The 120607-nt window shown below is 52.8% G+C and overlaps 8 protein-coding genes across 17 annotated transcripts; 3 read left to right on the forward strand and 5 right to left on the reverse strand.

Moving 5' to 3' along the window:
* Window positions 1–4508: 4508 nt before the first annotated feature.
* On the reverse strand, window positions 4509–11228 carry TRPV4 (transient receptor potential cation channel subfamily V member 4). The gene is made up of 15 exons (XM_053959773.1): window positions 10819–11228; window positions 9635–9807; window positions 9327–9479; window positions 9059–9199; window positions 8672–8970; window positions 8045–8224; window positions 7802–7960; window positions 7596–7688; window positions 7359–7432; window positions 7108–7273; window positions 6842–6908; window positions 6297–6610; window positions 6038–6165; window positions 5717–5838; window positions 4509–5581 (listed from the first exon to the last, which is right to left on the reverse strand). Exons 1-15 carry the CDS (start codon window positions 11181–11183, stop codon window positions 5439–5441), a joined length of 2577 nt encoding a protein of 858 aa, XP_053815748.1. The 5' UTR covers window positions 11184–11228; the 3' UTR covers window positions 4509–5438.
* A 2799-nt stretch (window positions 11229–14027) lies between these two features.
* GLTP (glycolipid transfer protein) lies at window positions 14028–16797 on the reverse strand. Its single transcript, XM_053959791.1, has 5 exons — window positions 16655–16797; window positions 15933–15994; window positions 15605–15738; window positions 14946–15096; window positions 14028–14782 (listed from the first exon to the last, which is right to left on the reverse strand). The coding sequence occupies exons 1-5, from the start codon at window positions 16755–16757 to the stop codon at window positions 14600–14602; spliced, it is 633 nt and encodes a 210-aa protein (XP_053815766.1). The 5' UTR covers window positions 16758–16797; the 3' UTR covers window positions 14028–14599.
* A 792-nt stretch (window positions 16798–17589) lies between these two features.
* Window positions 17590–23048, forward strand: TCHP (trichoplein keratin filament binding). 2 transcript variants are annotated; one of them, XM_053959786.1, is made up of 12 exons: window positions 17592–18266; window positions 18335–18515; window positions 18712–18768; window positions 19363–19431; window positions 19636–19806; window positions 20027–20139; window positions 20477–20543; window positions 20775–20947; window positions 21180–21261; window positions 21445–21630; window positions 21701–21808; window positions 22278–23048. In XM_053959786.1, exons 1-12 carry the CDS (start codon window positions 18094–18096, stop codon window positions 22308–22310), a joined length of 1413 nt encoding a protein of 470 aa, XP_053815761.1. In that variant the 5' UTR covers window positions 17592–18093; the 3' UTR covers window positions 22311–23048. The 2 variants fall into 2 exon arrangements, with proteins under 2 accessions (XP_053815762.1, XP_053815761.1); XM_053959787.1 differs by lacking the exon at window positions 19363–19431 and having other exon boundaries at window positions 17590–18266.
* Window positions 23049–23139: 91 nt separating this feature from the next.
* Window positions 23140–47893, reverse strand: GIT2 (GIT ArfGAP 2). Of its 6 annotated transcripts, none has more exons than XM_053959775.1 (20): window positions 47464–47893; window positions 43028–43161; window positions 42414–42526; window positions 41623–41728; window positions 41225–41311; window positions 40948–41078; window positions 40393–40487; window positions 39727–39772; window positions 38836–38884; window positions 38289–38361; window positions 37862–37959; window positions 37481–37592; window positions 36895–37037; window positions 36030–36179; window positions 34233–34481; window positions 32769–32858; window positions 30356–30438; window positions 30087–30269; window positions 26234–26297; window positions 23140–25368 (listed from the first exon to the last, which is right to left on the reverse strand). In XM_053959775.1, the coding sequence occupies exons 1-20, from the start codon at window positions 47633–47635 to the stop codon at window positions 25156–25158; spliced, it is 2391 nt and encodes a 796-aa protein (XP_053815750.1). In that variant the 5' UTR covers window positions 47636–47893; the 3' UTR covers window positions 23140–25155. The 6 variants fall into 6 exon arrangements, with proteins under 6 accessions (XP_053815750.1, XP_053815749.1, XP_053815754.1 ...); XM_053959774.1 differs by having other exon boundaries at window positions 38836–38887; XM_053959779.1 differs by lacking the exon at window positions 47464–47893 and adding an exon at window positions 47037–47244 and having other exon boundaries at window positions 38836–38887.
* Window positions 47894–48011: 118 nt separating this feature from the next.
* Window positions 48012–60372, forward strand: ANKRD13A (ankyrin repeat domain 13A). Of its 2 annotated transcripts, none has more exons than XM_053959784.1 (15): window positions 48012–48500; window positions 50540–50672; window positions 50784–50908; window positions 51359–51404; window positions 52034–52177; window positions 52573–52768; window positions 53339–53405; window positions 54326–54407; window positions 55083–55141; window positions 55769–55905; window positions 56201–56358; window positions 56790–56894; window positions 57081–57232; window positions 57454–57518; window positions 58281–60372. In XM_053959784.1, the coding sequence occupies exons 1-15, from the start codon at window positions 48405–48407 to the stop codon at window positions 58477–58479; spliced, it is 1764 nt and encodes a 587-aa protein (XP_053815759.1). In that variant the 5' UTR covers window positions 48012–48404; the 3' UTR covers window positions 58480–60372. The 2 variants fall into 2 exon arrangements, with proteins under 2 accessions (XP_053815759.1, XP_053815760.1); XM_053959785.1 differs by lacking the exon at window positions 48012–48500 and adding an exon at window positions 49955–49983.
* Window positions 60373–61379: 1007 nt separating this feature from the next.
* On the reverse strand, window positions 61380–63383 carry C18H12orf76 (chromosome 18 C12orf76 homolog). The gene is made up of 2 exons (XM_053959792.1): window positions 63224–63383; window positions 61380–63119 (listed from the first exon to the last, which is right to left on the reverse strand). Exons 1-2 carry the CDS (start codon window positions 63330–63332, stop codon window positions 63034–63036), a joined length of 195 nt encoding a protein of 64 aa, XP_053815767.1. The 5' UTR covers window positions 63333–63383; the 3' UTR covers window positions 61380–63033.
* A 2402-nt stretch (window positions 63384–65785) lies between these two features.
* On the reverse strand, window positions 65786–72062 carry LOC128797343 (sodium-dependent serotonin transporter-like). Its single transcript, XM_053959783.1, is given in 14 exon segments — window positions 65786–65956; window positions 65958–66170; window positions 66172–66240; window positions 66242–66372; window positions 66584–66683; window positions 66773–66904; window positions 67465–67577; window positions 67671–67798; window positions 68073–68176; window positions 69105–69239; window positions 69427–69565; window positions 69697–69916; window positions 70007–70141; window positions 71888–72062. Coding segments are annotated over 14 exon segments (1965 nt in total).
* A 4773-nt stretch (window positions 72063–76835) lies between these two features.
* On the forward strand, window positions 76836–112900 carry SGSM1 (small G protein signaling modulator 1). Of its 3 annotated transcripts, XM_053959770.1 has the most exons (27): window positions 76836–76863; window positions 76958–77001; window positions 86669–86744; window positions 90130–90292; window positions 91050–91202; window positions 91680–91747; window positions 91886–92031; window positions 92452–92583; window positions 93100–93224; window positions 93771–93833; window positions 94619–94686; window positions 95055–95218; window positions 95614–95743; window positions 97031–97201; window positions 98084–98222; window positions 98492–98556; window positions 98894–99039; window positions 99974–100102; window positions 100522–100704; window positions 102398–102469; window positions 102976–103557; window positions 104292–104416; window positions 105536–105618; window positions 105863–105972; window positions 106225–106321; window positions 106673–106840; window positions 107128–112900. In XM_053959770.1, the coding sequence occupies exons 1-27, from the start codon at window positions 76845–76847 to the stop codon at window positions 107214–107216; spliced, it is 3510 nt and encodes a 1169-aa protein (XP_053815745.1). In that variant the 5' UTR covers window positions 76836–76844; the 3' UTR covers window positions 107217–112900. The 3 variants fall into 3 exon arrangements, with proteins under 3 accessions (XP_053815745.1, XP_053815746.1, XP_053815747.1); XM_053959771.1 differs by lacking the exon at window positions 93771–93833; XM_053959772.1 differs by lacking the exons at window positions 93771–93833; window positions 97031–97201.
* The last annotated feature ends 7707 nt before the right edge of the window (window positions 112901–120607 follow it).

Genomic DNA, 120607 nt, shown 5'->3' on the forward strand with positions numbered 1-120607 from the left:
TGTGCTGGTGGTGCTCAGAGCGGGGCAGAGCCCGGTGTCGTGGCCGGCCGGGAGGCTCCAGGGTGGGTCCCAGCCCAGTGTGTGGCTGGGAGGCTCCGTGGTGGCCAGTGCTGACCTGGCAGCTGTCCAGGAGGCTCCACAGTGGCCTGTCCTGGCACGGCAGCGGCTGGGAGGCTCCGTGGTGGCCAGTGCCAGCCTAGTGGTGGCCGGTCCCAGCCCGGCGTGTGGCCGGTGCGTGGCCGCAGGGAGCTGGCGCCTGACCTGTAGCTGAAGTCCGTAACTTGCACTGCTTTGATTAAAGCTAATAACTGGGGACAGTCTGGAGGCTATTTAAGAAAAACACTTGAAAACTTGAACAGATTTTTTGGTTTTTTTTAATTTTTTTTTTTTTTTTAGTTGACTAGGCTGTACATCTACGTGTTGGCTGCTACAGAGTCTCCTCCCACCCCTCTTCCTCCTCATCCTCCTCCCCTCGCCCGGCCCCACAGTGGCCACGGCTCCTATTCCCACTCACCCAGGAGGTTCGGGACCCCCTCAGCCCCTCTCTCCTGGGAACCCCTGGCTCTCACACTTCCAGGCTGTTTTATTTCCCCCCTTACTGTCAGTTCTACCTTGGTTCTGGGTCGCGGTACTGGGGCGCTCACATACCTCCTATTTTTTTCTCCTTTTTTTTTTAAAAAAAAAAACCCAAACAATTCCAAAATTCTCATTATGGTCCGTTATTCACTCTGTGTAATTCTGTGTTTAATAGATTTGTTCATTTACAAAAAGCTCCTCACCATGAAATACAAAGTGTTTTGATGTTTAAAGGTAAAAGAAGAATAATATCCCGATGAAACCCAAGGTGATTGTGCTCGGAAAAGAGGTACTGTATCCCTGAAAGCCTGTTCAAGCACTAAGTGCATTTACAAATCTCTGAGAATGTTTTTTTTTTATACTAAAATTGACCATTATATTCTACTGTGAGAAGTGCTGGCTGCACTATATTGTTTTAAAAATGAGAAAACAAAATGAAAAAAAAAGAAAAAAAAAAAAGACAAAGAAAAAAAGAAAAAAAAAAAAAAACAACACAAAACCCGCAAGCCGTGTGTCCGGATGGTGTTTTTCCCAAAGTAAAACCAGGATCTCGCTGGATGTGTGCCCTGGAGTCTCTTTGCTTTGCTGTGGCCTCCCCCAGAGCTGGGACACCCCCCCTGCTCCCAGAGATTTTGGAGGAGCACCTATAAATAACCTGTTAACGATGCTGAGCCATTAATCCTGCCCGCACCAGTCTCGGCCTCACGCCCAAGGGGTGGCACATGGGACAAATCCCTGGATTAGGGCTGTGGCCTCACGTGCACCCGGGGGACACCGTCCCTCATGGGGCAGTGGGTGCCGGGGTCAGGCACAGCGTCCCCATCCTGTCACCAGCGCAGGGGGTGGCATCTCCGCTGCCATCCATCTCTCCTGTTTCCCACTGGGTTTCCATTGTAGGGCCATTCCTGGTGCCCAGGTGGGGTGGGGGCTCTCCAGCAGCCCTAACTCTGATCCCACTGCTCTGCCCGGCGGCAGCAGTGAGTCAGTCACAGCAGGGCAATGGCACTGAATCCCAACTTGCTCCTGGCTGTGGACACTTCTCCCTGGCCTCTGTGTCCCGTGGTGGGACACAGGGCGTGTGTGAGCCACTGAGGGGACTGAGGGTGGCACAGGCTCAGCAGATGGCCAAGGGGGTACAGGGATGGGATGGGATGGGATGGGATGGGATGGGATTGGAACCAATGGGGATGGGGAATGGGGACGGGATGAGGATGGAGTAGGATGGGAATGAGGATGGGATAAGGATGGGGATGAGATGGGATAGGGATGGGGGCAGGACAGGGATGAAGATGAGAATGGGATGGAGACAGGGATGAGGATGGGATGGGATGAGGATGGGATGGGATGGGATGGGATGAGGATGGGATGGGCACAAGGACAGGCATGGTGATGGGGACACAGCCATGTGCCTGGAGCTGCCCTGAGGCCGGGGCTGGCAGCTCCATTTGTCTGCTTTGCTCACTCACCACAGCGGCGCGCGTGGCTCCGCCGGTATTTATGGCACGCCGGGAGGGGACCTCTCTGTCACCGGCAGCGAGCGGCGTGACAGCCGATCCGGGGAACAAAGAGAAATTGGGACAAAAGGAAATTTTCACAGAGGTTAACATTACTGATGGGGGGTTGCCACTGCCTGCCTGCACGTTAAAATTATTCCGTCTGGAGGAAGATCTTTGCTCAGATCTTTGTCATTAAAAAGATGCCACATCAAAGGAATGTGAGGCTGGAGCACGGCGGGGCCGCTGGCGGGTCCCTCCGTGCAGGGCAGCCCCTCCTTGGGGACCCCCTCGCACCAAAGGGGGACTCTACAAAGGCTGGGGTGCACGGAGCCGTGCTGGGGGCTCCAGGAGAAACTTTGCTCCATCAGCGGTGCCCGTGGGAGGAGGATTCATTAGCGCTGCCTCCATCAGATTTCCCAGCTCGCCATAAATCAGGGCGAGTGGCTGGCAGCGACGGCACGATCCATCTTGCAGGTCTCCAAGTCATTACATTTCATTAGGAGGTGTGCGGGGGTTTTTTATTATTTAGCAGGTTAATTCTCCCCTCAGATCGCTCCTTGGGAGGAGGATTTCGCTGGGCACGGGCAGGCTTCAAGTGTGGAATGCAAAATAAATGTGTCCCTCCTTGGTGGGCACCTGCTGCAGTGCCAGCTCTGGCAGGTGCAGGTGGGCACGTGGGGACCCAAAATGTGCGCAGACACTGGTGGGAGATGGGGCAGGGACACCTGAGGTACATCCCAGCACTGAGGATGAAGACACCACAGCCCATTGCCCTCCCATTCCGTGAAGCACAGCACCCACGAGCACCGTGGGAACACACTGATGGAAATGATGCTGCTTCTGGCCTACCTATTCAAATTATACCAATAATAATACCAATAATAATACAAAATTCTAAGGCAGGTGTGCATGAGGCTGATATTAAACTTAGCGGCCGCCTTTGCTGTTTGGGAGCGAGGAGGAGAGACAGGCAGTATAAATTGCACGGCTGCAAAAGGACTTAAAAAAACCCATCTCTCATTTTGATTGATATTAGCTTCACAAATTAAGCTTTAGATTTATCTAAAAATAAATTTGCTTCCACGCTCCGCATTCTGGATGACAAGTGCTTTTCTCTTCCCTTTGTTGGGTTTGTCATCTCTGGCAGGGCGGCGCGGGGAGGGGCGGGAGGGGGCCGGGGCCGAGCACCTCCCGTTCACCGGCCCCCAGGTGCCCCCATCACCACAGCTGGGGGTGAAACAGCTCCAGGCTCGGTGGGGCAGGGGGTAAAAGGGCCAAAGCCACTCCCTGAAGGTGGCAGAGGCCTCCTGTGCTGGGATGTCACCATGGTGGCTTTGGTGTCCCTGTCCTCACAGAGCCACTGCAGGGTGCAGAGTGATGATGCAGGGGCTTGGTGACAGCTGTCCTTCCCACACCCCAAATCGTTTCAAAGCTCACTGACATGTGGCTTTGGGGCATCAGGTGCTGCACGGGAGGGGAGAAAATTGGTTTATGTCCCATTTTACTGGAAAATCCCATCTCTGGTGCTGCAGCCGGGGGCAGCCACGGTGCTGAGCCCACCTCTGGCTGAGTCCTGTTCCAGGGCTCCCCAGCCACCACACACGGCTCAGCCAGGACTGCCCACTGTGGCCACCCAGTCGGGTGAAAGCCAAATTTATTGTTTTCACCCAAGACCCAGCCTAGAAGCAGAGCAGCTCAGCTCCCCATTCGATTATGAAGCAGGAGCCGCCACCTCCGCCTCTCCCAAGGAGCGATAATGAAACATATTCATCCCTCACCCTGGGGAAATACTTAAACCACAATATGAGAGATGTATGTAAATTACATTTAAACGGAGACGGTGCCGTTAGCGCTGACGGCGACTCATCAAGTTGGAAGATGAAGTGTCCCCTCTGCTGCTAAAGCGTTTGCTGAGAGAGCAGGGCTGTCCCCAGGGCCCTGGCCAGGGTCTCTGTGTCACCATGGCGCTGGTGCCCACCCAAAGCGCTCCTTCACACCCGCACAACGTCCGGCTGTTACAGGAACGCTCACCACTGCAGGCTGGGAGAGTGAGGACGAAAGGAGTTACGGAGGGGTGATGGATGGGATGGAGCGAGGATGGGAATGGGATGGGGATCCATGGGAATGGGCTAGGGAGGGAGGGGATGGGGCACGGATGTTATGGGGATGCGGAGAGCCGGTTTGCCTCGGCCCAGCAGTGGCCACATCCCTGAGCTCGGGGTGCGGGGTCAGCCCGGCCCGGGCTCCCCGCGCCCGCCGGGGCCGGGCCCGCATCGCGCGGTGTGTGCTGCCCTCCAGTGGAGCCACCGTGCACCGCAGCCCTGCACCGCACCTGGGCATCGAAACCACGCACTGCACCTGTGCATCGTAACCACGCACTGCACCTGTGCATCGTAACCATGTGTCACACCTGGGCATCGTAACCATGCACCGCACCTGGGCATCGTAACCATGCACCACACCTGGGCATCATAACCACGCACCGCACCTGGGCATCGTAACCATGCACCACACCTGGGCATCGTAACCATGAGTCACACCTGGGCATCGTAACCATGCACCGCACCTGGACATCGTAACCATGCACCGCACCTGTGCATCGTAACCATGTGTCACACCTGGGCATCGTAACCATGCACTGCACCCGTGCATTGTAACCATGCACTGCACCTGTGCATCGTAACCATGCACCGCACCTGGGCATCGTAACCATGCACCGCACCTGGGCATCGTAACCATGCACCACACCTGTGCATTGTAACCATGCACCACACCTGGGCATCGTAACCATGCACCGCACCTGTGCATCACCACATCCCTGTACCACACCTGTGCACCACGGCCCTGCACCACACCTGAGCTCAGCATGATGGGTGACCATGCCCAAAGGCACGGCATGGCTTGGCACGGTTTGGCATGGCACGGCCACGGAGCAGGCAGCTCCTCCATCCGAGCCCTGCCGGCAGCCTGGCTCTCCCATCCGGAATCACCCAGCGCCGGGAGGAGGCGGCGGTGGCGGGTCAGTCTTTATTACTAAATAAATAATCGTATAAATCTTGTGCAAAACTGTGGCAAAACCATCGGCCTCGGCAGGGCCGTGCTCCCCACCCCCGGCCCGGGCCGAGGCTCCGGGCACGGCACAGCACGGCCCGGCACAGCGAGGTGAAGCGGTGGCGCCGGTGAGAGCCGAGACCGCGGGCAGCGCTGGGGCAGCGCCAGGCCCCCCATCCGGGCTGGACACCCGCCGGGACAGCGGCTGCCGGAGGGACAGAGGCCGCGCGAATCCCTGAGGAGCAGACAAGCACCATGCAGCTCAGTCGCCATTCCGGAGCCGGGCAGAGTCCATCAGCTGCCGGTGCTGCCGTGCTAGAGCGGGGAGCTCGGGGCATGGCCGTGCCGCCGCTCCCGCGGCTCCGCGGTGCCCATGGTCCCCAGGGGCACCACCACCTCCTCCGGCGGGCAGCTCTTGTTCAGCTCCACCACGCGCGGCACCACCGTCGACCACCGATCTGTGGAGAGGGTGGGAGATGCACAAAGCCGGGAGCCTGTGGCTGCTCCCCAAACCCCCAGATCTGCTCCTGGGGCTCATCAGAGGCTGCAAGCAGCACCCTGAGGGATGTCCCAGCCCACAGCACGGCGCTCACCTCTTCGCAGCCGGCCCACGGTGTGGGAGAAGCCGTAGTACTGGTACGTGTCGCTCTTGCCCGGGTCCTCACTGATGATGCCCAGATTCTGGTTCCAGTGGGACCAGTTCACCTCGTCCACCCTGTGGGGAAGGTCAGACCCGCAGGGGCTGCACGGAGCGCCCGGGAGCCGGGGCAGGAGCTCCAGCACCCACCAACAATGCCAGCTGCCTCCAGACCACTACAAAGCACCCAGCAAATGAGTGCACAGTGCCAGCCCCCCAGAAATGCTGCTGGGAGAGGCTCAGCTGCTCCCCAGCCTCCGAGGGCGCCCACCTTTACCTGAAGCACCAGCGGCGGTCAGGGGTCCCGTCGGTGCCCTTCCCCACAGTGACCATCTCCCCCGAGCGGAAGGCTTTCCGCAGGAACACTGGGAAGGAGCGCTCGATGTCCAGGATGGTGGTGGCCCACTGCCAGGGACACCAGGGACTGCTTGAGCATGGAGGTGCCTTGCCCATGGAGCTCGAGGTGCCTCGGTGCTGCAGCCCCCCAGGCACAGGCAGCTCCTGGAGCCCCCTCCCCACCACGCCCAGGGTGGTACCTGCAGCTTCCAGATGTGTTTGCTCTCCTTGGAGACTTGGCCCACGGTCTCGCCCATGAGGGCGATGAGCATGTTGAGGAGGAGCACAAAGGTGAGGATGATGTAGGTGACAAGGAGGATGATGAAGACGCCGGGGTATTTGGCGCTCTCGAGCATCTCCAGGTCGCCCATGCCGATGGTGAGCTTGAAGAGGTCGAGCAGGAAGGTGCTGAAGGTCTGGCTGTCCCGGCAGGAAGGGTAGGTGGGCACTGTGCAGTTGGACTTCTCGCTGCAGGACTCACTGCTGGGACACGGGTTGAGGAGGGACACCAGGGCTGGGGGAGAAGGGACAGGGACAAGCGAGTCCGCAGGGGCAACAGCCAGGACAGGATCCACAATGGGCCGCAGTGTGGCTCCATGCTGGCTGAGACCTTCTCCACCAAGGGAGGAGGCAAAGGCCAAGCCTGTGGGCAGGTGGGGTGGGGCTGGGGGGTCTGCAGCCCCCTGCCCAGCCGTACTGAGCCACAGGGCTTGTCCTTCCCCAGCCAGGGGAGCTGGCTCGTTACCTGATGCGTAGCCAATCATGAAGAGCAGGTAGACCAGGAGGAAGCGGAACAAGTCTTTGAAGAGGATCTGAAAGCGATGGAGAGGAGAGTGAGGTGTGCTGGACCACGGCATCATCATCAAGCTGTGCCACTGGCACAACTGAGCTGCGAGGAGAGCAGTGGAGAGACACAGGAACCCTTCACAAAGCCTGGAGGGACCTCTTGAGGTTGTACTTCCACAGGAGGATCACCCCTGGAGAAGGACAAGACCCACGACCCCAGCAGACCTTCTGGATCATGATGCTGTAGGTCCCCGTCAGCTTGAGCCCGCGGGTGAAGTACAGGGCGTTCATCCAGCCCAGGACCAGCGCGAAGACCATGACAGCCAGGTAGGCCTCGACGCCACCCAGGTACAGCCCCGCCGTGACAATCACCAGCACCGAGTAGATGAAGCTGGAGGAGAGCTGGGGTCAGACCCTGCAGCCACAAGTCTGGGGGATACAGTGGTTCGTGGTGGCCCTGGGGGTTCCCCACGTACTAGAGCAGCTGGAAGGAGCCATCTATGAAGAAGGAGTTCACGCCCGGGCACTTCTTCATGAACAGGTCTTTAATCTGTGGGAGAGAGGCAGAGGCTGGAGGGTCTCGAGTGGCAGAGTCCCCATGGCTGAGGCCACTTTGGCAGGGGTGGATGCCTCAAGGGGGTGGGGCTGTCACCCCTGAAGACCCCAAGAGTTCAGTGGCCCCACAGGAGCACCCCCTGCCTTGCCACACTGACGTTTGTGCAGAAGAAGAGGATTCCAGTGAGGAGGGTGATGATCTCCCCGGCCAGGCGCAGGTAGTCGGCGGTGCTGGTGTAGGGGTAGGGCGGCTGCGGGGAGAGGACAGAGCTGAGCTGCTCCCCCATCCCCTGGGACAGAGACCCAGCAGACCCCCCTGCAAGGCAGTGCTGGCCCGTGGGGCTGTGCCAGCGTGGGGACTCACGGGGCCTTCCATGGGGCGGTAGTAGGCGACGAGGGTGAAGATGATCATGGCGCTGAGGTAGGAGACCACGCTGATGTAGAAGGAGACAGCCCCAAACTTGCGCCACTTGTCCCTCAGCAGCTCGTTGATGGGCTCCACGGCCAGCATCTCGTGGCGGTTCTGGTGGGACATGGCTGCTGACAGAGGGGACAGGGCCACCCGGTCCCCTCCAGACCCCTCCCAGTCCCCCCCAGCCCTGCACACCTCAATCTTGCTGTTGTAGACGAGGATCTCCAGCACGGACACCTCCTCCCCGCAGGTGTCCAGCGAGGAGAGGTCGTAGAGGGAGGAGTAGACAGGGCCGTACGCCCAGTCCTTGAACTTCCTGGAGAGGTGCCGGGCGTCCTCGTCCGTGATCTCCCGCCGGATGATGTGCTGGAAGATCTGCCGGAGGGAGGGAGGGGGGACTGCTACCCACAGACCTGGCCCCACCTGCTTGGGGCACCCTGCCCTCCTCCCACCCCATCCTGGGTGCATCCCCCAACGCACTCCCTGCACCCCAGTGGGCTCAGAATGCTCCCAGGTGCTCCTGGGGTGATGCAGACACTGTCGCAGCTCTGCAGGATGCTGCAGCTTTTGCATTTTTGGTGACTCCCCTGCCTGCCCCACCAGAGGCCAAGGGCAGGTCAGGGGACAAGATGGGCTGTGTGAGGGTCTGGAGTTAATAGGGAAAGGGCCAGAATGCAAAGGGGTGTTAATTAGCCGGGTTAATGGGGCTGCACATCCAGGTTTCCACCAGCATCTGCAGAGAGAAGCCGTGCATGCACTGAGTGTGACAGGGCTCAGCAGGGATGGCAGGGACATGTCCCCCAGCACGGGGGGACACCGTACCCCGATCTTGCCGGTCTTGGCTGCCATCATGAGCGGGGAGAGGCCGTCGTTGTTGAGCAGGGCCTCCAGGTTGGTGTCGGGGAAGAGCTTGGCGCACTTGACGAGGAGCAGGTCGTACATCTTGGTGACGAACTTGGTGTTCTCGCGGGTGTTGTCGGCGATGGCCACCAGGGCGTGCAGCACGGTGTTGCCGCGGGAGTCCTGGCGCCGCAGGTCCGCCTGCTTGTGCCCGTTCTCCGTCAGGTAGTGCACGATGTGCGGCTGGTTGGTGCAGGCGGCCAGCGAGAGGGGCAGCTCACCTGCGGGGACAGCACCGCGGCTCCCGTCACCCCTTCCCCGCTGCGGGGACACCTTGGGCCGCAGCCCCCCGGGTCCCTCCCTGCTCACCGAAGTAGAAGTAGCCGCCCTCGCCCTTGGGCTGGAAGAAGCGGCCGCGGGCCTGGGCATGGACGTCCGCTCCCTTCTCCACCAGCAGCTCCACGTAGTGCTTGCAGCGGCGCTCGATGGCGATGTGCAGGGCTGTCTGACCTGGGCCACCACCGCCCGTCAGCCCCGGGACTTCCCCCGCGTCCCAGCCTTCCCAGGTCCCTTCTCCGGTCCCACCCCAGTGTCCCCCATGCCCAGGCGGGGCCAGCAGTGGCCCCACGCCCCCCACCTCGGTAGTAGACGTCCCTGAAGGGCGAGTTGATGAACTCCCGCATGTTTCCCGTCTTCTCGGCGATGTCCAGGAGCACGGGGATGGTGTCGTTCTTGCCCCCGCTCAGGTTGAGCAGGGCTTTGGGCAGGCAGGTCTTTCCCGTGGAGGGCTCTGCGAGTGGAAGGTGCTGAGGGGGGGCTGGAGCAAACCCCTCAGGCCCCTGGATCCCCATGCCAGAGCTGTGCATCTCCATCCCCAGGAATACAGGGACCGCCAGTGGCCATGGCACAGCCCTGGCACCAGGGCAAGAACAGCCAGGCCCTCACCTCGGAACTCCTCGTCTGTGAGGCGCTTCTTGTGGGTGAGCAAGAAGGAGAGGAGCCCATCCAGGCCGGCCGGGGACCCCCGGGAGACGATGTCGAAGAGGATGGGTCTGTTGAAGACCTTGAGGACGGGGGGCGGGTCGGGAGCCGGCCCCTTTGCGGCGGGCGGCTGCTTCCTGCGGGAGAAACGCCAGCTCTGGGAACAGGAGCTGCTGCCTCGGCTTCCCCCACCTGTGCAACGAGCTTGAGGGTGCTCAGCCACTGGAGACAGGCACGTGGGGACACCTCCCGGCCGGGGTCACCTGAGAGTGCCTCCTCATGCACAGCAGCCCAGTGCTCCCAGTGCCAGCTCCCACCCAGGTGCTGCAGCGCCTGGGGCCCCAGCTGTGCCCCCCGGGTGGGACGGGCCGCGGGCTTGTCACGCTCCGGCACCACGGGTGAAGCCAGACCGGTCGGAGCAGTCGGCAGCAGGGGGGGACGGACCGGGCACAGCTCCGGGCACCGGCAATGGGGGCAGCTCCGGGCACCGGCAATGGGGGCAGCACGTTTGGCGGCTGCCCCAGCCGGAGACTTCCAGTCTGAGGGCTCACGGGGCATCCTGGCCCCCTCCACCCACCTCCACGGGGGAACATCCCGCTCTCCTAAGCCGGTTGCACCCCTGGGTGGGGACACTGGCGGGCCGCCCCAGGTGCCTGGCACAGAGGGGCATTGTGCGTCCGGCCGCGGGCTGTCCCCCCCGGCTCCGGTTTCCTGGCGCGGGCAGGGTGGAGGCCCTCCTGAAAAGCCCTTTCATGCCGCAGCCAGACGGCCGCACCGGCCAGGGGAGCGGCCGGGCGCACAGAGCCTCTTTCATGGCGCCCGTAAGGGGGAAGGGGAGCGCGCTCCCGGCCCCGCGGTACCGGGGGCTGCCGAGCCCCACCAGGGCATGGCACAGCCCGGCGCTGCCACTGGGACTCACTGGGAGCTGCTCCCTGTGCGCGGCACCTCTGCCCAAAGCACCCCAAAGTGCCGCTCCAAGGTCCGCCCACGTCCCCAGCTACTGAACATCCCCATCCCCACCGGGGTGTCCCCCACTGAACAACCCCATCCCCACCGGGGTGTCCCCCACTGAACATCCCCAGTCCCACCGGGGTGTCCCCACCCCAGCATCCCCCGCCGCACCGGGGGCGCGGGGGTCCCGTACTCACTCCGCGACTCTCCTGCGCCAGCGCTTGTTCTCGCTGGGGTGGTGGCGATAGGTGCCGTAGTCAAAGAGGGAGTCCATGGGGGCTTTCTTGGGCGCGGGGACCACGGGGGACTCGTAGATGGTGGCCTCCAGCAGTTCCATGGGCTTCGGGGCGCCTTTCCGAAAGGCCCCGTGGAATTTCATGCGGAGGTTTTGCTTTCCATCCCCGGCGCCGGGGGGACCCCGGGCTGCCTCGGCGGGGCTCGGGGTGTCCTCGCTCTCGAACAGGTTGGCCAGAGAGGAGAGCGGGAAGGATTCGTTCTGGAGGGAGCCGTCCTCCCCCGCGCCCTCCCCGGCATCGCGCGGGGCGTCTTCGCTGTCTGCCATGGTCCCTGCCCGGAGGGACGGGCACGACTGACCTGCCTGGCTGGCTGTGACCCCCGGCTCCTTCCACGAGAGCAGGAGACCTGGCAGAGGAAAACCCCGTGTCACCCCCAAAAGAACCCTCCCCATCCTCTCCCCGGGGCTCCGAGCCCCGCGGCGGGACCCACACCCACCCTGGCAGAGGTTGGGGCCGGCCGGACCCGCTGTAGCTCAGAGTCTCCCGGCCGGTCCTGCCTTGTCCTGGCTCTCCTCGGCACCCACCTACCCGCTGCGGGGACCCCTCACGTCTGCGGGGGCCCCTCCGGCTGCGGCGCTGCCGTGCTGGGCGAGGGCGAGCCCGGCCCCGCTGCGGTCAGCCGGGGTGCAGCCCAGGACAGGGCACAGAGCAGACCCTGTGCGCTGCGATCTGCCGCCCAAGGAAAGAAAACATTCCTTGGGATACTCCCCACATCCAAGGAAGCGTCCAGGGAAGCGCCCAGAGGCAGCAGGAGCTGCCACCGCAGCAGGGCTGGGAGCGGGGCCAGGGCTGCTCCTGATGCTCCACAACCCGGGGGGGCTCGGTGGGACTCGGATCTGGGCACCGGGAGGGGACGGGCGCGGCACGGGGGGGCTGCAGCCCGCGGGAGGGCAGGAGCAGCGGCTGGGACAAGAAATTATGGGTTTAGGTTGCCCAGAGGGACGTGGAGATGAAGGAGAGACGTGCCATCAGCGCGGCCAGCAGAGCACTGTACCGTGTCACCGCGTCCTGCCCGCCACGTCCGGGACACGGACAGGTGACTGACCCCGGGCACTGCCCCAGCCCCGCTTTCCACCAAAACCCTCCGGCGAAACCCAGCAGCGTTAGGGCTCAGCACAGCTCGCGCCTGCGGGGAGCTCAGCCCTCCCGGGACAGAAAAAGCAGCGGGAAACGTGTCATTTTGTGCTGGGCTGAAGCTCTGTGCGACGAGCCACAGTGGCAGGCTGGGCCTTGTCGGGAGGGCAGCCCAGCCGGGGAAGGGGCTGGAATGAGGCAGCGGGTCCTGGCAGCCACGCGGTGCTCCCGTGGGCACGGGGGATGGGGGTGGCAAACGGCCCCAAACCCTGCAGCGACAGGGAGGGGGCTCAGGCAGAGGTCCCTTCTCCCTGCCACCCTTAGGGACACCCGGCGGGGCTGGTGCAGCCCTGGGGGACACACAGAAAGGACAGTGCAGCCCTGGGGGGGACACAGAGCTGACAGTTTCTCCTCTTTGCTGACTTTGCTGCCTTTTGTCTCTGCAAGAAATTCCACAAGCACCTGCCAAAGCCCGCAGGTCCCACATTCCGACCCCGTGCTAACAGGGGCCCTCGCATGGCTGGTTTGACCTTAGACAAGGGAGAAGAGGGAATTGCCAAGCACACGGACCCTGGGGGCTGGGAACGGGGACAGAGCACCTGACCTGTCCAAACTGTGCTGGCACCCGGAAAAGTGCAGCTTTAGGGAAAACCCGGACGCGCACCGGCTGTCCCACACCTGCTGTAACTGGCCGGGACTGAAGCTTGTGCGGGAAATGAGGGACTCAGGGCTGGTGCCGTCAGCCCGGGTGCTGCCAGGAAAGGTGCTGTCACAGGGGTTTGATTTGGCCCTTTGGTTATTTGGGTTTGGATTTTTCAGTCTTCCTCACCTCCTGGAATAACTGAGTCAAGGCACAGCTCTCGCATCCAACACAAACCCCACCTGTGCTCCCACCTCTTCCCAGCATCCCACCAAGGTGCCTCCCAGTTGGACCAATGTCCCCAATCAGTGCTCACCAGGGGAGCACGGACGCTGTCACCAACACGGGGATGTGTGAGGACATCCACGGGTGGGCGGCAGGGAGGGTGTCCCATGACATTAAAGGGTGATCCGGTGGGAGTGAATCACTGAAACCACAGCCGGTTCTTGTCGGAAATCCTCACCCCGAGTGATGCAGCTGCTTCCCAAAATCACCCTCACTGCTGGGCCCGTGCTCACCTCGGCAACAACCAGGAGCTCGGTGTGGGCAAGCATGGGGGGTTCGGAGCCGGTGGGAGCCCCCTCCTCAAAGCTCTGCCTGGGAACCACCCGGCCCCTCAATCTCAGATCACGAGTCCCCAGGCTGTCTGGACAGTGCATCCATAAGGGTCCCCCTGGTCCTGCCCAGCTTAGCCCTCGACCCCGGCCTCACCTGGGGTCTCCATCCTGCCTCGGTCCCCGTGTGCTGCCCGGAGAGCCCCATCCTGCCCCAGTTTCCGTGTCCCCGCACAGGAGGCTCCATCCAGCCCCGGTCCCCGTGTCCCGGCCCGTCCCACTCCCGGTCGTGCCCCCCGCTGCCCGCTCCCCCGGTTCCGTACCGCGAAAGGTCCCGTGGAAAGTCCCGTAGGCTCCGGCGCCGCCGAGTCGCCCGGGGCCGGTCCCCAGAGCGGCCCCTCCCCGCCCCGGCCCCGGCTCCAGCGGCGGAGGCGCCACCGGGACCCGCCCTCGGGATCGGCCCCCGCCCGCCCCTCCCCGTCCCCGGGCAGTCTCCCGGGAGCACCGGCCACAAAACAGCCCAGAAGGAACAGCCCCAAAATACCCTTCAAAAAATAAGCCCCCAGGAAAAATGTCTCTGACACAGCCCTCCCAAAGAACAGCTCCAAAAACCCTCCCATAAACAGCCTTCCCAGGACACAGCTTCAAAACAGCCTCCCAGGAACAGCTCCAAAACATCCTCCTCAAAACAGCTCCCCTAGGAAAAAAAAAAAAAAAAACCAAAAAACCGAATCTCCCTACCCAAAACAGCCCTGCCAGGAACAGCCCCAAAACACCTTCCCTAAAACAGTCTCCCCAAACACCCTTCAAGGCTGACACAGCCCCAAATGAGGCTCCCAGGCCACGGGTACTGTCAGTTTTTATTAATTGCTGCTCCCTCCGGGGCTTGGGAGGTGAGGGGGGCTCATAAGGCACCGCAAACACCGTGGGGACAAGTCCCTGGTTTCCGAATCCCAGCACAGGGGCTTGATCCCACGCCAGCACTGGAGGAGTCGGGATCACCTGGGAGAGTCATCAGCTCCTCCTCCATGGGCATCATTCCGGACTATCCAGTGCCAATGAACACGAGGTGCCCGTCGGTGGGTTCCAGGCACAGTCCGAGTGCCACTTCATTCATCAGCAGGACACTTCATTCCCTGCCCCACTGAAGACAGGAATCCAGGAGCTGGGACTAGAAACACTTGTTCTTCCTCTTGGGAAATCCAAGGGTGACAGCCACAATTGTTTTATTGCCGTATTCTTAATAGAAAGTTAATTACTGTTATTTTTTGGTTAGAAAAGACGTTATCCACTGCAGATCCAGACAGGAATCGAAGTCACCAGAGAGCTGGGAGCCACCCCAGCTGCCTCAGTGATGAAGACATAGGTAACACCCATCACACGTTATTTATTCTGTGCCAGTCCTGTGCCAGCTTTAGGCTTTGTAGCTCAGCTCAGCGTTCATCTTCGTGTACATCTCATAAATTGCATCCAGGATTGGAGTGACCCTCGTGAGAAACTGGTGGATTTTTTCTATGCTTTCCTCTTCCTTGACTTCTTTACCCTTCTCCAAGGCCTTCAGCAAATCGGATTTGTAGGGAAGAGCGTAGACCGAGCCCTATAAAACAGGGAGAGGGTGTTTGACTCCCACAAACCCAGCAGAGACCATGGGTTGGGCTGTTCCTATGTGCCAACGCCGTGGAATCTCCAGACACTTGTCAGTGCACGGGAACAGCCTCAGGGATGGTGGTTGGATGCTTGGAGAGGGAGGGAATGCTCACCGTGAAGAGCTTCTGCAGCATCCAGCCGTGGTATTTCTTCAGCGCGATCTCGTAAGCCTTCAAGGCGTTCACTCGGATGAGGTTGGGATGGTCCTCATCCCTCTCACCATCAGAGATGCTCTGCAGCAACACCAGAATGAATTTCAGACCCCTGGGAGAAGAGCAGAGATGTTTGGCTCAGGGAAGTGGGTGCTGCTTCCCAGCTTCCAGCCTGGTGTTTCCAAGCATCCCAAAACCCCACAGTCCCGGCAGTGCATCCCTCTCACAGAGCTGGTGCCTGTCCCTGTGTGCACATCCAGGGAAGAGAGAAAGAAGGGCTGGATGGAGCTCACAGGGCAGGATGGAAGCCCCGGGCGAGGCCAGGGCTGAGGGCTGAGCTGGGCAGGGTCAGGTGCAGCCCCGTGGATCCTCCAGGCACTGCAGGTTCCTGACCTGTCCCATTTGTGGGCTCACGCTCTGAGGTTGAATTCCCCTGTGCATTCCCAGGGGGCAGATTTGAGGAGGGGGTTCCCAACAGCTGTGCTCCCCCAAACACAGCACCCCAGCTGCCCAGCCCCAGCCCACAGGGACCAGCCCAGCACATGCAGCCTCCATTTGGAGCTCTCCAGCTCCCCACATGCTGGGACACAGCCGGAACAGCTCCCGACGCCGTGAGTCACCTTTTCAACCACATCAGCGCCAGCGTCGCGCCTGTCTTGGGCCAGGCCGAGCCGTGCAGCTCCTTCTCCACCTCCAGGATGTTCTGCAGCGTTTTGAACTTGGCAGGGTTGGAGTCATAAACCGCCCGGATTTTCTGAGGGCAGAAAAGGGGATTGGCACCCGGGAGCAGGGACTTTGGGCAGGAGCTCTGGGAATAAACCTGTGACCGGGTGAGCCACTGCTGAGCCCAAAGTGCCCGCGGGAAGAAAAGCCTTTTGAAACACCTCCAGTCCCACAGATCTCTCCCCAGGGATTCTCCTCTCTGATCCCTCCTGAGTCCCTTCCTACCTTGATATTTCCAGTCAGGTCTGCTTTCACCGGCGAGTAGACGATGGGAGTCCCCAGGCAATCTGTGGAGACACGGAGGGACACAGTCAGACATTGGTGACACAGGGGACACCACAGACTTCCCATAACCAACAGGTTTCACTTTAAGCACAGCCTGGAGACTAGAAAGGGATCTCTGAGATTCGTACATAGCTGTTGGCCCTTGGGACAGCCCTGCCACCTACTGCGGCCCCACCAGTGACCCCAATCCCCCTGGCTGCTGGACACAGCCCTGGCAGAACGTCCTGGAACAGCCTGACCGGCACCGGCCACTGCCCGTCCGCAGGCAGGCAGCCCCACGTCCTGCCCTTCCGGGGCTGCCACACAATAGCTGACATTGTGGAGGGCAGCGGGCACATTGTGCCACGAGGGCGGCCACGCCGAACACCCACCCATGTCCCGACACGGGGTGGGATCCATGGGTGGGATGGATGCTCCGGGTGATGCCTCTGGATGGGGTGCTCCGGGGGACGGCAGGACGCTTCCCAACGGGGCTGCTCGGCAGGTTTGACAGGATCGTGATGCAACCCCGGCCCTGGCAGAGCAGCCAAGCCCGGCGTGAGCCCTGGATCAGGTAGGGGGGTCACCACCCAGAAGTGGGAAGGGGGCACCCCGGAGCGGCTGAGCCCGCAGCAGGCCTGGTCCCAGCCCGCATCTCCCAGCCCTGGCCACCCCGGTCTCACCGAAGAACGGCGGCAGGTGCGCCACGGCCTCCAGGAAGGGCAAAGTCTCGATCTGCTTATCAGCCGGCAGCGGCTTGAACTCGTGTTCCAGCAGCAGCGCCATGACCGCCGTACGTCTCCCCTTTTCCCCCTCACCGCTCCCCGGCTGACCCGGCAGCGGGGGCCGACCCGGCAGCGCGCCCACGCCACGCTCCGCCCCCCGCCGCTCCGACCAATGGCTGTGCATCTCCCGTACGGCCGGTGCGCGGCCATTGGTCGGAGCGGCGGGGGCGGGACTTTCTGCCCAAGTAGGAGGCCACGCCCCCATCGCCCCCTCAGACTCGGGGCCTGGCCGTGCCCGGGGCCGTGCGCTGCCCCGGCCGCGTTCCGAGCGCCAGGCGGGCCGGCGTTAATTATTCACGGGAGATAAATATTTTATAGGGAACAGATGGAAAACAAACCTCAACGCGCGGGAGTGATGACACACCTCAGTGAGAGGTTGGGTGGGAAAATGACACCGAGCGGGGACACGGAGAGGTGAACAAGAGGTGGGAGCGGAGGGAGGCTCAGCCCGTCCGCTGCGTGGGGAGCGGACTTGGCGGTGACAGGGCCCCAAATGCGGTGTTTTTACCGGTTATTCTGGAAAAACAGGTCGTGGGGCGATAGCGATCGGTGGCTGGCAGGGCGGGTGCGGATACAAGGCGGGTGCGGGGAGCTGCGGGTCACCGGCGGGGGCTGCCGGCTGGTGCCGCCTCCCTCCCGCTGCCAGACTCCCGCGGTGCCCGGAGCCCGTCCTGAGAGATGCCCGGACCCCCTCCCGGGACGCTTGAAGCCCCTCCCGGGGTTCCAGGAGCCAGTTCCGCGGTGCCTGCGGTGCCCCGAGCCCATCCCAGGCTGCTCGGAGCCTGTCCTGGGATGTCCAGCGCTCACTTCGGGATGCCCGGAGGCCCACTCGGGATTGCCCGGAGCCCGTTCCGGCATGCCCGGAGTCCCTCCCGTGGTGCCCAGCCCGTTCCGGGATGCCCTGAGCCGTCTCGGGATGCCCGCAGCCCCTCCGGCGGTGCCCGGGCTGTCCCGGGTCACGCAGCGGCCGGTCCGGTTGGGTTCGCTGCGGGCGGCGCCGCGCTGGTGCCCGGCCAAGGCGGGCAGAAACAGAAACCTTTAACCCCTGAAATATTTACAGCGCCGCAAACCCCGCGGTGCTGCGCGCTCCGAGCCGGCACAGCGGCACCGCGCCCGGCCCGGGCTCTTTCCGCACGTCCCGCGAGCGCTCGGGGCGCGGCGGTACCGCCGGGCCGGCTCGGAGCGAACCGAGCCCCGCCGCCGCTCCATCTCCCGTCCCTCCCGGCTCGCCTCCCTCTCTCCCCGCCTCCCTCCGTCGGTCCCCGCCTCCCTCCGCGCTCGCGGAGCCCGTCTCGCCGTGTCCCTCGGCGGGAGCCGTCGCGGGCGGGCGCGTTGCGATGTCGCTGTGGCTGCGCTGGGGCCGCGGCCCGGAGCGCAGGGCGGCCGAGCGGCGGGAGCTGGAGGAGCGCAGCCGGCAGCAGTGGGAGAGCACCAGCCGCGCCTTCGCCCGCGCCGCCGCCTGCTGCTCCCTGCAGGCGCGGTGGAGCGAGCCCCGCGTCCCCCCGCCCAGGTACGGCCGCGGTCCGGCGGGTCCCGGGGCGGTGCGGGGATCCCCCTGAGTGCCGGTGTGTGCGGCAGCGCGGCGGCGGCGCGGCGGGACGCGGAGGAGGCGGCGGCGCGGCTGGAGCGGCGGCGGGAGCGGCTGGAGCGGCTGCTGGGCGAGGAGCGGGAGGCGCTGGCGGCGGAGCTGCGAGAGCGGCGGCGGGGCGGGATGCGGAGCCAGGAGCTGCGGGATGGCCCCGCAGAGTGCGGGAGGAAGGTGAGGGAGCGGCCCGGCCGTGCTCGTCCCGCATCCCGGGGCTCGTCCGGTGAAGGGCCGCTCCCGTGCTTCAGCTGTACCAGCGGGACTTGCTGGAGTTGCCACCTCATGGTGCCCTGAACCCCTGTCAGCCTCGGCGGGGTTTGGGATGCCGAGCACTCCCCTATCCTGACCTGACCCAGCTCTGTGTTCCCAGTTTGCTGAGCCGCCGCTGCAGGAGCGCTGGAACAAAAACAACACGCAGCTCCGAGAGGTGATGTTGCTTTCTCCTGAGTCCCTGCTGCCTTGTATTTATTAAACAGGTTTTTAACTTGAAAGTTGTCATATCTCTACTGTGGTCACTCATCTCGCATCACAGCAACTGCCCCAAGTTCTGATAAACGAAAGGCAAAGAAGTGAAAAAGTTGAAGTTTAAATAGTTTTAAGGAGCCCTCTCAAAGCTGTATTTTTAAAAGTCAGAAATCTGTTCAGACTCTGAGCAAATTTTCAGAGCTCACAATGTAAATATCTCAGGCACATAAAATATAAATAATATAAAAAATATAAATCTTAATATCTGAGCTGTACCTGCCATGCTGTGGTGCTTCCTCATTCTTTATTTTCTTTATTCCACCCATGTGCTGGTGCAACATCGCAGTCCTGTATCACTGTCACTGTGGTGTTTCCCATGTGACAATGACCTCAGCTCAGGACCTGGTGGGCACCTCAGACACTCAGATGAGCCCCCCTCTGCAGAGGCAGATCCTCTTGGGATTTCAGGGCCAGGTGGTGCTCCAGAGAGTCTGGAAGACCCTGGGGGACAGAACCCGTGGCACTGATGACCCTGCTACATCTGTTGTGTCTCCAGGCAGAGTCTGAGCTGCACAGGAAGCACTTGAGGGAGGCTTGGGGTGATCAGCTAACACAACAAAACAAGGTATGGGGGCGACCCTGGTGTTCTGGTCACTGAGAGGACTCTGAAATGCCTGTGTGGGTGGAGGGGTGACACTTGTGCCATGGGAGCTGATGCCAGGAAGGGCACTAACAGCTTGCAGGAGTCTGCTCCGTGCATTTTCTGAGCCAGAAGTTGTTTCTTTGTGTCAGGCTAAGCTGAAATGCTGTTTTCTTTTCTTTGGGAAAGGAAGAGGTGACCAAACTCGAAGAGAAGACACGTTATGAAAACGAGTACAAAATGACACGAGGGGAAGCGCTGGAAAGAACGAGACAAGAGGAAGAGAAGCCTCAGCTGGAGAAGCAGCAAGCAGAGGCCTTGCTTCAGCAGATAGAAGAACTGAAACTGCAGGAGACAAAGGTAATCTTGACTTTCTCCTCATTGGAGAAAGGAATTTGTTGCTTCACTTGGAAATACTGCAGGGCTGACCTGACCTCTTCTCTCCATGTTTGCACTGCAGGGAGGGTTTTCCCTGCCTGCAGAGGAGCAGAACAGGGTACAAACTCTGGTCAAGCGTGCTCTCTGGGATGTTGTAGCTCTCTGATGTACTCTCTCTCGGTGTTTGTGTTTTCCTTTTTAGGCAACAAAGCTGAAAAAGGAACAAGAGAATTTATTAAAGCAGCAGTGGGAGCTGGAGAAGTTGGGAGAAGAAAGGAAACAAATGGAAGAGCACCGGAGGAAGAGGGAGCTTGGGTACGACATCAAGTGGAGCTTGTTTGGGATAGAATTACTGTGCTCACAGCAGTACTTGGGGCACAAGGAGATACTCCAGGTAGCAGTGGTAGGATGTAAATATCTGGGTTTTGGTGGATTTGCCCACAGCAGCCAAGGAGCAAAGGCACTGGTGCTGTTACTGCTTTTGTTTCTGGTAGCAGGTTCCTCATTGTTGCAGATGTACCTCCCCGAGTGCAGCTGTACAATGACGTGGTGCTTTAGAGTCAGTGTGATACTGTTTTTTTTTTTTTTTTTTTTTTTTGTTTTTTTTTTTTTTGTTTTGTTTTGTTTAATTTTACTTTTTTTCCTCCTTCAGTCGCTTCTTGAAGCATCAGTGTGACGTCCAGTTAAGGAGACGAGCGCAGCAGGTACAGGAGGAGCTGGTAAGAGATTAATTCATACTTTATAGATGCTGTGTGGTGAAAACACTTGTTGTGTGTGGTTTGTGTCTGCCTCTGATTCCTACAGATGAGCACAAAGCTCACGGGGAAGCAGCAGATGGAGCATCTTGCTGAGCACACCCTTGACACTGTCACCAGTAATGCCTAGAGGAGCCCTGCACACGGGCTGGGAGGCTGTTGGATAGTTGTTAATCTCGTGGTTTTTTCCTCCAGGAGACAGACAGGCAAATCTTATCAGCCCTCCTGGAGAAAGAAGAGGAGGATCAGAGCCGGCAGATCGCACGGCAGGGACAGGCGGTGGCAGATGTGGCCTGGATGAAGAGGGTCATCGAGGAACAGCTCCAGCTGGAAAAGGAGAGGGAAGCAGAGCTCGAGACTATCTTCAGGTGAGTCTGCCCACCTCTGAACCTCACCTGAAGAGTCCATGTGTGCTGAATGTTCTGGGTCAGGGAGTCACTGAGAGGCACAAGTGGGATGGACACACCAACTGGCAGGGAGCAAAGCTGAAGAGAAACCCAAGTGCTCCTCTCAAGTACAGGATAGCTAGGATAGCTTGTCTGTGCCTCTGGAGTATACAGGGGGGTTAACCTCAAAGATAATTCTTCCTCTCTCCTTCAGGGAAGAAGCAAAAAAAATGTGGGAGAAGAGGGAAGAAGAATGGGAAAGAGAGAAGGTGGCCAGAGATCGCCTGATGAGTGAGGTGATGACTTCTATTGGTGATGTGTCCCCCTTGGCCCAATGAAACCATCATTCCACTTGTAACCCACCACCCTTTGGAGACTTAGAGCCTTCCACGCTGGGGTGGATTTTTTTTTTGCTTGTCTGGTGTGTTTCCTGGGAACTGTTTAACCATCTTCTCCCTCCGTCTCCTCCCTTTGCACAGGTCCTTGCAGGCAGGCAGCGCCAGATCCAAGAGAAGATGGAGTTAAACAGAAGGGCCCAAGAAGAGTCCATTAAATATCGAGAGCAGCTGATCAAAGAACTCGAGGAGGCCAAGGAAGGGACTCATCGGGAGAAGGAGCAGGAGGAGGAACAGCAGAGAGGCCGCAGGAGGGAGCTGCAGGCACAGGTGGGCTGAGCTCCCCAGTACACACCCGGCTGCTGAGGCTGCCCCATCTCACCCGATTTCCCCTGTGCAGGGAACAGAGCACAGCTTGAGAGAGGAAGAGGGACAGCAGGAGGGATCAGCCCGGCAGCACCTCGAGGAGCTGGAGCAGCAGGAGGCCAAGCAGGGCTGGCACAGCAGGGTAAGGTCACACCTGGCACGGGGTCACCCCTGCACGTGAGCCCATCATGGAAGGTGGCAGCATCCTTGTCTCTGACCTGCACTTTAGTCATCACAGTGCTAGGGCACAACACAGGGCTGTTCCTTCCCCTCACAGAGCTCTACAGTTCTCTGTTTTCTTTTTTTGCTGATATTGATATATTAGGCCCTAACTTTTAAAGAATTTTTGAGGCAGACATGTTGCTAATGCCTCAAATCTTGCTCTGTGCTGAAAGGGATTTATTGGCTGCATTAGTGCAGTTGGTACAGTGCAATTCCCCTGCTCAGTGTCTTTGTTGACTGTCCTGCTTTGCCTGGCTCTAAAATCAAATTTGAGTAACCCTACCTAAAGCCCCTGCCCAGCCCATCAGCTCCTGTGCATGCTCAAGAGTGTGTGTGGATTAATTCCAGAGCCCAAAAACCTGTGCTGATCTTTGTTTTGATCCCATTAGTTCTACAGTTACCCTAGAGCAGCTTGGACCTGAGGAATGAGCATGAGATGCAGCTCCGGACTACAGAAAGAAAACTCTGAGGACTCAAGGAACTCCTGAAATAATGGTGCCTCTGGAATAGCCTACAGAGAGATCAAGACTTGACTCAGTAGATTTCTGAAAACATTTAGTTGTGGCCAAGCTGAAGAGGAGAAAAGTTCTACTGTCTTCAGGAATGTGGGGGTGTGAGCACCTTCAGAAAAGTGAACTGCTTCATTTTGCATTCTGGAGTTGTGCTCATGTATTTTAGTACGTGAGAGGCTGAAGCAATCCAGCAAATAAATGGGCCCTGTGGACCTGAGCCACAAAAGAATCTGTGTCTGCCCAGGAAGAGGAGCTGTGAAACACCACGGGCTGTGTCACTCCCACCTCGGAGAATCAGGCTGTGCCTTGGTTCCCACTGGACTTTGAGGAGTTAATTCATAATGCACATTGCAAATCAGTCAGATCATGTGTGCTGTGGCAGCAGTGCTTGTCCAGTTCCTCTCCAGAAGGTGCTGGAGACTTAAACATTGTTTTTCACTTGTTTTATAAATAATGAATACTAATAAATAATATTAGTCAATAATGAATAATTGAAACCTGAACAAGGATTTGGTTTTGTTACATGAACAAACTGTTGCAGCAAGAGGAGAGGAGATTGAGTTGATTATTGCAGTTCATTCCTGGCTGTTACAGCTTGACATCAGTCCTGTCACAGTGCACAAGGAGCTCTTACAGGGCTGTGACAAACACTGGCAGCACTTTACTCAAGAGTAAAAACCTTTCCAGAGATCTTTAGAGAACCAGAAGTCAAATAAGCCCACATTATTTCACACACTGAAAGGGTTTTAGCATTTTATAGTAATACTGTAAACAAAAGATTAAAAGTCAAAATATTGTACAGACAGAATGACACTGATAAATACAAGGTTTGGAAAAAGGCAAAAAAAGCTTTTCCTTTCCTCTGCAGCATTTTGTAAAGGAAGAGTAAGTTTGTTTACAGGGGAACAAGAGATCTAGTCCTAAAAGAAAAACACACCTTTGTTACTTGAGGTGCTACAAACTCTGTGACTGCGGTGCTGTGAGTGGAGGGTTCATGAACTTGCTGCTGGGGGTTCCTGTGGGGTGTGCACCACTCTGATTTCAGTGTAGCTGGAGCAGGGGCTGGCAGTTACTTAAGTGTCCCTTGGTTTTGGATCAAAGGCAGGTTTAAATAAGTGATAAATTACACCATAGCTCAGTGTCACCCCGCTTTGGAAAGCAGGTAAGATATGTTAAAGAACAGCACACAGTGGTGTCCTGGGAGACTGAAAAATACCATCTGCTGCCTTTCAGCCATTATTTAAGGAAAAGTTCCTAGAAGATTCTCAATGTGTTTAATTAATTGCAGTTGCATGATTTTGAAGTAGGTTTCACAAAGGTCATTTGCAGTTTTAGTCCCAGCCTGCCTCTGCTGTCAGGTTAGAGCTGCTTCTGGGGTTCAGAAGGACAGAAAGGAAATAAAACCCCACAATGAAGAACATCAATTTACTGGGCTGTCATCTCCTCTTTCCAATTCCTTCCCTCCCTCAGACTCTGGGAGCCAGACAGCAGCAGGAATCCAGCAGTGCTGTGGCACTTGTGCTTGGATATATCCACACAAACACACCATGGCTGGCTCCTGGGCACTGACAACACATTTCCAAATGGGACAGAGGCAGAGGCAAAAATCAGTGATTTCCTGCATCACCTGAAATTCAGACTCCCAAAAATATTCTCAGTTTTTAAATTATGGACTGACACACTTATGTGAACTGTTATGGATGAAGAAACCTGGAGCACACGTGGCCACCGGGACCAGGCAGCCTGGCAGGGGTTACTCAGCAAGTTGTCAAATTTTGAAAGATTCACATAAAAAACTTAGGAGATAGGAGAAATGTTTTCACATTTGGATATGTTGAGGTACAGAGGTTATGTGCTGTGGCAGACACAGCTGCTTTTGCACTGGCACTCTTCTAACTTCCTTTTTTTTTGTTAATAAGCACAGAAATCTTTAGTGAAATTGCATCTGGAGTTACTGAGAAATGCTGCTGCAAACAAGACGGTGCCTCGAAGATGACAGGAAAATTCTGCAGGAAACTTAACAATGAATTACTAACTCAGAAACAAAGGATAATATTTTAACCACTAATGCCCTAAAGTAACATCAAACATATATATTAATGGCATAGTGACAACTAAAAGAAATAACTATTAAGTTTCAAATTCCTTCCAAAACAGATAAAGTGACAAAGACCTTGTAGAGTTACACGTAACAAGCTTGGATGCCCACAACTACTACTGGTTTAGCAGACTAAAAAACATATTGCACAACAGTTGATATGGGAACAGAGAACGTTGGGCTTGTACCCCGTTACCAGGACAAACCTTCTTCCTGCTGGGAGCAGTCCTGGAGCCTGGGGAGCCTCAGCCAGCAGGATCCCAGCAGGGGAGGCTCCAGAGGGATGGAGATGCTGCTCTCCCATCCGTGCAGTGGTGTCAGAGCAGTTCCACCAGCAGGATCTGAAAGCAGAACGTGGCCCCAAGGAAACATCTACAAGAGCTCGGTACAGCGCTGGGACATGAGAGTGGCTCGACAGCTACTTGCAACATGCTATTATCCATAACTACACTGGCAACACAGGCACAAAATAAGGCAGTGGGTTAAATTAATCATAAAATTGTTAGAAAACATGCAAAAATAATACTGAGTTTAAAAAAAAAAAAAAAAGTTTCTTGCCCCTTGAAGTTTTTTTCCTCGTAAAAATGCGCATAGTTCCACACCTGTACGTTGAAATCCAACCTTTAAAAAACCCCAGAGTAAAAAGCCCCGAGTGCCTCAGTTGTTGTTCTCTTTGGTTGTGATGGTGACCAGCTGCTTGGCAGCCTTGGCGATGTCGTAGGCGCACTGGATGACCTGCTGTGTCACCAGCTGGATGTCGGGCGCGGGGCTGGGCTCGGCGGGCAGCGCTTTCCTGCACTCCGACTGCAGCCTGTAGGCGCTGGATGTCAGCAGGCGCAGGGAAGTCCTCACCAGCTCCGACTTGGGCTTCTGGGAAGGGAAAACAGACGCTGGAACAGGCAGAACAACACAACCTTTTCATTAGCCGGGAGTGCTCACAAGGGTTCTTTGATGCGGGCGGCTGCGGCCAAGCCCTGATTCCCCTCGCGGCAGCAGGAGGAATTTCTCTCTCCTCTCGGGGAGATCCCGGACGGCTGCCAGGCAGCAGGCAGGGAATATTGCTCCGTGCCCTCCCTTAGGAAGTTACTCATGCACATTTCTGGTGCCTGTTTACTGTCCCAGCCCACGTCCTGGCTGGCAGGAGGGGACAGCGTGTCCAGGATGATGGGTGCAGGCGGGACAGCAGCCTTGGCTCTTTCCTTGCAGTTTTGGAGAGGTGGGTAAGACTTTACAAGAACTCAGTCATGGGGATTTCACTCCTTAAATTTGCTGTGAGCAAACAGATCACTTTGATGGAGGGACAACAGATCTAAATGTGGCTGCAGGAAAGAAATCCAAGTGATGGCACTCAGATGGAAAAGGGGGTGATGAGTCTGGTGAAGTTCCCATACAACCACACAACTCTCCATGCCAGATCCAAGACCTCCAGTTTAGTGCAATTCTTAAGAGTTACACATTCAAGAGTACAATTAAAGGCCTGGACTCACACTTTAGCCTTTACCAGTTGCCATGCTAATAAATACAAAGGTGCATCATAACCCCACCATTTCTCCCTACCGTTTTCATTTTGAAGGGAAATAATTTTTGATTTTCATTCTGCAAAGGTGCTTCAGAACCCCACCATTTCTCCCTATAGTTTTCATTTTGAAGGGAAATAATTTTTGATTTTCATTCTGAAGGGGAATTACACATGAGGAAGGAGGCCAAAACCATTCTGGTGGTGGCAGGTACTTACTTTTGGGAACAAGGCTGCCATTTCTGTCACTGCCACATGTATTCTCTCGGAGCACGGTATATAGCTGCAGAAAAATGCCCTGGGTTATTAATTGTGTAGAGATTCCCTTCCCTCTTCCACTTTATTGCTCAGTGACTTATTCTAAAAACCACGTGACTTCAAAAAAAGCAAGAACTTAACCAACAGTGCAAAATTATTTCTTAGATTTTCATTGTTCTTCAAAGGTGGTTTGAAGGAATAACTGTCCATACTTTTATATAAAACATTGTTAGGAAAGTCTTCATTTGTGTGCAACTTCAGAACATCAAGATGCCTTCTTGGATTAATTAATATCCAGTAAACAGACAAGGCAGAGTTCTCACACACATGCATCCCCAAACTACCAACTGCATTCACAGCCTGAATGCAGTTGAGTTCTAGGCTAAATATTCACTAATTCTGATGAGTTAGTTAATAAAACAAAGGCAGATTCCATGAATCACAGATTTCACTTCTGATTTATATACCAAATGAAAACTGGTCTGTTTAAAATAGAACTATTTACCATAAACTGCTGTGAATAGTGAAGTGTTAGTGTGCTCTCTCACAAGTCTCATTTCAAAGGACTCACTTTTATGCTTCAAAGATTCAATTTTAGCATAAGTTAGTTCACATGATCCAATCTTAAGCAAGAAAATCTCAAAACTCACAAAGCATTCAAGAAAACTATTCAGCATGTGTGGGTTATGATAGGTCAGTGCCCTTTCAAGCAAAAAGAGCCTCCAAACCCACCCCCCCAAGTGATTATTTATTTGATCTTGCAACACCAAAGGTGCAAAAAAAATCAGTCACTTGCAAATGCACTGAGAGAAAAGCAACGCACTGGGGTCATTTTGGCAATGCAGGAAAATTGCTTTAAAAGGAGTATTTTTCTATGTGTCTCAAGTCACATGAGTTCTTCCAAATAAATTAAAAGTGGAGAGAGGTCTTCCAAGTTCACCAACAATTCCCCTTTTGCTGTGGAATTAATGATTAATCTGCTCCCTGCAGCCACAGTGACCAGCACCCTACCTTGTTAAAAAGTCAATTTACTGATTAAACCCTTGACTAACAAAACAGAGAAAGCCCTGAGAATAACCTGAATGAGACACTCAGGTGAATAACGTGTGTTTCACTGTATGCTCTCTAGGTCAGCTGCAAAGTTTCCAGTGTGGCCTGGAGGAATGGCTTTAGTTTAATGTCTAAACACCCACTGTGAGCTTGTGAGACGCTCTGACACTGTGTTGGGTTTACACACACTCCAGTGAGACATCAGGAAAATATTCAAGTAGTGACAGCTTGGAAAAGGAATTCCTCATTAGCAGTAAATTGTGTTAATCTCTTCCTCCAATCCTGACAATTGTTGGCTGGGGTTTGAACCTGGCCAGTTCTGTTTCAAAGAGCCTCTCATGCAAATTTTTCATTTTAGGCACTAACAAACAATGTTTTGGTCAGGTTGGAAGATACCATATAAACACACGTCTTTTTTCATGGATATGGGATACAAATGATCTCATTTGTATAAACACTCGAGGGGCCTCAGCTGTCAGGTGTGAATGTTCCACCTTGGGAATGTGAAACTCCTGCTACTTTTGCAAGGGTGCTAAGAAGCAGCAACCATATGTTTTGTTCATAAAATCATGGAATGGTTTGGGTTGGAAGGGACCTTCAAACCTCAAAGATCTCTTCCTAAAGGATGAAATTCTTCCCTGTGAGGGTGAAGAGGCCCTGGCACACAGAAGCTGTGGCTCTCCCATCCCTGGAAGTGTCCAAGGCCAGGTTGGATGGGGCTTGGAGCAACCTGGGCTAGTGGAAGGTGTCCCTGCCCATGGAGGGGCTGGAACAAGGTGGGCTCTAAGGTCCCTTCTAACCCCAGCTATACTGTGATTCCATGAGCCAACCAAGTTGTAATTTAATTTATCTTGCCAGGCAATAAAAACCAAAACAGAGCCAGGAGAATACACCAGAGTCAGCTGCAGGCTGTGCTTCTGTTCCCCACGGATGCCTACTGGGAGCTGAAGGGGCTGTGCCACACCCCTGGCCTGGAGGGGCTGCCTGCAGCTCCCTCATCCCCTGGAGCATTTCATGCATCGCCTTCCACGACCCCGTGCGGCCGGAGAGGGAGGGAAAGAGGCAGCAGAGAGAAGGAGAAAGGACACTGTGCCTGGGAGGCAGGGACAGAGGCCAGAGTACCAGGAGGCAGGGCCGGGCTGCTGGCTGGTCAGAGGCTGCAGGGGCGCTGGCTCAGCCCCGGGGAGCCGCGTGCCGAGGCTGTGTCTGAGCTGGGATGTGCCCCCACGCTCCAAGGGCCTGCTGAGCCCACGGAGCACAGGGAAAGGGATGGGAGAGAGTGAGAAACAAAAGGAAGAAGGGGTTTCGTTAATAGATGATACTCTTGCATTGTATTTTTTTACTCTCCAGTTAAGCTTTGCAGCACGTGGTTTTTCTCTACAACGTTCCCAGCACGAGCTTGGAGGATGTGCTATTACATCCTCAAGTGTCTCATTTTGGTAAGGAAGCATTCCCCTGTGTTAAGGAAGCCAGGGAAGAGGAAAACAAAGAACAGCAGCTTCCTAGTTCAGTGTTTTGCAAGATAACACTCATCTAAGCATAGGCAAACACCTCACTCCACGTGTGATACAGAAAACAAAAATGCAGCATAACAGGCTTTTAAAAAACCTGATAAATTCAACAACGAAAGCCAGGTACACTGCATTGTTTCCTTCAATGATTTTTTTAAAAAATCACAACTGTATAGTGTGATATACATAAAAACTACACTCATTTAAAGCTTCTCTGTGTGAAACAAGCACAAAGAGACTGCACTGGAAAAGGTTACACCAAGGGCAAAGAGCTCAGCACAAACACGGCAGAAGTCGTCACTCGGGTGAGAAGGAGAGGCCACACCAGCCCTGCTAAAAATAGCAAAGTACAAGAAGGAAAAAACACAGAACAAAAGTGGCCCCATTGTTGTTCACTTCTCTGAGCGAGGCAGGAAGTGAGGGCTCAAACACAAACCTCTGCTGCTTCTCCCAGGCACAGAGGGCACCGAGCTGGGGCCACAGCAGAGCCAGACCCACCAGCCTGCAGAGCCAGGTTTGCTGGAGCCCAGAGTGTTCCAGCCCCAAAATGTGCTCATGCCTGGGAGTATGTAGCTTTGATTTACAGCCTTCTAAAAGAGCTGTGTGGGGAGCAGCACCTGATCATCAGCAAGGGCTGTATCACTTTTTGTCACCCACAGCTATTCTGGAAATTGTTCAGGTGGGCCAGAATTTCCCTGTGGGAGCTGAAGCTGCTGCAGCCTGATTCAGTGCTCAGTCAGTGTTATGCTTACTCAGATGGGTCTGTTTCTAAACCCAATAGTTCAAAATACTTTTGCTGGTACATAATTTTTACTAATACCTCAGTAGGAAAGCCAAATTCCCTCTCTTACACAATTTGCTCCTGAATCAAGGCTTGGTGTTACTATCACATTCTTCAGGGTGTAATTGCCTATGGACATAGAGGGGTGAAGACCCAACAAAAACTTGCAGTGAGTTTTCTACAACACGTTTGATTTGTGCCTAATACAATCCTGGTTTTGCAGCAGGATGCACAAGTTCAGGGCAGGGCAGGCAGCACTGCAGCAGAACCCGCTCACAAGGGGCAGGTCACTCGTCCCCAACTTGCCCTGTGGCATTAAGGACACCAGGGAACACGACAGAGCTACACATTTTACAGGTGTGAAATAGAGGAGCTGTATTTCACTTTCACCTGTGCTACAGGTGAAAAACACCTGAAGAATTTCCTTTGTTTTCTCACCAGCTCCAGAGCTTTTCCAGCACTCCCTCCTTACCTGTCATGTTTGTTCTCCTGTGCCGCTCGCAGCAGCTCCTGGATGTTCTTGGTGATCTGCTCCGTTTTCCGAATCACATCTTCTGTGCTGGGCAAACTGGAGCTGGGGGCTGGGTCTGTGTCCTCAGGGATGGACCCCTCCCCCTGCCAAATGACGCTGCGCTGCCGGCCCTTCCTGCCCGACCTGCGGGGAGCAAAGCAGGGCTTGGCCCGGGGACACAGCAGTCCCCTGCCACCCCCGAGCTGTGTCAGCTGTGTCACAGCACCTACCCCGGCTCCTCCAGCTCCACGGGGGTGGTGGGGTTGTCGTAGTCGCTCTCGGACACGCTGCTCTGCTTCTCCAGCTTTGAGGCCTGCAAGGAACAGATTTACTTCAGCCTGTGCAGGAAAGAGCAGCTCAGGGCTGTGCCAGAGCCACGTCCTGTGCACGTGGATTTGCTCTTTGCACAACAGCTCCTGCATTACCCTGGAGCTGCTGTGCCCCTCTCCCCATGCCAGGCTGCTGCTCAGCTTGTACCTGAGGCCCTGGGCACTGCCAGCACAGCCCCACCAGCCCCTGGACACCCAGCAAGGCAGGACAGACAGACAGACAGAGCACAGCATCCTTCCCTGCCACTGAAACTGCCCCAGGGACACACTCTGAGAGGCCACCAGGAGCAGAGGCCAAATGGAGAAGCAGCACCATGAAACAGGAGCCTGAACAGTGAATAAGAACCACTGGAGAGGGAGAGAACCCCAAAGAAAAAGAGGCCAGAGACCACGGTGGGGAGGCTGAATGCAGAGTGGAAAGCAACTGGGAAGGCCACTGCAAAATGGGAGCCCCCCCCAAAAAAAGGGCTGAAGACTGTGACAATGGGAAAGTCAAAATAAAGACAGGAGACAGAGATTGGGGAGCTCAAACTGCAGGTGGAAGACTGAGGGCATGTATGGGACTGATGACACCTGGAGCTCATCACAATTTGGGGGCCAACACAAGAGGGGTTAAAGCCCGTTGCAAAGTGAAGCCCAAAACAGGGTGGCCAGGGAGGCCAAAGAGTGAGGAACTGAGGCCCATTGGAGGCCTGACACTGGTACAGAGTTGGAAGACCAAAGAAGTGAGAGCTGTGCCCCAGAGCACTGGAGGCAACAAGGGCAGGAGGCCCAACCATGAGAGTAGGGAGCCACAGAAGAGTAGTGTCCAAAAGAAGATAGGGGCTAATTCCAAAGTGGAAGCTGAAATGAGAGCAGGAGGAATGCAGGGAAGCAGAGGCTGGATTGAGCTCTGTAGGCCCAGAGCAAAGGCTGAAGGAAGAAAGGAATACCAAAATGAGCTTGGAGGGCAAATCCTCAGCTAGGCCCCAGGATCACCACACATCTGCTTCCTCAAGTCTTCTAAAAACTGCAAAGCTTCACCCACGTGCCCAGCACGACGTGTCTGGTGTCACTCTGATCACAGAGTAACAGCTCAGGGTCCTTCACAGCCCCAGCCACCCGTCCTGGGGCTCTTACAGGAACCCTGAAGTCACTCTGAGAGAATCTCCAGGGTTAAACTGTAAGGGACACCTCCAATCTGCATCCCTGACCCAAGCATTTAGGAATCTGCTTACCAAATAATATTTCTGCCTCACGGACAGACCAAAAATGTCACCAGGAACTGGTTTTCACTGGCTGAGATTCAGTACATTTGTTAAGCATTCATTTGATGTTAAACCCATCAATTCTTAAGTGAAGCACCTGAAGTTAGGAACCCCTTTTCAATTTTAAAGTTACTCTGCACAGAAGGAAAAACCAGCATTTTTTGAACACTCCTCTTTCAGGACAGCTGGTAAAGATCAGTTGTAAAAGTGACATGTATTTTGAAGATAAGAAACTATTTTATGTAGAGTCTAACCTTTCCCATCTCCCAGGTATACAGAGACAACAATCCTAATAGTGGCAAAGCTCTACCATCTGCTCAGAAATACAAACAACAGTGATGAATTACAAGAAGAGGATACTATGGAATCACTAATATAGAATCAGTGTAGAATAAAAACAATCAAACCCCGTGCAAGTTTCCAGTACCAGACAGCACTGCAGCCAAACCCAGATTTCCATCTGTCCAAGCAGGATATTCCCTTGAAAGTTTTTTCTTCCATCCCTACTTGAAAATCTAATATTTTCTTAACTATTATGTCCAAACATGGTACAGTCAAAATAAAATGGGGACAGAAGGAATTAAAAAGCAGGTTCTGTGTCCTGGCAGGGAGAGACCAGGGTAAACATTTAAACCCCCAAATTTGTTATCTGTAAAGCAAGCAATAAATCAGGACCACCTGGATTGGTGCAAGCCACGGGCCCCCAAGGAAAGCAGCTTTGAAGCTGGGCCTCATGCAGTGCTTTTAGTCAGCAGGAGAGTTGTACATTGGCTTAGAAATATCAGTGAGAGCCTGGAAAATCACTGTCCAAACAGCAGCCAGCTTGTCTTGGGGCTGTTGTGCAGCAGAACGAGTGACCTGGAGAACCGTGCGTGGTGTTAAAGGCCGAAGATGTGAAGTTAGAGAGAGGCAAGAGCCCAGAGCTGGTGGCAGCAGGAATGGAAGGGAGGAAATTCTGCTCCATGCAGGCTGGAAGGCCAGGCAGTGAGAGGGGGAAGAGAGAGGATGTGGTTCTGGGGAGATTGGCACCTCCTCCAGGGAAAAGACCGATTGGGAAGGTACTTAACCCTTCGTGTGCTCTCATCCCTCGACCAGGAAAGCGTGGAGGGGAAGGAAGGTAGAGATGAAGAGGAGGTCACAAACGCACTCCTCCCGATCTAAAAATGGGAAAGAGAAAAACCAAAACCAAAACACAGACAAACTCTTAACTGAAATCAAAGGAACATTCTTAAAACCGTGGAGATGACATAAAGCAAGAATGATGTTGAGAATCTGGCTTAGGCTGAGGGGACTTAATTCTTTCAAAATACAATTGAATTCATGCTCATTCTAATACTGACATTCCAGAGGTGCCAAATTCCATGGAGAACAAAAAAAAAAAAAAATTCACCACATGCCAAATTAACTAACTCCACAAAACAAACCAATGCTTCAGAACTGTTACTGCTATCCAAATTTCCACCCAAATGACCATAGGACCAAAGCACTGTCACATTTTGCAGACACTGTCACACACAAATGAATTCTGACATTTCTTGCTGCCAGAACTGCCATCATTTCAACATGACAATGTAATTTAAAATTATCTAAATTTCATAGCTTAAATTAATTTAATTGAAGGTGGGGATTGATTCCCTTGGTGCATTCAGCTGTCTCTGTGGAATGTGCATGGAATATTTGCCCTTCCTCATGCCAAAGGTAACTTCAAAATACATTTTAAAGGTCTTAATGATTTGACTGGAAGGAAATAAAAGACATTGCTACTAAGAGGGAAAGATATTGCCAAAAATCCACATTTTCAATGTGTGTCTAAAAGATATTGTCCTGTATTCCAGCCTACAGGGCAATCTAAGAAGGTGAAACAAAAATTTAACTGTGCTAATTAATTATATGTACTTGCTAATTAAATGCACTAGTGTGTGTTGGGTCACTTCTGTAAAGTGTGAACATTTCAGTGCAAAATCCCTCTGGCCAACAGAGAACTCCCTCTCCACATCACACAGGAAAATACTAAACCAGAAGAATCTGCTTGTCTGGCAGATCTAAACCATCTCCAGCCCCCAGTTCCAAACTCAGAATAAGAAACTGGGGAAAAATTTTCAATTTTATTTTATTTTTGTAAGGTGGTTATGAAGTTCCACAAATTGGTACCTGCATGTTTATCTCCAGAAATACATGAACTTTACCTACCTTCTTGGAGTACTATTTCCCCTCCCTTCCTGGTTTTCAGACAATCACATATTGATATTTTATATCTATATATATATATAGAGTGTGGTTAAAAAAACAGCTGAGCAGAAGCCAAAAGCTCCAGTTTCCATATTCCAGAACTGCTACAGCTTCTGCTTTTCAAACCATCAGGCTCCTGCAGACATGTTAATACAGCAAACATGAACAATTCTCACAGTTCTTATCCCCCCTGGTTTTTTTTTTTCCCCTCTGAGGCAGAAGCTGAGTGAACGAGCAGCGCCGGAAGAGACAGGAAAGCTGAACGTGAGAGGCAATGCAGAAGCAGCAGCAGTTTTACTCACGTGTGGAGGGAAGGGCTGCAGCCTGGTGATGTTTTCCTCTGGGTAGGTGACCTCCCCCATGGGCAGGTAGGGCTTCTGCCCTGAGCCAGTCTCGTACATGGACATGGGCCTGCTGCCCCGGGCCGACGGGCGCCGCTTTAGGGAGGAATTGCTGCTGGGGTCTGGGTACTCAGAACCACCTTGCACCTGATAGATATTGGTTGTGGCCTGTCTTCTGAGGTTGGTATTTTCACTCTGTAGAGTTTGGAGCTGAAAGAAATGTTTAGCAGTGGGATTTGGTTTCCTAAGAGCAAGTGCCAAAAGCAAAGTGACCACGCGACACTCGCTTGTCAGCCGTACCAGAAAATCCAGGTACTGCTGCCTGGGGGTTCATTTCCTTTTCAAAATCTACTTGACTTGCTTGGTACAAGCACAGGAACACCTCTGTTCCAGATCTGGAAATACTTAGGTGCTGATTTCCAGCAGCTGCTGGGATGTAAACTAAAGTTAGATGTTAAAATTGGCTGCTGTAGCTCAAAAACACACGACCCATTCCCTCCAGCCTGCTCTACTGGCACAGGAATCCAATGAGGCTGTGGGGGAAGGACTGCCAACACAACAGTTTTCCAAGCAAAGGGATCCATTGCAGCAGCCAATACAAGGACCTAGAAGACTTTAACATAAGGCCAGTGAAATCTGACAGTGCCAGAACTGCAGCACAGACACCAGAGGCAGCACAAAGGAACTTGAGCTTGCTCTGCAAAGCAAGGAGAGTTTAGCTTGTGAAAATTAGGCATCAGCTATTGCTATCTAAGAAGCCAACAAGAAAGCATTTTAAAGCTTTTTATTATTATATATTTATTTGATAGTAAAAATGTACCAATTCTGATTATTTTGTGGACTCGGAGTAAGTTTGCTATATTAACACATCGGAAAGAAAAGATGAACTGAAGAAAAACTGCAGGACAGCAAGGATCTCCCTTCTGCTACACCATGAAAATATCCTAAAGCCTCATTAATTCACAGACCCCAAAGGTTTTTTTTTACCCTAAATGATTATATCTGTCTAAAGAAACCCAGTGTAAGTGAAAAATTAATTCAATTGATTCAAGAGAAATGCTGAAACCAGTACAAGCTGTTGAAAGACCAAGGACACACCCTGAGATCTCCCAGTGTTCACCATTCCAACAGAATAGAAGAGAATTGGCACTTCACAGACAGAGATATCCCAATCTGCTGGGTTAGCTCAGCCTCAGGTGCAAACAGCTCCACCACTCTCCAAAAGCCCTGCTCTGCCCCAGAACAGCAGGTCCACCCTACAGCCTGAACAACTTTCTCTACATGTGACTCTTACAGGATTGTAATTATTTGGAAAATGGGATTTTAAACACTAGTTAAATGGATTAATCAGAGGGTAAGCTGCTAGCCCTTACTAGCCAGCCAGACAGGATAGTGAAGTCAGATATAAATTGTCCTTTACCCCACAAAAATATAGTTAGGTGTGCTGGCACTTGATTCCTCATTGTTTAAAGCTGCTTATATTGGAGCATGATAGCAAAACCACTCAGGACTTGCAACAGCTGTCCTGTCACTGGGAAAACTGATGCTAAACTTTTTGTGGATCACCACAAAAAAACAACATTCAAAGCATGTATTGCACATAAATATTTATAGTCTCATGTCTGATCCCAAAGCAGCTCCACTTCAAAATGAGTTTTCTCACTATCCCAATACTGGATTATTTCATCCTCGGTTCCAGCAGTTTTATTCTGACAACTTCAGATACCCCAAAGCTGGAGGGAGGGGTTCCTCTGTTACCTTTTTCTGCATAATCCTCAGCTCATCACTCAGGTTGATGTTCACCTTCATTAACTGCTGAATCTTCACCTCAGAAGCCACCAAGGCATTTTTAACCTGCATATATTCCTGGGCAGTCACTGGTCCATCTGACAAGTCTGAATCCAAGCTCTAGGAAAACGAGAAAAATACTTACACCATTAAGAAGAAGAAAACAAGATCATCAAATTTCAACAGCTTTTCATGGACTTACTTTAAAGGCATCACAGTTCAAACTAAGTTGAAATTAATAAGAGACATTAACCAGAATAATTTAAATCCTCTAGAAAATCAATCAGCTCTTAGCTCCTCTAAAAATATTTGCATCAGCATTTCAGTGATAAAATACTGTTATATAAGGACTTTTTAAAAATAAGCAATAAAGAACTGCAAAGTTATGAAAGACAGACTAAATATCCAGTGTGCATTTCCAGTGAAGATTAAAGCAGAACCACCAGGTTTTAGTGGCCTTTGATGCCATTCTGCATTCCTCCAGGAATGGTTTAACTCACTTGGACACTGTTGGTCTGCTGTGAGTATTTCTCTAGTAAGAAGCAGTAAATGTTTGTGAAATAACATGGAATCACTGATTTAGAGCCTTTTGGCAGATCCAATTATTTCACCTATGCAATTAAATTTGTATCTTATCCCCAGCCATACACATTACTTTTCTATAGAGGCTTTTCTTTTTTTACAATAAAAATTCCTTAAGCAACAACATTTCATTTAAGAAAGTTCACAGACTGAGGCATAATTACAAAATTAATTAAAATATTAATTTCCTGATAATTTATGCATATTACTTTTATGAATAAGACTTGGGGGCGTATCACTATTTCAACCCTACCTTCTGCCTGTTTGATTTAGCTGCATTTGTTTCCAGATCTGTATCTTCATCTGAAGCAACACTGTCATAATCAGGCTGGTCATTGTCCTGACTTTCACTGCTGTGCTGATTGCTGATTGATTTCAGTATCAGCTCCACATTTTCTGCAGATCAACACATGAAACACATACTAGTAAGTCTGGAGAAGAAATAGAAGTTCGTAATTTGGAAAAAAAAATAATTTAGATCCACCTAGGAGGAATGAATGATTACTGTCCAAAACTTCAAAGTATTACGGTTTTGTATTTTTATTTCTTTTAAGTGTTTAGGTAAATTAAAATAAGTGGTGAGAATCCTTTAGCAGCTTAATAAAATTCATATAAATTAAAAAAACCCCAACAGATTACATTGGACAAATGGATGTCAGCATGCAAATGAAAAATACAGGGAAATATTTTAGATTTTTTGGGTATTTTCTCTCCAGAGGGAAAAAGATATATGAAAACAATATATAGATTTCATAATTCAGCTCTGCTGAGGGGCTCTGGGAGTGATTAAACTACTGAAGAAGTGCCTGCAAAGGAGCTGACAAGAAAAGCTCACTCACCTTTGGAACCAGTGAGAGAATTCCCCTGTTGTCTTCGTTTGGCATCACTTAAAATGTCTATAACCAGTGTAGCAAACTCGTGGGCATTAAATCGAGCCAGTTTCTGCCTTCCCTAAACACAGAATAATGCAGAGGAAAGAAAAGCACATCCTGTATCAGAAGAACAGCAGAATCCCCAGGAAAAACTAAAACTACACACTTGGAGTTGACTGTTCAACTACATTTACTGCAGAAAATGTGATTTAAAGAGGAAATGTGAAATTATTTTAACCTCTTTCCAAGTAGATGCAACTCTTCTACAATAATGAAATGCAGTAAAGCAATATTACTTTGGTCTACTTGGATTGTTATATTACTTTTTACAGTATTAAGATTTCATACCTGATTCCTGGTTGAGGAATATTCAGGATTTACAGGAAGAAAAGGGACCACGGTGGTCTCTGTCACGAGTGTGCTGTGGTTCTGAGTAGCAAGCCAAACTGCTCCAGAGGAAAAAAATAAAAAGAACAGGGAATAACCTTCCTGTACTGCTTGACAGCATATCTTTGTCAAATAAAAGACTGCAATTTCAAACACAAACACAGTCCATTCAGAGGAAAGCTTTTCCCCAGAGGGTTCTCTACTTCGTGAAAAACACAAGATTTTTTTCAATTAACATCCCCTTCAGGCAATGCAAGACAAAGAAACTCCCTCAGCAGTAATTGCTGAATACAGAAGCACTTGAACAGAACACGTGCTTGGATTGGAATCTTGTATGTAAAGTGACAATCCAGACTTGTTTTATTTCAATCCACAAAGTCTCACTCACCTGCATCTGTTTCCCTTCTGTCTACTTCATCATACACATCCATGGCAAGTTCTTCAAATAAGTGGTTGCTTAGCTAAGGGTAAAGGAGAATAATTGGAATTTGAAAAGAACTGAAAGCCAGTAAGATCTCTGATAACAGAAAATAACAGAAAATGTAAGAGCACAACTCTGCTCTTTTCTCCAGCCTCTGTAATCCATAGAAATCTCCTTTCTCAGCCTGCACAGGCAGCAGACATGCATGGCCACCCCATTTCGAGGTACAGAAACAACCATCCTGTTCTACACTCCTCCTTTCCTGGTCAATGGATTTTTTTTTCCCCTCTCCCATCTGACCACAAAAAGACCTTTTGTGTTTGGGGTGAGGCAGAGGCACTGTGGGAATGAGGCACCAAATGGCACTGGAGATGCAGACTTCAATGAACAGAGAAGGCTCACAAAATATTTGTGTGTTTCAAGCTGCTCCTACAGCAGATGGGTCAAGAGATACTTGTGCTAGGGAGCCTGAGAGATGAGAGTTTGCCACATCTAGAAAAGGAGCTTTACTTACAGACTGAAGCTTCTTCTTGGCTGCTTTTGCCAGTTCTGATACATCCAGACTGCTATGAAAACAAGAAGTGATCATTACATCTACAGCATTTCATGGCTTCTATGCATCAAAACTCTACATTTTGGTAACTCAGTGATTAAAATGTCACTTTTACCTTAAACCCTATAATATTTCAGTATTTTTAGCATTGTTTTTAACACACTGATGTTATTAATATTGCTACTATAATATCACCATTAACATATTATTAAGCTTTCTTTCACAACAATTTTTAAATGTAAAACAAAGCAATACCAAAAATACTTTGGAATATGAATACCCACAGGTTTTTACCCACACAATTTTTAAGTTACTGAAGTTTTACACAGAAGTTTTGCAAGCAGGAGGTTGGACAGTGGTTTACTTACAGTCGCCTTATTTCCAATTGCACAGCAATAAAAGAGGAACAGGAACTTAAAATTAGTACTTGACTTCTTATAGAAATCTGATTTCATTGATCACAACCAAAAGTTAAAAGCATTACAAAAATCAAGAAAATACTCAATTGGTCCTTAAATTATTTCCACAATCTGTTTCCTAGGAATTCCCCGTATGTGTTCCCTTCCCAGAACTGTCTCGCCTTCTCCCTGCATTTTAATAAATACAATATTTTTATTTTGTATAAATATAATTTTCTGATTTTGTTATATTCATTTTATAATTTTCTGATGCTGTTGATATTCCAATACTCTTTGTATGAAAAAAGGTTTCAAGACTAATAAAGGCACACATAAAAAAAAAAAGTTAGAATAGCAACTAGCTTAAAAGGTGTTTCAGAAAGGAAAGAAAACTTCATTATTAGGTTTTTTTCACTCTGATGTTTTCAGACACATGATAGAATCAGCAACTTACCTGTCTGCCATCTGAGGTATAACAAAGTGCTGCCCATTTTTGTGCTCTAGAGTTGAAAACAAATTGCACTTTACTAGGTTGGTACTGGCCTACAGTTTTCAATAATAAGCATCAGGCAACACTAAATAATTTATCTTCCACGTAATTACTCAATTTCTAATTACAGGCAACTAGGCAAGTTATCAAAGAGGGCTCATGCCATGATTTCCAGGTGTTATCAAAGATTCAATTAAGGCTTGTTAGTTATATTGAAAATTCCATTAAAAACTAAAATTAAATTCTAACACAGGTCCCTTTATGGTTAAAAATCTCTAAGTGTCCTTGTGTTCAAAAGGCACCCACTTAACAGAGCACTCCCCTGCTGTTGCACTTCAATTAGAAAAAACTACTTGGAAGAGTTTCTACAGTATATAAAGAACATGTATTTGTGGAAAACCAGGAAGGGATTTTGTTTTTAATTTATATCTATTTAAAACCCTGCAGTTTTATCCCAATTTTAAATGCATCATCCCTAATCTTGCATCTCATACTTTTTTTTGGTTCAGTGTAATTTATTTGACTATTTGGAAGGGATACAAAAAGTGCAGTGCACAAATAAGAGCCAGCACAGTCTGAATGTCCTGTAAGTGACAGTGACAGGTCTGAGGGTGCAGGTGTGGTGCTCACCTGGTTTCCTGCCACAGAGGTAGAAAGCCAACCTGTCTGTGAGCTCGTACTGGATCTCCACCAGCCTCTCTGCCAGCTCGTGGTGCCCCCCTTGCCTGCTCACACACAGGGACAGGGGCAGTCAGTGACACACAGAAATGGCCAGAGAAACACATTTAGTACAAGCCCACACTGCACGTGTTTGGTGCATCAACCCACCACAGACCCAGCCCAGTTCCACCCCGTGTGCCCCAACCCATCTCTGCAGTCTGGGGCATTCCCACAGCAATTCCTGAGCTAGCCCTCAACTCCTGGAGCCTGAACTTGCAGAAACTTCTCTCTAATTGATTTCCTGTGAGCTGCTAGACTGGCACAGCCTGTGCCATTGGCATCATAGCTGATGGCTCAGGCACGCAGAACACAGGCTGTGATCTGATGAAAATACTTATTCCTCATTTTTATTCACTCACTCGTTCTGGAAAAAGTATTATTAGCTTTTAGCAGACAAATTATTTCAGGACAGAAACGTATCTTAGCAGGCCCATGGTGTGATTTATGGATATCAGAGACTCCTACCTTGCATAATCAACTGGTGTTTTCCCATTGGAATCTTGTGTGCCAGGATCAGCACCATAAACTGCCAATAGTTCTGCTTGCAAAGTCTGTCCTGCCTTAGCAGCAACGTGCAGTGGGGTGTTTCCTTTCTCCTGCAAGAGATTAAGGAAAAATACCTACTTAACCAACAGGTCTGAGGAGAATATTGAAATATAACATGAATCAGTTGAAATGAGCATAAATAATATGAACTGGAATTGATTGTATATCATCAAAATAATGAGAAAAGTGTTCCTACAGGATGGAAGAAGTTGGCTTGAGCTCCTAAGGAGAGCAGTCGCAAACAGGTCTCCAGATTCCCTGTCCTCACACTGGAATGGAGTTGCTGAAAAAGAAGCAGAATTACATTTAACACAGCAGCAACAACTGTGATTCAGCAGTTTTTCAGCCATGATTTGAGAAACCAGAGTATGCAGAGCTCTCACTAGAGCTCTTTTGTGTAAAGGGTTTTCTCCAAGTTCACCTCAATTAATGCCTCTTAATCATCACCTCCAGCAATAACCAGAAAAAAGGGGCTTCAAGTTGAAGTCAAGCCTTATTTATTTATGTAATAGTGCAAAACCCAGAAACAATTAAGCCAAAAGCAAGCAAGGGAAGTGAGTGAGATTTGCCTGTGCTGTCCCAGGAGGCACTGACCTTGCTGAGATCCTTGGCAGTGACACTGTCGTCCTCCCGGCACGGCAGGCGATGCACAAACGCTAACATTTGATATTTAGCTCTGATAAACTCTGCTTTGTTGGGACTGCAAAGAGAAATCCAGGCAACAAGAAGGGAAAGGAAAGAAATATCAGTGGTTTTGTAAGTAATACAGACGGTCCAGAAAAAGAAAAATTTCACAAGTGAAGATTGAATCAGAGATTTGTGTGCTGCTGATGGCAAAGTTAGGCATGGAAAAATATTTTCATTAAAAAACAACCTAGTGCAGCTTGTCTGACTATACAGAGAAAAGGTCTGTTACAACCATCAAATATCTGCAGATTGTAGCATGTGGTGTCTGTTTCTTTAAAGAAATACAGACTTTAAAATCACATAGCTTAAGATCTATACTTACTCGACACAGTTATTTACATTTTAAAATGAAGCACCATAGTCAGGGACAAAAATCTCGGAACTTTTATTTAATTCCTCAGTCAAACTCCATTTTGTTGGCAGCATTCAGTTAACTGAAGCATATAACAAAGAAAAGTCCTTTGACTAAAGTGTGCAAGCAAAGGTCCTCACTATTCAACAGGAATCAATAATTCAGAGAATTCAAGCACTGTATTCCTATTTCTGCTATAAATTAAAAAAAAAAAACAACTTTGGAAATAAAAGAAAAAAATAGCTACCAGACACATAGAGGTTCCTAAGAATTCCTTGTTGCCCTGTCACTGCTGAATGAAACAATCCCACTTCTCTAAGAAAACAATTCTGCATTTCCCACTTACTGCACTTTATCCTGCGGGCTGGCCTTGCGCCGCCCGCTCATCACGGAGGCAGGGTCCAGCAGGGAGTGCTCCCAGATGGAATTAGCACCATTGTTGTACAGAGTTTCCACCATCTGAAAGCCAGAACACACAGATATTTTGCTGCTGGCTGCATGAATCCACTATCTGTCATGACTTTCAAGCAGGTATCAAGCGAACAGATTCCTACTCTGTGTGCCAGCATCTGTAACCTGCAGGGATATCATAACTGGGATATCATAACATATGATGTGGAATTTAGTGAGAGCCCCCTTAAAATTCTCTGCTCTTCCCAACAGCACCCACAGTGAAAAGAAAATTCAGTTTGAAGCAGATGTACTGTGGAATTTCTTTCACAGATGTACTGTGAAAGAAAAATTGAAGTGACCTTCCAAAGCAAAGGTATCAAATTCAAAATGCAAAGGTAATTCTGACTTTAGTGGTCCACCACAATAAAATAAGAGAAACAAAATGAGGATAACTTAGAAAAACAAAGCTAAAAAGCTCAAAAAAAATAAAAAAAAGGTCAGGGATTTAAATGACATTAAAAATCACTGTATCTGGTTTTAATGGAGGAAAACAGATGTCCTCTGTACCTGCAGCAGTGTTGGAGGCCACGGGGTGTGTTTGAGGTGCCTCACTTGGGAGATGTGACGGCCCAGGCTCCTGTGCACACTGCAGCACTCATCACAGATCAGGATCCCCCTGTTTATGGATGCCCAGCAAGGATCTGCAAAAGAAGCCACCCATTATAACACAGGAAGCAACACGACCTTGGGTTGCAAAAGCAGAATCTAAAATGAGCAGCTCTGCATTTTAACCTTCCCTGCTTAGCCACTGCGTGAGCCTGTGAATGCCACAGCCTTGCTGGGGCTCTGGATGCTGGAAAAATGGGAAACACCAGTCCTGGAACTCATGGGGGATGTGGGATCCCAGGGACAGTGAGAAGATGTGCAGTGGAAATTTGGGGAAAAGCCCCACTGCTTGCAGTTTTCTTGTGAAAATGCTTTCCTTTCTAAACATAACAGGACATTGAATTTATCACCATGCTGAAGTGCTTTACTTGTTGTTTTGTGGACTCCCACAGAAGTATTCCTAACAACAGTGCCTACTTGCTCTTTGAAAAAACTCTGGTTTTTAGGGATTTTTTTTAGCTTGTAAAAAAATACTTTTTAAAAACACAAAATCTACACACAAAGGTGCCACAGCACTCAGCCTTTCCCCCTGCTACTCAATTTTCAGTTCTATATTATAACAACGCCTTTTAAATTTCCACTTTAAATAATAAAAACACACAAGAGTGTCATAATAAAGAAGGATACATATGTGCCAAGTCAAAGGCTCAATAAAATCCAACATTCTCAAGCAAAATTACTTCCTCTCTCACCAGATCCGAGCTGAACCATCTTACAAGCAGCCCAGAAAGAAAACTGATGGGAAGTGAAGTAGTAAATAATATATATGAGCTACAAACATCAAAAGTCATAAAATCAAGTAGGAATGGTCGATTAGGTTGAAACAATAAATGCCCACAGGACACCAAGCAGGTCCCTTGGCTGCTCAGAGCTCAGTTTCCAGAAGAAATTCCAATTTCTGTCAGTGACACGTGAAACTCAACGTGCCAAAACCCTGCAGGAACAGGCAACTGAGCAGCCAGACAGAGCTTCAGACCTGGCACATCCCAGGAGAACAAAAAGAGAAATCAAGATCTTTTATTTTGGAAAAATCTTAATTTCAAGTGCAGAGATGAGTCTGAGGCCAAATAAGTGAGTACAAGGCGAGCCTGGTATCTGATGAGAGAACTTCTGAGCCCTGTCAGAACACATCTGAGCACTGGTGCATCATATGGAAAAGTCTCCTCTGATCCACACAACAAATGGACTGAATCCCTGCAAATGAGATGTGATCACAGCTTCTGAGCAGAGTTGATGATCTGGGTGTGCTGCAGGCAATGCTGCAGGCAAACCTGTCCGAGCCACGAGGGCCAGCAGCATCTCCTGACCCACCAGAAGCAGCCCAGCCCAGAGCCAAATTAAAGCAAAAATATAACAAATTTGTTATTTGTTGTAAAGGCAAAAAAACCCAATCAATTTGTTAAACAAATTACAACAAGCACATTGAACTCCTTGTTAAATCATTCCATTATTTAACAATTTTGATTTCCACGAAGAAAAAGAACAGCAATAGTGTGAGAAACCTAATGACCCAAACTGAGGCAGCCTTCCAGATTAATGAGCCTGGTCCCTTCTTGTTAGAGACAACCTCATCACACATGGATGGGATCCTTAGGGATCCTTTCCCTTGCCCATTCCCAGGCTGTTTGTGAGCATTGCTCTGCATTGTCAACAGTCAGCACTGGGGGTTTTCTTTATTTCCACCTCAACACCCAATGCCCCTGCATATTTCAGGTTTAAATTTAATGCAATGAAGTATCTGTCCTGGAACTTGAGTAATTTTTAAGAGACCTAATTATGGACTTGATCAGAATATGTTTAAGCCAGTACCAAAATACAGAGAATCCCACAATGACTGAGGTTGGAAAAGACCCCTGAGTCCAACCTGGGACTGATCATCCCCTTGTCAGCCAGCCCAGAGCACTGAGTGCCATGTCCAGGAATTCCTTGGACACCTCCAGGGATGGGGAATCCAAACCTCCCTGGGCAGCCCCTTCCAGTCCCTTCCATGAGGAAATTCCTCTTGATTTCCAACCTGACCCTCCCCTGGCACAGCTTGATGCAGTTTCCTCTCCTCCTGTCCCTGTTCCCTGGGAGCAGAGCCCGACCCTCCAGGCTGTCCCCTCCTGCCAGGGATTTGTACAGAGCCAGAAGGTCCCTCCTGAGCCCCTTTTCTCCAGGCTGAGCCCCTTTCCCAGCTCCCTCAGCCCCTCCTGGTGCTCCAGCCCCTTCTCCAGCTCCATTCCCTTTCCTGGACACGCTCCAGCCCCTCCATATCTGTCGTGGAGCGAGGGGCCCAGAGCTGGACAAAGCAATTGAGGGCCCTCAGTGTCCAGCTCAGGGGTGGTCACAGCCTGGCCCTGCTGCCCACGCTGGTTTTGACAGAAAAGACAATTGGGGAGAAGCTGCAGGGCCGGGCGGGCGCTTTCAGGAACCTGCAGGGTGGTTCAAAACAGGAAGCGTGAGATGAAGACAAACCCGGCCCAGGGTTTGAGAAGTGAGCTCCTGCCTCGGGATAGGAAATGCAGCACAAGAGGTGCTGTAAGATCACCCCGAGTCAAAGAAAACCCTCCACGCTCTGCCTGGGCAGAGACAAAGGGGGCGTTGATGAGGTTCCGGGGGAAGCAGTAATTAATGCAGGTGCCGGGCACACCCGCCCTGGGGCAAAGGCTGCAGCCCCCAGGTCTCCTGACACAGCCCCCTGCAGCCACGGACAAACCCTCTGGATTAGCTAAAGGAAGGGGTTGATTCGTTTTATTTACAAAAAGATTAAATGAAGATTTCTTTATATACGTGGATAAGCCAGCAGATTTCTAGGAAATAGGTAAAGAGCTGGCAGTGCTCTAATGTCACGATAGAAGGCAGGGTTACAGGATTACCAGACAGTGATTCTGATACCCCGAGGAGCTTAAGGAACACAATTCACACAGTTTTATCTCCGAGTCACAACACCCCTGATGTGTGCAAGCACAGATAGGCTACCTTGTGAGATAGGGACAATTGCCTGCCTGAGAGATGCCAGCTCCATTTATTGTAAAACCAAATTTCTACAGGGGTACAAGTAGAATCCCAGACTGGTTTGGGTTGGAGGGAGCTTAAAGCTCACCCAGTTCCAATCCCTACCATGGGCAGGGACTCCATCCGTTATCCCAAGCCCCATCCAACCTGGCCTTGGACACTTCAGGGATGGAGCAACCTTCACTGGGCAACCTGTGCCAGGGCCTCACAACCCACACAGGGAAGACTTCCTTCTGTAAGAAGAAGAAAGTAACTTCCTGGAAGTTCATTTGGAACTTTTATCGTTTTTTTAAACATAACTCAGATTTAATAAAAGTTGTTCTCCCTTTTCCCACATCCTATCTTCTGGCAATTCAAGTGTTATCTACGTTACACAGACATCTACATTACACATGCAATAATAATGTATTATTATATTAGTGTTTTAATTCATTTCAGTACGTGCATAATTAATTAATTATATTGGAAGAACCTGCCCAGAACACAAACAGCAAAAACTGGAGAGACAGAATAGACACAGACAGAGCTGATAAATTAAAGCAGGACAGTTTTAGATACAAGAGCTGCAGAACTACGGATGGTCAGGAGATGCAGGAGCCTTTCCAAACACGAGGTCTGTTTCCATACGCTCCCAAACTGATCTGCAGTGGGAGTCGCGTCAGCCCAGAACAGACGCTGCTCCCTGAGCGTCTCCAGACACCTCAGCACAACTTTCCTTGGAAGTCTGGGACACCTACACCCAACCCCGGCCGTGGGACAACTCCCAGTTTACCTCCCCCCCCCTCCCCCGGCCCTGGGAACACGGGAATGGATGAAGAGCTCCGAAGGCAGCCCCGCTCCGGCCTTCCCGGCTCCCCCAAAACAGCCCCGGTCCCTTCCAGTGACACATTCCCAACCCACGCCCTCCTCCCACCTTTCAGCCCCGTGACTGGAAGGTGGATTTCTGTCAGCTTTCCTCCCTCCTAAACTGGGGAGCTCCGCGTTTCCTTCCCCGCCGCCGGAGATCTACAGGCTGTTCCGCGGAGCGCTGCCTCCCCCGGGCTCGGGAGGGGCGGCGGTGCCGGCGGGACCCGGACACTCGGACACGGAGTTGTATCCCAGCCCTGGAAGTGTCCCAGGCCAGGCTGGACGCGGCTTGGAGCAGCCCGGGCTCCTGGAAAGTGTCCTGCCCATGGGCTTTAGGGTCCCTTCCCACCCAAACCATCCCGCTCCATCACAGGTGCAGCGGCGGCCGCTCCGGGGCGGTGACACCCCCGGGCCGGCGGCGCCCCCGCGGCCCCCGGCCCGAGAGGGGTGCGCGGGACGAGCCCGCGCGGTGCCGGTGGTGGTGCCGTGCCTACCCTGAGCGCTGCAGTCGGCGCAGACCTCGCTGCTCCTCAGGCGCTTCGCCATCGCGGGACCGGCGGCAGCGGCGGCAGCGGGGCCGGTAACGGGCCCCGCCAGCCCCGGGCCGGCCCCGCGCATGCGCGCCGAGCCACCCTGTGCCCCTCCGCATGCCTCCCGTGCTGCCATCTTTACTCCTGGCACGGGGCCTGCCTAAAAACTGAGCTGTGGTTTAGCGGCGCGGCACCCAGCGCTCCCGCTCGGGCCCGCGCCCGCCCGCCCGCTGCGCCCTCTCGGCGGGGTGACGGGAGAGATGGGGCTTCGGAAGCCTGGTGGAAGAGGCCGCTGTGCAGCAAGCCCTGCCCTTACCCGCCATGGCGGGCGGGCGAGCGAAACCAAGGCCCGGGCGAAGGCGGGGTGAGAGCAGCCGGCGCTGAGCGCTCCCCCCGCGCGGAAGGCAATGGGACAGCTGCGGGCGGGACGTTCCATCTGTCCGCCCGCAGAGGGGGAGGGGGAGCGGCTTCCGCTTTCCGTGCGGTTGTCGGTGGCGGTGGAGTGCCAGGAGCCCCCCTACTCCGGCCGCGCTGTGGTTGGTCCCAGCCGTCCCCGGAGGGACGGGGAAGAGGGACGGGGACGGCTGAGGGGGCGAGAGCGGGGGGACCCCCGGGAGCGGCGCGGAGCGGGCGCCGGGAGGAGACCCTCGGCCGCGGGGGGCTGCGAGGGGCACCAGGAGCAGGGGAGACCCCCGCGGTGGGGTTTTGCATGGGGCTCCCCTTGGAGAGGGGCGAACGGTTCCTAGGGGGTTGTGGCCCGGGCTCGCACACGCACACCTGGGCCAGGTGGGTGCCAGGGGAGACCAGAAGCTGAAGGGGTCAGGGCTTGAGTAACCTGGGGTGTCCAGCATCCAGAGAGGGAAGAGTGAGGGGCCCCGGCTGCCCCTCCCCAGGTGCGTGCCGGGATGAGCTCCCCTGGCGGGGCCAGCAGCGCCTTCCCCCTGCACGTCCTGGTGTGGAATAACGACTACAGGCGGCTGGACGAGGAGCTGCACGACCAGGTACGGGGGGCCCGGGCCCCGGGGGGCTGCTGTGCCGGGGAGAAGCACCCTGGTGGTGCTGGCAGGAGCGTTCGCTGGGCTTGAGGGATCCCTGCACTTGGTTACCTGTTTATTTGTGGTGTGGGTGTGATGTAAGGTGTAGGAGTGTACTTTTATGTCAGACACTAGGCGTTGGCTTCCCATCTGTAAAGCTTTGCTCTGAGCTTTCCAGTGTAGCTGCAGAGTAGCTCTGTGGAGGAGAGCCCAAGGAGAGCCGCTGTGATGGACGTAAATTAATCTATTAAAGCGATAAATAGTGTTTGTCTTAATGGGAAGTCAAGGTGCAGCAAAGGTGGCTGCTGCTGCTGGACATCAAACCAGCCCCAGCCTTGCTGAGCACCATCAGTTCTCATAGGTTTGTTGCTGCCCAAGAATGGGGACAGAGTTTTTATATTGGTTGGAATGTTTTCAGCATCTCTGGTAAAAAAAAAAAATGGATCATTGTTCCATGCTGGCGAGTAGCAAACACAAAGCTGTCCCCTCTCTGGGACATGGTGACGTAAGGAAACGGCCTGAAAGCTGCAGCAGAGCTTGAGCAGCAAAAATCCTTCTGGCTGAGCTGCTGTGGAAAAGCTCTGACAGGGGCTAGAGTGAGGTACAGTTAATGAGCAAAGCTGATTAATTAATTATACCTGACACCGCAAGTACGTGAGCCCAAGACCTGCTGTGCCACCTCCTGACTGTCACCTGCAGCTCTAACGGTGCACCTGACTTACTAATTCCTGCTTAGAGCATGTTCCTGCCCTGGTTTGGGAGAATCTTTGGAATGCAGTCACTTTTTATCTCATTTATGTCACCTTATGCGTTAACAAAATCTTTAACCTCACTGGCACGTTGCTCCTGTGTGTTTATTTCTGACACCTGTGAGAGTTTGTGGTTAAATAGGGATCACTCAGCAGCTCCCACCTGTGGAATGCTGCTTCCTCCTTCCATTCCCTGTGAAAACCAGCAGCGTGTGAAGATGGACTGTGTCTCTTACTTCCTTTACCTCCTTTTAAACACCTTTTTTTTTTTTAAAGTATTCCAAAGATCTATTTCCCCCTGCTTCTTTGGGATGAGCTTCCTGCTGCTGGAGGGATGCGTGAAGGGATCAAAGGCACTTCCCAGCTGCAGCTGGAGTGGCAAACGGGGTCGGGCATGTGGGGGCCAGGGATCAGCAACAAACACAGTGGGGAGGGACCCTTGGAGCTCTTTGGTGCTGCAGTGTTGGAGCTGCAGGAGGTGGGGAAGCAAATGAATTGATGTTCCACCCCAGAGGTGAAGATGCTTTAAAGTGAAGCTTTCCCACTCTCTGTGAGATATTCTGACTTGAAGCTGTCAGATAACGCTGTTAACATGCATAATAACCTTCCTTTCTCATTCTGCTATTGACTTTCCCCTTTTCCTTTAGTTATAGATGCTCTTCTGTTTCAAATCTCTAAGCTAATAGTGAAAAATGTGTAAGGTATGAGTATGTTGTGCTTGCATGTTTTGGACATTTGTGCCTGTGTAGTTTATTTTTTATTTTAGTGACTTGTAGAGAATGCCCTCACTCCTCATTGTGCTGTGTGTGCTTTGTGAAACACCATCTGCTTCTGTCCTTTCCAAAAGCCGTGTTGTATGTCCTGTTGTCTTTTTTTTCCCCTTTTCCCCCCATTTTGTTGTACAGTTCAAGCCCTCTGTGGGGTCTCAGGCTCTTGGCTGTCCGTGGGGGTGATGCACACGGACGAGAACTCCCATCTCTTCATGAGCCTTCTGGGGGGAGCCAGAGGGGAAATAATGACAGAAAAAACAATGCAAAGCATCAACAAGAACTCCTGTCCTACAGATTTTGTGTCATTCCATAGGCCCCGTTCTGCTTCACTTTTATTCACGTGGGGAAGCGAGCCAGCCCCGCAGAAGGGCGGTGCAGGAGAGTTTGGGAGCGGATCCGTGGGAATGGCAGGGAATATTGACTCCTGGGTGAGCCCTCTGTGCAGGCTCTGATGGGCTCTTGTCACTTCTCTCTTGGACACTGACAGGATGTTGACCAGCGGGATCCACGGGGCCGGACCTTGCTGCACTTGGCCGTTTCCTTGGGTTACATCGAATCTGCCAAGGTCCTCCTGCAGCACAAGGCAGATGTGACCAAGGAGAACGCGCAGGGATGGACGGGTGAGGAGCAGCCTGGGGTGTCATTCTTTCAGTAGCAGGTGTTCTGTGTTTTTATATGGAATTTAGGTCAGCAAGCAAAGTGACACGAGGCTGTGGCTGGCTTTCTTTCAGTTTTGCATGAGGCTGTCAGCACAGGGGATCCAGAGATGGTCCAGCTGATCCTGCAGCATCGGGACTACCAGCAGACCTCCATGACCCTCGGAGGAGTTCCTGAGTTACTGCAGAAGATTAACGAGGTAATGATTTATTGAAGTGTAAACTCTCACTCCAGACTGAAATCACTGCTTGAATTCTCATTCAAGTAGTTCAGTTAAGTGAATTATTGCAATCAGCTGGGCAATTGTGTTTTGTTCCAACCTGCGTATTCCGTAGTGCTGAGGGACATGGAGGCTTTTCCTTGACTTTATTTAAATCTTTTGTCGTGTACTCCAACACTGGAGGCTGAATTTTGAAGGCATTGCTGCCCCTCCAGTAAAACAAGGAAGAACAGCTCCCCGGAAAGCAGCAGGGGCAGGGCAGTGCCTGTTGTGTTTCCTACTTTCAATTTCAGTTTTAGCATTGGCTAATCATTTCTCCAGTTCTGCTCTCTTTTTTTATTTTTCCTTTATCCAAAATGTTCACAGGAAATGCTGCACTGAATGTCAAACTATTTCATGAGGTACTCATCAGGTGTTTTCCTTCTGCAGACTCCTGACTTTTATGTGGAAATGAAATGGGAGTTCACCAGCTGGGGTAAGAATCCTGCTCCTTGGTACCGATTCCAAGCTGTAAAAATGAGTTACAAATGTCCCGCAGCACAGGCACGGAGATATCCGCTCCCCGCAATCTTCCTCTTCTCCATCTCAAAATGACCTCTTGTGCTTTTGTTGCACAATTATTCTTTGTTTCCTGTGTGTTTGGTTGGTTGGGTTTTGGCAGTGGAGAATTTAGCTGTTGTTGCAATTGCTGGAGACTTTTCTTGGGGTTTTTTTTTACCTGTCCCTGGCCATCCACGACTGATTGTGTGTCATCTATGGATGCACTGGTTGTTTGGGAAGTACCTGCTGTTTCCTGAAAGGAATGAACACTAGGCCTCACAGCTGATTAAATATTTCAAATATCAAGCTATTAGACTACCAGGCATGGGGTTTATGCCATTTCAAACCTTGCAGTCTGAACAAATACCTTCTTCCTTTTCATATTCATCTTTAAATTAGGCCAGTTTTGCCCTAAGCTGGTTGTTCTTAAAGCTGAAGATGATCAGTATCTCACCTCCTCTGGAATGACATTCCTAGGACCGAGCCATCCCTGTGCTTGAATTCATTTCCTCTGTGCTGCACCTCTTGCACATTTTCCCTTTCCATTTCTCCCATTTCTCCCAGTGCCCCTGGTTTCCAGGGTGTGCCCGAGCGACGTTTGCCGCATCTGGAAGAGCCGGGCCAAGCTGCGTGTGGACATCACCTTGCTGGGCTTCGAGAACATGAGCTGGGAGAGGGGCAGGAGGACTGTCATCTTCAAGGGAGAAGGTAAAGAGTTCACCTGTCTGCACCACTGACCCCCAAACACTGTGTGAGCACAGTGAGAAATCCTGATTTTACACAAAAAAGGCCTCTTGTGTTTTATGAAGGTTTTATGCTTATGTTTGTGTCTCATAGAGATACTGTTTTATGATGGCTTAACTTCTTTGCTTTGAGAAAAATCTGAGGTAAAAATTTGTTGATGGGGTAAAATGTCAGTATTTTACTGTTTCCCTCCTTCTTTTCTGCTGCCCTGCATATAAAAAATAATTTTAGTTCCATCTCCAAGTTTGATCCCAGCTGAGTGCAGAAACACCCGGGTTTGATACACGATACACCCCCAGCTTTTCACCCTGGAGCACTTGCTGTGTTTTTAACTTTCCCACCTGTGCCTTTTCCACCAGACACTGGTGGCTGGGCAGAGCTGATCGAGATCAACCACGATGACAAGCTGGTCACGACAGAGAGGTTTGAGATCTCCCAGCACATGAAGCGTTTGACTTTGGGATCGATGACACCCAAGAGGAAAGATGTGGAGAGGCGCCTTACATCTCCAATCATCAGCACGTGCCTTGATACCAAAAGCATTGCTTTTGAAAGGTAAGACAGAGAGTTTCTCTTAGCAAATAAACATTTTGATGTTATGTCTGAAAAAAGCTTTAATGACAAACTCGCAAAAGCTTTGTTAATTAAAACTTTTAGGGCTAGGTCTGAAATTAATTTAAGCTTCATAAATCGCTAGATAAAGAAATTTGGGTTGGTCAAATTGCCACTATTGCTTGGCAAAAAGTTCCCAGTTGAAAGAAATCATTGGCAGAAAGCTTCAGTTTATCATATTAGTGGGATAGAATCATTAAGGTTGGAAAAAGCCTCTAAGATCGAGTCAATTGCTCACTGCAAATTTGCATTTCACTCAAATCCATGTGCTGGAACTGATGGACAAGAACTTGGTACCAAATAAGTCAACTCTCACATGAATACTTTAAGTAAATGTGCACAGTGTGTCTTTTAACAGACAAACATTTGTCTTTCTTCATGACCACACCTATTTATCCAGGTATCTGGGATTAACAATCTGTCAAATGTTTAAAATGAGATTTAGAATAACTAGCTGGGGGGTTGTATAGAAATGCAGCTGTGTGGGCACTTATGGTGTTCCCTTTTTGTCAGAACCACATCTGGATTCTGGGTATGGAGGACAGAAAAATCAGAAGGTGTCAATGGTTATGAAGCCAAGGTAAAGCCTGTTCTTCTGACAGATCTTGCAGCAAGTTGAAGTCTGGCTGTGCTTTTTCTGTATTTCCTGACTATTTCAGGTCTCAAAATTCCTATTGGGACATTCATTGTGTTGCCAGCAGAATTGGGCTGGAGTGAGGAACTTCCAGGCTTGTGGGAGGGATGGAGCCCGTGTGCAGGAATGTCACCAGGGGAACCAAAGAGGGGAGAGGAGGGACAGAAGATTCAACAGAGCTGCCTGCAGTCCTTCCCTTCCAAAGGCTGGCACTTAACTCACACTTGACCACTGCCATTGTTTCAGTGGGTGAAAGCTGAGGAGCCTGTTGATAATAACAGTATTGCAAGGATCAGCAGCCATGAGTGGCACCATGAATTCATGAACTGGACTCTGCCCTGCACCTGAATCACAGCTGCTTGGAATGGTTCCTCCTGACACTGGTTTTGACCTCTATTTCACCTCAGTGAAATATTTTTCAAGGTGGTTTTGCAGCCTTGCTGTGGTAGGAATTTAGGTTCAGAATCACAAGATTTAATTTCCCTGATTCTGTGTTCACTCCAGGTTTGGGAATTGGTGCAATAAATTACATTTTGTAATTTCATTCACCAGAAGAGTAAGTGCTGAGTAGCTTTTACATTTATCTGAAGGTTTTTCCTGGTAATACTGCAGGACTGTTCAGCTGGACAGGGAGTTCATTAGTGTTCCTGCAGAACTAAACTGTCACAAAATATAATTTCTGAGGTCTTCTAATTCTGATTAGAAATAGTGTTCCCTTTCTTTTCCATTCCCTCTTAAAATCTCTTGGAAATGTCTGTCTGGTGTTGAGGTTGGTTCAGTTAGTTTTGTGTACATGATGTTTTACTGGGGAAGTCTTTTTTTAACCTGTGATGCTGCTTGGTTTTTGTCCCTGTGTTTTTTGTAAGGTCTACATGGCAAACAATGTGAACGTGATCACACGGATCAGAACAGAGCATTTAACAGAAGAGGAGAAGAAGAGATATAAAGGTATCTTCCCCATAGGAAAATTGGGAATAAATAGAACCCTTTGTCTCTCTGACAGCTCCTCTGTGTCTGAAGAACTGGACAGACAAACAAGGAAATTCTCTTCTTGCTGACTTTGCTTTTCTTTGACGTGTTCTGTGTCTGAGGCAGCTCATTATTTCACTCTTAACCTACCAATGAACCTGGTTTTATCCCAGCTGTGTTTGGAGGAAGGAAAAGCCCTTCAAACCTGTTGAAAGTTTACTGACAGTTTTAAAAGGCTGCACTTTTCTGCTCTGGAATGTATTCCTGCCCTTCCTTCACTTTGGCCATGGATATAAGATTCACAGAGGCTTTGTTGGCTTGGAATTTTTGTTTTGGTCTACTAATTTCTTGTGGTATTTGAATTAGTGTAAAGGGTGACCAGCCAGTTACTTTATATGGAAATTCTCCTACCCTGGGGCACTGAGGCACTGGGACTCATGAAGGTGTCTGCTAATCATAGAAACCACTGAAAATCTGTGCTCTATTCTGTGTGTTGTACCTGTTTTATACCATCAGCTGTAGGTCTGGGCTTGCCTGGTAAAGCTCACAGGGGATCTGAACAACTTCCCTTTGGGTGGGAAGCCTGGCTAAGTGCCAGTTTTACTGCTAATTAATACTAATGGCTGTTTTTGTTTTCCCTCCTGTTACCTGAAGCTGATAGGAACCCTCTGGAATCATTCCTGGGGACAGTGGAGCATGAATGTGGTGCTCAGGTGAGTGTCTGATGTCAGCACAGGTCACTGTGCCAGTAGGAATTCCTGGTGTGTGGAGTCACCTCTTGTTTCACTTCTTGTTTCCTTAGTTTGGCAGCAGTTTTGATTATGAGGTTTTCATTTGCCCTGAGGATGTTTTTGTTTGATTGGAAATAGGTGAACCTTAAGATCCCTTCCAGCCCAAACCATTCCATGATCCCACGTGGCTTTAGATGCTCCCTTGCTTCTAAACTGTGAAAGAACAGTGGATTTGCTGGCTTTCTGTCAGGATGGCATTGCACATTTACAGGGATTTAGAGATTTTGGGTTCAAATTCTCCATCCAAGTTTTGACTTCAGTAAAGGATTTGGAGCCTGGAAATGCTGTGGCTCGTGTGTGTATTTCTGTTTGGTTTCCAGCTTAAAAGTATCTAAGTAGATTTTTCATGTCTCTAAAAATTTGGAGATTTTTAACCTCAGTAAAACAGAATAAAACCTCAGTCTAATAACAGCTGATGTTTATGGTTATGTGTCACTGTGTCTGAAATAGGGAAGGAGTTACTTCACAAAGGGTAAAACAAAAGTTTCTTGTAGTTGCCACTGTCTGTTCAGCACTTTTTGAGTTGTTTTTTTCTCTCTTTCCTTCTAGAGTACATCCAGGACTACAGAGTATGCTGCAACCAACAATCCCACTGCTATTACTCTGGAGGAATACTTCAACCCAGAATTTGATTTGAAAGGCAGAGACATAGGAAGACCAAAGGAAGTCACTGTTAGAACACAGAAGTGAGAAATACCATTTTAACTATTTCTAGTTTGTCTCCTCCCAGTTATCTAATCCCTGGAAACCATTTTTACAAATATCCAGTGTGGTTTTCCCCCAGTTTTCACAATTAATTAGAAGAGAGATCTTGAAGTATTCAGCTATAATCTATTTTTAATTCCACTGAGTCAAAGCAAACATTTGGGCTGGTGCTGTAACTTGTTAGTAACCTCCTGTCACTGCCCAATTGCCTGTTTTGCTTTGCATCTGTTCCTAAACTGTGAATTTAGGATGTTTTTATCCTACTTTGTCTTTAAGATTTAAAGCAACCTTATGGATGAGTGAAGAGTTCCCCTTGTCTCTTATGGAACAAGTCACTCCAATCATTGACCTGATGGCCAGAACCAGTGCTCATTTTGCCAGACTTAGGGATTTCATCACTCTGGAATTTCCACCAGGATTTCCTGTCAAAATCGGTAATATTTAGCAATTTTTGTTGTAACACCTTGCCCATTTTTTCCCCTTTGGTTTTGCAATATATTATTTACAAAAAAAACACATTGACTTTTTAGTTGTCTCACTGCTACTTAAAGCATTGTTTTGTACATCTGGAGTCAATCCAGAAATACCATTTTAAAGACAGTGTCATTTCTGTGAGAATGAGCTGTTGTCAGCCCCTTTCCTCTTAGCCTCAGCGCCTTAAATTTGGCAAATCCTATTTTAAAATAAGAAATTTAGAGAGAGATTGAGATTAACTAAAGCCACCTTCTTGGTGAGGCGAGTTCCTCTGTGCTTTGTCATTATAGGAAGCTGTTGTGGAATATATCCCATAAACATGTAAAGGTTTGATATGGGTGTGGAAGCAAATAGGAGTTCTCATTTTGACAGAAATCTTCTACTTTTACAGAAGTTCCCCTGTTTCACGTGCTAAATGCCCGAATTACTTTTGAAAATGTCAACAGCTGCAGGACAGCTGAGAGAACCTCTCCTGGAGGTGCACAGAATGATGCAGGTAAGGGATCCCACCTTTTTACTTCCCTGTCCCTGGAATGCACAGAGGAGAGAGAAACTGAACTGCAGGGAATGGGACAGGGGGATCTGCAAGGTGTTACTGCAAAAACATCCATCAGAATCTTTTCAGTTACAACTTGTTACAAACAGGGCACGGGGTATTTTTAACTTTATTTGCCTTCTGTAGGTGCTAATTTCGAGGTCGACCAGTCGGTGTTTGAGATCCCCAAATGCTACCACATCCAGGATGATGGCAGGAACATCCATGTGCAGGATGAGGATAATGAGATCATGCAGTTTGCCATCCAGCAGAGCTTGTTGGAATCTGGTGCAAATCAAGTGAGTGCTGGGGCTTGTACAAGTTTGAGCCTGTGCAGTTTGAGCAAGGACTGTGCAGCAAGAGCTGAAGGAAACCAGTGTAGGATCAGTTTTTCTAAGACTTTAGAAGATAAAAAGAATGTATTTCAAAGAAGAAATAAAGGTGGTTTAAGGGTTACTTTCAGTGAGTTACTCTGCAGATCTGATAACTGCTGTGGAATTGTCTCTTTGCCCATCTCTAGGAATTGGAGGAGCTTTCCAACGGAGCAGTTGCATATTTCCCAGACTTCAACATCCAGTATCAGAAGTAAGTACCTTTTTTCACATCAAACCATGCAGTGACAGAGCAAAAATACCCCCAGCAGTAGCATGAACCAATTTGGCAATTATTTTTTTTTGTCTGTATGACCAAATACACAAAACTCGAGGTTTCTTCTTGTGCTTCTTCCAACTTTTCCAAGAAACAAGAACTTCAAACTGGGCCTCCCTGGTTTATGTTGTGTAGTTCTTTCCAGCTGTGGGGCTGGTCTGTGCACACAACAGATTCTTTACCCAACATACAAACCCAGTCCTTCTCTTCTGCTCTTAAAACTCTGAATTTGGTCCCTCTGCATTGAATGTTTGGTTATTAGAGGCTGCACACTTCAAGGCAGCTTGCTTTCTTTTCAAAATCCTTATGTAATCCTTAAAAACATAGATTTCATGGACACTTAAAAATAGGCTCTGGTGTCTGTGGAGTCTTTCTGCAGTTAAGTGCAAAGAAACCAAGAACTGAATCTTCTGGGTTCTTCTGTACATGAAAAATCCTTTAAACCAGGTGAGGATGCTTTTAGAGGCTCATTGAAAATATAATTGTTGGTATCTATGAAAGATTCAAAGGAATCTGTGTTTGACACTGGGAATTTTACAAGTGTTGGAACAGCTGCTCTCATATCCTCAAACTGTTTTCTCCCCTCTGGGAGGGATTTTCAGGTTTGTGAGTCTAAAATAGTTGCCAGGAAGGATCATTGCAAAGAATATGACACAGGCTCTGTCTCTTTTACTTCTCAAAGTTGTTCTTTTCCATCAGGGCACTGCAGGAGAGCTTTCTGGCAAGATCAGGGAACTCCCACAGCAGCAGCTCCAGTGAAGCCTCCAGCTTTGAGAAGGACTTGCAGCTTGCCATGGAATTGTCTGTGCGGGAGCAGGAGGAACAGGAGAAGCAGCGTCGGGAAAGGGAAGATGCAGAGCTTCAGCAAGTTTTACAGCTCTCTCTTGTGGAAAAATAGCTCCTGAGTGACCTCCTGAAGCAGGGATGACCAAATCTGTGTAAAACTGGAGATTGTCAGAGCTGTCAGTCAGAAGACCACTCCTGGATTGCTTAAGGAAACATTTTACTGCCTTCTAAGTTGGCATCAGCTGCAAAAACCTGATTTATTTTTGTTTGGGGGAGTTGTAGATCACAGGACTCCACATTTGGCTCCACAACCATGCAGTCTTAGCTTTGAAGGAAATGTTTTTATCTAAACTTATTTATTGAAGAGCAGATGGAAATTTTGCTTTGAATCAGGACGTAGGATTGCAGTAAAGCTTGAAAGCCTGATTTATGGGGCGTTCAGGAGGGAAACTTCATTACTTACCAAAGAAATACTCATCTGCTTCATTATTTCTTAATAATTCAAAGCCATTGCCTGTTTTTCCAGCTGTTTCATGGGAGACCATTGCCCTGCCTATACACACACACAGTAGTTCTTCATGCTGACAGATGTTTTCTGTTAGTTTTCTTTAGATATGGTTATCTCTCCTATAGTTATTGAGAGTTTTGGCTTAAGAGGGATAATTTTATACTTGAACAGCTCATCCAAGCTCCAGATTAAACTAGTGCTTTCTGAAAAAGGACAAAAGAAGTAACCAGTAAAATTTTAGATGCTGAAATGGGACCATCTGTCCAGTACAGCAGCAGTTTCTGCAGTGATTCCAAACCAGCTCCTTCCCCTGCTCAGAGGGCAGCAAGAAATTAAGGGATAGATACAGGTGCTTCTTTGGGATCTCTTGGTGTGCATGGCTGAGAGTGGGTGCTAAATGCAGCCAGGAAAAGAATTCAGGGGAGATTTTCATGTGTCCTTATTGGAAGAGAAGTTTTAATTCTGCAAGGGAAACGTGTGTTGCTTTTTAAAACCCCAGTGCTTGTCCTTCATGTGAATACATCTATTTTTTTACCTGGATATTTTTATTGATTTTAAACCAAACCACTAGGCCTACACTCATCAAACTGGTCTTGTAACGATTCCTAGGTCTGTTTTAGCCAGCTTTCCTCAGGTTTTTGGCCATACAGGATCTTTGTAGCTCTTTTATCTGCACTCCTCTCGGTGTTTACAGTACTCACACTGTGACTCTCAAGTGCACTCCACAGGTACACGATGAACAGCCACAGGAAAGCCTTACAATTGTTAAATGTGAGCAATATCCCTCTGCTCTGGCTGGCAGGGCTGGAGGAACCTTTGGTACAGCTGCTCTGAGCTTGCTCCTAGCACTGCTCCTGTTCCTCAGGCTAAACAGGGCAGTTCTGGGTGACCAACTATTAATTAACCGATGTAAAATCACTATAAAATGGACTTGATCATAACCAGTGGGGCATTTGGTAACTTGGAACCCTATTTTAAACCAATAATCCGTTGTTTTACATAGGAAATGATTACAATTCCTTCAGTGTACCCTAGGACTGGCCTCTCCACACTGGTTTTGTTCCCTGGCACAACTTGCATCCCTAAAAACAGCTTCCTGGGTGCTGCAGGAATGGGGACTGTCCTGCACAGGGGCAATGGGCTGGGTTGGAATTCCTTTCTTTGCAAAGGGGATTCCTGTGACTGTCACAGTTGGGGAAAGGGAAAGGGCCTCGTGTTGAGCTCCTGACAGGGTGGGAGGTAGGAGATGGAGCCGTGGGCATTCCTCCAGTGGGAATAAAGAGTGCTGTTGCCTTTACAAACCTACCTGCCTGCCTGGCACTGCCTGTCTTCTGCTAAGCTTTTCAAAGGTTACAAGAGGGGTAAAAATAGCATTTTCCAAGCTGGCTTGTTCTGGTTTTATATTTAAACTGAAGAACCTTGAGCACCTTCAGCTGAAGTTTTGTTACACTCCTGCATCTTAGTCTGGGACTGTAAAATAAATTGATTAGCTTTTTTTTTTTTTTTTTCTTTCTTTGATTTGTAGAATTCCAGCTAAAACTAGAAGGCCCTGCTTCCCTTAGCCAGGTGCTGCTTCTCTTAAAGCCTGACTTAACCCTTTCAGTGTAAGATGGACATGCTCTGTGTGCTGGAAGAAAAACCAAAGATACTGCACATTACACCACACACAAGTATTTTTTCTCACACTGTATTTGGAGCCTTTTTTTTTTTTTTTTTTAACTAATTACATGTCTTTTTGTACATTAGAGTGACATTATCATCTGTGAAATTCTCCAAGGTAGTTTTGGCTTAGTGTGAATCAGACACAATCCCCAGAAGCACTTTTTGGACATTTTCAGCCAAGTTTTGAGTCTCCCTGCCTTGAAAAGGGGGAATCAGTAGAACACAGACGTTAAGGCAGTGAAAAGCAGAAAACCCTATTAATTTCTCTCTGCATCTTCTTGTAAGAGAGGGGCAGAGGGTTCTGAGTAGGTTTAATATTAAAGGCCAAGACTGTTGTGTAAACAGTCCAACCTCTCTCTCTGAGGCAGCTTGAGGCTGATGTAGGAAAGAGAAGCTCAGAGTTACAAACACCTGTAGCTTCTAAAACTATAACCAGCTTTAAAAGTTCTTTAAGTTGATGCTGTTAGTTCCTGAAAGCAAGACTCTGTGCTTTTTTGTGCTTTTGACCCCATTTCTAGGCTTTTTACATCAGCAATTCATGATTTTCTTTATTTGGAGACCCTTCTTACACTGCTTTGGCTGAGTTTTGATTCATAGCTGAGCTGCTGGGAACTGTACAACCATTATAGGACGTGCTTCTGTTGTGCTGTTAAACGGCTCCTTGCTGACAAACATCCATGGAAACATTCTCCCAGCACTGCCATCCTGTTCCCTGCCTTCCCCCAGCACTGCCATCCCATTAAAAACAAGGTAGGAGCCATGAGGGGACCAGAGGTGGGAAATCAGGACAGCCTCACCCCTTTCCAGCCCAGTTAATAGCAAACAGCACAGCCGTGAATAAATAAGAGCCTGGATTGTTTACTGAGCGTTTTATTTGTACAAAGAGGCATAGCAGGGAGTGAGGAATGAGAGCAAACAGGAATTTTGCTCCTGGGAATGCAGAGCTGGGGCTGGGAGCTTCACCATCCACCCCCACAAGCAGCACAGGCTGCAGGCCAGGCTTCACAGCGATGAAGGACCGAGAAAAATCAGAAACACAGGAATCGGTGAGCAAAAGGAGGAGCAGAAAGCAACAGAAAGAACAGTGCTGCCTTGCTGCCTCACTCTTGGATTAACAGCTCCATCTGTTCGAGGCCAGGCTCACTCTTGTCATTTCTCAAAACAAAGAAAATCCCTGTTCAATGCCAGCACTCGATGTCCTTGAAACAGAACAGAAAACACCTCAGATGCAGCACAACGGCTTGAGAACAGGTCAACAACAATTGTTCTGGAAGTTACATTTTAAAACTCTAAATAAATTACTAAGCAAAACACCCCTATGTTAAATATCAAAGTAATAATTAGTAAAATCCAGTTACTACTTGTAGCAGTGCAAAACAAAATAGCAGCATTCGTATGGAAGTGGGATTCAGTGTAAACACTCGTTACTGAAACTGCATAAAACGGGTCTGGCTGGAGCTCAAACTCTTCCAGAGCATCTGCCTGGCTTGCAGACCTTTGGAGGCTCCTGTTGCCAGGAGGACAGTGACCAGCACATGCTGGAATCCCTCACCTGCACCCCAGTTCCCAACAGGTTCAGCAGGGCTGGTTTGATGGGAGGTTATTTGGGGCGTTTTAGCCAGGAGTTAAAGCAAATAACGTTGGGAATGAGAAGCCTGGCTTGGGAAAACTACAGCAGGATCTGGTCATGCTTCAGTGTTTCTGCTCAGAGGTAAGAACGGCCCAGACCCTTCACCCACTGCTGGCTGGGTCACTGAGCTTTTACCTTTGGAGTATTTTTGAACGGGACCTTAAAGCTCATCCTGTTCTACCCCCTGCCCTGACAGGGACACCCCCCACTACCCCAGGTTTGCTCCAAGCCCCATCCAACCCAGGGCTCAGCGTTCAAAGAAGGACCTGAATTAATCAGAAAGCAAAAAGTAGACGCGGTGTGACTGAGCACGTGGAGCTGCTCCTCGGACAATGTCCCCCGTCTCGCCCTGTTCTTGTGCCAGCCCAGGCCTGGCTCCCTGCACGCCCCGGGGATGCTCTCGAGCACACGGGGTCGGATCAGCCTCGCCAAAACGCCGGGATTTGGGAGGCAGGCGCGCTGCTCAGACCCTGCTCCGAGCCAGGCGGGTTCGCTGCGGACACGCCCCAGGAGCTCCAGGAGTCTGTTTGCTGAGGAAGGGGGTGATTTCCAGCACCCGGCCAGACCACTGCTGGAAGCCATATCACGATGGAGCCATGTGATAGAGCACGGGCAGAGATGGGTGAAAAGCCGCACTCGCATCCTCAGGGCATCCCCAGCAGCTGACGGGAGCGGCGGCAGGACGGTGGGGACCGGAGCGGTGGTGGCACGGATGGGAGAACCTGCTGGGACCGGAGCAGTGCCGGGACGGCGGGTACCACACGGGAGGACCGGCAGGACTGAAGCGGAGCTGGGATGATGGATGCCAGCTGGGATAACCGGGCGGGATGCAGCATTCTCTCGATGCCCCGGCGGGTCCCGCTCCGCTACCGCCGCCGGACGGGCCGGTAGACACAGATGGCCATGAGGATGATGGTGAGCAGGAGAGCGCTGAGGATGCTGCCCAGCAGCACTGCGGCCAGAAGAGAAAGAACATTCATTAAACACTCCCCGAGCAACTCCCGAGCCCCCGGCCGGGTCGTGGCGGGGCCATACCCGGTGCCCCCCGCTCCTCACCCAGGTTCTGGTGCTGCAGCACAGCGTAGGGCCGGCTGCGCTCCGCCGGGCCCGGGGACAGCGGGGACAGCGGGGACAGCGCCCAGCCCCGCGCCGCCGCCAGCCCCATCGCGCCGCGACACGCCACGGAGCCCGCCGGCCCCCGGGCTTTGTGAGCCGGGCCCGGCCCTGCCCCTTCCTGCCGCCCGCCCCGCCCCGGGACCGGCCTTCCGGGGGAGCGGGGCGATGGAGCGGCACCGGGAGCGGCACCGGCACCGGGAGCGGCACCGGGAGCGGCACCGCCCCGCGCCCGCCCGGGACAGACCCGCGCGTTCACCCCGCGCGTCCCTGCACCCCCGTGGGCATCTTCTCCCCCCAGCCCCGTGTGTCCCCCCCCAGCCCCGTGTGTCCACCCCCAGCCCCCGCCGTCACGAACGTGCGTTCTTTTGGGTGTTTTATGGGCCCCAAACACCGAGGATCGGTGATGCTGCTCTGGGAGCTACGGGAAGCCACGGCAGGTGGCTGATTCACACCGGCCCAGGGATGCCTCTCCCCGACCCAGGATTTGGTTTTAAAATGAGATATATTGGGGTCTTTCCCTCTTCAGATGCCCGTTCCCTGGATCCCCAGGGATGGGGCGGTACCGACCTGCCCGGCTTCAGCAGCACCTGGGACCCACCCCCGGGCTCGGGCGATTCCTCCGCCGGATTTTGGATCTTTGTAGCAGGACAAGGCGTGTCTGAACAGCCACAGCCCCCCGTGCCCCCCAGCCCAGCCCGAGCCCTGAGCCACGCGCGGCGCTCCATGAACACAGCACGGCGAGCTCCGGCTCCTCTCCCTCCTCTCATCTCCGAGCATCGGCATCAGCTTTATTTTCCAAACACTCCCGGCTCAGCTACAGACATGCACGGGGGGGCGCGGGCACCTCCGAGCGAGGCAATTCCTCCGTCTGCTCCGGGAGTTGGGCTTCTCCTCCAGCCCCGGGCGTTTGGCCGCTCGGCTGCCAGCCCAGGGGCCGCAGCGCTGGTCCCGTTCTCCCTGCTGTGGTTTTCCTGCCAGCAGCGAGAACGGGCTCCGCTCCGCCGGGACGTGCCGCCGGTGCCGCTCCCACCGGGATGCTCGTGGAGATGCCAGGCGCGGTCCGCGGCGAGGAGGGCGATGGCAGCTGCCCCGCCGCTGTGCCAAGGAGGGAGCCCGAGCGCTCTCCGTGTGCCCCGGCCGTGCCACCGCGCTACAGGACGGGGGCCATGCCCACCCCCTCTGCCTGGGGGGCCCGCATGAGCTTCTCGGGCCGAATGCAGACGGCGAGGCGCTGATTGAGAGACAAAACACCGCGCGTTTCCTTCCTGCCGTGGAGCCGCGCTCCTCCGAGCCCTTCCCAGGGCAGCTCTCCCGGTGGGATTTAATTGCCACTCGAACAGGGATGCTGAGGATGCGGCTGCCCGGCTCCCCAGGCTCGGGCTGACCCGAGTGGGGTCCCTGCCCACCCCAGCCCACCCAGGAGCCCTGGGATTGTCAGTCCTGCTCCTGACCTGCTTGAGGGACCCTGGTGTCCAGACGAGCTTGTACACCATGTAGAGGGGGATGCAGATGAAGGACGATGCTCCGATGAGGAATCCCACTGAGATGCTCCACTCGGGGTACTGGTACTCAAAGAGGGTCAGGGGTGGCTGGTCCAGGAGGGAGCTGATGACTATGAACTGCAAGGAGCAGAGCCACAGGGGCCTCGAGTCCTGTGAGCAGTTTGGGCCTCTCACACCAAAACAGATATGGAGGGGCTGGAGTGTGTCCAGAGAATGGAACAGAGCCAGGGAAGGGTCTGGAGCACCAGGAGCAGCTGAGGGAGCTGGGAAAGGGGCTCAGCCTGGAGAAAAGAAGGCTAAGGGAGGATTTTCTATCTCCCCACAACTCCCTGATAGGAGGGTGCAGCCAGGTGGGGGTTGGGCTCTGCTTCCAGGGAACAAGGGACAGAACCAGAGGAAATGGCCTCAAGTTGTGCCAGGTTACATTGGACATCAGGGAAAATTTCCTCACCAAAAGGACTGTCCAGCCCTGGCACAGCTGCTCAGGGCAGTGGTGGAGTCCCCATCCCTGGAGGGCTTTACCAGATGTGTGGGTGTGGGCCTTGGGGACATGGGTTAGTGATGGCCTTGGCAGTGCTGGGTAATGCTTGAACTCTTTGATCTTTTCCAACCTAAATAATTCCCTGATCTCCCCAGCCCTGGCACTGATGGCAGCTCACCCCATAGGTTATCAGGACACAGGGATGGAACGAGATGATCTTTAAGGTCCCTTCTAACCCAAACCATTCTGTGATTCCATGATTCTACGAGCACCCTCCACATCCTGCTGCTCCCCCTGTCATCCCAAATCCCAGCCAGCGTGGACACCACAGGGACATCTCCCAGACTGCCACCCCAGGCTGGGTGAGGGCTGGGGGCCTCTGTCTAACAAGCCCCGTGAGCCGGTGGCCTGCGAGGGCTGCTCAGCCCCGTGCTGAAACAAAACCATTTGCTGTGTGCTTTGATGATAATACTCCTCTCTTAATAACCAGGGCAAAGTGCTTAGAGCCATAATTAATCCTCACAAGGCCTCTTCTCCTGCAGATCCGGTGAGATGAGACCCCTCTGCTGACGGCAGCCTTTGAAGTGCCGTGGGAGCTGGCATTTCAAAGGGACAGATCCAGCCCAGCACATGGGAGATGGACCCGTGGCCGGCCCTGCCAGGCATGCTGCGTGCTGGGAGGATGAGCTTGCACCTGTGTGAGCAACCAGCTTTGCCCTGGAGCTGTGGAAAAGGCTGGAAAATGAACTTCCAGCTCCCTTTCTCGGTGAGGTCCTGGGGCTGTGGGCACTGTGGCAGTGCCCGTGGCTCGAGCAGCAGCATGGGGAGGGCTGGCATGAGGTCCCACAGCCCTGTCCACTCTCCTGGCACCTTGGTCACCTCGTGTGGGTGAGAGGGGAGTTGTCCATGGCACGGGGAGCTGGGCAGCAGAGGGGAGTGGCTGTCCTGCAGGGTGTCCAGAGGGACAGCGATGAACTTGTCTGTAATTTGGCCATGGATACTCACCGCCAGCAAGGCAGGGCTGATGGCGACCCAGCACAGCTTCCAGAAGAGCCCCGGGGTGAAGCCCAGCATGGCTTTGACATCGTGGGAGAACCTCTGGATCCCTGCCAGAGGAGAGAGCCCTCACAACCCCGGGATCCCACTGGGGACGTGGGGTCAGGGACATCCACACGGACACAGCGCCCTCTGTTCCCATCCCAGCCTGGCCAGGAGCCACACACAGGATCCAGTGCCTGGGATTTCCCCTCCTGTGCAGGGCCACACACCCGTGTAGGTGCCCACGGAGTATTTTCCACGACAGAGGCAGTTTCTTACCATAAAACCAGGAGACAGCGATGGTTTCCAGCAGCACCACTGCCAGGATGGAGCAGCCGGCACCGAACTCCTCCAGCAGCTTCACCACGTAGGCTCCCCCCTGGAGCAGCAGGAGGAGGGGGAGGCTGCAGACCCCAGGGGTGAAGGAGGGGATGGGGGCCAGGGCAGGGTGGTGCCAGTGGAACTCACGTAGGTGAGGGTGCTGAGAGAGCCCAGGAAACAGACTGTGATGAGGCCGAGGACGAAGAGCTCCCGTCGCCCTGCCAGGACCTGGGGGTACTCGTCCATCACGGCCGTGATCACGGCCTCCAGGCCTCCAAACTGCAAAGGAAATGCTGCTGTGGGATGGGGAAATGGGATGTGGGGACAGCCCTGCTCTCCAAGAAAATCTGCATGGCAGAGCGGGGATGTCCCATCCCATCCCATCCCATCCCATCCCATCCCATCCCATCCCATCCCAACCCATCCCATCCCATCCCATGGCCATAACTCGCCTTGTCACCTGTCACCCTGTTCTTTTAAAAGTTTTAAAGTTCTTTTAAAAATTTTCTATACCTTCTGATGTTTACATATTTCTACTGGAGTTTTCACGCACTGTTCATGTAAATAATAATTGTTTTACACTCGTCTTTGTGAGAAGAGAGAATTGATAGACTGTTAGTTTAACCAGTGTAGTTGGAGAGGTGGCAGTTTCATCCTCCAATCCACTGACACTTTTAGAATTCCATATATTGTGAGGTCAGAAATAAAACTTCTTCTTTTTCCTTTTTCTTTTTCTTCTTGTTTTAACGGAAACAGAGTGGCAGTCACCCCACTATCAGCCATGGGACATGGCCACCCCCGGTCCCTGCTGGGGACACAGCTGGACTGTCCCCTCCTACCGTGCTGTCCAGCCCCAGGGTGATCATCATCAGGAAGAAAATGATGGCGAAGAAGGTGGATCCCACCATGTTGGCAATTGCTTCAGGGTAGGTGATGAAGAGGAGGCTGGGCCCTAGGAGGGGACACTGGCTTGGTTGGCCGTTCCCTGGCACAGCCCTGGGGGTGGGAATTCCCTTGGGGAAGAGGCTGCTGGAGGGAGGAGAACCTTTATCTCTGGCGACATCCTCCACCTCCACGTCCCTCATCTCGGCCATGTAGCCCAGCACGGTGAAGATGACGAAGCCTGAGAGGAAGCTGGTGAGGCAGTTCACAGCACTGGTGACCAGCGCATCCCTGGAAGGCAGAAAGGAGGGAGAGACCCCACTCCAGGTGAGCCCTCACCCCGCTCCAGCTGCCCTGGCCTTCCCCCACTCCCGTTCCCTCTCCTGGCCCGGCACACCAGAACCATCAGAGAAATGGGGAAGGATGCCCAGCCTGCAGCCACAGGGACCAGGAGCTCTTGGCATGTGGCAGTGGGGACCAGGAGCTCTTGGCATGTGGCAGTGGGGACCAGGAGCTGCCAGAACGTGCCTCCACTGCAGCTGTGCCCACTGGGATGGAGCCTCACCGGTAGCAGTTGTTGTGGAAATGGTTGTAACTGGCCAGAGCAAGGAGGACTCCAAATCCAGGGCCCAAGGAGAAGAAAATCTGTGCAGCAGCATCCACCCAAACCTGGAGGGAGAAACAACAGGAGGATGGGCAGGGCAGGAGGTCCTTGGGGCCGGGATGGAGCTGGGAGGTGCCCCACAGTTCCAGTGGCATGGACACCCCATGGCACAGGGTGGGGCTGTGCTGGCACAAGTGTGCAGACCTCCTCTCCTGCCTGCCCCGTGCCCCCAGGAGATGTCCTGGGGCCCGAGGAGCTGCTGTGGCATGGAGTGAGCTCATTCCCACCCTGGGGTCCTGCAGCAGCAGTGTCACCCGTGCTCGCCCACGCTCGGAGCAGGGATGGATGGAGGGGAGCCCCGAGCCTGCCGTGCCCACTCCTGCCTGGCACATTCAGTGCTGGCAGCACGGCCCTCATTACCTTTAATGAGAATTCTCAAGTGCTGCCTGGTAATTACCCACAGGAAGCCCATTGTCAGCCCAGGGGGGAGCGCAGCACAAACAAAACCGGCCAGAATGAGATGGGTGATTCGATTATGGATTTACATTTCCAAGAGCCCGTCCAGGGCGCCTCGTTTCTGTGGGAACAAGGGCCCCATTGCCCTGTGGTGGGGCCAGACCCGTGGGCAGGGTTGGCTGGGTGTCCTGGGGAGGGGCTCTGGGTGCTGCCATGCTCGGATGGGTGGGTGGGTGTCCTGGGGAGGGGCTCTGGGTGCTGCCATGCCCGGATGGGTGGGTGGGTGTCCTCTGGAGGGCTCTGGGTGCTGCCATGCCCAGATGGGTGGGTGGGTGTCCTGGGGAGGGGTTCTGGGTGCTGCCATGCCCGGATGGGTGGGTGGGTGTCCTGGGGAGGGGTTCTGGGTGCTGCCATGCCCGGATGGGTGGGTGGGTGTCCTGGGGAGGGGTTCTGGGTGCTGCCATGCCCGGATGGGTGGGTGGGTGTCCTCTGGAGGGCTCTGGGTGCTGCCATGCCCCAGGTCCTACCCACACTCACTGCGGTGCTCAGGAGCTTGCCCCAGTCCGGGCGCAGGTAGAAGACAACCCCTCTCCAGGCTCCAGGCAGGGTGGCCCCTCGGATGAGCAGGATGAGCAGGACGACGTAGGGCAGCGTGGCTGTCACCCACACCACCTGGGGGGAGGCAGCTGTCACCCCGTGTCACCACCAAAGCCCCGTGTTGGGCTCACTGGGGGTGGCCTCAGGGGCAGGGGCTGATGAGGAGGTGACGTTCCCTCTTCCACAGTCAGGTGGGTGGCAACATCCTACCAGGTGAGGGGTCCCTCCTGCCCTGGCAGGGCAGTGCTGGAGCTCTCCTCACCTTCCCGGAGGTTTTCACCCCTTTCCACAGGCTGAAGTAGACGATGGTGAAGATGAGGAAGAGGCAGAGGAGCAGCTGCCAGCGGATCCCCCCGATGTCATACAGACCCCCGGATTTCTGGATCTCCAGGACCTTCCTCCTGCAGGCAGGGATCCCCACGGCTGGGAGCAGGCTCAGCCCCAGGCAGGGAATCCGTGAGCTCCTCAGGAGCATTCCTTGAGGGGGCTCTGGGACGTGCCCAGCTCACACCATCCACATCTGAGCACTTACGTGTAAAACTCCTCGGCGGGGGACCTGGAGAAGTTGGTCCAGGTCACGTTGCTCTTCCCAAAGTAGTTGGTGCAGTCAGGGGTGTTCCAGGGGTTGTCACAGCTCGCCCAGGGCAGGGTGCCCGAGAAGGACGAGTAGAAGTAGTAGAGAGCCCAGGCAATGATGGTGTTGTAGTAGAAGGAGACGTAGAGGCCGATGATGCAGATGGCAAAGCCGATGCCTGGGAAAAGCAGGATCGGGCTCAGCCCTGGGACACGGCTGTGGGGACCCGCTGGGGGTCCCGGTGTCACCCCAGCTGGGGGTCTCTCACCTTTAAAGATGGGGCAGATGCGCTTCCAGATGGGGATGGCACCTGTCCTGTGGAACTGCCCCAGGGCCAGCTCCATGTAGAAGAGGGGCACCCCCCCAAAAACAGCCATCAGCGTGTAGGGGATGAGGAAGGCTCCTGCAGGGTGGGGAGCAGAGCAGGGTGAACAGCAGGCTGCCAAGGGACCACAGCATTGTTACCTCCCTCCCTCCTTCCCTTCTGGCACTGCCCCAGCAGGTTTGGATGTGTTTGTGAGAAGCTTTGGGAATGATCTGGTCAGAGGAGCTCAGAGATGTGAGACCCTGCTTGGTGTTGCAGCTTCCCGGGCTCCCAGGACAGCCCTGCTGGAGTCCCAGCCCTTGCTGGGGAGGCTCCATTTGGCCAGGATGGAACAAAGAACCACAGAAACCATTGGGGTGCAGGGAGGGGACACCCAGCACCCCTCAGGTCTGGAAGAGTTTTGGAGGAAAATCTGACTGAATATGCACAGCCACCCCAAGACACATAATTAGTGCTGTAATCTGCATTATTCATAACATCCTCGTTTTTACTGGGGCTGCACTTGTACCCCATGGAGCTTTTGGAAGTGGAACTGCTCTCTGAGTTCTGCTGGGATTAGTTAATTGAACCCCCACGGCTCCTCCCTGTGACAGATGTGAGTGTGGTGCACCCCAACATTCCCAGTATCCCCCAAAACCCCAGCACCTCCATCTCTAGCACCCCCAGCACTCCCAGTATCCCCAATATCCCTGTCACCTCCAGCATCCCAAATGTCCCCAGCACCCTCCTGCAGCCCCCCTGTCTGCCTGGCAGGACTGGCCCAAGAGGACCAAGTGTTTTCAGTGTTTACATTCCAGGCAGAGCCCGGGTTGTGGGTGAGCCCAGTGCTGCCCATCCCAGTGTTCCCCCTCCATGGGGCTGTGCTCCCCCAGAGCTGCCCCCTGAACTCCTCACCCTCCCGTGTGTGTGGGGCAGGTGGAAACCTCCCACCTGAAGCACAGGCACGCAGAGGGGCTCAGCTCTGCTCCCAATCCCACAGGAGCAACTCGCAAATAACTGTGTTTCAACGTGGGCACCTGGGATCCACAGTTTTGCCTTGAGTATGGAACTAATTATCTCTTTCTAATTTTCCCAAGCAGTAGAGGATGCTCCCCGAAAGCCAACTTCGGCAATTAAATCCACTGCGCTTTCCCAAACAGAAAAAAATTCTCATCCTTCCTTTTTCATTTCCATGTGAGGGGGATTTCTATCCTGCTCCATTCCAAGCAATTTATTTAGCTGTCATTTACTGAAGGTTTTTTTTTCCTTCGTGGTGTTTCTGTGTCTTTGCTTCCCATTGATCCCTCAAAGCTGGGGCTGCTCGTGAGCTCCAGCACTGCCAGCCAGGATCCACAGCAGGAGGGTGGGATGCTCATGAGGATGATTTTAAATTAGGAGCCATCCCAAAGGGGAGCTTCCCAGAGTGCCAAGATCATGAAGTGTGTGAGCCTCCCAGCCCAAATTTACAGATCTTAATCCTTTTTTGCAGTTTGGACCATGCTAATTTTCCCTTTGTGATCCCAGAGCTGCTAAGGCACCTCTAACCCCACTGGGAAAGGGGGGAAAGACCAGGAACAGAGGGAAAGACCAGGAAAGGAGGAAAGGACCCTAGGGAAGGAGGATGGAGGGAGTGGAGGAGGATTTTGAATGAAGAAAGACACAAACAGAAAAGAGACAGATGTCGGGAGAAGTTGGGTCAGTCTTTAAACCGCCCTGTCTGAAGTGGAGCAGCTGGAAACAAAGGAGAAGAAACAGTGAATTCTTCAGGGTGGGAAAGGTGGAAAACGAGGAAAAAGACATCTTTTCTCCAAAAGGAGACTTAAATGAGCCCAGTGGTGTCCTTACCCCCTCCGTTCTGGTAGCAGATGTAAGGGAACCGCCAGACGTTGCCCAGATCGACGGCGAATCCGATGACGGAGAGGAGGAAATCCATCTTTTTGCTCCACTTGTCCCTGGGGTGGGTGTGGGGGTTTGGGGGTGCAGGGCTGGCGGGGGGACCCAGGCAGGGCTGCTCTGCCATCCTGCCACCCCGGCAAATCCTGCAGGATTCAGGCTGAGTAACTTGGGAAGGATTTCTGTGTTGCTGATGACAGATCCGAGGAGGGGAGGGTCAGGCTGACTGCGCTTCCCCACCTCCCGCTGGAAACCCACGGAGGCACGGAGAGCAGCCGGCAGGGAAACAGAGCCGTGCTCTGATCAAAGGCAGCCGGGGAGAGCAGCCCCCGAGCGGGGGGACCAGCCTGACCCTGCAGGGACCGGCATCATCCCACAGGGGCCAGCCTGACCCTGCAGGGACCGGCATCACCTCACAGGGGCCAGCCTGACCCTGCAGGGACCGGCATCATCCCACAGGGGCCAGCCTGACCCTGCAGGGACCGGCATCATCCCACAGGGGCCAGCCTGACCCTGCAGGGACCGGCATCAACTCACAGGGGCCAGCCTGACCCTGCAAGGACCGGCCTGACCCTGCAGGGACCGGCATCATCCCACAGGGGCCAGCCTGACCCTGCAGGGACCGGCATCATCCCACAGGGGCCAGCCTGACCCTGCAGGGACCAGCCTGACCCTGCAGGGACCGGCATCACCTCACGGGGACCAGTCTCACCTTGTGTGAATAAACATCACCCCGTGGGTCCCACCCAGGGGAGGGGATTCCAGCTCAGTTTTTGGGGCTGAGGTGGTAAAATGGGATGGTGTTTTCTCCTTCCTCCTGACAAATCCTTATTTCTCTCTCCCTGGTGTGTTTTGCTAAGGAGGTGACACTGATGCTTGCAGGGGAGATTCGGGAATCATGGAGTGGCTTGGGATGGAAGGGACCTTTAAAGGTCATCTCATCCATCTGGGCTCGACAGGTCTCTCTGGGGTGTGAATTGCTGGGGAAAAGCCACACAAAAGTGAAATAACTTTCACAGCTGAGCTGTGACCAGGAGGGGATGGCAGCATCCCCAAAGCCACCGCTCTGCCCTGTGACAGCTTCACAGCAAAATTCATCGCAGTGGAACGTGTCTGTGCAGGGCTTGCACAGACCTGGGGTCACCGGGTTCTCCCAGGGCCTCCAGCCCCGGCTTTCACAGCCTTTCCCATCTTTAATTAAAAGAAACTACAGGAGGGATGGAGCCGGAGCTGCGGCTCCAGGGCCATGGCGAGCGGGTTGCTGTGACAACGTGACGCAGCTGCCCGGCACGGGAAGCCTCTGGACACTGTTAATCCCTCAGGCACACACACAGGGACCCGTTAGAAACCTCCAGTTAAAAGCACATTTAAATTTTTGTTTTGTTTTGTTTATGTCTGGCCCTGGCTGCTTTGGCTGTCATAGAATGGAATCACAGAATCATGGAATTGCTTCGGTTGGAAAAGCCTAAAAGTGGGTCCAGTCCTGTCAGTCCCTCCACAGGGTGGGCTGCACTCCACCTTCTCCCTCTCCACTGTGGAACCTGAAATTATTGTGGCTTTAAGATGAAATAATTGTTATTTGAACACCTCTCCTGTGAAATGCAGCAGTTTTCTGCTGGTGGGATTATGTGGTGCCACGAGGATGTTCCCCAAAAAGGGGTTGGGGGGGGGGCTCAGGGTGGTCCCCGGGGTGGGGGGGAGCGAGCAGAGGTTGGGGGGTCCCAGCACAGCCCCTCCATCATCCCCTGCTCCTAAACCTGGTGTGGCTCCCCCTGAGCCCAGCCCCAGCACACAGGTGAGGGAGAGTTAATCTGCTGTGGTTTGTAGGGGATTTGTTTCCCTCCTGGCACTTTCCAGAGCTGTGCATCCCAACCCTTCAGCGCGGGGGTGGAGATGAGAGCAGAGGCTGTGGGGGCTGCCAGTGGGGCCGCCCTTGTCCCGGTTTTGGGATGAAGGGGAGGAATCCCCGCTGCCTGCGGAGCGTGCCGGGGGAGCAGGGTTTAACCCCCTGACCAAAGATCATCTCGAGGGGTGAATAACAGAACTGAGGCAGCTGCTGCCCCAACAACTGTGAAAAATAGTAGAGAATAGAGAATAGAGAATAGAGAATAGAGAATAGAGAACAAACTCTTTCTCTGCTGCTGGCCCTTCTTTTCTCTGGGTGGTTTACGTGGGATGCTCGATGGGACAAATGGGAGACCTCTCTGTGTCCATGTCCTGCCCTTGCTCAGGAGGGCTCAGCAGATGGGCTCAGGCACGGCCAGGTGTCTCAGGGGTCTGTGGGGTCTGCGGGAAGCAGGGACAGCCCCCAGCATCCCTCGAGCACTGGACAGGGACCCCTTTCCCGGAGTGAAGTAGCGGCTGTTCAAACTCTGGTGTCCGTTTCAAACTAAGCTCCTTTCTCTCCTGAAGAGTCTCTTGTTTCCCTCACACCGGGCTCTTAAATCACACCCAGAGGGTGTGCCCCAGGAGAGGCAGAGCTGGGCCTGCAGGAACGTCCATGGCCGGAGCTATTCCCACAGCCGCTCCCAGCCGGAGCCGTGCAGGGTTTGCAGCGCCGGGATGCGCACGCTGCTGTCTGGGAGCTCGCTGTGCTCAGGCACGGAGCGGGGCACGGCGGATGCCCCGCTCCAGCCCAGGGCTGAGCCGAGCCGTCGGTTCAGTACCTCCATCCCTGACAGACCCCCCCGGGCTCGCTGGGCAATGAGCCGTGAATGCTCCCGGTGCTCCCGTCCCGCTGCCCCCTCTCCCTGTGCCGCTCATGCGGCTGCGGCTCCCCCGGCAGCGGGGCAGGGCCGCGCTGTCAAATCGATCACGGGAGAGCTTTGAAATCTCCACGTGTTTTCAGAAGCTGCAAGGTGGAAAGAGCTGCTGGAGATGGGAGGAAGGCAGGGGGAGAGGTGTCTTGGGGACATCATGGAATGGTTTGGGTTGGAAGGGTCCTTAAAGATCAGCCAGTGCCACCCCCTGCCATGGGCAGGGGCACTTTCCACTGTCCCGGGTTGCTCCAAGCCCCACCCAGCCTGGCTTGGGCACTCCCAGGGATCCAGGGGCAGCCACAGTTTCTCTGGGCACTCTGTGCCAGGGCCTCAGCACTCACAGGGAGGAATTCCTTCCCGATATCCTGTTTCTACACCTGAGACATCATGGTCAGACAGTCTGTGCGCTGTCTCAGCCATTTACTTCTGCTTTTTCCCTGTTATTTTCCTTATTCAAAGCACAAATAAATTCAGACTGAAACTTCAGAGTTTAAATCCAACTCAAATCAGATTTAAATTTGAATATCATTTGCTTTAGAAGTTGTTTCTAAACACCATGATGGCTTGATCAGCAGAATGCTTTTATCCCACCTGCTCATCCGTGCAGGAAAGTGCAGGGGAGTGAATTGTGGTCTTAAAACAGCTATCCTGTTTAAGCCTCAGAGGCAGCAGTGGGAAGTTTAATTTAATTAGCATGATACTCAGAGATGTAACTTAATCACATTAAGTATAGATCAACGTGCTCTCATTTAAGCTCTCCAAGCTCCAGAAAACAGGGGCCAATCGTCTCCCACCTGGCTTTAATCCGGGGAGAGGCAGAATTTTCTAAGGAAAAGGAACCAGCAAGGCTTGGGGGGAGCTTGTCCCTGTGCTTCTTTCAGACGATTTTCTCCCAAAGTTCGGGGCCCCATCTGGTCTGGCAATCACATTCCCCCGAGTTACATTTGTGTTAAACGGGTATTTAAAAAGCAAATAAAGAGCGAAAAGCAAACAGAGTACACGGAAATGCGGGTATGGCCCAGGCTTCCTCCTGGCCCCTGGAAGTTACAGAAGGGACCGAATTCGGATGAATCCCGAGGCCAGAGCTCCCTCCTGCTCTCCTGCCAGCCTGGCCAGTGGAGGGATCCATTGCGATGATGGTCCCTGCTGTCACCAGGGCCACCGAGGAGGAGCACGGAGGAAAAGCTCCGAGGCAGAGGATGCAGCCCAGCCCTGGGGTCAGCCAGGGGGGCTGGCGGGGGTGCGGCCGTGTCCCTGCCGTCCATGGCGGGACTGAGTGCCGCTGGCAGCGGGGCCAGGCGGGGCCGTGCCGGTGGCCTCGCTGCCCTGGCACCACCGCGGTTTGTAGTTATTGGAAACTGGACTGCGGAGGAGCCAGGATGCTGTTTCTATGGAAATGTCCTGGAACAGTAAACCAGGGAAGGGGAAAACAGAAGAGATGGTAATGGAGCTGCAGGCAGGGCACTCTCCGAGGGGCTGTGATGGTGTGATTTTGAGAGGAGGCGTTGGGGGTCTCTCTGGTCGTTGTCGCCTTCCCGCTGTGCTGGAGCTCGCCGGAGCGGGCCTGGATGGCTCACGCCTGAAAGGACGTGGTTGTTTCACCCCTGCGAGGAACGCCCTGTCCGAGGCCGGACACTGCCCCAGCCGTCCCCATGTGCGGGGACACCCCCAGGGCTCTCCCCGCCCCGTGTCACCCAGCCCCGCCGCCGCCGTCCCCGGGCACCTGGGGGCTGGGCCGGGGGTGCGGGAGCCTGGCTGGGATAACGGGAGTCAGCTCTTGGGGGGCTGGTGGCGACACCGGGAGCTGGGGGACGGCTGCGACCGCACCATGGGACCGATCCCGGCTGAGACCCGGGCGAGAGCACCGGCCCGGACCCGGTCGCCTCTCGGGGCGCTGCCGGGGATACCGGGGCTGCCGTCGGTGCCGGGGGTGTCGGGGCTACGGGGCGAGCCGGGGCTGCGGATGCCGGGAGTACCGTGGATGCCGGTGCCGGGGGTACCGGAGCCGCGAGTACCGGGGTGCCGGTGCCGGTGCCGGTCGCGGATTGGCGGCGGCGGCGGCCCCTCCCCGGCGGGGCGGGGGGCGGTGCGGCCCGGCGGGCCCGGCCCGGTGCCCGGCAGTCTGCGGGCGCTGCGGAGCGAGCGCGGCCATGGCGGCGGCCCCGGCGGGTACGGCGGGCGGGGACCGCGACCGGGGACCGGCACCGGGGGTGGCGGGGCAGGGCCGCACTAACGGGTCTCTTCTCCTCGTTTCTCCCCGCAGAGGCGGAGACCCGGCAGCGGCTGCTGCGCACCGTCAAGAAGGAGGTGGGTGCGGGACCCCCGGGAGCAGCCCCGGCCCGGTGCCCGCGGGGAGCGGCGGCTCCTGCCCGGGGGGAGCCCCGGGCCCGCCCGCGGCATCCGCTGGCTCCGCTGCTGCTGCTGCCGCGGGGTTCAGAGCCCCCCAAAAACCAGCCCGGAGTGGGGCCGAGAGCCCACCCTGGCGCGGTTGCGGGTCCCGGGGGGCGGAGAAGCATCCCTGCAGCGCCAGTGCCCGGCATCCTTGGAAAATCGCCTTTGGCTGCGGGCAGAGCACGCCACAACTTGGGATTTTCCGCAGGGAAAAGGGGCGACTCCCGGTGCTGCATCCTTCCCTTGGGAGCGGGGATGGGACGAGCCCTCCCGCAGCACGGCGCTCCTTTGGCAGGGCGGGGGGCAGCGGCTGCTGGGGGCCCCGGCCGGGAAAAGGGGGGCCCCAAATGTGTGTGCCCGGTGCTGGGTGATGGCGTTCCGCATCTCGCCGTGCTCCCCCTTCTCGGGCATCGTTAACTCTATTAGTTTGTGCGTTGTTTTATGCTGAGCTGCCTGGAGCTCCGTGTTTATGCCGCGTGTCACACCTGAGCCGACGGTCCATCGAGGCACGGAGCCGCGTCCTGCCCGGTGCTGGAGCGCAGGGTCACCGGCAGCGGTTGTCATGTCCTGCCCACGCTCTGTCCCCGCAGGTCACCTCCCGGGATGCCGGAGGGGGGGAGGTGTGTGGTGTTTTGTTCCTGCTGTTACGGGCATCTCGCTCTCGGGTTTACAGGCTCCCGGGGAGTGGAAGACACTGCTTGGAGTCGGGAGAAGCAGAGCCGTGGGTGGTGGGTCTGGGGAGGGTGACAGCGCTGCCCATCCAGACCACGTCCCACCTTTAATCCTGTGCCGGGTGTGGTGCTAAGGAATACCACCGGTTGCCTCAGCAACGGCTATTAAACCAGGAAAAGGGTATGACATTTATTTAGCGTTTGTGGATAGAGCTGCCATCTCATTATTACTGTCTGTGGCAGCTCCTGAGTGCAGAGGCAGCTGCTGCAGGGTGGGAGCCAGGGCTGCTCCTGGCATCCCCCAGAGCCTCTCCTGTGCTGGCCTTCAGTGCCCGGCTTTGCTGGCTCCCAGGGGAAAGTGGAGCTGGTACCTCAGGGGGCAGAGCTGGGGCTGGTTCCGGCCCTTCTGCTGGCTTTGGGGGAGATAATGTGGGTTTGGTGAATGTGGGTAAAGCCTGAGGGAGGGAGGGAGGGGTGTGTGGGGAAAGCCCTCCTGCCCTGTGAAGTGCCACCACGGTGCTGTGAGCTGGGTGTTTGACACACTCCGGGCTCTCTCCAGCAGCCCCTTGGTGCTGACACAGAGCAGAGGCTTTTTCCTGGTGATCCCATTGCTCAGGATGTTGGTGTGGGTGTGGGCTCCCCGCAGGTACCAGGTGGTTGCCATTCCCTTGGGATTTGCCTTCCACTTGCCCTTCCACTCCTGCTGGAAGTGCTGAGCTTGGACAGGGGCTGGGTCCAGCGATGGGGGCTGTGGGTGGGGGAATTCCATGGAAGACCTGTGCTCTCCACCTGGGCTTTGCTCTGGCAGGAATGAAAAACCTGGGGAAACATGATCCTGTAGGTTATGGAGTTAATTATTCAGCACCATCCCTGAAACCAGGAGCAGGTGGGGCATTCTTGTGCCTGTTGCTCTCTGCTCATGCTTTTGGTTTTTCTTCCTCTTCTAGGCTGACCTCAGGTTAAGTCAGGAGCTTGTGCAGACTCCAAGGAGCAGTAGAAAGGGCCAGTTGCAGAAATTTGGGGTTTTTTCCCCCCCCACTCTCAGAATTGTAACCTTTCCCAAACCTGTATTATTCTCATTTCACGAGGCCACGCCTGGTTTTGCTCCAGCCAGGGCCCTCAGTGCAGGCGAGCCCAGCTGAGAACAGGGACAGGCAGGGCTGTCCTTGGGGAGCTGTGCCACGTCTGTCACCCCAGGGCCATAACTGACGAAGACAAACACTGGGAAGAAGGTCTGATCCGAGCAGGGACAGAAACAATAAACTGGAATTAGCCAGGGCACTGAGCAGCCCTCAGTATTTGGCTGTTGCCATGGTTAAGGCATTGGGCTCTGGAGAAGTCCTGTGCTGCAGTGGATGTGCAGGTTGAGATGAGCTGTGTTATCTGTCACCATCTTCTTCCTACCCCCCAACCCCATATGGCCACACTAAATCAAACTAACCCTGGAAGCTGAAAATTGACTGTTTGTCAGCAGGCTGCAAGGGAAGGAGTGAAGTCTGACTTTGTGAGGCATCCTGTGTCCTGTTATGCAGGATAAGCAGCATGGCCAACATTCTCTGATTTTTTTTAGAGCTTTTATCAGATGAAAAGAGTTTTTTTTTTTTTACTGACCCAGCAATACCCAGGTTTGGAGGGATGTGGGTTTTCAACTAGGAAATAATTCCCCTTGTAACTAGAAATATTCTCCTCCTTTTACAAGTTTTGTTTTGCATAGAGGCAAGTCCTGAGGTCTGTTTTCAGCTCCCTCCAGGCAGCTGCATGGCACAGAGGAAGGGAAGCAGGTGTTACCTGTGCAATCCCACCTGCACACGTGTCCCTGGAATGTGAGCTGAGTGGTGTGTGAGAGCAAACAGTCATCTGGGTCTTTCTTCTGCAAAAACTTAGTTTATGTTTAACTTGCCACTCAGGAAGCAGCTCTGAGTCTTTACTCATCTTTACTGTTGAACCTGGATTGAACATTTTGCTGCCTGTTCTTCGAATTCTTTCAAATGTTGGGGTTGACCACAGCCTGCTTGTCTTCTGCCAGATATATTGTTTATTTTTCAGTAGCTGGAATGGTTGTCACTGTGTAGCTGTTGACTAATTCCTTCATCATGTGTCACAGGAACAGCAGTCAGTCTCTTCCTCCCACCCTTTCAGAGAAGCCCCTGCTTTGCAGCCACGTTGCCTGGTTTGTTGCTAAATAACACAAATGACTGGTAAGACCAATGGTTTTGCAGCTTGGGTTTGTTTTTCTGTGTGCCTGCTATTCCAAAATATCAGATTGCAGGCATCAGTGCCAGCTATTTCATTCTGGATGGGTAGAAAATTGTAAATTAATTTAATGTTACTAGGATTTGAAAAATTAATGTTGAGAGCTTTAAGTGTTCTCAAGGCCAGTTTATTTAAAAAAAAAAAAAAAAGGGAAAAGGCCTTTGTGTAGCTGTTAAAAGTGCTCAGGCAAGATAAGGATGAGGATGATGAGCTGCAGGTTGGTAATGAAAGCTGCTGTTGGCAGAGGGACCCTCTGATGTCTCTCAAGCACCCAGGGCAGCCTTTTTCAGATATTTCTGTACCAGGAGGGAACAGAGGGCCCTTAATGCAGCATTTCTCGATTGCCTGCATCGATCTGCCCTGAAGAGCAGCACTGATCACTGGGGACCACTTCCTCTCCTTTCAAAGATAAAAGCAGGGCTTTGCACAAGAGCTCTCGTGCTGCAGAAACCCCAGGCTTGAGCCTTCATCCCCAGAGCAGGTTTTGTGCTGCTTTCTCCCTTCCTCACACCCTGCCTGGGCCAGGGGACCCTCTGTCCTCTGCTGCCAAGTTATCCTGCCCTCCTCCCGCCCTGCATCCTGGCTGTTGCCATGGAAATACCTGGCTTTGCTCAGATTCGGGACTTCAGGGCAATTTGGAGCTGGAAGTTGCCCTTGGTTCCAGCATCATCCTTTGCCGTGTTTCAGTGAATCCAAAAGACTCATCAGGGTGACTTCACTACCTGGGAAAAGCTCTGGGATGTGGTGAGAACAGAGCCCAGCTTGGAGGCTGGGTGTGCTGGAAACACAGAAATTACTAAAGTTTGCCATAAATGTTTCCTTAAATGTCTGTAGTGAGCATTTACAGCGAGCAGTGCCCACAGATGGCGTGGAAATGTGCCTTTGACAAGCACAACAGGAATAGAACCAGCTATAACGTGATCTCAGGCAGCTTAAATTAGTGTTGTAAGCAGGGATTTTTGGCCAAAAGTTGATGCTCTGTGAAGAAAGTCTGCTGCAAAACGCTCTCAGCAAACACACGCGGCTGGGATCACCCCTGTGTCCCCCAGGCTGCAATGTTGCATTATGGATCCTTCCATTAATATATTTTAAATTCATTTTCCAGCAAACTGCACAACTATTCAGAGTTCTTCTCCTCCCTTATCCCCCAAGGAGCCTCACCCCAGTCCCCAGCTGTGAGCACAGGTGGTTCCTGGGGAAGGGCTGGCCTGGAATTCCCTCCTGTGTGTCACGTGGAGGATCCCTCAGCTGCAGGAGGTGCCATATTTTATTCAGCAAGTGGTCATAAATAATTAAATCAGACTTTTAGAAAAGCCAGAGGTCTCAGTGGGCTGGAGGGTGATCGATGTTTCCGAGGCAGCAAGAATAGGGAGCTGCCAAATGGCTTTCAAGGCAAGTGCCTGGTGCCATCAGAGCTGTCCCTGTGCTGTCCCCTCGTGCCAGGGGCCACCAAAATGTCTCTGGGTGTAAATGGTGCCTGTGCCCTGCAGCTGGGGGTGTTTTAACCGATGCCAGCACAATTAATTGGGATTTTTATTTTAATGGCCAGCCAGTGAACTCTTGGAGAAGTGGCAGAGCGTGGCTGCAGCTGGTGGTGGTGCTGAGCAGTGTGTCTGGCACCTGATTTTGGGATCATCAGGGTGTTTGCTGCTGGAGAGATGAGGAAGGCAGGAGAAACAGGAAATCCTGCAGCACGGCGTTTGAAAATGTGAATTTTATCAACAAGGCTGCTAAAAAAGGGCGTTGTAGCAACAAGGCAGGCAACAGGCAGACATTTCATTTTCAAATGAGAAGATAAATCTGGTTGGTGAGAGGTTTCAGTCTGAGAAGTTTCTGCTTTAGCTCCAGCATGGGCAATGTGGTGAAATATCCCAGGATTTCCATCCAGCATTCCCTGCACACAGAGACTCCTGTGGGCACCAGAAGGACTTGGGGTTTGGAAAAATGTCTTTGTGCCCTGGAGCTGAGCAGAGATTCTGCACTTTCTTTGCCGTGGACACCTTTGGTACATCCAGCAAAACCAGGCTTCCATTCCTGCTGGGAAATATCCCACTGCAGTGCAGGGGAGGCTGTTTGTCCTTGCAAATGCAGCCCTGCCTGGGGATGTCCTGATGTTGCATCTCAGTGATCCTTCAGCATTCTGTAGCACCTGAGAAGTGACAGTGCTGCAGTGCTCCATGGAGCATGGGGCGCTGCTTCCTGGGGAGCTTTTTCATGGAAAGAGACCTTGGCTGGGAGAAAAAAAATTGCAGGAGAGCTCAGACTACAGCAGGGAATGCCCACATGCACTCGTTGCACCAAAACTGAAAAGGAAAATGGGATTTTTTTTTTTTTTTTTTAAGTGCAAGAATTAACTTCAAACACATAATCAAAGCAGTGATGAGAACGCTGATGAGAATGAGAAAGCTCCAGCTTGGAAAATAATTTGAAAAGCAAATGTGCAAAAGCAAATCAAGTTTAAAGCCTCTTTCATCAATGGATTGGGTGGTTTTGGTTTTTTTTTTTTTGCTGTTTGTTTGATGGCTTTGGAGGGCTTGATGGTTATCCTGGGCCAGGTGGATTGAACAGGAACAGTGAACCTGGAAGTGCTGGGTGAATGATTGGGCTCAATTATCTTGGAGGTCTGTTCCAACCTAAACAATTCCATGATTCCCTGATGAATTCCATGGTTCTGAGGGGGCATAGGCAGTGCAGCTTCCTGGCTCTGGTCCTGCAGCATCTCACCCACCTGATCTGACAGCCTGTGTACAGGTGGATGTTCAGAAGGAGCAGGAGACACCCCCATCTCCATCCTCATCTCTATTTTTAGCTGTAAATCCTTTGGGTTTGGCTTGGGATGCTCTCCCACTGCTTCGGCTCCAGTGTGGGGCTGCTGTGCCACATGTTTTGCTCATCCTGGTGTTTTTTGGTGCTGGATTATGGCAACCAGGCCCATTCCTGGATCTGGTGGCCAGGAGCATCCCCACAGCTGCCCTCAGCCTTGGCAACGTGAGCGAGCTCGACCCTGGAACAGGACTGGGAAAAGGATCTCCCTGGGGACTCTGTTTGCATCTGGCTGGCTGTAAACAATTTCACAGAGTTATGAGCATGGCCAAATAGACAGGAGGTGCTGTGCATCCACAGAAATGCCTTCATAACCAGTGAAAGGCTTTGCAAGGGGCAGGAAAAGAGACTGCAAATGATCCAGAGTACAGGTTCTATAGGGAAAAATCTGACCAGGTAGAACCAGTTGTGAGTCAATATTGCCCTGGACTAATTAAACCTGCAGTTCTTGGTGTGCTCCTGGTCCCTGCACCTCGGTGGTGGCTGTGGCTGTGATAATGTTTGGCTTGTTCCAGCAGTGTAAATGACAGCAGGGTTGGGTGACAGCAAAGCTGGACTTTGGATGGTGCATATCCCTGGGAATTTTGTAGCAGAGAGGTCTAAGCCTTCATCCTTCATCCCTCCCTGGACACGTGAGGGTTTGATTTCCAGGGGGACTTGTCCTGTGCTCCCAGCTGGAGCCAGGGGGACTGTTTGTGCTGTTGTGGAATACTTGATGATATTCCTCTCGAGTTTACCTACAGCTGAATTATTAGTTGCTGTTTTAATTTCCTTTCTAATAAAAGGAGAGCAAACATCTCATTTCCCTAGGCTGGCATGAGATCCAGAGTGGGCAGCTTCATCTGTTGGGATTGTTCTGGCTACAATCTGAGAATTAGCATCAAAATGCAGCACATTCAGAGGCTGTTCAAGTCTTCTCTGTGGAGGGAGCCAAGGGGTGTCACAAATCCCCTGGCAGATCCCAGCTGTGCTCCTGGTGGTCCCAGCTGGCTGTGGGGAGCCTGCTCCCAGTGGGAGAGTCCTTTGGGACAACAGCACGGGAGATCTGTCAGGAATTTTGGGGTTCTCTGGCTCTGAGCTGTCCTACAGATGCCAGCTGTGTCTGTTGGGGCAAATGTAAGGTGCTTTTGTTGGGAAACTTTCTTGGTACGTAGAGAAAGTTGGGATCTCTTGGCTCCATTCCCTGCAAGTGTTGATTCTGTTCTCTGGAAGTGCCAAGGCCAGGTTGGACGGGGCTCGGAGCAGCCTGGGCTGGTGGAAGCTGTCCCTGCACTGCAGGGGGGTGGAATGGGATGAGCTTGAAGGTCCTTTCCCACCCAAACCATTCCAGGATTCCAGGATATCCCTTGTTGTGTGTTATGAGGCCATGTCTGTCTGGCCTCTCCCTGCTGGGGCTGCTGTTTGTGTTTGTCACACACCAGGTGAGTGCCCTTGTTGCCCTTTCCACTTCCAGTCCTTTAGACTTGATTTATTTTAGACTTGATTTATTTTTAGTGTTACAACCTCATTCAACGCAGTGCAATTTTTTTGCTTGTTTGTTTTTTTTTTTTTTTTTTTTTACTTTTAATGAGTAATTTTCCACTAAACTGTGTCTCTTGGAAGGTGTTTCGTTTGTGCCTCGAGCATGCAGGTGGTGTGTGCAGTGTTGGCACTGAAATGCCCACTCAGAGCCGGGTCCTGCTGTCCTGGATGGTCCCCAGGCCCTGGACAGACAGATGGTCACTGCCCTGGGGAAGGCCCTGTGGCCTGAGGCACTGCAGGCATCGTGTCAACGAACTGAAATTTCAAACAAATATTTTGAATATACTGCTTATATTGGAATATTTCCTGATTGAATCAGAAGCTGGTAAAGACATAACTCTGCACGCTGATTTTTCAGGTGTATTTTGTGGTGGTGGTGGGGTAAAATCCTCATACCACCAGTGCTGTCATGAGTGTACATGTAATTTCTGTGTGTGGTCATTTTCTGGGAGATCAGTTGGATGTGTGAATGTGTGCTGACAGAGGAAGCTCAGCCTGCCTGGGTGAGGGTCAGGAGCCATCTGGACAAGGGTGGCTCAGCCAAACTTCATGGAATCCCTGAGGGCCCCAAGACGTGAACCTCCCTGGCAGGGGTGGTCAGGGATGGCTCCTGGGCTGGGCAGGATGCCAGAATATCTCTGGTGGAGGAAAAGGGGCAGCTCTGGGCAGCACATGGCAGCTGGTGGGCACGAGGTGTGTGCTGCTCCCCATCCCTGATCCACCCCTGCAGCCAAGGCTGGGGGGATGTGTGGGAGACAGAGGCTCCTCTCCTCTTGCTCTGTCCCTGTTTCTGTCGCTGAAGTGTAAAATAAAATGGTGCTGGAGCAAGGAGCTCTCAGTGAGGATTGCAGCTGCCCCCTCCCCGGTGCCCAGCGTGGGACAAGGGGGAAGCTGCAGGTGGGAGGTGCCCTGACCAGGGACAGCTGCAGTTTTAGGACACAATAAAGCACTGAGGTGGAAGATGGCGCTTTATCCTGGTCCCTGGGGTGCTCCTGCAGGTGGAGTCACTGCTCTGAGCACAGGGCTGGGATGTGGGAGATGTGGAAGGTGCAGGAGCTGGACCGTGAGGAATTTCCCAGCGCTCCGAGTCCCGAGTTCCACAACTCAGTGACGTTCCTTGCTGTGACTTCCTGACTCAGTACCAGCTCATCCCAGCTGCTGGCATCCAGGGAAGTCTCAGGGCTCTGTCAGTCACTGAGCAGGGCTGGGATCTCACCTGATGGCTCTGACAGAGCAGCTCTTGGCTCAGAGAGCACTCCGCTCTTAATCCATACTCAGGATTTCCTTTATGGAGCTGTCAGCCGTTCATAACTGACCTTGATTATACCTTGCAGAGGAGTTTAATTCCCCAAATGGTGCCATTAAAGGTCTCTCATTCGTGCCAAGGTTTGCTTGGCCAAGTCTTGACCTGCTGTATTTTCCTTCTCCCTGTGCCCTCAGGGAGAACACCTTGCTAAGCAGAGCTTCCTTCACACCCTCAGCTCTGTGCTGGCAACACTTTCCCCTGTGTTTTCCAAAACCAAGATGTTACAGAGGCACTGGGAGATGAGATCCAGGCATGCTGGCAGCTGTGCTTGAAAGGAAAAGTGGTTGGGAACTGAATGTTTAAGGAGCAAAGATTCAGCTGGGCTTTGGCTGCTTGCAGCAGGATTAGGGAGAGTGACAGCTGGGGATGGAAGTCACCACTCTGCTGCCAGACCCGACCTGCTGGGTCTGACCTCCTGTCTGCTCCCTGCAACAATTACCCTCCTAGTTTGTGTGCGGTCCTGTTTGTTTTTGTCCCCTAATCGTGCCCCTGAGGAGCACTAAGTGACAGCTTCCTCTGGGTCAGCTGAGTGCCAGTTGTGAGTCAGGGAGGGCAGAGCTGCTGGCACTGCTGTGCAAATGGAATTCCTGGGCACAGCTGGTGCCAGGTGATCGCTGAATTAGGCGTTGATGGAGAGTTGCAGTCATTTGGGACAGCTGTGTCACAGGAAATTTGTCAAACAAAATGAGAGAACAGAACAATGCTGTAAAAACCTTAACTATGAAATTTGGGTACCTTTATTAGATGATTTTTATCTAAGTGATGCTCAGTTCCCTCAGTTAATCCTCAGCTCATTGTTTCCCTACTGTGAAGTTTCTCAGAAATGAAACAACCCTTTTTTTATACCTTTTTGAAGTAGCTGGTGATGCTCAGCTGCATCAATCCTCCATGAGATCTCCTGTGCCATTGGGAAAACCTGGGAGCAGAGGAGGTTCCTGTGCACTCACCCCACCGCAGGTCCATGTCTGAAATTCCATTTTTTCCCTAACTGCCTCTTCCCTTCCTGCAGGTGAAGCAGATCATGGAGGAGGCTGTGACGAGGAAGTTTGTGCATGAGGACAGCAGCCACATCATCTCCTTTTGTGGTGAGTCTCCCATGCTGGCCTGGACTGGGGATTTTGGTGCTGTGCATCCCCTGCCTGGGCTGTGCCATTCCTGGGAACCTGGAATCCACAATCCAGGACCTTGGGCTGGGGAAATGGGGAGTGCCAGAGGATGGATTGTTCTGGCAGAGGTCAGAGTCCCTGAGGTCTTTGTGCTTCAAATATACAGGGATGTGTCAAAAGAGGGAGGGATGCTGGCAGTGTGTGCAGCCATTGAGGAAGGACTAGAAACAATACTTTATTTTTAAATTCCCTTGAGAATTGATCCAACTGAAAGTCTGTCAAGTCCAAATCTTTTCTGGAATAGGAGTTTATGGAAAGGAGGCTGGGCTTTCTCCTTTCTGCTGGGCCCTCACATCAAAGACACCCAGGAGCCTGTTCCCAGCCCATGGCCCCTGCGTGGGGTCGAAAGAGCAGAGCAGACTTCCAGGTGTGACTCATTCCCTGCTTTTCTGTGCAGCACGAGGCTTCTCAAGCTAGGATTATTTATAGGCTCCTGTGACAGGGGGCTGAGGCATCCAGGCACGAAGGGCTCCTTGGTTCCTTCTGGCCTCTTAAGATGCTGCTGCATTTCCCTGCTTCCTGGTGTTCCCCTCCTGCTCCATCTGCTGTTCCTCTCACTGGAATGCTTCCTTCACCTTCCCCAGTGCCGTGGCTCTCCAGGAGCTGGGTGAGCTTATAAATAACCTCTTTCCCTGCTAAGCAGAGCGTGCTGCAAGCCTGGCTCTGTCTGCCAGAGCTGCCCTTTTCCCTGGAGAGAGCTGCTTTCCCAGCAGAGCCCTCCTCACGGAGCCCTCTGCGCAGCCGGCGCAGCGCAAACCCCTCGGGATGGAGGCAGGGGTCTGGCAGGGAAGGGCAGCAGCCCCCCTGGTGCTGTGAGGGGGGGTTTGGAGCAGACAAACACGAGCTGGCATCTGTCACATCCAGGCTGCCCTGAGAGGCTGATGGGGGAGCTCAGGGTTTGGTGTCCACGTCAGCCAAGGCTTCTCAGCCCGAGGGGTTTGGATCACGTCAGAGCTCAGGAATATCTTCGGTCTTTTGCCAGGAATCAAAGCTCCTCTTACCTGGGTGTAGCTGAGCAGGGCCCCTGCACCATGTGCATCTGCTGTAGATGACATCCTGTGTGTCCTGGCTCTGCTGTAAGGTTTATCCTGAGGGATGAGGAGAATCTCTTTGCAGTGGTGACACAACTGAGCTCCAAAACTCGTCCGATTTAAAAACCCTGCCATCACCCCTGGATTTAGTAGAGCACTGGGAGGGTTTTTCCTGTGGAAGCTGCATGTTTCCCTATAGTTGGCCAGCAGGAGAGGTGTTTAGCACAGGTTCAGATCTGGCATTGGGAACAGATGCTGCTGACAGCTCTGTCTTGGTGCTCTGTGCCAGAGGCCTGGCAGGAGTTGAGATTTCTCCCTGCCTGGCAGGAGCTGGGATGTGCTGCCGGTGACCTGAGCACAGTGAGAGCACCAGTGCTCCTTTTGGGAATTTGGAATGGAACTGGTGGCACTGGGAGCTCACTTTTTGGGAGTGCAGATGGGCAGGAGCAGCCCTGGCTGCTCACCCCCTGTGGGTACTGGAGCTTTCAGCACCAGCCTGAGCTGGGCACTCCAAATGGGCACCCCTGGGTGCAGTCCCAGGCAGGTGAGGCTGTTTGCAACTTGTATTTCAGCTGTGGAGCATAGGACAAATGAGGGAGATGCTGGCTTTTCTGGCAAAGCCATGGAGCAGTTTGGGTTTTATTTTATTTGCAGCTGCACATAATCCTCCAGCAGCTGAAGCCCTCTGGGCTTTGGGAGGGCTTGTGCAGGGCCTGCTTTCAAAGCCAGATGTCCATGCAGTGGCTCTGCCTGGCTGCTGGGGCTCAGCAGGGCTGGGCTGGCCCAAATCTCTTGTTGCTCTGCCAGCACAGGCCGTGTCTCGTCCCCCCTCGGATGCTGCTGCTCAGCACCGAGCTCAGGCATGGATCAAGGCAGGATAATGAGCCTCTCCCAGCCTGGGAGCTGCTGTGATGGGGCTGCATGGAATGCCTTTTTCTGTGTCTCCATGGAGGTGTTCAGCTGTAGGGAAGCGTGCCTTTCCAGGCAGGGGGTGAAGCAGCATCTGGGCTCAGCTCAGCAGTGCTGGCTTCCCAGGGAGGAGGGAGCAGAACTCGTTGTCACACCTGGATCAAGGGCCTGAGGACTGTGGGTCCGTGTGATTTTCCAGTGCTTTGATCAGCCTGTTTAATCAGCCTGTGTCTGGCACTAGACATCCATCCTGAGCCCTCCCAGGGGGCGTTGGGAACGAGCTGCCAGCGGAGCCTGTGCGTGTGTGCGTGCCTTTCTGTGGAGTCATCGCTGGTTCCCGGGATCCCTGCTCACCCTGGCAGGGCAGGGAAGGGGTCTAGGGGCTGTCTGAGCACTCACTGGGGTTTGGTGAGTGCCTCTGGGCACAGTTCAGGACATGGAGTCAGGCACAGCCTTCCACAGGGGCTTAATGAGTCCTGGTGTCCCTGAGTGCCAACGGAGTTCCCAAAGCCAGACTGAGCTGCTGGCACTGCCTGTGGTTTATCCCCCGGCTCTTTGTTCCTTCAGCTTTTCAGAAAAATGCTTCTATGAACATTGAGATTTTTTGGGGAAAATTGCCCCATTTCCTGTGCTGCTTTAGAAACCCTCAGGGTGCCTGTCCTTGCTCCTGAGCTTTCTGCTCCTGACTTGCACCATCCCAGCAGAGGGAGTGAAACCTCCTGTTCCAGCTGTGCCCATCCCTCAGACTGGGCTGAAGGGAAAACATCAGGGAGATGCTGGTTTCTCCACAATCCACAAGAAACCACAAAAAACCACAAAAAACCACAAAAAGGAGAGTGTCAGCCTGTTTGCCCGGCACAGCAATTGCCCTGCCTGGAGAAGCTGTGGTGCTTGTTGTTAATTCCCGTGTGGGATGGGATTACAATTTCCTGAAGCCAAGGTGGGGGATGTCTCTGCCTTCACATTTATTGTCTGAGGAGTTTTAGGAGTTTCCATCCATGGAAATGTTCAAGGATAGGTTGGATGGGGCTTAGAGCAACCCAGTCCAGTAGGAGGGGTCCTGATGAACAGTTCCTTTCTGGATTCCTTGTAACCCCCTCAGATCCTGGGGAGTGCTGTGAGGTCTCCACACAACCTTCTCTTCCCCAGGCTGACCAGCCCCTCCTGTCTCAGCCTGACTCCATAGGGAAGGTGCTGCAGAGACCCCGAGGTTGGCTCCGTGGGGTAGAGCATGGTGCTACTAAAGCCAACATTGCGTGGTGCTAACAACTGTGTGGCCAGTCCCTCAAAGAGTTGGACTGGGTGATCCCTGTGGGTCCTTCCAAGTGGGAGCAGCCTGATCCTGGGGCCTGTGCTCTCTGCAGCCGCCGTGGAATGCTGTGTGCTGTTCGGGCTGAAGCGGAGGGCGGCCGGGTTCCTGCGCAGCAACAAGATCGCAGCGCTCTTCATGAAGGTGGGCAAGAGCTTCCCCCTGGCAGAGGAGCTCTGCAGGAAGGTGCAGGACCTGGAGCAGCTCATTGAGAACGCGTAAGGCACCAGCGGGGCTGCCAGTCCTCTCTGCTCCCTCGGGTTTTGGGGTGGGAAGGGTGGTTTGGGTCCAGCTTGAGCCTCGACAGGAGGAATTGCTCCTTCAGTCTTCTCCTGGGTTTTTTTATATCTTGACCAAACTGGTTGCTGTTCTAGGAGACTGAGTTGTGGTTGTGGTTTAAGCAGGGGTGGACAAGTTCTAAGTCTCTCTGCCTCTGCTCTGGTGCTTCAGGGACAGCTGAGCACGCTGCTCCTGAGCTGTCACAGTTTATGGACCAGTTCACCAAGCCAGCTGGAACCACGTTTGGCCTGTCTCGGTGTGCTGGGCTTGGAGCTGCAGTAATTCAGCTGCTGTTTGGGAGAGGATTACTCACCCTTGGACAATAAGCAGGGAGATGGATGGAGCAGCTACGTGCGGGCAGGAATTTTAAGCTGTCCTAAGATGAGCTGCTCTGCCTGTGAGCTCAGCTGTGGAAAGGTGTGTGGGCTGGAGGACTGTGCTGAGGGAGAGCAGAGTTCTGGGGTGTCTTTACAGCGGGGAACTGATTTGGTGACGTCTGGTTACAAATGCAGATGCGGCCCCTCTGGAGCAGGGGGTGGGATAGGGACAGGAAGCACCTCCAGAGCTAATTCCCTGGGATCCCCCAGCCACTATGGTCAACACCCCCAAGCTCCTGGTGGCAGGAGCACCCTGGGCTCCCTCAGAGTTCAGGGGTGAGCCTGTGGTGTTGTTGTCTCTTGTCTTGTACCTCTACAGGCGAAACCAAGCCCAGGGGGTCCCGGAGAACGTGCGCAAGGTGCCGAAGCTGCCCAACCTGTCTCCTCAGGCCATCAAGCACCTCTGGATCCGCACGGCCCTCTTCGAAAAGGTCCTGGATAAAATCGTGCACTACCTGGTGGAGAACAGCAGGTGAGCACTGGCACAGCCCACCCATGTCCTGCCCACGGCACTGGGGGTGTTGCTGCCTGGGCAACACCTGTGTCCACGTGGGCCAGGGAAGTCCCTGGGTGGCACGGGCCAGGTGTGTCACTCAGTGCCCATCGTGGGGACTCTGATGGGTGCCCTGCTGCTGGTGACCACTGTGCACTCCCTGAAATACAGACAGGCCACACTGGCCCTGGTGATGGCTGGGTTGTCAGGGCTGCATTGTCTTTGTCTTCTGGGATCTGCATGCTCAGGTGTCCTGTCCTGGGACAGGTTAGTTAGGAGATGGAGAATGTGCTGCAGGAGGGTTGCTGCTCCCCAGGAATTTCTCAGCCTGTTTAGGGCTTCTTGCCCTCTCCCCATCAAGGGGAGATACAGAAAGAGAAGGGCATGATGAGGATTTAAACCACTGTCTATAACTTTGCAGTGCTCCAGCATTCTGCTGTCCTTTATTTCTTCTAGCAAGTACTATGAGAAGGAGGCTCTCCTGATGGATCCAGTGGATGGGCCAATTCTAGCATCTTTATTGGGTAACCCTTGCTTTACTTGCTTTCCCTCCTTGCTTTCCAAACCTATGCTCCCAAATCTGTGATCTGCGGATCCGGGAGGTGACCGCGGCCGTGGGATCGAGGATGGCTCCCTTATGTTTGGGGTGTTCCTCTCCACAGTGGGGCCCTGTGCACTGGAATACACCAAGATGAAGACTGCTGACCACTTCTGGACAGACCCCTCAGCAGATGAGCTGGTCCAGAGGCACCGGATCCACAGCTCCCACTGCCGCCAGGACTCGCCCACCAAGCGCCCGGCGCTCTGCGTGAGTGGGGCATAAACCTCTCTCTGCTCCTGCTACATCCACAGCATCTGGGCTCCCTTTGCTTGGAAAGGCCTGTGGAGCCCTCTGATAAGAAGTCTTTGAGGCAGAGGTGGTGGGAACGTGGTCCATGGAGAGCACTGGTGTGCCAGCCCCTCCTGGCACTGCATGCCATGTCCCTTGGGACCATCATGTATGAGCAGAAAGCTGAATTTGCTCTGTGCATTGCAAACAAAATTCACTCCTGGGGCTTCTCTGAGCTTGGACAGAGTCAGAAATCCCCTTAGAGGACCCTGAGAGAAAGATTTCTAGTGGTGTCTCTCAAAAGTGGATAAGTGAGGAGGGAATGAGGTTCAAGAAAAGCTTGTGGGAAGCCAGAGGGTGTCTGTGCTCACCTCACGTTCATGGGTGTGTCTCTTGCAGATTCAGAAAAGACATTCCAGTGGCAGCATGGATGACAGGCCATCCCTGTCTGCCAGGGACTACGTGGAGTCCCTGCACCAGAATTCCCGAGCCACGCTCCTGTACGGCAAGAACAACGTCCTGGTGCAGCCGGTGAGTGCCTGCTGGGAAAGCTGGGCTCTGGAACACTGCTCTGCTCCTCAGCACCTTGTTCTGTCCCAAAGTGCTCTTGGATGGAGAAAAGCACTTTTTTCATCTGGGAAGACAGTGAGTGGATTGTGTTTGTGGAGGTGATATGGATCCTCCCAGTGGGATGGAAGAGCTCTGCTCCAGTCTGGGTAAAAACACAGGCTCCTCTCCCTGCCCCTTCTTTACCACAAAACTCCTCCTCCTGTCCTGTCCTGCTTCTTGTAGTCAAATAAATAAAGTGCAAACTGCTTTTAGGTGGAGCTGTTAGGTTTTCCTTGCTGGGCAGTTGTTCTTAGCCTTTTCCCAAGGCCTCGAGGTGTCCTGGAGTCTCTGCTAGGAGGTTTTCCAGGGACACAGTGGGTTCCTCCCTGCTTGTGACTGGGTGGGCAGGGCTGTGTGAGAGGGGCCACAACTGAGCTCCAGGGTGTTGTGCTTCTGGCATTTTCCAGCTCACTCTGTCGCTGTGTTTCTCTTCCCAAGCGAGATGACATGGAGGCAATCCCGGGATATCTGTCCCTTCACCAGACTGCTGACATCATGGCACTGAAGTGGACCCCCAACCAGCTGATGAACGGCTCTGTGGGCGACCTGGACTACGAGAAGAGGTGACTGGCTCCGAGTGTGCCAGAGCAGGGCGGGGGGAAGTGTTCCCCTGGGGCAGAGTTTGGATCTGGGATGCAAAGCCATCACTGTTTTCCCAGAGAAACACCATCATCCTTGAGGCTGTAATGGGAAGGAGGCAGGGAGAGGGTGACAGGAGGTGGTGTGAGATGTGTCTCTGCTGGGAAGTGCTCAGTGAGGGAGTGGGACTTGTTCCAAAACACACAAAGTGGTTTCGTTTGTTGCCCTGGGGGATTTTCTGAGGGGAATGCCCTCCCTCCCTCCCAGCACACCATGCTCCTGGGTTTCTCCTGGCTCCAGGAAGGTGGGAGTGTTTAGGACACTGATGCTTTGACCTAGAGATCTTTAGCAGAGCTTGGCCTCAATTTCGTTCATTGTCAGTTGTAGTTTTTTGGGTTTTGTTTACCTGTGTGCTTTTCATCTCCCCTTTCTTCTTGGCCCCTGGGCCATTCAGTTGTGCCTGGTACCCTCCCCTAAAATCTGTTTTCATCTCTACACTCCTTTTCTTGAGTTCTTGCCTTGGGCATCAGCCTAAGCTCTAAAAATTCCCAGTGTCAAGACGTGACCAAGGAAGAGAGGAGGCAGATGGCACAGTAAGTATGACTGTACCAGGAGTCACTCTTGCACACCTTCCTGTCCTTCACGAGCTGTTTTTAATGTTATTTAAGCACTATTTTTGTCAAGTGGCAGATGCTGCTGCTGCTCAGAATCTGGAAATTTGCTTTGTTGCAAAGAAGTGGGATGTGATTGAGTGCTGACACCCTTGGACAGCAGTGCTGGACTCTCCACAGGAATGAAACCCTGCCTCCCTGCTCTGTCTGGTGGCCACCAGCTCTCCAGCATGTTCTAGATTTGCTCAGACACCTCGAGGTGCCTGTGCTGAGACAGTTCATGAACAGAAGCAGCTGAGCAACAAATCTGTTGTGAGCTCGGGAAAAACCCCACAAATTGTGAGGGTTTATTTCCCCTCCCCGGGGCAGAGCAGCATCCCAGGCTTGGACCTCACTGCACATTTCCTTGGGGCTTCAGGGCTGCTCCTGAGGAATTCTTGGGGTGCTCTGCAGGGCACCAGTCCCTCCCTGCAGTTGCCAGGATCCATGGACACATTTCCTTTGTCTGGGAACAGCGTGAGGGCAGAGAAACCACCCAGGGCAGGCAGGACAGGACTGGCCCTGGCTGAGCTGAGGTGGCAGGGACAGCTCCTGGCTCTGGAGGGATGTTGTCACTCATCAGGCTGGCATCACTGCTCTGGGATCTCATCCTTTCTGTGGCTTTGGCTGCTGCCAGGGGATCAGGAGCAGGGTTTGGAGCTGCTGTGAGCAGCAGCAGAGCCTCTCACACCCTTGAGGCTCACGGCCTCCCTGTCCCTCTGTTCCAGCGTGTACTGGGACTATGCCATGACCATTCGCCTGGAGGAGATCGTGTACCTGCACTGTCACCAGCAGGGTAAGGCCACAGCTGGGGCTGCTGGGGGCTGTGTCACCTGGCACTCGATCCCTTACCTCTGGGGCATGGTTCTGCTTTGGCTCCAGGCAGAGCTCTGGGTGGTCACTATGATTTAAGTGCTTCTAGGAAAGTCTTCCCCCAGCTCCTGGCTGTGGTGCTTGGCTGGGAGTGCTCCCTGCAGAGCAGGGCTCTGATTTCCAAGGGGGTGATCCCAGCAAGCCTTTTCCAGAGCCTGTCTTATCATGGACTTGGAGGAGAATCCACACAAGGAAGAAAGTCCCTATTTTCCATTCCCTGAGCTTTCCAGCCTCTCAGCCTGTGCTGTTTCCCTCACTGATGGCCGTGTCTGCTCTCGCTGTTGCCAGCAGTAGACAGTGGTGGCACGGTTGTCCTGGTGAGCCAGGATGGCATCCAGAGGCCACCTCTGCGCTTCCCCCGTGGAGGGCACTTGCTGCAGTTCCTGTCCTGCCTGGAGAACGGCCTCCTGCCCCACGGGCAGCTGGATCCACCCCTCTGGTCACAGCGGGGAAAGGTGGGTGCCTGTTCCTGCTGGGGCTCCCCTGTGGACCCTCTGCCTGGCATTAGTGGCTGCTGTGTTTTAAATGATCCCCTCCCAAAATTAAGAAATTCAATGAATTAATATTAAAATGTGGTGGTTGGGTTTAGCTAATGGCCTTGCCCAGCTATACAGACCCTTCTGGAAAGCTGGGGGGTGCTGTGGGAGGGCTGCCCATGAGGGTTTGGCTCTCTGGGCTGTACTTACCCTGTGCCCAGCAGGGTTATGGATTCACCTGCCACTGGAAAACTTGATCCAGGGGCTGCTCCAGCCCAGGGAATGTGCAGACATGGCAAAGCAGGTGGGGCAGGAGCTCGGGAAGGGAGTGGTTGGACATGGGTGGCTCGTGAAGGGCAGGTTCTGCTCCCCAGGGAAAGGTGTTCCCCAAACTGAAGAAGCGAAGCCCCCAGGGCTCCTCCGAGTCCGCGTCTGACAAGGAAGATGACGAAGCCACAGATTATGTCTTCAGGATCATCTACCCCGGGACACAGACTGAGTTTGGTGAGTGCAGGGCAGGCTTTGGGGGGGTTGGAGGAGCTGGGACACGGCGCTGATGGGCACGGGGCAAAGCGGGAGGTGGTTCCAGGGGAGGGGCTCTGGTTGTGCCGGTGCTGCCTGATTTAAATGGCATCGTTCCTCCCTGGGAGGGTGGGAGGCCCTGGCACAGAGAACAGCCAGATGTGGCTGCTCCATCCCTGGAAGGGTCCAAGGCCAGGCTGGATGCGGCTTGGAGCAACCTGGGATCATGGAAGGTGTCCCTGCCCATGGCAAGGGATGGAACTAAATGATCTCCAAATTCCCTTCCAACCTAATCATTCCATGATTCTATGTTTTTTTTTGTTTGTTTGTTTGTTTTTGTTTTTGTTTTAACTTCCACTTGCTACTGAGTCCTTTGTTTCTGCAGCTGCACAACAGCATTCATAGTCAGCAAAAACCCCTCTTAATAATACCCACATAATTTCAGTAAAAAGATTCACTTTGGTCACTTGGGGGCCACCTTCTGCCATCACAAGCCCCTAGGGCTGATTCTTCTCTTGCTGCCCCCAGGCTGCACTAAATGCAGTGATGTTCCTTCAGTGTGGCTCCTGCAGCACAAAGGGGAGGTCCCAGCACCCTGCTCTGGGTGCTGCCAGGCTGCACCCACCTGTCTTCAGTCCCTTACTGGAGGGAGGGGGTGCTGCTGGATTCTCCAAACCAGAAATGCCTCTTCATGTCTGGTGGTGAATGATCTGAACCTGGCTGAAATGTCTGTACGTGTGTCCTCACTCTTCTGTGAGACGCCAAGAACTTTTCCTGACCTCTGGGGACATCATAGGTGACTTTAGAAGGGGGAGAGAATGAGTTTTAGATGGAGTTTTGTGGAGTGTTCTTTAAAAAAGCTCTGAAATCGGATGGAAACCTTTTTCTTACATTTTGGAGGCTATGAGGGAGAAATTACATCCGCTGTGACTCCTCCATAACGTCAGTTGAGATTATACTTGGTTCTCCCTGCCTTCAGCTGACTAACACAATTCAGTGAGTCAGATAAAAACCTGATTGAAGCTAAACCAGCAGATAGAGATGTGCTTTTCTGTGACTGCCTTTTGATCTACCCCTTAAAACTCCATGCTGGGGGCCACATTTTCTGGGAAATGAATTGCTGCCACCTCCTCAGCTGGCATCATCACAGCCTGTGCTGTTCCTGTGCACCTCCTCAGCCAGGGGTGGAACTGCTTCATTCTCTCTTCTCCACAGATTCGTCCTTTCTCCCCTTTCATTGGTGCTTTTGTCCTCTCTCTGTGTCTCTAGTTGCCATTAATGGTGCTTTTCACCCATTCCTTGCACCTGTGACTGCTGGGAGAGGGAAGATCCTGAAGATTCCAGCTGGAAGCAAGATGGTGGTGATCCCTAAATGTTGTCTGAGTCTCCCTGGCAGATCCCGAGCTCTCCGTGCTGCTCTGGGCACCTCCTGGCATCAGTGTAATGAGCTGTTGGTTGGGTCTGGTGCTCAGCTCACCTATGTTGTCACTTGAGAGCTCCTGCAGAGCTGGCCGTGTCACCACTGACTGCCACTGACCCATCAGCTCAGTGGGAGGGGAAGGGACTTCTGTGGGAATAATTCAGTATTTTTCCTGCCAATGTCATTTATTCCTTATCACAGGCAGGGAGAGCCACTGAGACCAAGGGGGAGCGAGGACACCTTTGCCCAGCCAGAAGATGAAATTTCTACCACAATTTAATTTCCAAGGAGGAGTAAAAAGGATTATTCCTCGTGGCCTGGGCTGTGTGTGGGTGGTACCTGAGCAGAACCTGAGGCCTTTGCAGTAGCACTTTGGGTTCAAGCAGGGATTAACAAGTGACAACATGCAGAGCTCCTGCTGTGCCTCTCAACCTCTTCATCCAAGTCTTCATCTCCTGTCTTGTGATTTGGATGCTCCCTTCTTTTCCTGAACTTTGGATGGCATCCTTTGAGGGATGGGCCTTTTCCCTTGCAGTAATCCACTCTTCCTGGGACAGCAGCTGATTTCAATCCTGTTTTCTCTCTGCAGCCCCTTCTCTGGAGCCTTGGTGTTGGGTTTCTGCCTTGGTCAGCACGAAGCAGTTTAAGATCAGCTTTCTGAATTAGCTGGTTAATTAGCAATGGTTCTCTCTCATCAGTGCTCTTTGTTCCCATTCCTTTCTCCTGAGCTCACCAGTGCTGTGATTCCCTGCGGTGGCTCCTGCTTGGCTGCTGGAGCCTCCTTGGGAAGAGCGGGATGCTGCGTTTGCCAATGAAAGCTCTCTCTCTGTTGGGCCCCTGTGGCTCCCTGACTGCAGGGCAGTGCCAGGCTGCAGCTGACGCTCCTCTCTGCCCTCCTGCAGTGCCCCAGGACCTGATGGACGCTCCGGGGGCTGTCCTGCCCCCCATGTGGCAGCCCAGCACCCGCAAATCCTCCTGCTCCTCCTGCTCCCAGAGCGGCTCCTCCGACGGGGGCCCGGCCAATGGCTGCAGCCATGAGAGGTACGAGGGCCCAGGGGCACGGCAGAGCCAGGGCTCAGTGTGCAGGAGCCATGGCAGGGTCAGTGGGATGTGGCTGAGGTGAGGCTTGTCCCTTCATCTGGGACATCTCAGCTGCTCCAGAGCCTGGCGGCAGGAAATGCTGCTCTGAAGCCAGGCAGCATTCCTGGTGAATCTCTGCAGGCAAAGCTGGATCAGTGGCATCAAAGCCAGGCTGAGGGGATGCACAGGAGCATTTTCTGCCCTCATGTGCTGTGTGTTTTTGTTGGCAGAGCCCCGCTGAAGCTGTTATGTGACAACATGAAGTACCAGATCCTGTCCCGGGCCTTCTATGGATGTGAGTACTTGTCACCCCCCTGCTCCTTGGGATGTGTGACAGGATAAGGGGTGAGGTCCTGGGCTCTGGGCTGGGAGTGGTGCTGGGGGAGCTGGGACCAGCCTGCTGCACGTGCTCAGGGTGGGGAGCAAACAGCTGGGCTCTGCCTCTCAGCCTTGACCCCGTGAGCAGCAGCACTGGGGGTACAAGATGATTCCCAGTAGATTCCCAGCTCTGAGGGCTGGATGTAGCTGCAGGGAGTCTCCCCCAGGGCCCAGCCCCACCAGAGCCTTCTCCTGCTCTTCATCCCCGTGTTTCCCGGAGTTGCACAGCTGAAGGTGTGGTGTTCCTGCTGCAGGGTTGGCCTACTGCAGACACCTGTCCACGGTGAGGACCCACCTGTCGGCGCTGGTGAACCACAACATCGTGTCCCCCGACGTCCCCTGCAGCGCCAGCGCGGGGCTCACCGTGGACATCTGGCACAGATACCTGCAGGACAGCTCGGTAGGGCCATGCCCTGGGGACACACCAGCTCTGCTGGGCTCGGGGGGCCCAGGGCAGTGTCACTGAAGCGGGTGCTGAAACACGTCAAGAAGTTCTTCACGGAGAGAAGTCAGCCATGCTGTCCCAGGCTGCACAGAGCCTGAGGCTCCTAATCCTTGGCGTGTGAGAGCTGAGGAGTGAGCACTGCTCTTCTTCAAGTGCTTCTGCTCAGAGCCTGCCTGCAGCAGTGTCTGTCACCCAGGTTCTGCTGTCCTGAGCGGGGTCCTGACGTGCTGCCAGCTCGGGGGCACAGCAGTGGCCCTCAGTGACTCTGGTGGGCCACTCTTTGGTGTGGAGAGCCAAAATGTCCACCCACAGCCTCTGGCTCTACTTAAGCCCAGGCGGGGGTCTGAGGGATCATGGGCAGTGGGGCTGGGGGCTCTCTAACACAGAGACTAGAAAGAGATAAAGAATAAAGTAGGTATTTATTAGAAGGCCTCAATTGATATATCTTGGGCAGCACAAGAGCCCAGCCAGGGCTACACCCAAGATGAACCCAAAATGGTCACAAAATGCGCGACCGCTCATGGGGTCTCTCATTTTTAGAAGTTCTGGTCCATTTGCTTATTGGAGTTAATTGTCCAATTATAGCTTTCGCTTAGGAAGTTCCATCCTTGTTCTCTCTTCAGTCCATGTTGTTCATGTTCTTGGGCCTGAGATTTGGATCTAGTTGTCCAGCTAGAGAAGGAATTGTTTTGTCTACCTGCTCTGTGAAGAGAACTTACCATCCCCTAATATAAAGCTCAGAACTACACACCAAAGCAGCACAGAATCTGAAAAACATAAAAGCTTAAACCTGAGGCATCAGTTGGGGTGCTGATGGGTGGCACAGCCAGGCTGGGGACACCCATACACCCTGGCTGTGTCTGTGCCCTGACCCAGGCTCTTCCCACAGAGTTACGAGGACCAGGAGCTGCTGCGGCTGATCTACTACGGTGGGATCCAGCACGAGATCAGGAAGGCTGTGTGGCCCTTCCTGCTGGGCCATTACCAGTTTGGGATGACAGAGGCGGAGAGGAAGGAGGTTGGTGAGGGTGTGCTGCCAGCTCAGCAGCCCGGTGTGCTCACAGGTGTGCCCTGGTCCTGCCCAGTGGAGGGGTCTGCTAGCAGAGCCCACCCTCTGAGCCCACTGCGCCTCGTGTCCACTCTGCACTGGGCTGTGGGTAGGAGTGGGGCAAACCCTTGGATCAGCAGCAATTGGTAGGGCCAAGCTTCTCACTGGCCTCTGCAGCTCCTCATGCTCAGTGCCTTGTGCACCTTGGGAGGGCAGGGAGGGGATGGATGAGCGTTTTTCCATCCAAATTTTTGTGCAGGGTAAGGGTGGCTATGTCCCACGAACCACAGTTCACACAAATGTGCACCGCCCTGTGTGGGGCACAGCTGGGGCTGGTTTGGGGCTCTGCAGGGACAACCTTTGCCAGCCCCTGTCCCCTGGTGTCCCAGGCTGACGAGCAGACCCGGGCGTGCTACGAGCACACCATGGCAGAGTGGCTGGGCTGCGAGGCCATCGTCCGGCAGCGCGAGAAGGAGTCGCACGCCGCAGCCCTGGCCAAGTGCTCCTCGGGGGCCAGTCTGGACTCCCACATCCAGAGGATGATGCACAGGGACTCGACCATCAGCAACGAGGTGAGGGCTTGGGCAGCGCCCACCCAGAGTCCGTGTGGGGTGGAGACACAGGTCCTGCCCAGCCTCCTCCTCTGACCTGTGCCCGCCTGTGTGCCTTGTTCCTCACTGTGTTCTGTGGAAGTGAAATACTCATTACCTGACGCACTCCTGGGGCAGGATTAGCTCGGTGGAGGATGGTTTGAAGTAGGGGTGAGGAGGAAGAGCATGTTCCTGGCACTGAGGGGCTGTGAAGCAGAGCACTGGGCTTCCTGGCTCCCTTTTCCAGCATGGAGGAAGCCTCAGCACACCCTCATCCCCTGTGTCATCCAGCACCTTGGGACTGGCTTTTAGCAATGCAGTGATGAGATCCACAGCCCAAACCAAAGGGTGTGGAGGGAAAAGCCTGTGAAAGGAAAGGCAGTCCTGGGAACAGAGTCCAGGGAGTGTTTCCATGAGACTTTTGTCCTTGGAGGAGAAGAGCCCAGCATGGCAGAGCATTCCCTGACCTCAGGCTGCTGGCCCAGAGGGAAGGTGAGCGCTGGAGATTTGATCTGCTTCCCTCTGGGAAGTTTATGTGAGTGCTTTGGGAAGGAGATGAGCTCAGCCACAGTCCTGCAGGCTACGTGTGTGCCCAGAGAGGGAGAGATGCAGGGAAGGCAGATCTGAGCCAGGGGCAGGGTGGAACTGGATGATGCAGCTCTCAGGGTGAGCAGAGGCGCTGCTCCATTGGCTGAAGCCCTGGGAATCATTCCCATTCCCTCAGCATCTCCACCGTGGCTCTTCCTTTGGACCCACGTGTGCCTGTTCTGGGATCAGGCACTGGGAAGGGAGCTGGCAGCATGAACACACGCAAAGTTCCCCCCTTTTCCCATCTCAACCTGAAATTTCCTGTTTTAAGTGCTCCCATGGTAATGGAGGAAAACTGTCACCCTTCCTTTCCCCACCAGAGCCCTGCCCAGCAAACACCCACAATACAAGGGTGGGGACAGCTGCTGTTCTGAATGCGCTGTATTTTCTTAAAATCCTGTTGTTTGTGTGTGATGTCATGGCCACACTCTGCACCTCTGCTCAGTTAATGGGGAGGACTCGCTCTCACTGTGGGGTGGCTGTTCAGAGGGACGCCACAGAGCCAGGCTGGTGCCTGCAAAGCCCAGCCCTTCCCTCTGTGCTTCAGCTGGAAGCCAGAACAGGGTGCTCGTGACTTTGAGAGGAGCTGCTTCCACCGAGTCTGGCTTAAAACATCAATATTTGTCCTTGAAGAAAAGGGAAAAAAAGCATGAATATGCTTGGAGGGACTGTTTTATAGCCTGACTTCATCGTTTATGTAAACTGAGCTGGGCTGAGCTGCATTGCTGCCAAATTAGGACAGAGATTTGTAAAAATTCTCACTCCAGGGAGGCAGCGTGACCTCCACGCAGGCCAGAGGAAAGCAGCTCCTTCAGACCCAACACACAGCACTTGAACAAGTGCACTGACCTGGCAAAGCTTTGGCTTTGTCACCTTCCCAGCAGTGTCAGGGGCTGAGGCAGGGCACTGTGCTGGGTGATGCAGCAGCACCGGTGTGACAGGAACGTCCTCCACGGATCAGATATTTACTGGATGCATTTTCTGCTTGCTGTTCACCCACAGAAGTGCCACCTCTGCTTGAGGTCCCTCACCCTGACCCCTTTGCTTTGCTTTTCTTTTCTTTCTCACTTTTCCCTGTCCCCTGCAGTCCTCGCAGAGCTGCAGCTCCGGCCGGCAGAACCACGCCCGGCTGCAGAGCGACTCCAGCTCCAGCACCCAGGTGAGCACCTTGTCCCTCCATTCCTTGTCCCCACGGCTCTGCCTTGGCTTGGGCCGACCCCTCACCACAACCACAGTGATTTCTGGCAAACAGAACCAGTGTTGGAAGAGGTAAATGAGTCCCCAGCCTGCCTTGGAGCTGCTAATGTCAGAACTGTGCTCTGCTTGGGGTGTTCAGTGTTCACCTGCCAGCTCTGCCCCGTGGCCTCACACCTGAAGGCCCAGGGCTGCTCCCTCTGTTCATGCCCAGGTGTTTAACACCTATTGAAATTTCTGCCCAGTATATAACACCAAGCAAAGCATAGTCCTTTGGAGCAGGGATTTGTGGGCTTGGAATTGTGCAAACGACCAAATACTGACACAAATCCAGGCAGAAGAAGCTAAAGGGGGATTTTCCTCCCTCTCCACTGCTGGGAACATGGGCACTATGAGCACACAGCTCTTGGGGATGTAGTGCTCATGTTCCCAACACTTGCTGAATGCCTGGGATGTCTTCCCACTTTGCAGGTGTTTGAATCTGTGGATGAGGTGGAACAGACTGAAGTAGATTCTCAGCTGGAAGATGGCAAACAGAGCAAGATCCCCAATGGCACAGTCCCCAACGGCACGTGTTCCCCTGATTCTGGGCACCCCTCTTCCCAAAACTTCTCCATCACATCGGGGTTCTCGGAGCGCAGCTTCAGCAACGAGGACAGTGCCCTGGAAACCACCAAATCCTCATCCAGCTCCCAGGGAAAGGCTGCTGGGTCCGATGTGCCAGCCCCGCCGGACACGGATGGTGTCCAGCAGGAGAAGCTGCAGGGCCAAGACAGCCTGGAAGGGGAATTTCCCACTGGTGGAAGCGTGGATTTTGTCCCCATGGGTGAGGGCTCGGCGGTGCTCCTGCGTGACAGTGACACTGTGGCCCTGACTGTGGTGGAGAGCTGGGCAGACAGCGAGGCTGAGAAGCAGAGCCTGGTGGAGAGTGAGGACAACCTCTCTGAGGAGCCAGAGATGGAGAGTCTGTACCCTCAGCTGGACTCTCTGACTGTGACTGATCTGACCAGCAGTGAGCCAGCTGCACTCTCCTCCACGGGTGTCACCTACTCTGTAAGTACACACCTGGCATGGGGGAGTTCCTTCCTGGCTGCCTCACAGACCCACAGAACCACGGAGCAGCTGGGGTGGGATGGGCCCTCTGGAGATCATCCAGTCCAACCCTCCTGCCAAGGGAGGGTCACCTGGGGTAGGTGACACAGGAACGTGTCCAGGTGAGTTTGGGATGTCTCCAGAGAGGGAGATTCCGTGCACTCCCTGGGCAGCTGTTCCAGGGCTCTGCCGCCCTGCATGGGAAGAAGTTTTTCCTCATGTTGTTGTGTTTCAGTTTATGGCCATTGCTCCTTGTGCTGTCACTCAGCACCACTGAAAAGAGTCTGGCACTCTCCTTTTGGCACGTGGTTTGAGATGTTTGTATGGATTGATGAGATTTCCCCTCAGTCTTCTCTTCTCTAGACTGACCAGGCCCAGCTCCCACAGTCTCTCCTCATCAGAGAGATACTTCAGACTCCAAATAATCTCTCTGGCCTCTGCTGGACCCTCTCTGGCAGCTCCTTGTCTTTCTTGAGCTGTGGAGCCCAGAACTGAGCACCACACTCCAGATGTGCCTCAGTGGGGCTGAGTGGAGGGGCAGGATTTACCTGCATTTACCCAGTACTGATCCCACAGCTGGGCATAGAGGGGCTCCCACCTTCCACCCAAACTCTGCCCTGTCGCTCCACTGCCCTTGCAGCTCTCTCCCTGCTTTTTACTGGAAAACAAATCAACTCTGCTCTTGTTTTGGGCAGCCAGAGCTGCTGGACATGTACACGGTGAACCTGCACCGCATCGAGAAGGACGTGCAGCGCTGTGACCGCAACTACTGGTACTTCACCCCCGCCAACCTGGAGAAGCTCCGCAACGTCATGTGCAGGTGGGGGCTCTGGGGGCCTTCCTGGGATTCACCTGCAGGCTGGAGCCTCAAACTCTGGTGTGGTTATGGAGTTTTGCTCCTTGCATTCCTCCCCTCATCACCCCAGCCCTGGGGCCACAGCTCCAAGAATGCGGAGGTCCCCAGACTGAGGTGTCCGGGGTTTTGTCCAAGGCAGGGGCTCCCTGGGCTGCCCAGGAAGCAGTGCAGCCCACCTGCTTCCTGGAGCATGCCTGGCAAATGTTTTAATGAGGATCAGCCCACAGAGCTGTAGTGCTAATGAGAAAGTGCCTGAAGCACTGGAATGGTTTGTGCCTGCCCAAAATCCCAGGAGAGAGCCAGACCTGGTTGCATTTCTGAGTCCCTGTGACTCTGAGCTTGCCTAGTGACACTCAGAGGCTCAGACCAGCTCCAGCTCAGCTGTTGCTTCACAGGCAGCAAAGGCTAAAATATTATTACTCATCTTGCAAGCATGAGGAGAAGCTGCTGTTCCATCAGTGCTGTCACTTCACCCGACAGCCAGGGCTGGAGATCTCTGCTGAGATTAGACCTTCAGCACAGCACATTTTGGAAAACCAGTGGGCAGGATGGAAAAGATCCTTCCCTTGTGCCAGCAGCAGATCTGAGTCCTCTCCGAACACATTTTGCCTTGCTACCAAAAAAGGGAAGATATCCCTGCAGGGCTGGGTGCTCCCTGGGACACTGGGGATGGGAACGGGAGGCAGGCAATGTCTGCAGAGAGAACCACGGGGATGAATGGAGGGAGAAGGATGAGAATGAGAGATGAACGAGTTCTGTCGGTCTCTGCCCTTTAACCAATGAACCCACTGTGCTGTGCTTTCCCATTTTGCTTTTCCCTGTGCTGATTTTCCCTGCAATGGCCATGGCACAGCCCTGGCTTGACCCTGGATGTGGCCATGGCAGGGTGTTGATCCAGGACTGTGCCACGTGTGCCTTACCTGGGAGGCACCACAAGAATTTAATCATTTGCAGCACAGGGATCACAGAATGAACAGGTGTGATTTACCCCAGCATCCTGGGAAGGGAGACAGGGCATGGGCAAAGGAAGTGACAGGTGGTGGCACTCAGGTCCCAGGTCACCTCTCCTGCTCTCTCACACAGCTACATCTGGCAGCACATTGAGATTGGCTACGTGCAGGGCATGTGTGACCTGCTGGCCCCTCTCCTGGTCATCCTGGATGATGGTGAGTGGGTGGCTCTGCTTTCCCTGCCCCTGTGTGGGGATCTGTGGGGAGATGTGCCAGGTGGGTGGTGGCCCTTTGCAGTGGAGTGCCTGGAGGTGTGGAGCAGGATCCCGTTTGTGTGTGATGCTGCCTGGCTCCCAGGAGCCCACCCTGGAGCCAGGCTGGATTTTCTGGAGGAACATTGCTGCTGCAGGAGCAGCAGTGGCTGTGCAGCCCTGCAGTGATGTCTCTCCTCCCTGCACAGAGGCTCTGGCTTTCAGCTGCTTCACCGAGCTAATGAAGAGGATGAACCAGAACTTCCCCCACGGAGGAGCCATGGACACCCACTTTGCCAACATGAGGTCGCTGATCCAGGTGAGAATTCCTGGCATGGGGATGGCAGCTCCTCACACCCAAGGGGGAAAGCTGGTCCTGGAGGGGCTGTGTTCAGTTTTGGGGAGCAGGAAGGACAGCAGGAGCTCTAAGGATGGCCTGGAGCAGTGTGTGCCAGGAAAAGGAGGCAAGAGCTGGTGCATTAGGAGAGCAGTGGGATGGAAGGAAGTAGGCAGAGGGATGGCTGGTGCCTTGTGTGTGCAGCCCTGAGTTTCCTTTTGCTTTTCTTGACAGATTCTGGACTCTGAGCTCTTTGAGCTGATGCACCAGAATGGGGATTACACTCATTTCTACTTCTGCTACCGATGGTTTCTCCTGGACTTCAAGAGAGGTGTGTGCTGAGACCACCCAAGGGTAGGGCAGGGTCTGCTTCCAGGCTTCTCAGCAGGTTTAAACTTACTTTTAATTCCCTTTTACTTTTCCCTGGTTTATGCCTGGCTGATTGTTCTGTCTGGATACAGAACCTGTTGTTCCAGAGCTGCTGCTGAGCTTCTCCATGAGTGTGTCCTGGGGCCTGTGTCACCTGCTGCCAGGCAGAATATTTCTCCTTACAGACTTATTGCTCCAGCTGGAGCAGGTTCCTGTGGGAAGGAAGCACCCTCTGTGTCTCCCCAGTGCTGCTGTGAGCTCTGTGAGCCAGGGTGGGGTGAGTGGGGTGGTAACTGCTGTTCTCTGCTCACAGAGCTGGTGTATGACGACGTCTTCGCTGTCTGGGAGACCATCTGGGCTGCTGCTCACGTCTCCTCTGCTCACTACGTGCTCTTCATTGCCCTGGCCCTGGTGGAGATGTACAGGGACATCATCCTGGAGAACAACATGGATTTTACAGACATCATCAAGTTTTTCAATGGTACAGCTCGTGCTCTGTTGGGCTGAGTTTGGGGCAGCTGCTCAGGTGTGGGAATGTTTAACACCCAGAGCTCTGAGGGATCTGGTGGGGCTGGAATCCACCTGCCCTCCTCAGCAATGGACATGTTGGAGGGAGCTGAGGTTTGGGCTGTGCTTTCCCCATCCTGGGAGCTGGTTAAGGATGGCTCTCCAGAGCCAGGTGTCGCTGCCAGGGGAGGCTGGGAATGTGGGCAGCAGAGCTGTGGGGTGGGGGCTGCTCTGCCCTGACCTGTCTGCTCTGTGTTGCAGAAATGGCCGAGCGCCACAACACCAAGCAGATCCTGAAGCTGGCTCGGGACCTGGTCTATAAAGTGCAGACTCTGATCGAGAACAAATGAAGGACCCGGGGCAGACGAGGCACCCAAAGAGCCGGGACTCCCCTCCCTTCCCCTGTTTCTCCAAGTGCCACACCTGTGGGACTCAGGTGGTGGGACACGTGCTGCTATGTGAGCTGGGAGTCCCCTGGGCTCAGCACAGGCCCTGGCTCAGACCTTCTGCAGTGACTGAACCAAAGATCCCTCCAGGTGTGTTCCTGTGCTGGGAGCAGGACCAGGCAGTGGCTTCCTGGCCTCGGAGCAGCTGCCGTGGCCACCAAAACTGCCCGGGCACAGCTCGGGGGCTGGGGGAGCAGAGCTTGGTGGCACAAAGGGAAAGCTGATTCCTTGGAAGGCTGCTTCCTTGGGCAGCCCTTCCCTGTGGTGTGGGAAGGCAGCCAGCCCTGCGAGCACAGGGATGCTGCCAGTTCTCAGCTTCTCACCAACACAATGAGGTTCTGCTGGTAATGGGGGGGGACTTTGATCACAGAAATTCCTCTTTTGATCTTGTCCCTCAATGCATTGCTTCCCCTTCAGTATTTTCTTTTTTTTAGGGCTCTGTTTTCTCCTCGGGATTGTACATTGTTCCTACAATATCTGAGCACACAAGAGGTTCGTTTCCGGATGGATTTTCAGAACAGCTCCAAATTCAGCACTGGGGTTATTTTTCAAAATCCAGCCTCTGTAATGCTCTCTGAACGCTGGGAAATCTGGTCCTGACCTCCTCTGGGAACTCCAGGCTGGAGGTTTTCTTACCTGCCTTACTTTAGCTGCTTGTGGTAGGAGTCTGGTCTCTTGTTCCTCTGAGCTCTTGTGAGGGAAGGGCTCCTCAGAAGGCAAGTCAGAGCTCCTGATTATCCTGACTTTCCCTCTGACAGCTTCAGGGCTGGCTGTTGAGTCCCCTAAACCCACTGAGCATCTCCAGTTAGGTCTTGGTGGGCTTTTCCCACAGGCCTGTGAGAGGAAAATAGCCCAAGGTCCCTGAGTGGGCTTTGCTTTGGGAAGATGCACTTGTGTGGCCACATTTCCTGCACAGCCTGGAGCCCACTGCTTGAAGTGCCTCTCCAGCTGCTGTGTCCCACACAGGCTGCCCTGCAGAGGCTTCGGAGTCATTTTTCAACTCAGGTAAAAACAAAAAGGGAAAAGGAGAAGGGTGGGTGGATGGAGGGTCCAGCCCAGCTGGGGAGAGCAGTGCTGGGGGTGCTGGGCTGGAGCTCTCTCTGAGGGTACTTTCTCTTGAGTTTTGCTGCAAACATTTGTGTTCCCCCCTGGTGCAATATGTGCTGTGTGTGTGCTCTCCTCTGGCCCTGCTCCTGCCTTGCTGCTGGAGTGCTCCCACAGGAGGGAAAGGGGCCCTTCCTCCTCCCGTGGAACATCTGTCTGTGCTGGTTTGTGTTGGCTCGTGGCACGTGTCAGATGTTGCTGGCAGAAAAAAAAGGTGGTTGTCAGTCTGCACAGGAGAAAACTGCTGCTGCAGGGAAGGTCTGAGCAGCGTGGTGGAGTGGTTTGCTGTTTCTGGGCAAATCGGCAATTTCTGTGTTCTGGGACATGGAGGTCACAGCTGGAAAAGGCAGTGGCACATCCTGAACCCTTTGGGGAAGGGCTGGGGCAGGAGGAGAGCAATGGGAAGCCCTTCACTCCTCGTAATCCCAACAATCTGGGAATTCCCTGAAGCAGTAAAACCCCAAAGGGTGCTGGACTGCAGTAGCACCGGAAAAAAAAAGAGCTTGACATCTGCCAGTTCCTGTGAGAATCTTTCATCTTTCCACCAAGCAGAGTGAAAAGCTCATGTCCTTCCTCCTTCCCAGGCTGCTCCTGTTCCCTCAGGGTTCTAGGACAGATCTGTCACCTGTCTAGAGGGAAAGGGAAGGACTCTGTTCTCCCCTTCCTGAGGGCCAGGGACCTGCAGGTCACCTTAAACACCACCTGACCCAGCAACATCACCGACACTAAACCTTTCAAGCTTCTTTCCTTGGTTTTTAAACAAAAACAGCCAAGAAATTCTGCACAATATTTGCTGTCTGTATTTACTGAGAGTGTCTTTGGGCCGCTCAATAGCAGTGTTTTTTTTGAATAATTTCTGGGGCAGGGGGAGAAAAAAGTATTTATTTATTGATTGTACCTGACTGTGTGTCCTTGTGTGCTGGCGTGTGAGTGCGCGCTGTTGTGCAAATGGAGATAGAAATTTTCAATGTTATTTATGATATCTTGTAAATGTTTACCAGAGAATTGTGTCTATATATAATATATATATACAGCATAGAGAGAAAATATGTCAACTAAGTGGGTTATTTTTTGAGGGGGAGGGGTGAGGAATCTTTTGCTTCTAAGAACTGTGTGGTTTCTATAGCACCTGTTCCATGATGTGCCAATCTGTCACTGTCCCTGTGCTGGGAGAGTTGTTCTGGTGGGGCAACAGGAAGCTCAGAGCAGAGCCACCATCACAACCTCAGTTTAGCTTCATCTTGGTTCTGGCTTTAAGACTGAACAAGAGGAAAAAAAAAAAAAAAGAGGGAAAACTAATATAAAAAAAGCTTTGTTTCAGCTGTGTTGCTGGGCAAGTTCTTGTGCTTGTGGGGACCTACAGTGAGACCCCACCAGGAGCCTGGGGCTCTCTTTGGTGGTTAAAAGCTGCTAAGAAGCTGAAAAGCAAAGGTTTTGCTGTGCTCATGTTTGTGGGTCTTCTCTGGCCTCAGCTCTCCTGCCTGGCTCTGCCCCAGATCTGCTGGATCCCCATGAGATAAAGCCTTGTTCTGGAATTCTGACAGGGGCAGTCGTGGTGCTGGAAGCCAGCAGGGATCTCTCCCAGCTGTGCAGCCAAGGATGGCCTGTTTGCCACGCAGGAGAGGCCTGTCACCAGGCTTGCCCATATACAGTAATCTTGTCTGGCCCCTTGGGGAAGAGGAATGTCTCATCCCAGCAGCTCTGTGCAGCTGAAATCCACCCCCCCCCCCAGTGGCACTGCCAGCCCAGGACTATTTTAGCCTGTTGTTGGCTCTGTGGGAACAGGCACTGGAGCTCTGTACCTTAAACTGACAGAGGGCAGGGTTAGATTGGATTTTAGGGAGAAATTCTGCACTATAAGGCACACCCTGGATCCCAGGCCAGGTTGGACAGGGCTTGGAACAAGCTGGGATAGTGGAAGGTGTCCCTGCAGGAGGTGGAACAGGGTGATCTCTAAGTTTCCTTCCAACCCCAACCATTCCATAACTCCACACTTTCTGAGGAGACTGCTGCATTCTCCCCTGGGTGCAGGAGCTGCCAGCCCACGTTCCCTGCCCCAGTCACTCCAAGCTGAGCCTGAGGAAGGAAGGATGAGCTCCACGGGCTGAGTTCAGCTCCCATCACGCCCTCACTGAGCACCCACATTGCTGTGGGGTTTGGGGTTTGTCTCACGCTCGAGCTGCTGAGCTCAGATAATCTTGGGTGTGTAAATCCATTGAGTGTTTGTGTCCTGGCCCTGTGTTCCCCTGAGGGAGTGACAAGTGGATTCTCTTCCTGCATTTGAGCTTTCTGCTCTTGCAACCTCCCAACGAGCTCCTGGTACCCATCTCTTTTGGTGTCACCTGTGCAGACCCTTTAGAAGTTGTGTTTGTTCCTAATTGTGTGATTTTCCTAGGAGTTTTTCTCTTGCTCTGTTGAGTCCCTGAATTGCTTTGCTGTGAATGTTTTCCATGAAGACTGAGAGGGTTTTTTTATGTGTGGGGAATTCCTGCTGTGTCCCTGTCCTGCTCTCATCCAGCCCCTGGCATGGGGAGCATCCCTGAACTCATCCAAATGCACCTGGTAGTGCAATGTGAGCCAGCAGTGGAACTGCAGGTGCCAGCCCTTGTCACTGACAGGTGAAAAAAAGGCTGAGAGGTGGAACTATTGAAGAGACGGGTCCCAAAATCCCTGGAGACACAAGCCTTGTGGCCAAGAAGAGTTCATGGGATGAAGTTCTTCTTATTCTTTGTTTTTTATTTATTTATTACTTATTTTGCCTGGCTATTTCCCCTCTCTTTCCTGGATTTTCCTGAGGTTGTTCCCCTGCACTGGGAGCCACTGTAGCCAATGGGCCTCTGACCAGGGACTGGATTAATTTTGGGATTCTCATCCCCTAAGTTTCCTTTTGAAATATCTTACAGTATCTAAATCACTTTTCTCTATAGAGGCACAGTGGGAGCCTCTGAGCCTTTGATCAGTAGGACCAAAACGATGGTCATGTCATCAAAACCTCTGTCTTATTTCTCATTCCATTTGGGAATTTCCCTAAGTACTGAGCAGTTCTGGGCTTGTCTTCAGTATTTTACTGTCGTGTGAGCACAAACTGATAGAGCACAATGTAGAGGTGGAGTTCCAACCCTTCCTAGCACTATGGAAGGGTTGGAACTCACCAGAACCTGTGTCAAGAATTCCTATAAAAACTTTTTCAGACAGAAGTAGATCAAATGCCACTGATTGTTCCTGCTTTTCCACTCAAGGTCAGCATCCTCATCGCCCTTAATAAGCAATATTTCACTGATTAAGGCATCTAAACAATTGTTGTTCTCAGTGTGACCACATTTCTGTCCTCTGGTGGCCAAGTGGGCCATGGCTGAGGCCATTTGGGGCCATAGCCACACATTCACACAGCTCAGTGTGTGGATTCCTTCCAAACTTTACCCAAATCCTGAACTTCCCGGAGAATGTACGTGGTTGGAATGGCCGCAGAAGTCTTTTAATGTGTCCAAACTAATTTCTAATTTAATTTCAGATTGGTGATAAGCATATTCCACCTTAAATTCCTGTTCAGCAGTTTAAATAGCTTCCTTTTATAGATGGATTTTGCACATGGAGGCTGAGCAGAGCCCGTGGATGGTGCTGCAGGGGACAGTCCCTTCTCCACGGTGGCTCCCGAGCCATCAGCAGTGGGACAGGACTGAGAGCAAGAGCACTTTGCATCAGTGCTTTGATGAGGGGGAAAAAGCAGCATTTATCCTTTTTTTTTAAATTATTTTTTAACAAATGAATGCTAAAGATTAAACTATGCACAAGATCTGAAATACATGGAAGTTTTAGGAATGAGTATGGCTTTGCTGCTAAGGATGATAAAGAATTGAAAATCCTGATCCTGGATAACAAGAGACTAAAAATGTCATTGTTGTGACTATGTAAGATTGACTTAAATTCTCAGAAATTTATCCTCTCTGGAGAGTAATTCCCAGAAGCCAGGGAATAAATTGTTTTCCCAAACAGAATTAAAGAAAAGCTTTGAAAATGCAACGTGGATGTAACTTCAGACCCACGATTGTCACTTCCCTTGTTCAAGGAGTGTTCTGGAGAGCCAGGCCAGGTGACAGGGTGTGACAGCCATCGTGGGGGCTCTGTGGGACAGGGAATTACCCCTCAGCACAGGGATTTGAATGTATCTGGTGTCCTGGCATTAGACTTTTCTGTTGCCCTACACAGAATTGCTGCTTTTCTCTGTTGGATGCCATTTTGGTCTCTGGGAGTTGCTCGAAATGAGCTTAACGAGCATTTACAGCTTTTAATCTATTTGTAGAAGTGCTGCTAATGTTCTTAGATTATCTGAATTCCACACTGTGGTATAATATCTGTTTTATATTATTTTATTCATGCTTTTGGTTGTTTTTTTTTTTTTTTTTTTAATGTAAACTGTTCCTTATTGTTGTTGAGAAAGAAAAATTAAAGCTCTATTCTCTATGGTTAATGTATTTTCAAATCAATCAGATCCTGGTGGTTTTTTCCGGCTGCGCGGTCCCTGGGAAGGCAGTGAATGGGGAATACCCTGAGCAGGGAGTGCCCAAAATGCTCTGTATTTCCACACTGCTCCCAGATTCCAGAGCCCCCTGTTGCTCGTGGTGAGTGTCCCCTGTGCTGGGGACCCTGCTGTCACCTGGGCTGCTTTTTGCACCCTCCTTGCCCTCATGGTCCTCGCTTTCCCCCATCCCCATCCCTTGGCCTGCTCAGTCCAGCTTTGCTGAGCCTGTCCCTGTGGGCAGGTATGTGGCAGTGACACCTCTGCTGGCTCTGCTGGCACTGTCACCTCTGTCCTTTCTCTTAACGTGGAGAATTTAAACTGATGGTGAAACTGAAGAGGAGGAAAAGCACAGGGGAAGGGCTGGGCCAGGTCCTTGGTGCTGTGTGGAGTGAACTGCCCCAGACAGAGCAGATGGGGAGGGGACAGAACGCCCTGGCATGGTGGCAGCGCAGAGCTGGGGCGTGGTGGTGATGGTTTGTACCTGTGTGTGTGATCCTGTGCTGCCAGGTGAGCTGGGCAGGAGGTGAGGGAGCACATTCTGCAACCGTGCTCAAAATGACCTTGGACTTGATCTCCTTCTCTTGCCTCAGTATTTCCTGGATCAGTCTCCAGACCTTTAAACTGGCAGTGAGAGGATGGGCTGCAGTGCCTTTCTTGCAGGGAACAGGAGGGACAAGTTTTTCGTCAAAAACATGAGGAGGACAAGCTGCCCGTGCTCCCTGCCCCTGCTCAGGGCTGGCACTTGTCACCCCTCTGGACTCCACAAGATCCTTGGGTGCTTGTGGATCTTCCAGCTGTTCAACGGGGGGATGCCATGTGTGGGAAGAGGGAAGAGGTGCCCCCAAACTCCTTTCTGTGGTGTCAGTTCTTGCACTGCTGTTGCAGACAGGAAGGGTCCACATCACCCCAATGTCGTGTTTTAAACAGCACAGGATTGAACTGCATTTCTAAAAATGGGAATGCTAGGACGGCTGGATGCTCGCTGCAGATTCCTGCCTCTACCTACTTATGAGAAGAGGCTTAATTAAATAAATCCTGGTATTTAATTAACCCTTAATATGTTTTCTTCTTGAGGCATGTTTGCTGTAATGGCCCAGCCCCAGTTTCCAGTGCAGGTTGAGGTTTGCAGGGAGCTCACAGCTCAGAACTTCAAAAGCTGATGAAGACACTCCCCAAACACGCAGAGTTTGCAAAATGTCAGGGTGGGATTCAACCAACCCTTGCAAATGTGTTAATTACCTGATATTAATTGGCAACCTAACCACCAGAGGCCACATCCCCAAGGTGCCAAAGCAGGAATGCTCTGTGTTCCAGTGTGGAGAGACTGGCAAAAATCCTGCTGTTCGGATAGAGGAAAGTAAATGATCCTAAAAGTGAATTTCATTAATTTTTAACTTGGGATAGTTTCTCACAAAAGCAGCTATCCTGAGGTTTCTCACAAAGCCCCTGAGTTGCTTTGAAGTGCATGGAAATTTCCATCAGTTGCCACTTCCATGCAGTGCAGGAGACAGCGGCTGGTGGAGCAGCTCTGGAGAGGCAGCAGCTCTGTCCTGTGCAGGAAGAGAAACCATTCCAACCCTGTGCCAACAAGGGCTCCTCAGGAGATGTTCACCATCAGCTGGGGTTGGATTGTGGGAGCTCCTCCAAGGGGTGGTGGCAGCCCCAGGAGTTTCCATGCCCTGTTTTGATCCTCTGCTCCACAAGCCCAAGCCTTTGGCTCCCGGGTGGCCGTGGCAGATGAACCAGTTTGGCTGTGGCCCGTGCCCAGGGCTGGGTGTGATGGGGGGCACTGGGGGCTGTGCCGGTGAGCCCAGCTGGGAGTGCTGGTCCTCAGACACCCTCCTGCCAGGCTCAGGCACGTGGCACCGAAGAACCTGGAGTATTTATAGCCCTTGTTAACATGCATGAATGGACACGCTGAGTCCTGGCACAAACATCTGCCCAGGTGGGTGCTGTCCTGGCAACACCCCGAGCTCTCTCTGCTGCCTTAAGGTGCTCCAGCACCTATTTCAGAGAGGCCTTTTCCAAAGGAAAATGGAGCTGAAAATTCAAAGGCTGATTCACAGCTGTAGCAATCCCTGGGTAAATCCTGCAGAGAGGCCCAGTTTGTACAGACACCAGCACCTGACTGATGCAGGGCAAGGGGCTGACAGCCTTGGGTCCCTACCCAGCCCTGCAGCACTGGGGGATGGAGGACTGTACAACAGGGATTTTGTTACCCTGGGATTGGGAATCTCAGGGCAACACGAAGTGGTTTGGGATGGAAGAGACCTTAAAGTCCATCTCATTCACGGAGACACCTTCTGTTATCCCAGGTTGCTCCAAGCCCCATCTAACCTGGCTTTGGACACTTCCAGGGATGGGGCAGCCACAGCTTCTCTGGCCAACCTGTGCCAGGGCCCCAGCACCTTCACAAGGAAGCATTTCTTCCTAAACTCCAATCTAAACCTCCCCTTTGTCAGTTGAAGTTCTCCTTTTGTTTGCTTTGAGTGCAGTGACTGAGGTGGAGCAATCCATGCTCTGGCATTTCCACTGAGCTGTGGATGTACCTCACAGCCATGAAAAACGAGCTCAGATCCAGGAGACAACAGCACAGGGATGTGTTAAGCCAGTCCTTAAGCACAAGGAAGTATGGTGCTGTTTCCTGGAGCATTTCTTGGGAAGTGAAAGCATTTCTGCAAGGCTTTGGCAGCCGTGTTGGAACAACATGTGAGCGCTTAGGAGTTATCAGAGAGCTCTGTGATAGTGCAGCACCAAGATTATCTGTGCTGGTTCAGTGGATTTTCTGAGTAGTCTCCAGGAGCTGAGAGGTTGTTGGGGAGGAAGATGCTGCCATCACTGCACGCAGCTCAGGGTTGTTGCTGGTTTAGTGACTGACCTGGCCCTTGAGTGGATGAGTTTGAGCTTTTTATAGTTCAGCAAATGGAACACAGATCCTCGGCTTTATCGCCGTGACTAAGGACGTGTTGTTGTTGGCTTTGTTACAGGAGTGCGCTGAAATCTGAGTCACTCTTCTGCTTGGCAAAACAAAAGCAGACTCCCAGGAAATCTGCATCCCTTTGTTCTCCCCACAGCCCCCCGAGTCTGGCCATGTGCTGCTGGCTGATAGCACAGGGATCGGGATGGGGCCATGTCCTCACCCAAACCAGTGCAGGCAAAACCACCAGGGATTATATAACTAGCAACAATCCCACACCCACTGGTTCTTCCCTCTGTTGCAATGAAACCTCCGTGACGGTGCAATCTAACAGCTCCTTCCTACTGGAGAGCATTATACATACAAATTTGACACTCAATTATCCTTGTTTTTTAGTCAAGGATTCCTTGGCTATGGCTGCTTTCAGCAGCTGAAGTTCGACAGCCTCTGCCTTCCCAAACTTCTCCTTTCTGGAGGAAGAAAAACTGTGTGGACACCACGATGTAACCCCACAGGCCCTGCACCCCCTCTTTCCAGGGCCTGGCAGAGCTCAGCCTTCACAAGGACATTGGACTGAGTGTTTAACAAACTAGTCCCTTTAAAACAGGACTCTCTCTCCTGCCTTCCTTCTCCCAGCCCTGTTCCCGAGTCAAACTTGAGGATGGGAGAGGCAGAAACAGGGCCCCATGGGCAGTGGGATTTTATTAGGAAGACAGTGCCAGTGCCCTGTGCTCTGAGCCAGGCACTTGCTCTCTGTGTAGCTCTGCACTGATTTCCATGGTGGATGAGCAAGAAGAGGTGGGAAAGGAGCTTTTAAGGACAGCTGCTAAGGTGGTGATGGAGAGTGGGAGGATTTCCTGTTTTCCTTTATGCAGATTATATGTAGTGGGCAGTGGAGCACCTTCCTGCAGTGCTCAGTGCCTGAGGTGTGTGGGGAGCCTGTTTCCTCCTGGGGCTCATCCTGAGCTGCCACCAATAGTTCTGGCTTTTGTGGGAGCAGTTACCTGGTGGAAGGTTGCAAGGCAGGGCACTGAAATGCTTCCCTGCTGAGGGCCAGAGCATTTCAGTGCCACGTGGGCCTGGGAAGGGTAGCAGGGGAGCACTGGAAGATCAGTGCTCCCCTGACCCAGACGAGCTGTTTTTGCATACACCTCCACCTCTTCACATAACAGGAGCAACTGGCTCAGCAGGAAGAGATGGAGACTGCTCCTGGCTGGAACAAAGGAGGGGATCTGCCGAAATCAGGCAGGGGTGAGACAGGAATGAGACAGAGCAGGGGCTGAGGGGGGGTCTGCCTGGGCCCCCCTCCCCCCAGTGTTTGTTCCTGCCTTCAGTGTGCAGGTGTGTCATGGGCAGTGTCCATGTGCCATTTGCAATTAACCCATTTCTCCACTGCAGGGCACTGACAGGCCGTGTGAGAGGAGCTAAATCACCGGAGCAGCCCCACTGGTGCACGGAACATGCACTGCTGCTCCCTGGTTTATGCCATTCTTAGCTCAGTTCTGAAGAGATCCCAGCCTGGAAGTTAATTGTATGGTGGAGAGGAGAAACAGTGGCATTACTCATCTGAGGAGTGGAACCTTTTGTTTGAAAACTGTATCTGAAGAATGGAAACGTCATAGATAAGGGACCTGTCATTCTTTTCTGAGTGCAGGCACTCCTTCACTGTAGATTGCTGCTTGTCATGCCTCTGACGGCTCCAGGAAACTCATAAAACAGAGGGTCAAAGCTCAGATGTCTGCGAGATGGGTCTGGAAATGTCTGTTCACTATTGCCATCCACACTGCAGGGTGGAATTACAGCCCTAATTCATATACATGGGGTGAGAGGCCAGGGCTCTGCATTTAACTCTGCCCCTTTTGGGGTCACCTCTGCTCTGCTAAGTGCTGATAAACGCAGCGGGACAAAGATTCATGCAGGGTCTCAGGTGGGGACAGAGCACAGAGGAAGAATCTTTCCAGGAGCCAGGGCTGTGCCACATGCCAGCTCCTGTCCTTGCCCTCTGCTCACTGCAGGACACACACCGGGGTGTTGGAGCATGTCCAGGGAAGGGAACAGAGCTGGAAAAGGGTCTGGAGCAGCTGAGGGAGCTGAGAAAGGGGCTCAGCCTGGAGAAAAGGAAGCTCAGGGAAGACCTTCTGGCTCTCCACATCTCCTGACAAGAGCAGCCAGGTGAGGATCATGCTCTGCTCCCAGGAAACAAGGGAAAAAAACAGAGGAAATGGTTTCAGGCTGTGCCAGAGGAAGTTTAGACTTGACATTGTGGAAATTTCTTCACAGAAAGGATTGTCAGGCATTGGAACAGACTGCCCAGGGAGGTGGAGGAGTTCCATCCCTGAAGGGATTTAACGGATGTGTCAGTGTGGAGCTCGGGGACATGGGTGGCCTGGGCAGGGCTGTGGTTGCACTCGATGGTTGAACCCAAATAATTCCATGATTCTAAGGGAGCAGCAGGGTGAGGTGTCACTGGGGTGGCAGTGGGGTGGCAATTCTCCTGCCTGGTGCCAGAGCTGGGTGCAAGGGCTGGCTGTGACGGCCGGGGGGGTTCCCATCTCCCCACTGCAGCACTGCCGGTCCCACAGTTCTGTGCTGGCCCCGCACTACAGCCACTCCCTTTCCCACAGGTTCAGCGTGTCCCCAAGGCAAGAAGGGCCAGGTGAGGGTGAGGATCTGGCCCCTGCAGCCCCACACGGGTCGGGCCTGGCCTGCTCCACGCCCCGCAGCGCTGCCATTCCCCCAGAGCAGCTCCTGCCCCGGGCCTGCCGCAGCTCGCGCCAGCCCGACTTTCTGTGGCCACTTTGAAGCTCCCAGGTCTCATCTCCCGGGGCATTCACAAAGGCTCCTCCTCGAACAGTGGGAAACAAGACAGCAGCTCCTTGGGAACACGGCTGCTCTCTTGAAATGTCCATTTGAATGCAGCTCCCAGGGCTGTGGAGCTGCCGGAGCCTGGCGTGCCCAGTTCTCCGGCTCTGTCGCTGTGTGGGTGCTTTTGTGGAGGGAGCTGCCATTAAGTGGCTCCTGAATAACTGATCAGGAGCTAATCCTTGTTCCTTATGAGTTGTTGAGAGCCCCGTGTGCTGGAGCAGGGGTTCCCAGCCATGGGTGGAACAAGAACCGCTTCAAAGAGGTGTAAGAGGCAGGAACACCCTCCTTGCAGAGGCGCTGATCCAAGCCATGGATCGCCCTCGTCTGCGCCGGAGCTGCAGGGAGGGGAAAGGTGGCTGAGGGGATGGGTTATGGCTTGGCTTCTGGAAAAGTGAAAAGACAAATGAGTCACGGAATTGGGATCCCTTGGTGTGGTGAAGATAAAAGGGTTGTTCAGGTGGGGAAAACACCTATATTATCCTGGTTTGGGAGCAAGGGGGGGAAGCTGTGGGAAAGCGATCTTAATTTAAATGGGATGTGGGTGGGAACAGAGGAGGCGAGGTGAGCTCCATAGTCCTGCTGCTGTTACAGGGCTGGATGTTTTTGCTGCTGAAACTTTTCCTTTTGCTCCCATCCATGCACCTGCGAAGGGGCAGCTACAGAGACACTGTCTGGCTCCCTTGGAATGGATCACGGAGAGATCCAGTGGCGCCACTTGGTCAGGACCCCTGTGCCTGCAACGGAAGGAGATTTGGGCTGCTTAAGGCAGATGAATGAATTCCCCATGGAGGGCAGGGACACAGGACCTGCTGCCTGGCCTTCCCCTGTCCTGCCAAGAGCTGGGATGAGGACATGGAGATGCATTTTCCTTGTGCCATGGCATCACCCTGGCCCGTGGCCAGCCCATCATCCACACTCTCCTTCCTCCTGCCGTGAGTCACGGCCTCGCCTCGGAGCTGACTTTGGCCTCCTCGGCAGAGAGCCACACCTTTGGTAATGACAAAAAGCAGCATTTGGAGCTTTTGAACTGTGACAGCTGTGGCATGGAGAGGATGCCAGTGGGCAGATCCCATGACTCCGGTGACATTCCTGAGGAGGGAACTGAGCAGGAACACTCCCTGGTCTGAGCAGAAATGTTCCCTTTCTGATTTTCTCTGCTCTGAGGCAAAGTTCCCTAGATGGGACTCCACAGTTGTGCTGCCCTGAGGGTGGCAGAAGGACAGTGGTGGCCAAAGGGCTGCCACTGGTGGCCACAAAATTGGATTTTTTACCTGGTGTGTGACAAGCCAATAATGACACACTTGAAAAAGACATTGATTATTTATTTCAGGGTTTTGCAGCCTGGGTGCTCAATGTATTCCACAAATCCAGCATGCCCCACTGGACTTTCCTGCTAGTGTTTATACACAGAAATTCAGAGTTAGTAACTTTCCAAGCACAATCCTTTTTTAGGATTTGTCAGTAATTTCCATACAAGTTGCTTTCTCCACGTGCCCAGGGGAAGGGTCTTCACCTGGGCAGGGTCTTTCTAACCTGTAGGTGTGATTTTTATTATTATAACAAACCAGCTTTGAAAGTTACCAATGTTTACATAAACATACATCAACTTCTTAATTCAGGTCCTTAAAGCTTGTAGTTTCAGGGTGCCCTTGACTAAGGGATGCAGCTGTTGCCTGTTCCACTGATTGGAATCATAGAATCCCAGAGCAGCTGGCGTGGGAAGGGTGCTCTGGAGATCATCCAGTCCAACCCCTCTGCCAAGGCAGGGTCACCTGGAGCAGGTGACACAGGATTGCATCCAGGTGGGTCTGGAATGTGTCCAGAAAGGGACACTCCACACCCTCCCTGGGCAGCTGTCCCAGTGCTCAGCCACCCTCCATGGGAAGAGCT

The sequence above is a fragment of the Vidua chalybeata genome, chromosome 18, assembly GCF_026979565.1.
Source record: "Vidua chalybeata isolate OUT-0048 chromosome 18, bVidCha1 merged haplotype, whole genome shotgun sequence".
Taxonomy (NCBI): domain Eukaryota; kingdom Metazoa; phylum Chordata; class Aves; order Passeriformes; family Viduidae; genus Vidua; species Vidua chalybeata.

Bases quoted from the DNA above. Each gene is read 5' to 3' on its own strand.
- TRPV4 (XM_053959773.1), bottom strand. From the start codon at position 11,183: ATGGCAGACAGCGAAGACGCCCCGCGCGATGCCGGGGAGGGCGCGGGG. The intron at 7,689-7,801 runs GTGAGTCCCCAC...CTCTCCCCGCAG, and splicing joins ACCGCCCCATGGAAGGCCCC to CCGCCCTACCCCTACACCAG. The intron at 7,433-7,595 runs GTCAGTGTGGCA...TCTCTCCCACAG, and splicing joins TCCTCTTCTTCTGCACAAAC to ATTAAAGACCTGTTCATGAA.
- GLTP (XM_053959791.1), bottom strand. From the start codon at position 16,757: ATGGCGCTGCTGCTGGAACACGAGTTCAAGCCGCTGCCGGCTGATAAG. The intron at 15,995-16,654 runs GTGAGACCGGGG...GTGTCTCCACAG, and splicing joins GCACCTGCCGCCGTTCTTCG to ATTGCCTGGGGACTCCCATC. The intron at 14,783-14,945 runs GTGAGCATTCCC...CCTGTTTTATAG, and splicing joins TGCTGCAGAAGCTCTTCACG to GGCTCGGTCTACGCTCTTCC.
- TCHP (XM_053959786.1), top strand. From the start codon at position 18,094: ATGTCGCTGTGGCTGCGCTGGGGCCGCGGCCCGGAGCGCAGGGCGGCC. The intron at 20,948-21,179 runs GTGAGTCTGCCC...TCTCTCCTTCAG, and splicing joins GAGCTCGAGACTATCTTCAG to GGAAGAAGCAAAAAAAATGT. The intron at 21,809-22,277 runs GTAAGGTCACAC...TGATCCCATTAG, and splicing joins AGCAGGGCTGGCACAGCAGG to TTCTACAGTTACCCTAGAGC.
- GIT2 (XM_053959774.1), bottom strand. From the start codon at position 47,635: ATGGCAGCACGGGAGGCATGCGGAGGGGCACAGGGTGGCTCGGCGCGC. The intron at 38,362-38,835 runs GTAAGTAAAGCT...CTTTACCCTTAG, and splicing joins CCAAGAAGAAGCTTCAGTCT to CTAAGCAACCACTTATTTGA. The intron at 34,482-36,029 runs GTAACAGAGGAA...CATTTCTTTCAG, and splicing joins TGAGGATTATGCAGAAAAAG to CTCCAAACTCTACAGAGTGA.
- ANKRD13A (XM_053959784.1), top strand. From the start codon at position 48,405: ATGAGCTCCCCTGGCGGGGCCAGCAGCGCCTTCCCCCTGCACGTCCTG. The intron at 56,359-56,789 runs GTAATATTTAGC...CTACTTTTACAG, and splicing joins AGGATTTCCTGTCAAAATCG to AAGTTCCCCTGTTTCACGTG. The intron at 57,233-57,453 runs GTGAGTGCTGGG...GCCCATCTCTAG, and splicing joins TGGAATCTGGTGCAAATCAA to GAATTGGAGGAGCTTTCCAA.
- C18H12orf76 (XM_053959792.1), bottom strand. From the start codon at position 63,332: ATGGGGCTGGCGGCGGCGCGGGGCTGGGCGCTGTCCCCGCTGTCCCCG. The intron at 63,120-63,223 runs GTGAGGAGCGGG...TTCTGGCCGCAG, and splicing joins GCTGCAGCACCAGAACCTGG to TGCTGCTGGGCAGCATCCTC.
- SGSM1 (XM_053959770.1), top strand. The intron at 91,748-91,885 runs GTAACCCTTGCT...TCCTCTCCACAG, and splicing joins AATTCTAGCATCTTTATTGG to TGGGGCCCTGTGCACTGGAA. The intron at 95,219-95,613 runs GTGGGTGCCTGT...TCTGCTCCCCAG, and splicing joins TCTGGTCACAGCGGGGAAAG to GGAAAGGTGTTCCCCAAACT.